The sequence below is a fragment of the Chlorocebus sabaeus genome, chromosome X (genome assembly GCF_047675955.1).
Source record: "Chlorocebus sabaeus isolate Y175 chromosome X, mChlSab1.0.hap1, whole genome shotgun sequence".
Classification (NCBI taxonomy): Eukaryota; Metazoa; Chordata; class Mammalia; order Primates; family Cercopithecidae; genus Chlorocebus; species Chlorocebus sabaeus.
In genome coordinates this window covers 150,881,178-151,025,356 of record NC_132933.1, presented here as the reverse complement: position 1 = coordinate 151,025,356, position 144,179 = coordinate 150,881,178, and positions in this window count along the sequence as shown.

The window sequence follows — 144,179 nt, the reverse complement described above, 5'->3', positions numbered from 1 at the left end:
TATACAGGAGACAGACGTTGCAACGAACCCATACATCCATACATGGAAGGCGTACGGTGGTTTGGTCCAGAAAGGTAGGACATCTCCACGTGGGGGCCTCCAGTCACATGTGGATTCGAGGATTTTCTGATATGCTGTTCAATGTAGCAGAAAGAAATGCTTGAGTTTACATGAGGTTGTGGAAGACAAGGTTCTTGCAATGTAGATGAAGCCTCCAGGTAGCAGGCTTAGAGAGAATGGATGGTAAATGTCATTCCCTGTCTTGCTCTGTCCCCCAGGCCGGAGTGCAGTGGCACAATCTCAGCTCACTACAACCTCCGTCTCCCAGGTTCAACCAATTCTCCTGCCTCAGCCTCCCAGGCAGCTGGGATTACAGGCACCTGCCACCCAGCCGGGTTAATTTTTGTATTTTTAGTAGAGACAGGGTTTCACCGTGTTGGCCAGGCTGGGGTAAACGTCTCTTTCTCAGACCTTCAAAGGTGTCTGACTCTCCAGAGAAGCCCTCATCCAGGAAGACGATTGATCCGGTTTGGCTGTGTCCCCACACAAATCTCACCCTGAATCGTAGCTCCCATTTATCCCACGTGTCTTGGTAGGGGTGTGGGGGGGACGTCATCGAATCAGGGGTGCAGGTTTTTCTCATGCTGTTCTAATGACAGTGAATAAGTCTCACGAGAGCTGACGGTTTCAGAAAGGGGAGTTTCCCTCCAAAAGGTCTGTCGTGGCTGCTCCCAGGGAAGGCGTCCCTTTGCTGTTCCTTCATCTTCCACCATGATTGCGAAGCTTCCTCAAGCATGTGAAACCGTGAGTCTGTTGTTACAGCTCTTCCCTTTATAAATTACCGAGTCTCAGGCTTGTATTTATCAGCAGCATAAGAACAGACTAATACAGGGATTCTTTGTTTTCTTTCTTTCTTTGTTTTTTGTTTTTTGTTTTTGAGACAGAGTCTCAGTCTGTCGCCCAGGCTGGAGTGCACTGGCTCGATCTCGGCTCCCTGCAACCTCCGCCTCCCGGGTTCAAGCCATTCTCCTGCCTCAGCCTCCCCAGTAGCTGGGATGACAGGCACCTGCCCCTGCGTTACTTTTTGGATAGGGATTCTTTACAGAATGCAAATTCCCCCCACAAGAGACGGCTTTGCAGAGAGGTTCCAAGATACGTGAGAGACAATGTATTTTGCAGAAAAATATACTGATTCCTTTAGGGCCTGCTATATCTGTCCTGTAAGAATTTGGTATCTTATTGCTACAAAGAATCTGTTTGATCCGTCTCATCTCAAAAAATAAAGAATATAGAAAACTGCTCTCTTTAGACCAGGCTTGGTGGCTCACGCCTGTCATCCCAGCACTTTGGGAGGCCGAGGCGGGCCGATCACGAGGTCAAGAGATTGAAACCAGCCTGGCCAGCATAGTGAAACCCCGTCTCTACTAAAAATGCAAACATTAGCCGGGCGTGCTGGCGTGCACCTGTCATCCCAGCTACTCGGGAGGCTGAGGCAGGAGAATTATTTGAACCCAGGAGGCGGAGGTTGCAGTGAGCTGAGATCCGGCCACTGCACTGCAGCCTGGGGGACAGAGCGAGACTCCATCTCAAACAAACAAACAAACAAAAAGCAACAGCAAAAAACCTGCTGTCTTTAGTACTTTGGCTCCCGGCTGGCGTCTGGGAACTTGTCTGTGGAAGCTTATCCTGAATGATACGCGTGCCTCACCATGTGGAAACTCTTTTCACAAACAATGTGATTGATGTCAAACACCTGCTTTCCTTCTGGGTGGGACTATGCAATTTGGGGAGGTGCTTGGCAGTGGTGGTTGCCTATGGCACCTGCCCCTAATAGCCCCTAATTAAGGTGGGTCTCCGATGAGCTTCCGTGGTAGACAGCGTTTGACCTGTGTGATCAGGACTTGTTGCTGGGAGAACTGGGTATTTCGTGTGTGATCCGACTTAGAGACCGTGAAGCTTGTCCCTCGATTTTCCCCAAACCTTTCTCAGTATGCGTTTTCCCTTTGTTCATTTTGCTTCGTGTGCTTCGGCTACAATAAATCATAGCTGCGAGTGTGACTGCACGCTGACTTCTGTGAATTCTTCTGGAAAAATCCACAAACCTAGGGGCTTCCAAATAACACGCTTCAGCGTTTCAACATGGAAATAACCTTCCTGACTCAGGAGAGGGAAAATAGCAGCACAGACGGAATAATTCAAACAGACACAACAAAAGAGGCGAACGTGAAAGGTTCAGGTTTCAAAGTTTGGGAGCTGGAAGAAAAAAAAAATAATTGGTCTATCCTTTTTTTTTTTTTTTTTTTTCCATTGGAGCTAGCTAGCTTCTTTCTTTCTCTCTCTCTTTCATTATACTTTAATTTCTGGGGCACATGTGCAGAACGTGAAGGTTTTTTACATAGGTATACATGTGCCATGGTGGTTTGCTGCACCCATCAACCTGTCATCTACATTAAGTATTTCTCCTAATGCTCTCCCTCCCCTAGCCCCCTAACTCCTTGACAGGCCCCAGTGTGTGACGTTCCCCTCCCTGTGTCCATGTGTTCTCATTGTTCAACTCCCACTTAGGAGTGAGAACATGCGGTGTTTGATTTTCTGTTCCTGTGTGAGTTTGCTGAGAATGATGGCTTCCAGCTTCATCCATGTCCCTGCAAAGGACATGAACTCATCCTTTTTCATGGCTGCATAGTATTCCATGGTGTCTATGTGCCACATTTTCTTTATCCAGTCTGTCATTGATGGACATTTCGGTTGGTTCCAAGTCTTTGCTATTGTGAACAGTGCCACAGGAAACATATATGTGCATGTGTCTTTATAGTAGAATGATTTATAATCCTTTGGGTATGTACCCAGTAATGGGATTGCTGGGTCAAATGGTATTTCTGGTTCTAGATCCTTGAGGAATCGCCACACTGTCTTCCCCAATGGTTGAACTAATTTACACTCCCACCAACAGTGTAAAAGCATTCCTATTTCTCCACATCCTCTCCAGAATCTGTTGTTTCCTGACTTTCTAATAATCACCATTCTAACTGGCGTGAGATGGTATCTCGTTGTGGTTTCGAGCTGCATTTCTCTAGTGACGAGTGAGGTGGAGCTTTTTTTCATATATTTGTTGGCTGCATAATTGTCTTCTTTTGAGAAGTGTCTGTTCATATCCTTTGCCCACTTTTTGATGGGGTTGTGTGTTTTTTTCTTGTTAATCTGTTTAAGTTCTTTGTAGATTCTGGAATAATAGCCCTTCGTCAGATGGAGAGATTACAAAATTTTTCTCCCATTCTGTAGGTTGCCTCTTCACTCTCATGGTAGTTTCTTTTGTTGTGCAGAAGCTCTTTAGTTTAATCAGATCCCATTTGTCAATTTTGGTTTTGTTGCCATTGCTTTTGGTGTTTTAGTCCTGAAGTCTTTGCCTGTGCCTATGTCCTGAATGGTATTGTCTAGGTTTTCTTCTAGAGATTTTATGGTTTTAGGTCTTATGTTTAAGTCTTTAATCCATCTTGAGTTAATTTTTGTATAAGGTGTAAGGAAGAGATCCAGTTTCAGTTTTCTACATATGACAATGAGTCTCAGCCAATTCCCAGTTCACATATCATCCAGGGAAGGGTTAGATAGTCAAAGAGGCTGCCCTCCCATCTCGTGTCAGGGAGCCAGTGCGGGTGGAGGCTGGTCATCTTCCCACCCAATCCTCTCGTGAGCTTCACATGCAGCTGCATAGTTTCTGTTATTCTGACCTTCACTTCAAGAGATGGTGGACACTCCTTGTCAGACGTGTCTTCCTTCTCGGTTTCTTTTGTGGTTGGAATATATCAATTCATATTTTTTTTCCATTTTCTAAACTTTGAAACCTGCATTTTTCATTTTCTTCTCTTTTGCTGTTTGAGTTTGAATCATTTCATCCCTGCTGCTGTTTTCAGGCTCCTGAATAACGAAGATTATTTATATACGGAGATGCTGAAGTGTATTATTTGGAAAAGGATATTTATGACCTCTGATATGGGTTTGGAGATTTATTAAAAATAAATATCTTGACATACCAGCTTGAACAGAGGTTTTACCTAATCAGGAGCTTATGAATCCTATGAATATTTGAATCAAGTTGCAGGTGCATTTCTCAGATTAATTTCTGCTCTGGGGCATTTGCAGGGATTGTGGTCCATCTTATATACAGACAGTTTTTTGCTGCTGTAGACACTCTAAGACACTGCTAATTTATCACCCAATCCTGTGGGGAAAATATGATTAGAAGGTGTAATGAGATCAATTATTTTCTCCTAAAATACACGTCCAGATCCTACTCTCTCTAGAACCTGTGAAAGGGACTTGATTTTAAAAAAAGCATTTGCAGATATACTTAGTAAATGATTTTCTAGATGAGGTCATCTTAGGGTGGACCCTAAATACAATGACAGGCGTCCAAGAGACAGAAGAGGAGACAAACACAGAGAAGACCACGTGGAGACAGAGGCAGAGACTGGAGTGATGCGGCCACAAGCCCAGGGATGCCTGGAGTCCCCAGGAGCTGGGAGAGGCAGGAAGGATCCTCCCCTAGAGTCTCCGAAGGCAACAATGGTGCTGGTCACTTCTTGATCTCAGATTTCTCTCTCCAGAACTGGGAGAAGATAAATTCTTATTGTTTTAAGCCTCCAGTTTTTTTGTTTGTTTGTTTGTTTGTTTGTTTGTTTTTGACAGAATCTCGCTCTGTCACCAGGCCGGAGTGCAGTGCCCCGATCTCGGCTCACTACAACCTCTGACTCCCTAGTTCAAGAGATTCTCCTACCTCAGCCTCCCCAGTAGCTGGGATCACAGGTGTGCGGTGCCACGCCTGGCTGATTTTTGTATTTTTAGTAGTGACGGGGTTTCACCATGTTGGCCAGGATGGTCTCGATCTCTTGACCTCATGATCCGCCCGCCTCGGCCTCCCGAAGTGCTGGGATGACAGGTGTGAGCCACCGCGCCCGGCCTTAAGCCTGTAGTTTTGTTCAATTGTTACGGTAGCCCCAGGAAGGTACTAGAGGGAAGAGGTTTCTGTAGTAATTTTTTCCTCACGGGATGTTAGCTATCTGCTGTTTCTAGTCTGTCTCAGGTCTTAGCCCAGCAGAGAGCTATGTGGGGTATTCAGTGGCTGTTTCGTTTTGGGCCAGTACTGCAGATGTATCTAGAATATGTCCGTGTCATTGGTGTGAACTTGAATCATGCTCTACGGTATCATGTATCATGCCTAATTTGCGGTAAGTCCTTGTGGTAAGTTGACAGTTTTGATACTTTCCAAGGAATCCTGGAAGCCACATTCATCATTTCTGAATGAGGACAAAGCTCTCTTGATCCCTTGTCTAGCAAAATCCCCAGAGAGTTCACTCAGATAAAACGTGCCTGTCTTAGGAAGGATGGCCCAACAGAGTTGCTGATGGATGAGAGATTTCAAAGAAAGGAGAGAAGGCAGACGGCTGGGTTTCATTTTCAGACCGCGTCTGTGGACGTCTTGAATGCCCGGTGTGAGCCGGGGGTGATGGTTTATTCTGGGACGGTATTACGTTCTTTGTCTGGACTCTATTTCCGCATAATTATCTTCTTTCATTGTCCATTTTGTTTTTGAGCATCTGGGAATTATTATTAATTATTAATTATTTTTAGAATTATTCTTGGCAGTGTGTTATTTCTCCAGGGATTTGGGGGTTTGCAAAACACTCGAGGGAGCGTATTTTCCCTGCCTCTCTTATTTGACGGTGGAAGGAATCATAGCAGCATAGAACAGGAAGCTTTCTTGGCAGTCCTCAAGAGTGCATTTAACTCTTCTCCTAGGACAGCAGGGACCACCAGTCCACACAGGAGCACTTATTTTCTCCACTTCAGTCTTGCCTGAAAATCTGCTCTAGTTTTGAGCAACATCGGAGGTAAACACATCGGAAAGAATGTCATTGTTTTGGTCAGTGCTCTCTGGAAGAAGCTGTTGCCCCCTCCTTCGAATGCCTGCTGGGCAAAATATTCCTAAAGCATCTGACAAATTCATCAGGGGTTTCTGCTCTCGGATAGCTACTTTTCTTGATGATAAAGACTTAGGCAACGTGTGGAATTCTAGATGTATTAACATATACTCAGACAAGCGCTGAAACAGACTTTGCTCTCCTAGTGAAAATCTAAGTGATTTGGGTGCAATCCGGCGCAATGAGTCATCAGTAAACAAGAAGTTCTGGAGATGGGAGCTGGGGCTCCTTCAGTGAGGAGGAAAATTCAAAGCCATGTCACTCAGAAAACACCGAGATCCTGGGATCAGAAGGCAGGCTTTGGAGAGCTATACAGCGTTCTGCAAAGATCACCTGAGGACTTTCTGAAGCTCATTATCAGTTCAACTTCCTGGCAAAAGTCACTGTTCATTCTTTTTCTTGAGATGCAGTGTGGCTCTGTTGCCCAGGCTGGAGTGCAGTGGCACAATCTTGGCTCACTGCAACCTCCTCCTCCCGGGTTCAAGCAATTCTCCTGCCTCAGCCTCCCGAGTAGCTGGGATTACAGGGCAGGCGCCACCACGCCTGGCTAATTTTTGTTAGAGACAGGGTTTCACCCGGTTGACCAGGCTGGAATCGAACTCCTGACCTCGTGATCCACCCGCCTTGACCTCCCAAAGTGCTGGGATGACAGGTGTGAGCCACGGCGCCCGGCCATCACTGTCCAATTTTGAAACGTAGGAGCAGGATAAGGGAGGTACGTTTTGGCGAATTCCTTTGGTATAACAAATTTTGGGGTTTAACTCTTCAACCCATCACATTGACCAGAGTTTTGTGGGTCTGCGTCTCTTCTCCTGTCTCTTAGAAAGATGCCAACCAGGGTCGGGCATGGTGGCTCACGCCTGTAATCCCAACACTTTGGGAAACTGAGGTGGGTGGATCACCTGAGGTCAGGAGTTTGAGACTGGACTGGCCAATGTGGTGAAACCCCGTCTCTACTAAAAATACAAAAATTAGCTGGACGGGGGTAGTGGGTGCCTGTGGTTCCAGCTACTTGGGAGGCTGAGGCAAGAGAATAGCTTGAACCTGGGAGGCCAGGTTGCAGTGAGCTGAGATCATGCCACTGCACTCCAGCTGGGTGACAAGAGCAAAACTCCATCTCTCAAAAAAACAACAACAACAACAAAAAACAAAGCCTGGGCACGGTGGCTCACGCCTGTCATCCCAGCACTTTGGGAGGCCGAGGCGGGCAGATCATGAGGTCAGGAGTTCAAGACCAACCTGGCCAAATGGTGAATCTCTGTGTCTACTAATAATACAAAAATTAGCCAGGCGCGGTGGTGGGTACCTGTAATCTTAGCTACTCAGGAGGCTGAGGCAGGAGAATCGCTTGAACCTGGGAGGCGGGGGTTGCCTTGAGCTGAGACCGTGCCACTGCACTCCAGCCTGGCGACAGAGTAAGACTCCGTCTCAAAAAAAAAAAAAAAAAAAAAAAAAGGCCGGGCATGATGGCACTTTAGGAGGCTGAGACAGGCGGATCACATGAGGTCAGGAGTTCGAGACCAGCCTGGCCAACATGATGAAACCCTGTTTCTACTAAAAGTACAAAAATTAGCCGGGCGTGGTGGCGTGTGTCTGTAATCCCAGCACTTTGGGAGGCTGAGACAGGCGGATCACCTGAGGTCAGGAGTTCGAGACCAGCCCGGCCAACATGATGAAACCCTGTTTCTACTAAAAGTACAAAAATTAGCTGGGTATGGTGGTGTGTGTCTGTCATCCCAGCTACTCGGGAGGCTGAGGCAGGAGAATCACTTGAACCCGGGCGGCCAGGTTGCAGTGAGCCGAGATCACGCCACTGCACTCCAGCCTGGGCTACAAGAGCAAAACTCCATCTTGGAAAAAAAAAAAAAAAGACAGAAATAGGGGACTTGGGACTCGTCACCCTAATCCAGGATGTTCTCATCCCTAATTCCTTAACTAGACCACATCTGCAAAGAGTGTTCTACCAAACAAGGTCCCGTTCTCTGGTTCTAGGGGATTACGACCTGGTTCTATCTTTTTGAGGAGACACCATCGAGTGGAGTGAACTGTATCCACTCCACAAATTCGTATGTGGAAGCCGTGATGTCCACCATGATGATTATCTGAAGATGAGGACTTCGGTAGGTACGTGAAGGTACATGAAGTCGTACGTGAATCAATTCCATTTTGTCACTACACTCATCGCTGGATGGACACGTTGTCGATTTTTGAGTAGACCATTGACATGCCTTTCACTACGGTTTTTAAAAGATTCCTTTACAGCGGTGTCCAGAATAAATTAGAAGTCGGGCACGGCGGCTCATGCCTGTAATCCCAGCACTCTGGGAGGCAGAGGCGGGCGGATCATGAGGTCAGGAGATCGAGACCATCCTGGCTAACGCGGTGAAACCCCGTCTCTATGAAAAATACAAAAAATTAGCCGGGTGAGGTGGTGCACACCTGTCATCCCAGCATTCTGGGAGGCTGAGGCGCGCAGATCACCTGAGGTCGGGTGTTCGAGACCAGCCTGAGCAACATGGTGAAACCCCATCTCTACTAAAAACATAAAAATTAGCCAGGTGTGGTGGTGCGTGCCTGTCATCCCAGCACTCTGGGAGGCCGAGATGGGCGGATCACTTGAGGTCGGGAGTGTAGGGAAAAGAAAGAGAGATTGTTACTGTGTCTATGTAGAAAGGGAAAACATAAGAAATTCCATTTTGACCTGTACCTTGAACAATTGCTTGGCTGAGATGCTGTTAATTTGCCAGTTTGCCCCAACTTGGAGCTCACAGAAACCTATGTGTTGTATGGAATCAAGGTTTAAGGGATCTAGGGCTGTGCAGGATGTGCCGTGCTAACAAAATTTTACAGGCAGTATGCTTGGTAAAAGTCATGGCCATTCTCTAGTCTCGATAACAGGGGCATGATGCGCTGCGGAAAGCCGCAGGGACCTCGGCCCTGGAAAGCCGGGTATCGTCCAAGGTTTCTCCCCATGTGAGAGTCTGAAATATGGCCTCGTGGGATGGGGAAGACCTGACCGTCCCCCAGTCTGACACCTGTGAAGGGTCTGTGCTGAGGAGGATTAGTAAAATTAGTAAAAGAGGAAAGCCTCTTGCAGTTGAGATAGAGGAAGGCCACTGTCTGCTGCCTGCCCCTGAGAAGGGAACATCTCGGTATAAAACCCGATGGTACATTTGTTCAATTCTGAGATGGGAGAAAAACGGCCCTATGGCGGGAGGCCAGACATGTTGGCAGCAATGCTGCTCTGTTATCCTTTGCTCCACTGAGATGCTTGGGCGGAGAGAAACACAAATGTGGCCGACGTGCACATCCAGGCATAGCACCTGCCCTTGAACTTAATTATGGCACAGATTTTTTTGCTCCCATGTTTTCTTGCTGACCGTCTCCCTGTTATCACCCTGCTCTCCTACCGCATTCCTCTTGCTGAGATAATGAAAATAATAATAATAATAATAATAATAAAACCTGAGGGAACTCAGAGACCGGTGCCGGCTCAGGTCCTTGGTATGCAGAGTGCCGGTCTCCCGGGCCCACTGCTGTTTCTCTGTAAACTTTGTCTCTGAGTCTTATGTCTTTTCTCAGTCTCTCCTCCCACCTGACGAGATATACCCACAGGTGTGGAGGGTTAGGCCGCCTCTTCAGGGAGATCGACACCAGCCTGACCAACACGGTGAAACCCCATCTCTACTAAAAATACAAAAATTAGGGTGTGGTGGTGCGTGCCTGTCATCCCAGCACTCTGAGAGGCCGAGGCGGGCGGACCACTTGAGGTCGGCAGTTCGAGACCAGCCTGGCCAACGTCGTAAAACCCCGTCCCTACGAAAAATACGAAAGTTAGCCAGGTGAGGTGGCGCGCACGTGTAATTTCAGCAACTCAGGAGGCTCAGGCAGGAGAATCACTTGAACCCAAGAGGCGGAGGTTGCAGTGAGCCAAGATGGTGCCGCTATACTCCAGCGTGACTGACAGAGAGACTGTGTCTCGGGGGGGAAAAAAAAGAGTAAATTGTAGGGAACAACTGTGTAAGCCGGTAGGATAGGAGATCGTTGCGAGAATGCTGGTCAGAAGATCGTGACGTGGAGTCAACAAATGAGGTGGTACACACTGCTTAGTTCTGAATTTTTTGAAATTCTTGAATGAGTTTCTTACTGGAGTAAAATATATATATATATAACCTAAAATTTACCTTTTTAACCATTTTAATTTATGTATTTGAAAAGGAGTCTCGCTCTGTCACCCAGGCTGGAGTGCAGTGGCGTGATCTCGGCTCACTACAACCTCCGCCTCCCGGGTTCAAGTGATTCTCCTGCCTCAGCCTCCCGAGTAGGTGGGACTACAGGCACCTGCCACCACGCCTGGCTAATTTTTGTATTTTTAGTAGAGATGGGTTTTCACCATGTTGGCCAGGCTGGTCTCAAACTCCTATTTTCAAACATTTTTAAACGTATAGTTCAGTAGCATTAAGGACATTCTCATTATTGTGGAATTTTCAGCACCCTCCATCTCCAGAGCTTGTTTCTTTCCCCACTGGAACTACGTCCTCGTTAAACACTCTCAGGGCCAGGCACCGTGGTTCACACCTGTAATCCCAGCGCTTTGGGAGGCCGAGGTAGGTGGATCCCCTGAGGTCAGGAGTTCGAGACCAGCCTGGCCAAGATGGTGAAACCCCGTCTCTACTAAAAATACAAAAATTAGCCGGGTGTGGTGGCAGGTGCCTGGAATCCCAGCTACTCAGGAGGCTGAGGCAGGAGAACCGTCTGAACGTGGGAAGCGGAGGTTGCAGTGATCCGAGACCGTGCTGCTGCACTCCAGCCTGGGTGAGAGAGCGAGACTCCATCTCAACAAACAAACAAAAACAAGCAAACAAAAAACCAGCCTCTCCCCATTCCCCTCCCACAGCCCCTGGCTGTAAGAGTTAAAGAGGAAAGAATGATCGCCATTCTAACTGGTGTGAGATGGTATCTCATTGTGGTTTGATTTGCATTTCTCTGATGGCCAGTGATGATGAGCATTTTTTCATGTGTCTGTTGGCTGTGTGAATGTCTTCTTTTAAGAAGTGTCTCTTCATATCCTTTGCCCACTTTTTGATGGGGTTGTTTGGTTTTTTTTCTTGTAAATTTGATTGAGTTCTTTATAGGTTCTGGATATTAGCCCTTTGTCTGATGAGTAGATTGCAAAAATTTTCTCCCGTTCTGTAGGTTGCCTGTTCACTCTGATGGTAGTTTCTTTTGTTGTGCAGAAGCTCTTTCGTTTAATGAGATCCCATTTGTCAATTTTGGCTTTTGTTGCCGTTGCTTTTGGTGTTTTAGACATGAAGTCCTTGCCCATGCCTATGTCCTGAATGGTATTACTGGGTATATCCCCAAAGGATTCTAAATCACGCTGCTATAAAGACACATGCACACGTGTGTTTATTGAGGCACTATCCACAATAGCAAAGACTTGGAATCAACCCAAATGTCCATCAGTGACAGATTGGATTAAGAAAATGTGGCACATATACACCATGGAATACTATGCAGCCATAAAAAAGGATGGGTTCGTGTCCTTTGTAGGGACATGGATGCAGCTGGAAACCATCATTCTTAGCAAACTATCACAAGAACAGAAAACCAAACACCGCATGTTCTCACTCGTAGGTGGGAATTGAACAAGGAGAACGCTTGGACACAGAAAGGGGATCATCACACCCCGGGTCCTATTGTGGGGAGGGAGGGAGGGATAGCGTTAGGAGATATACCTAATGTAAATGAGGAGTTAATGGGTGCAGCACACCAACATGGCACATGTATACCTATGTAACAAACCTGCACGTTGTGCACATGTACCCTAGAACTTAGAGTATAATAATGAAAAAAAAAAAAGGAAAGAAACAGGAAAAGCGGCTTAACAGTTAAAGTCATGTTTATTTTGGTGAATAAACCTGAGAGGTGATTTTGGTTAGGAGTACTTTACAGACTAAGAGTTTTTAATGGTTTAGGGGGAGAGCTTATTACAGGTTTGGGAAGGTTTTTTTTTGGTTTTTTTGTTTGTTTGTTTTTATTTTTGCTTATTTGGGAGGGAGAGTTTTGTGTTTGTTGGTTTTTTGTTTGTTTTTGCTTTTTTTTTTTTTTTAGATGGAGTTTAACTCTTGTCGCCCAGGCTGGAGTGCAGTGGTACGATCTCAGCTCACTGCACGCTCCGCTTCCCGGGTTCAAGCGATTCTCCTGCCTCAGCCTCCTGAGTAGCTGGAATTACAGGCACGCACCACCACGCCCGGCTAATTTTGTGTTTTTAGTAGAGACAGGGTTTCTCCATGTTGGTCAGGCTGGTCTCGAACTCCCAACCTCAGGTGATCCGCTCGCCTTGGCCTCCCAAAGTGCTGGGTGCGAGACACCGCACCTGGCCTGTTTGTTTTTTTCCTTTTTTTGTTTTTTTTTTCAGCTGCAGGTATACCCACCCCCAAGTATCCTTTCCACTTTTTAATTTTAGTGCACCTAAAAGGAAAGGAAGGTTTTATGAGTTTGAAGTTTGGTGGTTACCCAAGAAATTTCTCTCCCTCCCTTTGGGCCCGAGCTGTTTTATTTGTGTTTTATGGTTTGCTTTTTCTGGCTGCTTGTTGTTAGAAGAGAAGTGATTCATGAGGTTAGCAAAGGAGCACAAACTTAAAATAGCAGTGTTTGTCACCATTACTGGGTATATACCCAAAGGATTACAAACCATGCTGCTATAAAGACACAGGCACACGTATGTTTCTTTGGCACTATTCACAATAGCAAAGACTTAGAACCAACCCAAATGCCCATCAATGGTAGACTGGATAAAGAAAACGTGGCACACAGACACCATGGAATACTATGCAGCCATGAAAAAGGATGAGTTCACATCCTTTGCAGGGACATGAATGAAGCTGGAAACCATCATTCTCAGCAAACTATCACACTGCCTCGGCCTTCCAAAGTGTTGGGATGACAGGTGTCAGCCACTGCACCCGGACTGTTTATGATTTAACTTTTTAATTGACCAACAATTGTACAGATGTACCACATACAACATGATGATTTGAAATATGTATACATCGTGAAATGGCTAAATTGAGTAAAATAACATTTGAATAACCTCACATACTTATCATTTTTGTGAGAGAACCCTTGACATGTACTCTATTAGTGGTTTTCAAGAATATAATGCATGGTGGCTGGGCGCGGTGGCTCACACCTGTCATCCCAGCACTTTGGGAGGCTGAGGGTGGGTGGGTCAGTTCAGTCCAGGAGTTCAAAACCAGCCTGGGCACTATGTTGAAACCCCACCTCTACAAAGAATACAAAAATTAGCTGGACGTGGTGGCACATGCCTGTAATCCCAGCTACTCGGGAGGCTGAGGCAGGAGAATAGCTTGAACCTGGGAGGTGGAGGTTGCAGTGAGCCGAGATCACACCACTGCACTCCAGCCTGGGTGACAGAGCGAGACTCTGTCTCAAAAAAAAAAAAAAAGCATAATGCTTTGTTATGAACTATAGTCACCATGATGTACAATAGAGCTCTTCAATGTATGCATTCTAACTAAACTTTGTATTTTGTTTTTTGGTTTGTTTTTTTGAGACAGAGTCTCGCTCTGTCGCCCGGGCTGGAGTGCAGTAGCGCGATCTCAGCTCACTGCAACCTCCGCCTCCCGGGTTCAAGTGATTCTCCTGCCTCAGCCTCCCAAGTAGCTGGGACTTCAGGTGCCCGCCACCACGCCCAGCTAGTTTTTTGTATTTTTAATAGAGATGGGGTTTCACCGTGTTAGCCAGGATGGTCTCCATCTCTTGACCTTGTGATCTGCCTGCCTCGGTCTCCCAAAGTGCTGGGATTACAGGTGTGAGCCGCCGTGCCTGGTCACGTTGTATCTTTTGACCAGCATCTTCCAACCTTCCCCAGCCCCTGGTAACCACCATTCTATGATTCTATGATTTATGGTTCTATGGTCTGATTCTATGATTTCAATTTTTTTTTTTTTTTGATTCTACGTAGAAGTGACATCATGTGGTATTTGTCTTTCTGTGACTGGCTTATTTCAGTGAACATAATGTCCTCCAGGTTCAACCATGTGATCAAAAATGACAGGATTGTCTTCTTTTTATAGGCTGAATAGTATTCTACCATAAAGATATAGATATATATGTTCTACCATATCTGCACATTTTCTTCATGCATTCATCTGTTGATGACCACTTGGGTTATCCCATACCTTAGCTATTGTGAATAACACAAAGACTTCCTATTCCTTTTCATGGCTGAGTAATATTCCTCTGTATAGGTGGACCACGTTCTATTCTTCTATTCATCTCTTAATGGGCACTAGAGTTATCCCATACCTTAAGTATTGTGAATAAGACAAAGACTTCATATTCCTTTTCATGGCTGAGTAATATTCCCCTGTGTGGGTAGACCATGTTCTATTCCTCCAATCATCTATTGATGGACACTTAAGTTATCCTATATCTTAGCTATTGTGAATAACACAAAGACTTCCTATTCCTTTTCATGGCTGAGTAATATTTCCCTGTGTGGGTGGACCATGATCTATTCTTCCATTCATCTATTGTTAGACACTTACGTTATCCTATATCTTAGCTATTGTGAATAACACAAAGACTTCCTATTCCTTTTCATGGCTGAATAATATTCCCCTATATGGGTGGACTGTGTTCTGTCCCTCAAATCATCTATTGATAGACACTTAGGTTATCCTATATCTTAGCTATTGTGAATAACACAAAGACTTCTTATTCCTTTTTGTGGCTGAGTAATATTCCCCTGTATGGGTGGACCATGTTCTGTTCCTCCAATCATCTATTGATGGACACTTAGGTTATCCTATATCTTAGCTATTGTGAATAACACAAAGACTTTGTATTCCTTTTCATGGCTGAGTAATATTCGTCTGTATGGGTGGACCATGTTCTGTTCTTCTATTCATCTGTTATTGGGCACTAGAGTTATCCCATACCTTAACTGTTGTGAATAAAAGACTTCATATTCCTTTTCATGGCTGATTAATATTCCACCGTATAGGTGGACCATGTTCTATTCCTCCAATCATCTATTGATAGACACTTAGGTTATCCTATATCTTAGCTATTGTGAATAACACAAAGACTTCCTATTCTTTTTCATGGCTGAGTAATATTCCCCTGTATGGGTGGACCATGTTCTATTCTTCCATTCATCTGTCGATGGGCACTAGTGTTATCCTATACCTTAACTGTTGTGAATAAAACAAAGACTTCATATTCCTTTTCATGGCTGAGTAATATTCCCCTGTGTGGGTGGACCATGTTCTATTCCTCCAATCATCTATTTTTAGACACTTAAGTTATCCTATATCTTAGCTGTTGTGAATAACACAAAGACTTCCTATTCTTTTTCATGGCTGAGTAATATTTCCCTATGTGGGTGGACCATGATCTATTCTTCCATTCATCTATTGTTAGACACTTAAGTTATCCTATATCTTAGCTATTGTGAATAACACAAAGACTTCCTATTCCTTTTCATGGCTGAATAATATTCCCCTATATGGGTGGACCATGTTCTGTCCCTCAAATCATCTATTGATAGACACTTAGGTTATCCTATATCTTAGCTATTGTGAATAACACAAAGACTTCCTATTCCTTTTCATGGCTGAGTAATATTCCCCTGTATGGGTGGACCATGTTCTATTCTTCCATTCATCTGTCGATGGACATTAGGGTTATCCCATACCTTAGCTGTTGTGAATAACACAAAGACTTCATATTCCTTTTCATGGCTGAGTAATATTCCCCTGTGTGGGTGGACCATGCTCTCTTCCTCCAATCATCTATTTTTAGACACTTAAGTTATCCTATATCTTAGCTATTGTGAATAACACAAAGACTTGCTCTTCCTTTTCATGGCTGGGTAAGAGTCTCTAAGGGTGGACCATGTTCTGTTCCTCCATATCCATAGATACTTGGGTTATCCCATATCCTAGCTATTGTAACTAATACAGTGAGGATTTCATTCCCTTTTTATGGCTGAATAATATTCGAGATACAAGATGTCAAGGTACGATGATGAAGTTTATGACTTCCCAGTTTTTCTTTTTCTTAGAAAGCAGCCAAGAACTAACATGTTTCCCACACTTTCTATTTTCCTTTCCAATGAAGAGTCTCTCTGAGATTTCATTAGGAAAAATACCCCAATTTCCTTACATGCCAATGTATAGAGAACGAGTAGAGATCCAGATGAAAGGTTAGCGATCAACTGACCTTTTAGTTTGTCAGTGTCTTATGTATATGAACAAAAGCATGTTTTAAAGTAGCCATGTGATTTGAAAAATCTGTGGATGGAAAGCATTTTTAAACATTGGAGGCTGGGTTTAGCGGCTCACACCTGTCATCCCAGCACTTTGGGAGGCCAAGGCAAGCGGATCACGTGAGGTCAGGAGTTTGAGACCAGCCTGGCCAACATGGGGAAACCCCATCTCTATGAAAGATACAAAAAATTAGCCCAGCGTGGTGGTGGGCTCTTGTCATCCCAGCTACTCGGGAGGCTGAGGCAGGAGAATCGCTTGAACCCGGGAGGCAGGGGTTGCAGTGAGCCGAGATCGTGCCACTGCACTCCTGCCTGGGCGACAGAGCGAAATTCCATCTCAAAAAGAAAAAAAAGGAGAAACCTTTCTGGGATTATGCCAGAGGCTCAAAGGCAAAGACGAGTTATTCCATGGACATGTCCTATTTCAAAACTATCGACTTAGGTGAACCTTGTATAAGTACCTCATTCCTAACCAGCATGCTGTATGAAACATGCTTATGCCAGTATTTGAATCTCTTTTTGTCTTTCCTCTTTGATTTCTAGGTTGGTAATAAAAATGAGAATACGATGCCACTGCCTAAAAATTAAAATTCAGATGGGGGATGGATACTGTCCAGATATTTTAAAAGACTGTGTTGTATTAAAAATCCCCAGTGAGAGAAAGATAAACCATTTTTTTTTTTTTTTTTTTGAGACGGAGTCTTGCTCTGTAGCCCGGGCTGGACTGCAGTGGCCGGATCTCAGCTCACTGCAAGCTCCGCCTCCCGGGTTTACGCCATTCTCCTGCCTCAGCCTCCCGAGTAGCTGGGACTACAGGCGCCCGCCACCTCGCCCGGCTAGTTTTTTGTATTTTTAGTAGAGACGGGGTTTCACCGGGTTAGCCAGGATGGTCTCGATCTCCTGACCTCGTGATCCGCCCGTCTCGGCCTCCCAAAGTGCTGGGATTACAGGCTTGAGCCACCGCGCCCGGCCAAGATAAACCATTTTTTAAAAAAAGCTGTATGAAAGAGACTTTGAAAAAACATCTTTGGAGCTAAGTGTCTATATCATGGTGAACTTTTAATTTACTTTGATTGAGACAGGGTCTAGGTCTGTCGCCCAGGCTGGAGCGCAGTGGTGTGATCATAGCTCACTGCAGCCTCAACTTCCCGGGTTCAAGTGATCCTCCCACCTCAGCCTCCCTAGTATCTGGGAATAAAGGTGTGCACCACCACGCCTGGCTAATGTTTGTACTTTTTATAGGGATGACGTCTTGCCATGTTTCCCAGGCTGGTCTCGAACTCCTGGACTCAAGCAGTCCTCCTGCCTCAGCCTCCCAAAGTGCTGGGATTAAACGTGAGTCACCACGCCCAGCTGTGGTGAACTTTGAAACCCCTGTTGGCTTGTTTTTTTTTTTTTTTTTTCCTGTTTGCTCACTGTTTTCTTTTTATTCTTTTTATTCTTTTTATTCTTTTATTCTAATAGTCCATATTCTTAAGGTCCACAGTGATGTTTTAATACGTACAATGTACAATGATTAGAGCAAGGTAATTATCCTATCCATCATCTCAAATGATTCTCATTTCTTTGTGTGGGTACATTCAATATTCCCCTGCTGAAAGCTATTTGAAACTACATATTATTTTTAACTGTAGCCATCCTACAGGGCTACAGACCACTAGAAACTATTTCTTATGTTTCCAAAATGAACATTATCATAATTACATGGCTTATATCAAGATTTCTTGCTTTTGGGCCTGGCGCGGTGGCTCCTGCCTGCAATCCCAGCACTTTGGGAGGCCGAGACGGGCGGATCACCTGAGGTCGGGAGTTTGAAACCAGCCTGACCCACATGAAGAAACTTATACTAAAAATACAAAATTAGCCAGGCGTGGTGGTGCATCGCTGTAACCCCAGCTACTTGGGAGGCTGAGGCAGGAGAATCGCTTGAACCCAGGAAGCCGCGGTTGCTGTGAGCCGAGATTGCGCCGTTGCACTCCAGCATGGACGACAAGAGCAGAACTTTGTCTCAAATCTAAAGATCTCTTGCTTTCTTCTAGGTCCCTGTATTTGCATAATCCATTACTAGAGAAATTCAGGTTTCTCATCATGAATCTTCCGAATATCTAACTGTATTATCTATGAGTTGGCCATTCTTAATAGCTTTTAGGAAGTAAAATCAAGGTTGACTTTTTTTCTCTTTTGCTGTCAAAATTCTCATTGCTAACCGGAATATTTGTAGGACAATGGCAGATAACGTCAAGCCAGTCATCCACTTTGGCTTTGCATTTTAAAAATTGATAAATTAACCTTCTAAACGTTTTTAAAAATTTTATTTTATTTTACTTTAAGTTCTGGGATACATGTGCTGAGAACGACGGCTTCCAGCTTCATCCATGTCCCTGCAAAGGACATGATCTCATTCGTTTTCACAGCTGCACCTTCTACACTTTTCAGTTTTGGAAGCACTGCGGGCTCACAGGAGCATTACCAAAACAGTACAGACAGTCCTTCGCACCCCTCTCAGTCAGCTTCCTCTCCCATCTTACATAACCTGGGTGCGTTGATCAAAATGAGACGTCAACGTCGATGCAACACAATTAGCAATTCTGCAGAGTGCGTTTGCATTTCACCAGATCTTCCGGGCAGGTCTTTTATTCAGATTCAAGATCCCATTCAGCGTGCCATATTGCACTTACTCACCGCCTCATCTTGGCTTTCTGCAGACTTGCCCCTTCTATTTTTTATTTTTATTTTTATTTTACTTTTTTTTGAGATGGAGTCTCGCTCTGTCGCCAGGCTGGAGTGCAATGGTGCATCTCAGCTCACTGCAACCTCCACCTCCCGGTTTCAAGCGATTCTCCTGCCTCAGCCTCCTGAGTAGCTGGGACTACGGGCGCCCGTCACCACACCTGGCCAATTTTCTTGTATTTGTAGTAAAGATGGGGTTTCACTGTGTTAGCCAGGATGGTCTCGATCTCCTGACCTCGTGATCCGCCCGCCGTGGCCTCTCAAAGTGCTGGGATGACAGGACTGAGCCACCGCGCCCGGCCCCTTCCCTTGTTTTTAAGAGGTTGACGATTTTGAAGAGTCGTGGTACGGGTGTGTTGAGAAGTGTCCATCACGTTTTTCCAGGTTCAGGCTGGGGGCTGAGGAGGGTGGGAAGCGGACCACAGAGGGAACTGGAGTCATCAATGCTGGCATCGCGGATGACGTCCCGTTGACATCTCGTACCTGCCCACGCGACGTGGAGGTGGCCTCTGCCAGGTGTCTCCAGGGTTGATGACTCAGCACAGGTGGCCTCTGCCAGGTGTCTCCAGGGTTGATGACTGAGGGGAGGTGGCCTCTGCCAGGTGTCTCCAGGGTTGATGACTCAGCGGACATGACCTCTGCCAGGTGTCTCCAGGGTTGATGACTGAGTGGAGGTGGCCTCTGCCAGGTGTCTCCAGCATTGATGACTCAGCACAGGTGGCCTCTGCCAGGTGTCTCCAGGGTTGATGACTCAGGGGAGGTGGCCTCTGCCAGGTGTCTCCAGGGTTGATGACTCAGCACAGGTGGCCTCTGCCAGGTGTCTCCGGCACTGATGACTCAGGGGAAGTGGCCTCTGCCAGATATCTCCAGGGTTGATGACTCAGCACAGGTGGCCTCTGCCAGGTGTCTCCAGGGTTGATGACTCAGGGGAGGTGGCCTCTGCCAGGTGTCTCCAGGGTTGATGACTCAGGGGAGGTGGCCTCTGCCAGGTGTCTCCAGGGTTGATGACTCAGCACAGGTGGCCTCTGCCAGGTGTCTCCAGGGTTGATGACTCAGCACAGGTGGCCTCTGCCAGGTGTCTCCAGCACTGATGACTCAGGGGAAGTGGCCTCTGCCAGGTGTCTCCAGGGTTGATGACTGAGGGGAGGTGGCCTCTGCCAGGTGTCTCCAGGGTTGATGACTCAGCACAGGTGGCCTCTGCCAGGTGTCTCCAGCGTTGATGACTGAGGGGAGGTGGCCTCTGCCAGGTGTCTCCAGGGTTGATGACTCAGCACAGGTGGCCTCTGCTAGCTGTCTCCAGCACTGATGACTCAGCACAGGTGGCCTCTGCCAGGTGTCTCCGGCACTGATGACTCAGCACAGGTGGCCTCTGCCAGGTGTCTCCAGGGTTGATGACTCAGGGGAGGTGGCATCTGCCAGGTGTCTCCAGGGTTGATGACTCAGCACAGGTGGCCTCTGCCAGGTGTCTCCAGGGTTGATGACTGAGGGGAGGTGGCCTCTGCCAGGTGTCTCCAGGGTTGATGACTCAGCACAGGTGGCCTCTGCCAGGTGTCTCCGGCACTGATGACTCAGGGGAAGTGGCCTCTGCCAGGTGTCTCCGGGGTTGATGACTCAGCACAGGTGGCCTCTGCCAGGTGTCTCCGGCACTGATGACTCAGGGGAGGTGGCCTCTGCCAGGTGTCTCCGGCACTGATGACTCAGCACAGGTGGCCTCTGCCAGGTGTCTCCAGGGTTGATGACTCAGCACAGGTGGCCTCTGCCAGGTGTCTCCGGCACTGATGACTCAGGGGAAGTGGCCTCTGCCAGGTATCTCCAGGGTTGATGACTCAGCACAGATGGCCTCTGCCAGGTGTCTCCAGGGCTGATGACTCAGCACAGGTGGCCTCTGCCAGGTGTCTCCAGGGTTGATGACTGAGGGGAGGTGGCCTCTGCCAGGTGTCTCCAGGGTTGATGACTCAGGGGAGGTGGCCTCTGCCAGGTGTCTCCAGGGTTGATGACTCAGGGGAGGTGGCATCTGCCAGGTGTCTCCAGGGTTGATGACTCAGCACAGGTGGCCTCTGCCAGGTGTCTCCAGGGTTGATGACTGAGGGGAGGTGGCCTCTGCCAGGTGTCTCCAGGGTTGATGACTCAGCACAGGTGGCCTCTGCCAGGTGTCTCCGGCACTGATGACTCAGGGGAAGTGGCCTCTGCCAGGTGTCTCCGGGGTTGATGACTCAGCACAGGTGGCCTCTGCCAGGTGTCTCCAGGGTTGATGACTCAGCACAGGTGGCCTCTGCCAGGTGTCTCCGGCACTGATGACTCAGGGGAAGTGGCCTCTGCCAGGTATCTCCAGGGTTGATGACTCAGCACAGATGGCCTCTGCCAGGTGTCTCCAGGGCTGATGACTCAGCACAGGTGGCCTCTGCCAGGTGTCTCCAGGGTTGATGACTGAGGGGAGGTGGCCTCTGCCAGGTGTCTCCAGGGTTGATGACTCAGGGGAGGTGGCCTCTGCCAGGTGTCTCCAGGGTTGATGACTCAGGGGAGGTGGCATCTGCCAGGTGTCTCCAGGGTTGATGACTCAGCACAGGTGGCCTCTGCCAGGTGTCTCCAGGGTTGATGACTGAGGGGAGGTGGCCTCTGCCAGGTGTCTCCAGGGTTGATGACTCAGCACAGGTGGCCTCTGCCAGGTGTCTCCGGCACTGATGACTCAGGGGAAGTGGCCTCTGCCAGGTGTCTCCGGGGTTGATGACTCAGCACAGGTGGCCTCTGCCAGGTGTCTCCGGCACTGATGACTCAGGGGAGGTGGCCTCTGCCAGGTGTCTCCGGCACTGATGACTCAGCACAGGTGGCCTCTGCCAGGTGTCTCCAGGGTTGATGACTCAGCACAGGTGGCCTCTGCCAGGTGTCTCCGGCACTGATGACTCAGGGGAGGTGGCCTCTGCCAGGTGTCTCCGGCACTGATGACTCAGGGGAGGTGGCCTCTGCCAGGTGTCTCCGGCACTGATGACTCAGCACAGGTGGCCTCTGCCAGGTGTCTCCAGGGTTGATGACTCAGCACAGGTGGCCTCTGCCAGGTGTCTCCGGCACTGATGACTCAGGGGAAGTGGCCTCTGCCAGGTATCTCCAGGGTTGATGACTCAGCACAGATGGCCTCTGCCAGGTGTCTCCAGGGCTGATGACTCAGCACAGGTGGCCTCTGCCAGGTGTCTCCAGGGTTGATGACTGAGGGGAGGTGGCCTCTGCCAGGTGTCTCCAGGGTTGATGACTCAGGGGAGGTGGCCTCTGCCAGGTGTCTCCAGGGTTGATGACTCAGGGGAGGTGGCATCTGCCAGGTGTCTCCAGGGTTGATGACTCAGCACAGGTGGCCTCTGCCAGGTGTCTCCAGGGTTGATGACTGAGGGGAGGTGGCCTCTGCCAGGTGTCTCCAGGGTTGATGACTCAGCACAGGTGGCCTCTGCCAGGTGTCTCCGGCACTGATGACTCAGGGGAAGTGGCCTCTGCCAGGTGTCTCCGGGGTTGATGACTCAGCACAGGTGGCCTCTGCCAGGTGTCTCCAGGGTTGATGACTCAGCACAGGTGGCCTCTGCCAGGTGTCTCCGGCACTGATGACTCAGGGGAAGTGGCCTCTGCCAGGTATCTCCAGGGTTGATGACTCAGCACAGATGGCCTCTGCCAGGTGTCTCCAGGGCTGATGACTCAGCACAGGTGGCCTCTGCCAGGTGTCTCCAGGGTTGATGACTGAGGGGAGGTGGCCTCTGCCAGGTGTCTCCAGGGTTGATGACTCAGGGGAGGTGGCCTCTGCCAGGTGTCTCCAGGGTTGATGACTCAGGGGAGGTGGCATCTGCCAGGTGTCTCCAGGGTTGATGACTCAGCACAGGTGGCCTCTGCCAGGTGTCTCCAGGGTTGATGACTCAGGGGAGGTGGCCTCTGCCAGGTGTCTCCAGGGTTGATGACTCAGGGGAGGTGGCATCTGCCAGGTGTCTCCAGGGTTGATGACTCAGCACAGGTGGCCTCTGCCAGGTGTCTCCAGGGTTGATGACTGAGGGGAGGTGGCCTCTGCCAGGTGTCTCCAGGGTTGATGACTCAGCACAGGTGGCCTCTGCCAGGTGTCTCCGGCACTGATGACTCAGGGGAAGTGGCCTCTGCCAGGTGTCTCCGGGGTTGATGACTCAGCACAGGTGGCCTCTGCCAGGTGTCTCCGGCACTGATGACTCAGGGGAGGTGGCCTCTGCCAGGTGTCTCCGGCACTGATGACTCAGCACAGGTGGCCTCTGCCAGGTGTCTCCAGGGTTGATGACTCAGCACAGGTGGCCTCTGCCAGGTGTCTCCGGCACTGATGACTCAGGGGAAGTGGCCTCTGCCAGGTATCTCCAGGGTTGATGACTCAGCACAGATGGCCTCTGCCAGGTGTCTCCAGGGCTGATGACTCAGCACAGGTGGCCTCTGCCAGGTGTCTCCAGTGTTGATGACTCATTGGAGGTGACTTCTCCTGCTCGGGGTGGGTGTAGAAGTGTCTGGCGGAATAATAGGAATTCTTTTGTAATGAAGGTTGGGCTCTTCTCCCATGTTTATGATTGATTCAATCCTTTAATAGACATAACATATGTCTATAAAGGTATATATTATGTATGTACCTATGTAATACACATAAACTATGCCATATACATCATATACATAGGAAAACAAACATATCTATATATAATATTAGTATGATCTCTGTATAAACTCACATATACTAGTGTAAACTCATTAGTATAAAATATATAAGTATAATATGTATACTGTAAACTCATTAGTGTATTATATATTAGCATAATATGTATTTGAACTCATTAGTATAACTCATATATAGTAGAATAAACTCATTAGTACTGGTATAATATATTAGTATAAACTCATTACTAAGTCATATATATACTAGTATAAACTCATTAGTATTTAAATAGTATAAATATATGTATCATAAATTCATTAGTATAAACACATATGTACTGTAAACTCATTAGAAGTGTAATATATAAGTATAATAAATACATATTACCATAAACTCTAGTATAAATTCATGTATATACTAGTATAAGTTCATTAGTATTTATATAATACATATTAGTATAATAGATATACATTAGTGTAAACTCATTAGTATAAACTCATATATAGTAGAATAAACCCATTACTATTTGTATAATACATATTAGTATAATAAATATATAGGTATAGACTCATTAGTATAAACTCATTAGTATAAACATACATGCTAATATAAACTCATTAGTATAGGTGTAATATATATTAGTATTATAAATATATATCAACATAAACTCTAATAGAACTAATATAGATACTAGTATAAACTCATTAGTATTTGTATAATAATTATTAGTATAATAAATTATATATTAATGTAAACTCATTAGTATAAAATCATGTATCTAGTATAATAAACCCAGTAGTATTTGTATAATATATAAGTATAATAAATATACATTGATGTAAACTCATTAGTATAAACATATATACTAGTATAAACTCATTAGTATTTATATCATATATATTAATATAATAAATACACATTGATATAAATTCATTAGTATAAACTCATATATATTAGTATAAACTCATATATACCAGTATAAACTTAGTATCTGTATATTAGTATAATAATATATATAATTATAAACTCAGTATAAACATATATACTTGTATAAACTCAGTATTTGTATAATATATATAATATAATAAATATTGGTATCAATTCATTAGTGTAAACTCATATATACTGGTATAAACTCAGTATTTGTATATTAGTATAATAAATATATATTATAAACTCATTAGCATAAACATATATACTAGTGTCATTAGTATTTGTATAATATATATTAATATAAATATACATTGGTATAAATTCATCAGTATAAACTCATACTAGTATAAACTCAGTATCTGCATATTAGTATAATAAATATGTATTATAAACTCATTAGTATAAATATATATACTAGTATAAACTCATTAGTATTTGTATAATATATATTAATATAAATACACATTGGTATAAATTCATTAGTATAAACTCATATACTAGTATAAACTCAGTATCTGCATATTAGTATAATAAATATGTATTATAAACTCATTAGTATAAACATATATACTAGTATAAACTCATTAGAAGTTGTATTCTGTATTAATATATTAGTATAAACCCCTATATATACTGGTATAAACTCATTAGTATTTTTATAATATATATTAATATGTTAGTATAAACTCATCAGTATAGAGTCATATACAAACATTTACACTAGTATATGTGTACTATCCTAACCGTGTAAATTAGTATAGTAAATATACACTAGTGTAAACTCATGGCTATGTGTTAACCAGGAAGGTACAGAGTCGATGTCTGGAGCCAGCTGGAGATGGCCTTCCATGGTGGGGTATAACCCAGTACTATCCTTAGTTATTGTATTTTTATTTTTATTTTACTCTGTGGTCCAGATGGTTTAAGTCTTGTGATTGGCTGGTCTTGGGCAGATATTCCAGGCTGGCTACGGCATTATGACCTGTCGAGCGTCCCTCATTTTGAGTTGTTCTGATGTTTTCTCACAGTTAGAGGGAGGCGTTGCCTTTTTGGAAATCCTCTGCTTGCCAGGATGCCAGTGTAAGGCCAGGTCACCATGACGTCTACACATCTTGATGTCTTGTTACTGGTGATGTTCATCTTGATGGTGAAGGTGGTATGTGATGGAAATAGTCAATAGGTTCGGGGATATAGACTTTGAAGACTGCACAAGTGTCCTGTTTCTTTTTCTTTTCTTTTTCTTTCTTGCTTTGTTTTTTTTTTTGAAAAGGAGTCTTGCTCTGTCTCCCAGGCTGGAGTGCAATGAGACAATCTCGGCTCCCTGCAACCTCCATCTCCCTGGTTCAAGCAATTCTCCTACCTCAGCCTCCCAAGTAGCTGCGATGACAGGCACCTGCCACCACACCCAGCTAATTTTTGTATTTTTAGTAGAGATGGGGTTTCAGCATGTTGACCAGGCTGGTCTCAAACTCCCGACCTCAGGTGATTCACCTGCCTCGGCCTCCCAAAGTGCTGGGATTACAGGCGCGAGCTACCGTGCCTGGCCTTCTCCTTTTCTTTTCTCTTTCTCTTCTCTTTCTTTCTCTGTTTCTCTCTCTCTCTTTCTCCCCCCTCCTCTACCCTCTCCCTCTCCCCCACCCTCTCCCCCCACTCCTCCCCTCTCCCCCTTTCCTCCCTCTGTCTCCGCCTCCCCCCTCATCATTTGCATGATGTCTCTGGCTGCTGGTTTTTGTTTTGTTGTTGTTGTTGTTACTGTTTGTTTGTTTTTTGAGACAGGGTCTCCCTCTGTCACCCAGGCTGGAGTGCAGTGGCACAGTCATAGCTCACTGCAGCCTCTACCTCCCAGGCTCAACCGATCCTCCTGCTTCAGCCTCCTGAGTCGCTGGGACTGCAGGTGCATGTCCACAAGGCCTGCTCATTTTTTTTTATTTTTTTAGTTTTTAGTAGAGATGGGGTCTCGCTTTGTTGCCCAGGCTGGTAGAGTTCTCGTTTTGCATATGGTTGGAGTGTCGGAATGCTGGCATGAATACATCAAGATTCACGGCTCGCATCTCTCAGACCAGGAGCAGCAAATGCTGATGGAACGTGAAGACAGTTCCAAGGCACAAGGCGGCGTTTTCTCGACTGGGAGTTTTGCCGCGTTTTGCAAAGGAGCATGTCCCAAGTATTGGAACGACTCCATGTGCAGAGAAGGAGGTGGGACCTGGTTCTTCATCCTCCATGGTGCCTTTGGCAGCAGAGACCTGGAGATTGTTCGCTTGTGAAGGATGTAGGGGACAGATTCAGGGCCGGGTGAGCACCTGCGCTTAGGGTTTAGCAGGTGGACGGCAGCTCTGTGATTTTTCAGCCTTCCCATCATCGTTGCAGAAAGAGCCGTCTCCTTGCAGGGAGATTCTCTTGTTTCGGTCAGAGAGACATATTTCCCCAACCTCCCCACACCCTGCATACTTCATCCTGCGTCGTGTCTTTGGAGCTGTGTCTCCCTCATCAGCCCTCGCCGATGGGGTGGCTGGTAGGATCCAGCCTTTCCCACCTCTATTTGGGCATGGAGGGGAAAGACAATGGAGATGGGAACTGGGTGTGGCTTTTTCTTAACCACCAAAAAGGTCCATAGAAAGTTTATATACTTGGCCGGGCGCGGTGGCTCACGCCTGCAATCCCAGCACTTTGGGAGGCCGAGGCAGATGACAAGGTCAGGTGATCAAGACTATCCTGGCCAACATGGTGAAACCCCATCTCTACTGAAAATACAAAAATTAGCAGGGTGTGGTGGCGGCGCCTGTCATCCCAGCTACTCAGGAGGCTGAGGCAGGAGAATCGGTTGAACCCAGGAGGCAGAGGTTGCGGTGAGCCGAGATTGCGCCACTGCACTCCAGCCTGGGCGTCAGAGCGAGACTCCATCTCAAAAAAAAGAAAAAGCAACAACAAAAGTTTATATACTTAATCCCAGCACTTTGGGAGTCCAAGGCAAGTGGATCACCTGAGTTTGGGAGTTCGAGACCAGCCTGACCAACATGGAGAAACCCTGTCTCTGTTGAAAATACAAAATTAGCCGGGCACGGTGGCCCATGCCTGTAACCCCAACTACTCGAGAGGCTGAGGCAGGAGAATCGTTTGAACCTGGGAGGCAGAGGGAGGGAGACTCCATCTCAAAAAAAAAAAAAAAAAAAAAGTTTGTATACTTTATCCAGTCTATGATTGATGGGCATTTGGTTGGCTCCCAGTGCTTGCTATTGTAAATAGTGCTGCAATAAACATACGTGTGCATGTGTCTATAAAGAAAATGTGGCACATAGACACCGTGGAATACTATGCAGCCATGAAAAAGAATGGGATCGGCCAGGCACGGTGGCTCACACTTGTCATCTCAGCACTTTGGGAGGCCGAAGCAGGCGGATCACCTTAGGTCAGGAGTTTAAGACCAGCCTTGCCAACATGGTGAAATCCTATCTCTACTAAAAATACAAAAAAAAAAAAAAAAGAAAAAAAAATTAGCTGGGTGTCATGGTGGACACCAGTAATCCAAGCTACTCAGGAGGCTGAGGCAGGAGAATCGCTTGAACCTGGGAGGCAGAGATTGCAGTGAGCAGAGACCTCACCACTGCACTCCAGCCTGGGCAACAAGAGCGAAACTCTGTCTCAAAAAAAAAAAAAAAAAAAAAAGAAGAATGAGTTCCTGACCTTTGCAGGGACATGGACAAAGCTGGAAACCATCATTCTCAGTAAACTCACACAGGAACAGAAAACCAAACACCGCATGTTCTCACTCGTAAGTGGGAGCTGAACAATGAGAACACGTGGACACAGGGAGGGGAACATCACACACCGGGGCCTGTCAGGGGGGTGGGGACTAGGGGAGGGGTAGCATCAGGAGAAATACCTAATGTAGATGACAGGTTGATGGGTGCAGCAAACCACTATGGCACGTGTATACCTGTGTAACAAACCTACACGTTCTTCACACGTATCCCAGAACTTATCCCAGCTCTTGGGAAGGGTGAGGCGGGCAGGCCACGAGGTCAGGAGATCGAGACCATCCTGACCAACATGGTGAAACCCTGTCTCTACTAAAACAAAAAGAAATACAAAAATGAGCCAGACGTGGTGGCGCACGCCTGTAGTCCCAGCTACTCGGGAGGCTGAGGCAGGAGAATCACTTGAACCGGGAGGTGAAGGTTGCAGTGAGCTGAGATGCACCATTGCACTCCAGCCTGGTGACAGAGCAAGACTCTGTCTCAAAAAAAAAAAAATTTTATGTACTTAACCATGTGGCGTTTGCCTTATACTTTGAACCCTTCCAGGAGCCAGGTGCCCCAAAGATATATTTTTTTTATTATTATACTTTAAGTTCCAGGGTACATGTGTATAACGTGCAGGTTTGTTACATATGTATACTTGTGCCATGTTGCTGTGCTGCACCCATCAACTCGTCAGCACTCATCAACTCGTCATTTACATCAGGTATAACTCCCAGTGCAATCCCTCCCCCCTCCCGCCTCCCCATGATAGGCCCCGGTGTGTGATGTTCCCCTTCCCGAGTCCAAGTGATCTCATTGTTCAGTTCCCACCTACGAGTGAGAACATGCGGTGTTTGGTTTTCTGTTCTTGTGATAGTTTGCTGAGAATGATGATTTCCAGCTGCATCCGTGTCCCTACAAAGGACACGAACTCATCCTTTTTTATGGCTGCATAGTATTCCATGGTGTATATGTGCCACATTTTCTTAATCCAGTCTGTCACTGATGGACATTTGGGTTGATTCCAGGTCTTTGCTGTTGTGAATAGTGCTGCAATAAACATACGTGTGCATGTGTCCTTATAGCAGCATAATTTATAATCCTTTGGGTATATACCCAAAGATCTTTAACTGAATCCCAGACTCATCTATTAGAAGTTCCTCTGCGTCTTACTTGAATTTAAAGCTCACTTCATTTATTTTCTATCATTCCCTTCTTTGGGGATTTGTGTGTAGTGTCTAAGTCAGCTGTTTTATTCTTAGCAAAAGTTGTGTGATTGCTTTGTAAGATAGTTGTAATTCAGGAGTATCTATTATCTATTTATCCATATAGATCTTCATAATTATCTATCTTCATTTATATCTACCTATCTATTATCTATCTATCTATGTAGTCTATCATCTATCCATCTATCATCTGTGTATCTCTGTCTGTCTATCCATCTATCTGATCTATCATCTATCCATCTATCATCTGTGTATCTCTATCCATCTATCTATCTGATCTATCATCTATCCATCTATCTGTGTATCTCTGTCTACCTATCCATCTATCTATCTGATCTATCATCTATCCATCTATCATCTGTGTATCTCTGTCTATCTATCCATCTATCTATCTGATCTATCATCTATCCATCTATCATCTGTGTATCTCTGTCTATCCATCTATGTATCTGATCTATCATCTATCATCTGTGTATCTCTATCTATCCATCTATCTATCTGATCTATCATCCATCCATCTATCATCTGTGTATCTCTATCTATCCATCTATCTATCTTATCTATCATCTATCCATCTATCATCTGTGTATCTCTGTCTACCTATCCATCTATCTATCTGATCTATTATCTATCCATCTATCATCTGTGTATCTCTGTCTATCTATCCATCTATCTATCTCATCTATCATCTATCCATCTATCATCTGTGTATCTCTGTCTATCTATCCATCTATCTATCTGATCTATCATCTATCCATCATCATCTGTGTATCTCTGTCTATCTATCCATCTATCTATCTGATCTATCATCTATCCATCTATCATCTGTGTATCTCTACCTATTTATCTACCTATCACATATCGTTATCTATTCATATATTATCTATCATTTACCTCATCTATCTACCTACCTACCTAACTACCTACCTATCTAATCGATCATCTATCCATCTATCATCTGTATATCTCTATGTATTTATGTATCTACCTATCACCTATCATTATCTATTAATATATTATCTATCATTTACTCATCTGTCTATCCATCCATCCATCTATTTATTTATAGATCTATCTACCCATCAGTTATCACCTATCCATATTCATCTATTATCTGTTCATGTATTATTTCTACTTATCTTGCCATTTACCTATCATCTATCTTATGTACCTATCATTCTATCATCTATCTATTGATCAATTATATAGCAATCTATCATCTCTATCATCTACCTATCATCTATCTCTCTCCATCATCTATCTGTATCTACTCTAACTATCTACCTACCTACGTACATACATACCTACCTACCTACCTACCTACCTATCATCTACCTATCTCTATCTATTCTCTATCAATTTATCTCCCTTTTCCTCCTCCCTTCCTTTTTCCTCCAGCGTCTGCATCGGGCTTCCAAGGAATCCAGCTGGAATCTGAATTTCAGGGATAGCTTGAAATGATGTCTGGGATCTCAGCATCGATATCCTACATCTGACCTCAAAGCTTCTAGAAAGACAGTGTTACCCAACCATGTACTCCTTAACAGCTGGGTGTTAATAAAAGAGGAAAAGCCAAGTTTTGTAAGATTTCAAGCTGTCAGGCTGTTCTCAACCACCGCTCCGTTCAGCTCCTAGAACAGAATCAGGCTCAAAGAAGGTGCGTGACGAGTATATGCAGCACCAATAAATGGTCAACATCTCCTTCACTTTTCTTCAAGATGCCCCAGATGTGGGAGTGTTTCCTTCCTGGGGAAGTGGCCTGTGTCATCAAATCTAAAATTTCCTCTTGCGTCTCCCATTCTCTGGGTTATAATGACATCGTTTGCCGGAGATTTTCTTCAAGCGTGACGGCCAGTGTTGCTGCCTCGCGACTTACTTTCTCTTCTCGGTCCTGGTTCAGCGCTAGAGGTAAGGTAGCTGCCCTGTGAGCGTTCTGAACATACTTGGTTCAGAATAAAATCAGTACTCAGCACAGTGATTATGAGTCTGATCGATGTTTGTGTCTGTCCTTTGGCCTCTCGGCTCCTTACGTGAAAGCTGTAACTTCTGTGGTAAACAGCACGGAAATGTCAGATCCTTGACCCAGGGAGAAAGACAGAGAATAAAATCAAGCCACTAATGTGTTTCATCTTCAGAGAAGCATTCAAAGGTTGATGAGAAATAAATGTTTATTTAAAAGATGATTTTTCTTTTTCTTTTTCTTTTTTTTTTTGAGATGGAGTCTCACTATGTCGCCCAGGCTGGAGTGCAGTGGCGCAGTGTCAGTTCACTGCAAGCTCCGCCTCCCGGGTTCAAGCCATTCTCCTGCCTCAGCCTCCCAAGTAGCTGGGACTACAGGTGCCCACCACCATGCCCAGCTAATTTTTTGTGTTTTGAGTAGAGACGGGGTTTCACCACGTTACCCAGGATGGTCTCGATCTCCTGACCTCATGATCCACCCGCCTCGGCCTCCCAAAGTGCTGGGATGACAGGCGTGAGCCACCACGTGCGGCCAAAAGATGATTTTTCTTTAACTGTTCTCTGGTGAGTTGTGAAATCAATTGTGTATATTGTTTCTGTATTTCTCCTTAAATAACTTTCAAAATAAGCAGAACTTGGAAAGATCACAGTGAACATCAATGGTGTGTATTTCAAGCCTCTAGCATTCATCAATTCTGAGACGTTTTCTACATTGATTGATTGATTTATTGATACCCAGGAGGTCAAACAGTACAAATAAATGGTCATTATTAGTCCTTAAAATATACCTTGGCCAGGCGCGGTGGCTGACGCCTGTAATCCCAGCACTTTGGGAGGCCGAGGCGGGCGGATCACGAGGTCGGGAGACTGAGACCATCCTGGCTAACACGGTGAAACCTTGTCTCTACCAAAAATCCAAAAAATTAGCCGAGCGTGGTGGTGGCTAATTTTTTGAGATGGAGTCTTGCTGTGTGACCCAGGCCAGAGTGCAGTGGTGCGATCTTGGCTCACTGCAACCTCTGCCTCCGGGGTGCAAGAGATTCTCCGCCTCAGTCTCCCAAGTAGCTGGGATTACAGGTGCCCACCACCATGGCCGGCTAATTTTTTTGTTTGTTTTTGTTTTTTTGTATTTTTAGTAGAGATGTTGTTTCATCATGTTGGTTAGGCTGGTCTCAAACTCCTGACCTCAGGTGATCCACCCGCCTCGGCCTCCCAAAGTGTTGGGATGACCGGTGTGAGCCCCTGCACCCAGCTGGTGGCTGTCTTTCCTTGGCCAGTGTGTCTATGTAACTGAGCTTGGGTTGGGGGCAACTATGCGTTTAATCCAGGTCGGTCAGTTATATGGTTTATGCTTTAGGGTCTTCCTTTGCGGAGAGCGTTATAGTAATGGATGCCGTGTGGGTGGCTGGGATGTGGTAGACATTCTCTGCGATAATGCTGGCAAAATGCCCTTTCCTCCTAAGAGAAAAAGACTCCCCTCAGTCCAGGAAGATGCCTGTGGAAACAGTCATCAGTCGGGAAAGAAAAACATAGCCGTCTCCATTGCACGCCGCAACTGAGCTGCTGATAGATTTATCTCTTCAGTTGTGTGTGTCTGTGCCTGTGTGTATGTATTACAAGATCCAGACTGAAGGCCTGAGACCCAGGAGAGCCGAGGGTGTGAGTTCCAGTCTGAGTCTGAAGGCCCGAGACCCGGGAGAGCCGAGGGTGTGAGTTCCAGGCTGAGTCTGAAGGCCCGAGACCCGGGAGAGCCGAGGGTGTGAGTTCCAGTCTGAGTCTGAAGGCCCGAGACCCGGGAGAGCCGAGGGTGTGAGTTCCAGTCTGAGTCTGAAGGCCCGAGACCCGGGAGAGCCGAGGGTGTGAGTTCCAGTCTGAGTCTGAAGGCCCGAGACCCGGGAGAGCCGAGGGTGTGAGTTCCAGTCTGAGTCTGAAGGCCTGAGACCCGGGAGAGCCGAGGGTGTGGGTTCTAGTCTGAGTCTGAAGGCCCGAGACCCGGGAGAGCCGAGGGTGTGAGTTCCAGTGTGAGTCTGAAGGCCTGAGACCCGGGAGAGCCGAGGGTGCGAGTTCCAGGCTGAGTCTGAAGGCCCGAGACCCGGGAGAGCCGAGGGTGTGAGTTCCAGTGTGAGTCTGAAGGCCTGAGACCCGGGAGAGCCGAGGGTGTGAGTTCCAGTGTGAGTCTGAAGGCCCGAGACCCAGGAGAGCCGAGGGTGTGAGTTCCAGTCTGAGTCTGAAGGCCCGAGACCCGGGAGAGCCGAGGGCGTGAGTTCCAGTGTGAGTCTGAAGGCCTGAGACCCGGGAGAGCCGAGGGTGTGAGTTCTAGTCTGAGTCTGAAGGCCTGAGACCCGAGAGAGCCGAGGGCGTGAGTTCCAGTGTGAGTCTGAAGGCCCGAGACCCGAGAGAGCCGAGGGTGTGGGTTCTAGTCTGAGTCTAAAGGCCCGAGACCCGAGAGAGCCGAGGGTGTGAGTTCCAGTGTGAGTCTGAAGGCCCGAGACCCGAGAGAGCCGAGGGTGTGAGTTCCAGTCTGAGTCTGAAGGCCTGAGACCCGGGAGAGCCGAGGGTGTGAGTTCTAGTCTGACTCTAAAGGCCCGAGACCCGGGAGAGCCGAGGGCGTGAGTTCCAGTGTGAGTCTGAAGGCCCGAGACCCAGGAGAGCCGAGGGTGTGAGTTCCAGTCTGAGTCTGAAGGCCCGAGACCCGGGAGAGCCGAGGGCGTGAGTTCCAGTGTGAGTCTGAAGGCCTGAGACCCGGGAGAGCCGAGGGTGTGAGTTCTAGTCTGAGTCTGAAGGCCTGAGACCCGGGAGAGCCGAGGGTGTGAGTTCTAGTCTGAGTCTGAAGGCCTGAGACCTGGGAGAGCTGAGGGTGTGGGTTCTAGTCTGACTCTAAAGGCCCGAGACCCGGGAGAGCCGAGGGCGTGAGTTCCAGTGTGAGTCTGAAGGCCCGAGACCCGGGAGAGCCGAGGGTGTGGGTTCTAGTCTGAGTCTGAAGGCCCGAGACCCGGGAGAGCCGAGGGTGTGAGTTCCAGTGTGAGTCTGAAGGCCTGAGACCCGGGAGAGCCGAGGGTGCGAGTTCCAGGCTGAGTCTGAAGGCCCGAGACCCGGGAGAGCCGAGGGTGTGAGTTCCAGTGTGAGTCTGAAGGCCCGAGACCCGGGAGAGCCGAGGGTGTGAGTTCCAGTCTGAGTCTGAAGGCCCGAGACCCGGGAGAGCCGAGGGTGTGAGTTCCAGTCTGAGTCTGAAGGCCCGAGACCCGGGAGAGCCGAGGGTGCGAGTTCCAGTCTGAGTCTGAAGGCCCGAGACCCAGGAGAGCCGAGGGTGTGAGTTCCAGTGTGAGTCTGAAGGCCCGAGACCCGGGAGAGCCGAGGGTGCGAGTTCCAGGCTGAGTCTGAAGGCCCGAGACCCGGGAGAGCCGAGGGTGTGAGTTCCAGGCTGAGTCTGAAGGCCCGAGACCCGGGAGAGCTGAGGGTGCGAGTTCCAGTCTGAGTCTGAAGGCCCGAGACCCGGGAGAGCCGAGGGTGTGAGTTCTAGTCTGAGTCTGAAGGCCTGAGACCTGGGAGAGCTGAGGGTGTGGGTTCTAGTCTGACTCTAAAGGCCTGGATCTGGAACTCACACTGTCTGCTTTGTGTGAGAATTTGCAAGGATTGTCAAAGCTGCTGAGGCCATTAAACATTTCATTCTCTCTCTCTCTCTCTTTTCTTTTTTTAAAATCATACTGCAGCCATTCTTTTTTCCCTACGGGATTTATGTTTCCAAACCACTGAGAGGCAATAAAGTGTCATCAACCATAAATTGTGCCTATTGCAAAGTGAAGTTTTATGTTGCTTTAGCCTGCAAAAAGCATGAGGATTCTGAAGTAAAATATCAACAATGTATTCATTATAATGATTTTGTGGTGAAACTGAAGCTTATATGTCAGAGAACACATGCTTATTTTTATTTACTTTGTTTTTTGAAAGTCAAAATTTACCTTTATTTAAAAGTTTTTCTCTTTTTAAATTTTTATTTGAGGTACAAGGGACCATGTGAAAGTCTGTCATGGGGTTTTGTTGTACAGATTATTTCTTCACCCAAGTATTAAGCCCGGTACCCAATAGTTATCTTTTCTGCTCATCTCCCTTCTCACACCCTCCACCTTCAAGTAGACCCTACTTTCATTCTTTGTGTGAATAAGTTCTCATCATTTGCCTCCCACTTCTAAGTGAGCACATATGGTATTTGGTTTTCTGCTCTTACATTAGTTTGCTTGGGATAATGGCCTCCAGCTCCAACCATGTTCCTGCAAAGGACATGATCTCATCCTTTTTCATGGCTGCATAGTATTCCATGGTGTCTCTGTGCCACATTTTCTTTATCCACTCTCTCATTGATGGGCATTTAGGTGTATTCCATGTCTTTGCTATGGTGAATAGTGCTGCAGTGAACTTATGCATGCACCTGCCCTTTTTTTTTTTTTTTTTTTAGACGGAGTCTCGCTCTATTGCCAGGTTGGAGTACAGTGGCGCAATCTCGGCTCACTGCAACCTCCACCTCCTGGGTTCAAGCGATTCTTCTGCCTCTGCCTCCTGAGTAGCTGGGATTTCAGGCGCCCACCACCACGCCTGGCTAATTTTTGTATTTTTAGTAGAGATGGGGTTTTACCATGTTGTCCAGGTGGTCTTGAACTCCTGACCTTGTGATCCAGCCGGCTCGGCCTCCCAAAGTGCTGATATTACAGGCATGAGCCACTGCGCCTGGCCTCGCACGTGTCTTTATATTAGAATGATTTGTATTCCTCTGGGTATAGACCCAGTCATAGGATGGCTGAGTCAAAGGGTCGTTCTGCTTTTCAAAATGCTTAGGCTTTAAAAATTTGACTCTCACCATTCATCGTGATGAAATCTGCAAATGTATCCTTAAAATAAGTAATAAATAGGCAGGGCGCGGTGGCTCACACCTGTAATCCCAGCACTTTGGGAGGCCAAGGCGGGCAGATCAGGAGGTCAGGAGATTGAGACCAGCCTGGCTAACACGGTGAAACCCCGTCTCTCTAAAAATACAAAAATTAGCCAGGCATGGTGGCGGCGCCTGTAATCCCAGCTACTTGGGAGGCTGAGGCAGGAGAATCGCTTGAACCCGGGAGGTGGAGGTTGCAGTGAGCCGAGATCGTGCCACTGCACTCCAGCCTGGGGAGAGAGCAAGACTGTGTCTCACTAATAATAATAATAATAATAATAATAATAATAATAATATAAATAAATAAGTAAATAAGTAAAACCTACCTCCAGACAATGGAATAATTTTCAGAGCTAAAGTGAAATGAGCGATCAAGCCATGCATAAGCATGCAGAAACCTTGAGTGCCTATTACTCAGGGAAAGAAGTCAATCTGAAAAGGCCACCTCCTGTAGCATTCCAACTCTATGACATTCTGGGAAATGAGGAGTGATGGGGACAGACAGCCAAAAGATCCCTGGTTTCCAGTGACCTCGAGTCTTTTATTGACTTCTCTGCAATGGGGCAGTAGAGTTCTAACATTTGTAGAGATAGTTTCTTCAGTAAATTGGTTATACGGCAGCCAGATGTTAGCTACTGGTTGACTTGGGCAACCATTCATTAATAATAACCTTCATCTATTTTATTTATGTATACATGTGCACATATACAAACCCATATAGTGGATGGAGTATGTGGTAGATGTGTTAGATGGTGTCTCTCTGTCCATCTCTCTCTCTCCATGTACGTCTATGTGTGTGTGTATGGATAGATGGTAGGTAGGTAGGTAGGTAGGTAGGTAGATAGATAGATAGATAGATAGATAGATAGATAGATGGATAGATAGATATGGATGGGTAGGTGATAGGTAGATAATAGATGGATGAATAGATAGATACATACATACATAGATGGACTTATAGATGGATGATAGATACATACATAGATGAATAGATAGATGATAGATGGATAGATGATAACAGATAGTTAGATATGGATGGGTAGATGATAGACAATAAATGGTGAATAGATACATACATACATAGATGGACTTACAGATGGAGGATAGATACATAGATGAATAGATAGATGGATACATGATAGGTAGATAGATGGATACATGATAGGTAGATAGATGGATAGATAGATATGGGTGAGTAGATGATAGGTAGATACTAGATGGATGAATAGACAGATACATACATACATAGATGGACTTATAGATGGATGATAGATACATACATAGAGGAATAGATGATAGATGGATACATAGATGATAGGTAGATACATAGATACATACATGCATACATACATACATAGACAGCTTTAGATAGATGATAGATAGATGACATGTCTATGTTTCTATGTATCTACTTATCCATCCAACCATCCATCCATCCATCTGCACACATAGGTAGTCATGCACCACATAATAACATTTCAGTCCGTGATGGACCACATATACAATGGTAGTCCCATAACATCATAATACTGTAGTTTTACTGTACCCTGTTCTATGTTCAGGCATGTTTAGATACATAAATACTTACTGATGTGTTACAATTGCCTACAGTATTCAATACAGTCACATGCTGCCCAGGTTTGTAGCCTAGGAACAATAGGCCACGTTGCGTAGCCTAGGTGTAGAGTAGGCTGTACTATCTAGGTTTGTGTAAGTGCACTCTGTGATGCACACACAAGAATGAAATCACGTCATCATGCATTTCATAGAATCTATCCATGTTGTTAAGTGACCCATGACGTGTCTGTAATGACTGTATATGGTAGATGAGGTATTTATATCTATCTATCTATCTATCTATCTATCTATCTATCTATCTTTCATCATCGATCTATCCCATCCATCTATTCATCCATCCTTCCATCGATCCATCCATTCAACCATCCATGCGCTCATGTATCCATCCACTCATCTACCCACATTGTCTCTCTGTCTATCCGTATCTATCTTTGCAATCTCATCCATCTATCTATCTACCTACCTTGACTATCTGTCTATGTATCTATCCATCCATCAGTTCATCAGTTCATCCATCCATCCATCAGTCCATTTATCCATCTACTCACTCTGCTATCGATTCATGCATTTATCTGTCCATCCATCCATCCATCCATCCATCCATCCATTTATTCATCCACCCACCTTGTCTAGCTATGCAATCTCATCCATCTATCTACCCATCTATCTACCTACCTTGACTATCTATTTATCTATGCATCCATCCAACCATCCATTTATCCATCTACTCACCCTGCTATCTATCTATTGATGCATGTATGTATGTATGTATGTATATATTTTATCTATCTCATCTATCCATCTGCCCACCCATCCAACCAACCAACCATCCATCCATCCATCCATCCACCCACTCTATCTCTCCATCTCTCTCTATCCAATCTCATCTATCAGTTCATCCACCTACCCTAACTGCCTATCTATCTGTGTGTCTATCTATGTATCTATGTATCTCTGTATGTATGTAAGTATATATGTGCCTAACTGTCCATCCATCCATCCATCCACCCACTCTATCTCTCCATCTCTCTCTATCCAATCTCATCTATCAGTTCATCCACCTACCCTAACTGCCTATCTATCTGTGTGTCTATCTATATATCTATGTATCTCTGTATATATGTAAGTATGTATGTGCCTAACTGTCCATCCATCCATCCATCCATCCACGCACCCACTCTATCTCTCCATCTCTCTCTATCCAATCTCATCTGTTAGTTCATCTACCTACCCTAACTGCCTATCTATGTGTCTATCTATATATCTATGTATCTCTGTATATATGTAAGTATGTATGTGCCTGTCTATCCATCCATCCATCTATCCATCCATCCATCCATCTATCCATCCATCTATCCATCTACTCTCTCTCCATCTCTCTATCCAATCTCATCTATCCATTCATCTACCTACCCTAACTGCCTATCTATGTATCTGTCTATATATTATGGATCTCTGTATATATGTAAGTATGTATGTGCCTATCTGTCTGTCCAACCATCCATCCATCCATCCATCCATCCATCCATCCATCTATCCATCCACTTATCCATCCACTTGCCCTGCCTGCCTGCCTCTCTCTCTTTCTCTGTCTCTCTGACAGATAAAAGTTAGAATGAATTAATGATTTTCCAAGTAACCAGCAGCTGAAATCTGGCTGCTATGTGACTGACTCACTGAAGAAAGTATCTCTAAGTCAGAATATTAGAACTCTGTTGTTTCAGAGCATTTAATGAAAGAAGAGATATTTCTGAAGTTAATTTATTTTTGACCAGAGGTGATTTTTTGAGGACTTTTAAAATGGAAGAGGGTTTGAATATATTGCAGAGATCAATACACTCTTGTACGCCTTTCCATAAATTAGAAGAGAATTAAGTCACGGATTATGGGGTGCAGAATCGTGCTCCCCCTACCCCTCGAAAGATAGTCTGCATCTTCATCCCTGGAACCTGCAAGTACGTGATGTGGCAAAGACAAATGAAGGTGGCAGATGGCATTAAAGTTTCTAATTAGGCAATCTTAAAACACGTTATCCTGATTCTCTGGGGTGAGGCTAATGTCATCACAGGCGTCATGGTCAGTGGAAGAGGGAGGCAGGGGAGACAGACCGAGAGGGACTGCAGAGTGAGAAGAGAGCAGAAGGGTGGTGGCTGGCTTTGCTGATGGAGGAAGGCACCATAAGCTCTTCTAGAAATGGAGTTGGCGAGGTTCTCCCCGGGGGTCTTGAAGGCAGCGCAGCACTGCTGACACCTCCATTTCAGTCCACTGAACTTTTCATCTCTCAAACTATAAGATACTACGTGTGTGTGTGTGTGTGTGTGTGTGTGTGTATTTATTTATTTATTTATTTATCTATTTATTTAAGACTGAGTTTCACTGTGATACTGTGATTCCCGGGCTGCCATGCAGTGGTGCGATCTTGGCTCATTGCAACCTCTGCTTCCCGGGTTCAAGTGATTCTCCTGCCCCAGCCTCTCGAGTTGCTAGGACTACAGGCACCCACCACCACCACGCCTGGCTGATTTTTGTATACATATATATTTTTTAATAGTGACGGGGTTTCCGCATGTTGACCAGGCTGGGGTCGAACTCCTGACCTCAAGTGATCCACCTGCCTCGGCCTCCCAAAGTGCTGGGGTTACAGGTATGAACCGCTGTGCCTGGCTGTGAAAGGTTTCTTATCAGACCTAAAAGGGTGCCGGGCTCTTACTTGATTATCTGCTGGATCTGGAAAGGAAGGAAGGAGGGAAAAAAAAAAATGGCAGGGGAAACGGGATTCTCTGTAGAATGTGGTATCTTCCCGCAAGGGACGGCTTTGCAGGGCCATTTCAAGCTACAGCAGAGAAACGTGGTTTGGGGGTAAAGTATTTTGATTTTCTTCCTTGTCATGTCAGAGTCAGATGGGAAATTACGTCACAATCTCCAGGGTTAAATCAAACCCATCTGATGAGAATGTATTATAGTTTGTAGGGCATGACCCCCCGCGCAGACCCTTTAGATAGGAATTTGGGCAAGATTAAAAAAAAAATCAGAGCTTTGTCCTCACACACGAGGCTTCAGTAGGGATGTCGTGTTGGTGCCCCGGCCGCATGATGGACGCATAGCAAGCCCAGCTGCTGTGAGTCCCGGCTGCTAATGGCTCCTGGCTGTCCCCTCTTCATTCGGAATTTCCCTGGACTGGTGGATGTCGCCTCAGCAGAGATGCCTGGATGGTTAACTGATTTCTCATTAGAGGAGACAACCCGTGACTAATAGGACAGGACCGTAACTCAACCTTCTTCTCCAAACTGGGGCAGCCTGCGGGGTGGGGAGGGGCCGTTCCTTCTCCAGGTTTCCCCCGGGAGATCAGGCAGGTGCACCTTGGGTATCACGTCTAGGGAAGTTGAGCTAAGGTCACTTAGGGATCCTGGAGGATCTGAAAGAGAGGGTGCCTTCCTTCCAGCCAGGTCAGTCTGAGGGATGAGACACTTCCATTGTCTTCCAAGTATATGAATATCACAGGTGCGTGGGAAGTGCACACATACTCCTTTTTTTTTTTTTTTTTTTTTTTTGAGACAAAGTTTCGCTCTGTCGCCCAGGCTGCAGTGCAGTGGCGGGACCTCGGCTCACCTCAACCTCTGTCTCCCGGGTTCAAATCATCTCCCGCCTCAGCCTCCCAAGTAGCTGGGACGACAGGGGCCCGCCACCGCGCCTGGCTAATTTTTTGTACTTTTAATAGAGATGGCGTTTCACCATGTTGGCCAGGCTGCTTTCGAACTGCTGACTCAGGTGATCCACCCACCTCGGCCTCCCAAACTGCTGGGATTACAGGCGTGAGCCACCGCGCCCGGCCCATGCAACCATACTCTTTGCAGAGTCTTCTTGAGGATGTGGGAAATGATATTAGGCATGTTATCTTCCACAACAGGAAATCTTAAAAGCAGGCATGGGGGAAATCCAACATTGCATACAGAGGAATAAGAATACGAATTCCAGGCCAGGTGCAGTGGCTCACACCTGTAATACAAAGAAGGAAATCCATGTTACATACAGAGGAGAAAGAATATGAATTCCAGGACAGGTGCGGTGGCTCACACCTGCGATACAAAGAAGGAAATCCACGTTACATACAGAGGAACAAGAATACGAATTCCAGGACAGGTGCGGTGGCTCATACCTGCGATACAAAGAAGGAAATCCACGTTACATACAGAGGAACAAGAATACGAATTCCAGTACAGGTGCGGTGGCTCATACCTGCGATACAAAGAAGGAAATCCACGTTACATACAGAGGAACAAGAATACGAATTCCAGGCCAGGTGCGGTGGCTCACACCTGTAATACAAAGAAGGAAATCCACGTTACATACAGAGGAGAAAGAATATGAATTCCAGGACAGGTGCGGTGGCTCACGCCTGTAATACAAAGAAGGAAATCCACGTTACATACAGAGGAACAAGAATACGAATTCCAGGACAGGTGCAGTGGCTCACACCTGAGATACAAAGAAGGAAATCCACGTTACATACAGAGGAACAAGAATACGAATTCCAGGACAGGTGCAGTGGCTCACACCTGAGATACAAAGAAGGAAATCCATGTTACATACAGAGGAGAAAGAATATGAATTCCAGGACAGGTGCGGTGGCTCACGCCTGAAATACAAGCAAGGAAATCCACGTTACATACAGAGGAACAAGAATATGAATTCCAGGCCAGGCCCAGTGGCTCATGCTTGTAATCCCAGCACTTTGGGAGGCAGAGGCAGGCAGATCACCTGAGGTCAGGAGTTTGAGACCAGCCTAGCCAATATGGTGAAACCCCGTCTCTACTAAAAATACAAAAATTAGCCGGGCGTGGTGGTGGGTGCCTGTAATCCCAGCTACTCAGGAGGCTAAGGTGGGGGAATCCTTTGAACCTGGGAGGCGGAGGTTGCAGCGAGCCGAGATCACACCACTGCACTCCAGCCTGGGCGACAGACTGAGGCTCTGTCTCAAAAAAACAAAACAAACACACAAAAAAATACAAATGCCGACAGTCTTCTTGTTTAGAAGTCATGCAAACCAGAATTCAGGGAGTAACCTCTTTTTAAGTCCTGAAAGTTAAACAAACAAATCAACAAACAAAATCGTTCTGCCTGGAAATAATATACCAGTGAAAATGCCTTTTAAACGGAAGCAGAACAGAAGTGGAGAGAACTTAGACAGTCAAATGTGAACCCAGAAAGTCTGAGACAGGGCTCACTTAATTTTTATTTTTTATGTTATGTTATGTTATGTTATGTTATGTTATGTTATGTTATGTTATGTTAAAGGCTAAGTCTTGCTCTGTCACCTAGGCTGGAGTGCAGTGGCGTGATCTTGGCTGACTGTAACCTCTACCTCCTGGATTCAAGCGATTTTCGTCCTTCAGCTTCCCGTGTAGCTGGGATTACAGGCACGCACCACCACGCCCAGGTAGTTGTTTTGTATTTTTCGTACAGACAAGGTTTTACCATGTTGGCCAGGCTGGTCTGGAACTCCTGACCTCAAGGAATCCACCTGCCTCGGCCTCTCAAAGTGCTAGAATGACAAGCGTGAGCCACCGCCCCTGGTCTACAATACGATGGTTAATAATGTGAATCATAATATATTTAAATGTACAAATAGAGCATTATTTCCTAGACACAGACATAGGAACAGGAGCTGCCATGGTAACCTCCTGGGCACCCTGCTGCGTGGTCACCATGGGTCACCCAGGATTATTGTAAATGCCCCGTATCAGCCAGCAGCCTCCAGAGGCGGAGGAGGCCCACTGGCAGCAGGGAGAACATGGTGGCTCCAAGCCCAGGAGAGAGGCCTCAGGAGGAACCAGCCCTGCCCACACCTGGATCTCAGACGTCCAGCCTCCAGGACTGTGGGAGAATCAATGTCTGTTGTTTCTAAGCCACCGAGTCTATGGTATTCTGTGATAGCAGCCTGAAATAGACTAAGACATCTCGTAAGAGGAGGAGATGAGGACACAGACACACACAGAGGGACAAGCCTGTGAGGACACAGGGAGAAGACGGCGTCTCCAAGCCCAGGAGAGAGGCCTCAGGAGGAACCAGCCCTGCCCACACCTGGATCTCAGACATCCAGCCTCCAGGACTGTGGGAGAATCAATGTTTGTTGTTTATAACCCCCCAGTCTATGGTATTCTGTGATAGCAGCCTGAGATGGACTAAGACACCTCAGAAGAAGAGGAGATGAGGACACAGACACACACAGAGGGGTGACTTCTCCATCTGAATACACAAGGAGAAGACAGTGTCTACAATCCTTGGGGACTGGAGAGAAGGGATCCTGTGGTTCCCGAGGCCTGCACTGCCTCAGATTCTCACACAGACTGAGTTTGCCAACTTCGAACCCCATGTCCACCTTCCCCAAGAATCCGCAGGGATAACTGAGGCTGCCCTCCCTCCTCCCTTCCTCCCATTCAGGCGTCCGCATCCGTTCCTGGTGCTTCGAAGGAATGTGTACCTGGTGTCCATCACCAGTGGCCCTGATGTCAGCAAAGTGCTTGTTGATGTGTGGGTGTGTGGAGACGAGATAAGATGCGTGGGTCCTGGCTGGGCCACGATGCTCTGTCCTGCCAGGGTTTACAGCCAAGGTGACTGATCAAAGTGTGTTCCCCTCACACCCATCTGACTTCCACAACCGTGGGGGCTTCCCCTCACGTGTGGCTCAGGCCTCTTCCTACGTACCGTGGACAACGTAGCAAGGTTGTGCGGACGGCCGGGGGAGGAGGTTCACTTGGGACCTGTGTGTTGCGTTTCGGTGGGGCGGCTTATGAGACACAGACTTGACTTTTTTCTTCTTTTTTTGAGATGGAGTGTTGCTCTGTCACCCAGCCTGGAGTGCAGTGAGGGGTGCACCACACAGAAGAGGTGCCCCAGAGTTCTGTGAGCCACCGCGCCCGGCCAGATGCATTCTGTTTTCAAGTCCACCTTGCGGAGGTCTGTATCCCAGTCATCTACTAAGCTGCTGCTGTCTACGTTGAAATAAAAAAGGAGAGGGGGCCAGGTGCAGCGGCTCATGCCTGTCATCCCAGCACTTTGGGAGGCTGAGGCGGGTGGATCACCTGAGGTCAGGAGTTTGAGATCAGCCTGGCCAACATGGTGAAACCCCGTCTCTACTAATAATACAAAACTATGCCGGGCGTGGTGGCGGGTGCCTGTAGTCCCAGCTACTCGGGAAGCTGAGGCAGGAGAATCGCTTGAACCTGGGAGGTGGAGGTTGCAGTGAGCTGAGATTGTGCCAGTGTACTGCAGCCTGGGTGAGAGAGTGAGAGTCTATCTTAAAAAAAAGGAAAGAAGACAAAGAGAAAGAAAGAGAGAAAGAGAAAGAAAGAGAGAAAGAGAAAGAAAGAGAAAGAGAGAAAGAGAAAGAAAGAGAAAGAGAAAGAAAGAAGGAGAAGATTCTCTCTCATGCCCTTCAAGAGTGGAGAGGGCACTGAGTCTCCTGGGCTGAAGTGGTAGGCGTCTGCCCACTCATGTGTAAGTTAAATGACAGGGATTACATGGTTCTGAAGGATGGGTGAAGTAGATGGGTCTGGACTGTGAAGAGAAACTGTCAGTGTTGACGGCAGAGAAACTGGAGAGGCTGAAATACCAGCTCCTCTTCTGTTCGATCGACTTGCTGAAATGCCTTTGAGATCCTCTTGGCCTACAAGGAACCCACTGAGTCCGCTGGGAACGTTAGAATTGTATTTATTTATTTGTTTATGAGCTGGAGTCTCCCTTTGTTGCCCAGGCTGGAGTGCAATGGCACGATCTCGGCTCACCGCAACCTCCATGTCCCGGGTGCAAGTGATTCCCCTGCCTCAGCCTCCTGAGTAGCTGGGATTACAGGCACGTGCCACCTCGCCCGGCTAATTCTTGTATTTTTAGTAGAGATGGGGTTTCACCATATTGGCCGGGCTGGTCTCGAACTCTTGACCTTGTGATCTGCCCACCCAAAGTGATCAGCCTCCTACAGTGCTGGGATGACAGGTGTGAACCACTGTGCCCGGCCAGGATTGTATTTTTAAATTTGGGTCTTTGTGTGTGTGTGTGTGTGTGTGTGTGTGTGTGTGTGTGTGTGTGTGTGAGAGAGAGAGAGAGAGAGACAGAGAGAGAGTTGGAGTCTCGCTCTGTCACCGAGGCTGGAGTAGTTCAGTGGCATGATCTTGGCTCACAGCAACCTCTGTCTCCTGGGTTCAAGCAATTCTCCTGCCTCAGCCTCCTGATTAGCTGGGACTACAGGCGTGCGCCACCATACCTGGCTAATTTTTATATTTTTAGTAATATAAATATTTTAGCAAAATAAATGGGGTTTCACCATGTTGGCCAGGCTGGTCTCGAACTCCTGACCTCAGGTGATCTGCCCACCTCAGCCTCCCAAAGTGCTGGGATGACAGGTGTGAGCCACAGTGTCCAGCCATCTTTCTTTCTTGAGTAATGAGTCTTCTTTCCTCTGAGGACGGGTTTTATTTGATCAGCACGCCTGAACGTGGGTGATGTGTGACCTCGGAAGGCCGAGGCAGGACAATTGCTCGAACCCAGGAGGTGGAGGTTGCAGTGAGCCGAGATCACGCCATTGCACTCCAGCCTGGGCGACAGAGGGAGACTCAGTCTCAAAAAAAGAAAAAGAAAAAAGAAAGAAAACTTGTTGTGATCCATCAGACATTTCTGTTGTTAAAGAAAAAGCAACATCAACCGTTCACCTCTTGTTCACTCATCGGCTCACTCAACCCAAATCGCCTTCATTTCTCAGGACACTTCAGCCCATCATTTCTCCCATCATTTCTCCAGTTAGTGTTGATTTGTGCCGTTAACACGCAAACCCACGTCACGTTCCTGCTTTACGGTTGTGACTTCCAATCTTGGTGTACTTGGAAGGGACTTCCAGCGTGGAAAGAAAAGGAGGGGTAAGAGAGCATCTCTGGATCTTCCTGGCATATTCCTCCTCCTCCTCCCAGGTCAGCTGAATAGCACAGAGCTTATCTCCACACCAGCCAACTCCCACTCTTCCTGTCATGGAACATAAGGAAGAAACACAGGATTCTCCTCTTTTCTCAGTTGCATAAGCAGATCCTTAGGCGAACATCCGAAGAGACGTCAGAGAGTGTCTGTCCGTGCCAGATACCCTCCGGGGCACAGTCTGCGTCTGCTTTGCTTGGCCTGGCACAGAGCTTGATGTGTCTACAGAGAAGAGTATTGAGAGCTTGCTAGAAGGATGTTTGGTCCTGAATCTGCAGAGGGCTGCCCTAGCATTGGGTTATCAGGGGAGGCCTATGTCCTGGTCCTGTAGGTCACCATCCTATTGTTACTAAAATGGGTCCTTCTCGGGCCGGGCGTGGTGGCTCACACCTGTCATCCCAGCACTTTGGGAGTCCGAGACGGGCGGATCACGAGGTCAGGAGATCGAGACCATCCTGGCTAACACGGCGAAACCCCGTCTCTACTAAAAACACAAAAAATTAGCCGGGCGTGGTGGCAGGAGCCTGTAGTCCCAGCTACTCGGGAGGCTGAGGCAGGAGAATGGCATGAACAGAGGAGACGGAGCTTGCAGTGAGCCAAGATCACGCCACTGCACTCCACCCTGGGCAACAGAGCGAGACTTTGTATCAAAAAAAAAAAAGTCCCTCTCCAGACTCCAACAGAGGGTTCTTGGACCTCAGGCAAGAAAGAATTCGGGGCAAGTCGATAAAGTGAAAGTAAGTTTATTAAGAAAGTAAAGGAATAGGCCGGGCACAGTGGCTCACGCCCTGTAATCCCAACACTTTGGGAGGCCGAGGCGGGTGGATCACTTGAGGCCAAGAGTTTGAGACCAGCCTGACCAACATGGTGAAACCTCGTCTCTGTTAAAAATACAAAATCAGCCAGGCATGGTGGCACAGGCCTGTAATTCCACCTACTTGGGAGGCTGAGGCAGGAGAATTGCTTGAATCCGGGAGATGGAGGTTGCAGTCAGTGAGTTGAGATTGCACCACTGCACTCCAGCCTGGGCCACAAGACTGAGACTCCATCTCAAAAAAAAAAAAAAAAAAAAAAAGTAAAGAAATAAAGAATACCTGCTCCATTGCCGAGCAGCCCTGAGGGCTGCTGTTTGGCTATTTTTATGGTTATTTCTTGATGATGTGCTAAACAAGGTGGATTATTGATGAGTTTTTCTGCAGAGTGGAGGGAATTTCCTAGAGTTAAGGGTTCCTCCCGCTTTTAGACCATATAGGGTAACTTTGGGTCATTGCCATATGGCATTTGTAAACTGTCATGGCGCTGGTGGCAGTGTCTTTTAGCAGGCTAACACGTTATAATGAGCGTAGAAAGAGCAGTGAGGATGTCCAGGGGTTGCTCTCTTTGCCATCTTGGATTTGGTGGGATTTGGCCAACTTCTTGACTGCAACATGTTTTACCAGCAGCGTCTTCATGACCTGTGTCTTGTGCCGACCTCCTCCTATCTCATCCTGTGAGTGAGCACGCCTCACCTCCTGCAAATGCAGCCCAGTCAGTCTTAGCGTCATTTTACCCAACGCCCTATTCAAGATACATTCAGTCTGGTTCCGATGCCTCTGACTGTAGGTTCCAGGGATTAGGGCACGAACATATCGTCTTCAGGAGACTAACCCACCATGGTAAGGAAACGCCCAACAATTACCATACTTATTACCTTTCCAGGCACGTGCCTCTCTATCCCAGCTTCTTCCTTGTGTTCTTTTCTTCACAAGTATTTTCAGAGCTGCCCTTCGCCATCTGCACGATGCATGGTGAAAGAAACGGATGCTTGCTCTCAACACACATCCTTCCCTGACAGTTTCTTGCCTAGCAGCAATTTTGGCTTCCCAAGGGAGATTTTCTCCTTTGCCCTTGTGGGGCTTGCTGAAAATCAACTCATCATGAGGCAGATTAATAAGAGAAAAGACATACATTTTTTTTTTTTAATTTTAACTGGGAGCATGAGGAGAATGTCACAGTGAATACTCAATATCCCAGTGTAACGTCCTTTCAGATGGCAAGAGGGCACATGGGGAATCTAGGTAATTCTGTTGAGCGGTAATAAGCGATGACTAGGAAGATTGAATGGATACTTGGGAGAAGGAATAGGGGGAGGAAACAGAGATTGACTTATTAATGGTTCTCTTTGGAAATTAAATACTCCTTGGAGACCAGTTATTACTTTGTAAAGAGGTCTGTTCGAGTGGGCTTACATCTCAGCATTCTTTCTTGTAATCAAAAAGAAGTTCTCAGGGAAGGAGGGAAAGGGATTTGGGTTGGCTATGTGTCCCCACTCACATCTCACCTTGAATTGTAATAATCCCCACATGTTAAGGGAGGGACCCTGTGGGAGGTGATTGAATGATGGGGGCAGGTGCTTCCTGTGTTGTTGTTATGATAGTGATTAAGTCTCACAGGATCTGATGGTTTTAGAAAGGCAGGTTCCTCTGCACATGCCCTCTTGCCTGCCACCATGGAAGATGTGCTTTTTCTCCTCCTTTGTCTTCCACCATGATTGTGAGGCTTCCCCAGCCATGTGGAACTGTGAGTCAATTAAACCTGTTTCCTGTATAAATTACCTAGTCTCAGATATGGGTATGTCTTCATTAGCAGTGTGAGAACAGACTAATACAGAAAGAAAAAAAAAAAAGTGTTTTACTTCGTGGATGTCTCAGGTTTTTATGTCAATATGGGAAAAGTCCCTTCCAAGGCCTTTGATCTCTAAGGGTTTTTAATTTAAAATCATCGTTTTACAAAGGAGCTGTATTTTGGGGTGAAATTCTCTGTACAGAGCCAGGAATTCATCACAGAGGAGGTAATTCTGTTTTATCAGAGACTGACCAAGAGCTGTGTTGATCTTGTGTATTTGGGGGGATTACTCTTTGTTCCGTTCATGCTCAAGGAAGGCAACGGCTTTGGGAAAAAGTTCAACATGGGTCCATGAAACTGCGAACCTTTGGGAATTTCTGTAGTTTGGATATGGGTTATTTGCTCCCACCAAATGTCATGTTGAAATTTGATCTCCAGTGTTGGAGGTAGGATAGTGGGAGAAGTTTGGGTCCTGGGGGTGGATCCCTCCTGAATAGATTAATGCCCTCCCTCAGGGCTGAGTAAGTTCTCACTCCATTGATTCCCTCAAGAGATGCTTGTCAGAAGAGTCTGGCACGTCCAGCCTGTCTTTCTTCCTGTGTCTCTGTGTGATCTCTGCACACTGGCTCCCCTCTGCCTTCCATCATGAGTGGAAGCTCCTCGAGGTCCTCAAGGTCCTTGAAAAGAAGATGCTGGTGCTGTGCTTCTTGTACAGCCTGCAGAACTGTGAGCCAAATGAACCGCTTTTCTTCATCAAATACCCAGCCTCGGGTATTCCTCGATAGCAACATAAAACAGATGAAGACAGGGCCCCATACTCATAGCTATCTTTTCACGTATGACTGAAATGAGGAGATGACGACACAGACACACACAGAGGGACGACCCTGTGAGATCTCAGGGAGAAGATGGCATCTACAAGCCAAGGAGAGAGGCTGCAGGAGGAAGCAGCCCCGCAATGCCTTGATTTCAGACTTCCAGCCTCCAGGACTCTGGAAAATAAATATCTATTGAAGTCACCTGGTCTGTGGTCCTTTGTAATGGCGGCCTTAGCCAACTAATATACTCCTCAAAAGCCTGACACATATGCTCATTTGGAGATTTGGGAGGTGTGGTTGGAAATGACATGATTGAAAGTCTACCGGGCATTCCACATCAATCTTTCTGTCATCCTCTCCAAACCTCCGGGATGGCTTATCTTCCTCCCTTATAAAAATCACATCTCCCTTCTGACAACATAAATATTCCAGACAACAGGCTCTCCAGAAACAAGTGCTCACACTCGGGTTCTCTGTTAACTCTTCCTAAAGACGCCAGAGACTGGGGGAGAGATTGGGGCTGGAGGGGCGACCAACGGACAAAATCAGGACTGTAGGGTAGGGAGAGGGGGGCAGAGACAAGTTGGATGAGTTTTACAGGTTTCCTGAAGCAACACCTCTCATTTTGGGCTCCTGGGGTCATTCACTGCCTGTTATGGGCCAAACTGTGTCCCTCTCCAATTTTGTACATGGAAGTCTTGATTCCCAGGACTTCAGAATGTGACTGTGTTTGGAGATGGGGTCTCTTGAAAGAGGTGATTGAGGCACAATGAGGTTATTAGGGTGAGCCCTGATCTTATAGGAATAGTGTCTTTATAAGAAGAGGAGATGAGGACACCGACACACACAGAGGGATGAGCCTGTGAGGACACAGGGAGAAGACGGCGTCTCCAAGCCCAGGAGAGAGGCCTCAGGAGGAACCAGCGCTGCCCACACCTGGATCTCAGACTTCCAGCCTCCAGGACTGTGGGAGAATCGATGTCTATTTTTCATATGTCACCCAGTCTATGATATTCTTTGATAGCAGCCTGAGATGGACTGAGACACCGCATAAAAAGAGATGAGGACAGAGATATACACAGAGGGATGACCCTGTGAGGACAAAGGGAGAAGACGGCATCTCCAAGCCCAGGAGAGAGGCCTCAGGAGAAACCAGCCCTGCCCACACCTGGATCTCAGACGTCCAGCCTCCAGGACTTCGGAAAATTAATGTATACTGTTTAAGCCACCCAGTCTGTGGTCGTTTGTTATGGCAGCCTTAGTCAACTAATATGCTCCTCAAAAGCCTGGCACGTAGGCTCAGTTGGAGATTTGGGAGGTGCGGTTGGAAACGAAAACCCCGAAGAGTTTAGATTTCTATGCGAAGGAAGATGCAGACTGCAAATCTCTAGGATACCTGCTGACCTGTCTCCTAAAGGAAACACATTATTCCCGGCACTTGTCTTCCGTTTGGCAACCAACCACATACAATGTGTGAGGCCTTTTTGACGAGGCTGGTTTAATTAAAAATTCGCATCCTCCTGACACTTTAAATATAGGAGCGTTAAGATACGCGGCCCTAAAAATTGGTAGTGGCTGGGATTTTGAGGAGGGATGTTTCGTTGTCAGCTTGGGAAAATAGATTCTGTTGACATCTTTCAGCTTAGCTATTCTTCTTCTTTGTCGTTACGGAAATACAATGGGGAATTTTTTAGAAACGCATCTATTACCTTTGATTTTGTGTCATATACAGAGGGGAATGTTTTTATTCCTCCAAACCCCATAAAAGCCAGGGATGCATTTTCATAGCTCTCTCCTGGCATAAAACTGCCCTTGAAATTTCTGGATCAAGAACATATTAATTTCTGATGGCTTTTTTTTTTTTTTTCTTTCTGGTGATTTATCCCAAAAGCTTCAACTTTTCCCCTCCTGTTAGCAGAATACAAGTGAGTAGTAAAGGACTAACCATTTTTTATTTTCTTCTACAGTAGAATTTTTTCTTTGCTTACAAATACAGGTGCCCCTGGATTCAGAGAATCGCACTTTTCCATGCCACTAAATTCGGACACCACCATGGACTCTGAATTTGAGCAGAAGTGAGATGTATCACTTCCTATCAGAAGCTTGGCTCATGGTTGTATTTGCAGAACACAATTACATAATTTTTTTAAAATTTTATTTTAAGTTCTGGGATACATGTGCAGAACGTGCAGATTTGTTACATAGGCATACATGTGCCTTGATGGTTTGCTACACCTGTCAATCTGCCATCTAGGTTTTTAAGTCGCACATGCATTAGGTATTTGTCCTAATGCTCTCCCTCCCATCACCCTCAACCCCTGTGACAGGCCCCAGTGTGTGAAGTTCCCCTCCCTGTGTCCACGTGTTCTCATTGTTCAACTCCCACTTATGAGTGAGAACATGCAGTGTTTGGTTTTCTGTTCCTGTGTTCATTTGCTGAGAATGATGGTTTCCAGTTTCATCCATGTCCCTGCAAAGGACATGAACTCATTCTTTTTCATGGCTGCATAGTATTCCATGGTGTATATGTGCCACATTTTCTTTATCCAGTCTATCACTGATGGGCATTTGGGTTGGTTCCCAGTCTTTGCTATTGTAAACAGTGCTGCAATAAACATACGCATGCATGTGTCTTTATAGTAGAATGATTTACAATACTTTGGGTACAAGCCCAGTAATGGGATTGCTGGGTCAAATGGCATTCTGGTTCTAGATCCTTGAAGAATTGCCCCACTGTCTTCCACAATGGTTGAACTAATTTACACTCAACAGTGTAAAAGCATTCCTATTTGCAGAACATCTTTTGTTCTCTCTCTCCCTCCCTGAGACTGGAAGTATTCCAGAACAGGGCTGCTTTATAGCCCTGGGTCCTAGTCTTAAGATGACAAAGAGTGAAGATCCCATTGGTGAGCAGGTAGTATGGGTGAGAAACAGACTTTGGTGATGTTAGCTGCTGAGATTCTGGGGTTGTTTGTTGTAGCAGCGTCACCTGGTCTGTCCTGACTAATACACGTATCGATGATTTACTTTCCATCGAATTACTTTGTTCAGCAGTGTGTTCATAGAATGAAAAAGCTTCTTTGTGCAAAACACACTAGCTAATGATATAGACCCTTAGTTCCACGAGCATTTTCTACCTTGTATTCCTTGGTGCAAGGATTTACCAAATTATTTGGCACTTGTATCAAGGGTGTTCATATAAAGAGGAAGCAGCTTAATTTTGCTTGTTTCCCAAGCAATCTGTTCACGGTAGTCTAGACACAGAGTGGACAGACTAAGGAAAATGACCCAATGAAGATATTTTCCAGGACATGTTCCCTGGGTGTGCTGTGGGGACGACCACATTTAAGTCTAGTAAGATTAAAGATCAGAGCTGGATACTGCTGAAACTTGAGTGTCCTAAGAATTCCTTATTTTTTTTTTTTTTTTGAGACGGAGTCTCGCTCTGTCGCCCAGGCTGGAGTGCAGTGGCCGGATCTCAGCTCACTGCAAGCTCCGCCTCCCGGGTTTTTGCCATTCTCCTGCCTCAGCCTCCCGAGTAGCTGGGATTACAGGCGCCGGCCATTGCGTCCAGCTAGTTTTTTTTTCGTATTTTTTAGTAGAGACGGGATTTCACCATGTTAGCCAGGATGGTCTCGATCTCCTTACCTTGTGATCAGCCCATCTCAGCCTCCCAAAGTGCTGGGATTACAGGCTTGAGCCACTGCGCCCGGCCTAAGAATTCCTTATTAAAGGTTTCCCATGGAGAGATCTGAGGTCTCGCCACATGAGCTGAAAATGGTCTTATTTGGAGGGATCAAATTAATCAGCTCACAACAAGATACTTGTATACTTGTGGTATTGAGAACTCAGTGACAGATACTTTTTTGTTTCTTCTTTGAGACAGAGTCTTACTCGGCTGCCCAGGCTGGAGTGCAGTGGCGTGATCATAGCTCATAGTCCCCTTGAACTCCTGGGCTCAAGATATCCCCTCAACTCAGCCTTCTGGGTGACTAGAACCACAGGTGTGTCCCACCACAGCTGGCTAATATGGTAATGCTGAGACCTTCATCTGTACAAAAAATAAACAAAAAATAGCCAGGTGCGATGGTGCACACTTGTAATCCCAGCTATTTTGAAGACTGAGGTGGTAGGATTGCTTGAGCCTAGGAGTGTGAGGCTACAGGGAGCCACGACTGCACCACTGCACTCCAGCCTGAGCAACACATTGATGTTGCCCAGGCTAGCCTTGAATTCCTGACCTCAAGCAATCCTCCCACCTCGGCCTCCCAAATTGCTGGGATTACAGGTGTGGGCCACCGCACTCAGCCGGTGTTGAATACTTTCTGATGGCAGGTTGAGAAGACATGGCGGGTAGAAGAAATCAGTTCCTAGGGCCAACCACATGGGGGCAGACTTTGTTGGGGCACCATGGCAACAGTTCCCAGTGGCAGGACCTGACGTTTCAGGAGCTAGGGAGAAGGGAGGCCATGGAATACAGGTTGAGAGGTGGTAAGGACAGTCCCAAATGTTGCCTATCCCAGTTTTGTTCAGCAGAAGTCCCAGTTGTTGATTCCTTTTGTGGGCTGAAGGTATCATTTGGCTTTCTCTGCCCAATGTGATGTTTGTGAGATTCATTCGTATCATCCAGAGGTAGGAGGCTCCTGGATTTTACAGCTCAGGGTAACTTGGGGAACTGGAGGCAGAGCTTACTCCTGTTAATAACTAAAATAATAACTGCGATAGTTGGCATTTACCCAGTTCTTGCAGTGTCTAAGGGGCTATCCCAAGAGTTTCCTTTATGTTTGTTGCCTCGTTTAATTTTACAGCCTTCTCGTCATGCTTACACCATTATTACCCAAAACTGCAAGTGCACAAACTGAGACCTAGAGGGTTTCATGACGAGCTGTGCACGCTTGGAAAAGTTTATGACAGTACTGGGTTTCCAGCTTCACTCAGTGTGGCTGAGAGCTTGTAACCACCAGGGTTCTGCCCACAGGAAGCAAGCAGGGTGAGGATGGACTGGGTTCCTGGTAATCTTGATTCTGACTCTTTGATAGTAATTAGACACACATCTAGCTGAGGTGCCATCAGCCCTGTTGTTTCCTGAGGGAGCTTTGATGCTGATGGTAGGGTCGGCTTTTCAACTGTGCCTTTGCAGCCCTTGGAATAAATCGCATTGTAGGAAGCACTGAGTCACCATCTTCAAAGCAGACAGCAAAGACCTTCAGAGCTGCTCCAGGGAATGCAGACAGCTCAGCCGAGTTTGTTTACCTTCTGGAAATGTCAGATTTGGAGGTTCATCGCATTTGTCAGGGGAGCAACGCGCCTCTGTTTGACATCGCCTCACCCTGCCGTGCGGTTGTGCATCTCTTCTCTGCTCCTGAAGGTCTCAGAGACCCAGGCTGCAGTCCAAGTGTCACCCCTTAATTTCCGCAGGCAGGCTGTTCTCTCGTGTCAGGGAACAACCTGAGTTTCAGAAAAGTGTCAATTTTGTGCTGCCAAGGAAGAATTTGGGCTTAGGCAAATTGTAAGGTCATAGCGGATGCAAGCCCCAACTTTAGTTCCGAATCTTGTTTTAATTATGATTTCAGGCTAATGCAACACATTGAAATATGTGACAAGTATAAATTTAGTCACACCACCTACACTGGGGAAATGACTTCTCCTGCAGCATTTTGGAGTGGGGAAGAGGGAAATTCCCAACATTGTGTTAATATAGCCTATGTAAGAATATAGAATTAATCAACTGAAATGCTAGATTTGCTTTGTTTTTACTCCAACGACTAGTTAGACATACTCATGACACAAGAGTCACATAGTCTACTTTTGAGACTGTAAGAGAAAAACTAGAAGCTCAGAAAGCAGACTTTGATTGGCGTCAAGCACTGGGTAGGTGGGAAGAACAGGGAGAAGAATGAGTTTCTATCCTTCCTCTGTCTTTGTTCTGCTGCCTGTAAGCCCGGTTCATCTGTTGTTGTTGTTGTTTTTTCCCAAGGGGGTCTGGTACAGAATACAGCATCTACCAATCACAGGCACTGGATGTAACTATGCTCTGGTGGGCTTCCTTCTTGGGAAAACATGAAGAAATCAGAGGCATTATTACTGTGTCTGCAAGGGTAGCTGGCAGGGCTGGCAGTGAGATCCTTCACTCTCTCGGGAGATTACACTGGTCTGTTTTAATTTGCTTAATTGTGCACTAAGCCTTATCTTTTCCTTGCTGGTGCTTGTTCTTAGTTTACCATGCAAGGGAATTAAGATTCACTGGTCGGCCGGGCGCGGTGGCTCACTCCTGTAATCCCAACACTTTGGGGGGCCAAACGGGCGGATCACGAGGTCAGGGGATCGAGACCATCCTGGCTAACACGATGAAACTCCGTCTCTACTAAAAATACAAAAATTAGCTTGGCGTGGTGGTGGGCGCCTGTAGTCCCAGCTACTCAGGAGCCTGAGGCAGGAGAATGGCATGAACTCGGGAGGCAGAGCTTGCAGTGAGCTGAGATTGTGCCACTATACTCCAGCCTGGGCAACAAAGCAAGACTCCATCTCAAAAAAAAAAAAAAAAAAAAAAAAATTCGTAGGTAAGGAATGCGTGGAGGGTTCTTTTGTAACGTATCAATGCACAGCATGGATGGAAAGCGTTCTTAGATCGAAAGAGCGTGCCCCGGTTATTTCCACAAATGAAACTACCCATAAACCGACTGAGGTCCAGATGGTGACTCACCATCAGCCGCTCCCTGGAGAGCTCCACACACATACCTGCTGACGGTCACCGTCCCCCTGCTGCCATCACGGTCTTCTCATGCTCATGGTAGGTTTTGACCATCTTCATACTTCCTGCAAATACATCCTAGAGTATGTGATTTTGGGGGTTGAGAGTCTAATTCAGCCTTTTCTGCCTAAGATTCATCCATGTCATGGTGTCTCAGTATAGCTGTTTCATTGTCCGTGATGTTTAGCATTTTCTTGGGTGAACACGTCGCGGCTTATTTATCCACTCTGCTGTCAATGGACATTTCAGAAGTTTCCCATTTGCAGATCCTGTCAACCAGGTATCGGGGAGCATTCTTGTCCATAGTATTGGTGACATATGTGTGACTATTGCTAGGGGTTTTCTACCTAGGGGTGGACTCTGTGTATTATGGGCTGGAGGACTATTTTGAAAAGAATGCTGCAAATTCGGTGAAAAGAGGGAATGACGGATGACACAAATCTACCTACAACGAAGAAGGTGTTAGTGGGCAGATTCTTCTACAGAAATCATCCCACTCTTCATCCACGTCCCCACTAAACTGAGGAGAAGCTTGAAGAGGGAAGAACTCTTTGCCTAAGATCACTCTGTAAAAGCCTAAGATCCTTCCTCCTTCCCTGGATGACTTGTATTCTGACGGAAGCTCAGAGAAACTCTGAAGGAAAGGGTTGGTATTTGATTGAAACCAATTTTGACACGCTTTGTGAGTTTTTAAACCTTCCCAGGGGCATTCATTGCCTTAAAATTCTAAAAAAACAATTTAGGGCCATCTTAAAAGAGCTGGTGGTTATAGACAAATCAGGCCATCTAGCAGAAGCACGAAAGAATGGATGTAAAATGAAACTCACCTGTAGACAATTCAGGCCATCTAGCAGAAGCACGAAAGAATGGATGTAAAATGAAACTCACCTAGAGACAAATCAGGCCATCTAGCAGAAGCACGAAAGAATGGATGTAAAATGAAACTCACCTGTAGACAATTCAGGCCATCTAGCAGAAGCACGAAAGAAAGGATGTAAAATGAAACTCACCGTGGCATATTGGAACACTCACTATCTTAATTTGTTTGTTGTTGCTATGACTGGATACCTAAGACTTGGTAATTAATAATGAAAAGAAATATATTTATGAGAGTTCTGGAGGCTGGGAAGTCCAAGGATGAGGAGCTGCATCTGGCGAGGACCTTCTTGCTAGTGGGGACTCTCTCTGGGGAGTTTTGAGATGGGGCAGGCCTCCTGTGACACAGAGGCTCATGGGAGAAAAACAACCTTTTTTTGATCACAGACCTGCTTTGGATCACAGACCTGCTCTGGTGGTAACTCACCCACACCTTTGAGAACCCATTAATTGATTAATTCATGGAGGGATTAATCCATCCATGAGGGCAGAGCCTCATCTAAACACTGTTACCTTGGGAACCCAGCCTCAACATGACTTTTGGTACGGGCAAACCATATTCTAACCATAGCACTTACAAACCGTGTGCTTATGTTGGATTAAATTTAGGTGGTTGAATATACGATCAGAGCTGTGAATCTTTGGTGTGATTTATCTAACAGAGGCGTTTGCCACATAGTTGGACACTGAAGTTGGCAGCTGAACTTGGCAAGCAACAGGAGAGAGACTGATGGGTTAGAGTCATTATACATTAGTACTATTTTATATTTGTTAGAAAAACATTGCAAAACTGAACGATTATTGTTAATCTTATTATTATTTTGAGAAGGGGTCCTGCTCTATCGCTCAGGCTGGAGTACAGTGGTGCAATCGTAGCTCACTGCAGCCTCAAACTCTATACTGTAGCTGTGACCATGCTGCAGCTCTGATCATAACACAGCTCTGAGTATACCAGAGCTCTGACTTTACTGCATAGCTCACCGTACTGCAGATCTGAACATACCGCAGCTCTGACCATAGCATAGCTCTGACTATCCGCCAGCTCTGACTGTGCTGTAGATCTGACTATGCTGTAGGTCTGATTACACAGCAGTTCTGATCATACCACAGCTCTGACTATACCCCAGCTCTGACTATGCTGTAGGTCTGATTACACTGCAGCTCTGACCATACCACAGCTCTGACCATAGCACAGCTCTGACTATACCCCAGCTCTGACTTTACTGCAGATCTGAACATACCGCGGCTCTGGCCATACTGCAGCTCTGATCATACTACAGCTCTGACCATAGTATAGCTGTGACTATCCACCAGTTCTGACTATGCTGAAGATCTTAGTAGTCTGTAGGTCTGATTACACTGCAGCTCTGACCATAGCAAAGCTCTGACCATACCCCAGCTCTGACTATACCCCAGCTCTGACTATGCTGTAGATCTGATTATACTGCAGCTCTGGCCATATTGCAGCTCTGATCATACCACAGCTCTGACCATAGCATAGCTCTGACTATAGCCCAGCTCTGACTATGCTGTAGGTCTGATTATACTGCAGCTCTGACCATACCACAGCTCTGGCCATAGCACAGCTCTGACTCTACCGCAGCTCTGACTATACTGTCAATCTCACTAGACTGCAACTGTAATCATACTGCAGCTCTGACCCTACCACAGCTCTGACCATAGCACGGCTTTCACCATATCTCAGCTCTGACTGTACTGCAGCTGTGATTATACCGCAACTGTGACCATATCTCAGTTCCGACCATACCACGGATCTGACCGTACCGCAGCTTTTACCATGCTGCAGGTCTGACCATGCCACAGCTCCGACCCTACTGTAGATCTGACTACATTCCAGCTGTAACCATAGTGCAGCTCTGACCATACCCTAGATGTGATCAGACTTCAGCTCTGACCATCCTGCAGCTCTGACCAGACCTCAGTGCTGACCATACCATAGATCTGACTGTGCGGCAGCTCTAAGCATATTGCACCTGTCACCGCACTGCAAGTGTGACCATACTGCGGCTCGGACCTCACTGCAGATCTGACTGTGCGGCAGCTCTGACCCTAGCACAGCTCTGTTCGTGCTGCGGAAATTGAAGGAGACGAGAGAGAGAACTAAGGCTGCAATGCTGTTTGCATAGCTTGTTGGCACGGCTGCCAGGGATCATGGATCCAAAGTTAGGAGTGGTGCTGCACCTCCCAGGGATGAGTCTGCCTCAGTATCCTTGCAGAGTCGGTCCTGGGGGTTGAGGGCAGTCGTGCACCTGTGGTCTCTCTGGCCAGTTTTCCAGTGGGTGTCACAGCAGCGGCTGAAACTGTCAATGAAACCCTCAGAGTCTGAGATCTCAGAAGTCTTCTCAGGTGTCCCACATGGCACCTTTTTTTTTCTCTTTAAGATATAAACTTTTTAAAATCTTTTGCTAAGAAATAACATTTCCCTATACACCTGACCTCAGCAACATACACTGTACCGAATAATTACACATGGTCAGTGCATTTGTGAAAAGAAAATCAACATGCCAGATAATGAAAGAAATACAACATCATTGCAAAAAAGACGTCATAATTGCCCATACGTTTGGCAAACATACAAAGAAAATGGATAATACTGACAGGTTTCAGGGTATCAGGCAAAAGGATTATCTGTTAAGGATGGAAACTGGTAACATCAACTCTAGATGGCCCATGGACCCGTTACTGGGAGAGATTAAAAATGTACCCATCCATTAAACCAGCAAGTCAATGTGTAGGAGTGTAGCCTACAGGTAGCAGGTGCACAAAGGCTGTGTAAAGGGAATTGGCTGCCAAAATGTATCTATTTGCAAACCACTGGGAATGAATTGGAATCAATTTATAGGTTGATGGTTAAGGGTTATGTACAGTTGTTGGTTGCAAGCGACAGAAATAGACTCCAGTTGATTGAAGAAATGTGATAGATACCGCCATGCCTCAGTTATACACCGTCCGAACCAATCCCAGGGGTGCCCCACTTCTCGTGAGCCTCCCACAGCTTTAGAATGTGGACAGCCTCTAATGAGGGTGTGCCCGCCGTCTTCCCTGGTTCTCCTATCAGAGGGTTCTCCTGGGGTTCCTGCTTTTACGTTGTTGCTCAATGCAAGGGAAGGTGGCTGCTGGATAAATCGTCTCTGCTTGCTCGCCGTTGGGTGAGCTTCCGTTATTTCCATAGTGACCAGCCATCATCACCTTGTCCTCAGCAGCTTGTCCGTGTAGCATGGAAAGTGGGGCTGGTGGATGGAGATGTCTTTTGCCGAGTCAGGGATTCCATGGGCAGCATTTACACTGGGACTTTCACTGTTGGGGGTGCTTCCTCTCTCCCCTGCAGACCACCCCTGCCAAGGGTCAACCCAAGGATCCCCAAGCTCACTTTCTGTCCTGCAGGTCTTCAGTCTGTGATACCAAGTGGTTTCCTCTCTCTGGGTTCCTCTTTCTTTCTTTGCTAAAAAGGGCCCCTGCCCTCCCTTTCCTAGGACTTTTTGCTTTGTTATGTGATAAGGCGATTTAAGGTGTAGACACTGCTTCATAAGCTGACCCACGGGGACTGCTGGAAATGAGAGAGGTTGGCTGGGGTCAGTGCTTCATGCCTGTAGTCCCAGCACCTTGGAAGGCCGTGGTGGGAGCATTGCTTGAAGCTGGGAGGATTGTTTGAAGCCTGGGCAACATGGCAAGACACTCATCTCTACAAAAATAAAAATAAATCATCCAGGTGTGGTGGTGCGTGCTTGCAGTCCCAGCTACTCTGACGGCTGAGGAAGGAGAATCCCTTGAGCCCAGGCGTTTGAGGCTGCAGTGAGCTGAGATTGCCCCCACCTCACTCTAGCCTGGGCAGCACAGTGAGACCCCACCTTTAAAAAAAAAGAAAGAAAGAGCTCACCCTTCATTTCAGCACCATTAATGCTGGCATTTGTGATGCTCAAAGTGAAATTGGTCCTGTTCTCTCTTTCCTTTTTGTAAATAATTTCATTTAGACTTCAGGGGTCTCCTTCTAGCTCCTAGGCTTTTGTGTGTCTGTCTGTCTGTCTCTCTCTCTCTCTCTCCCTCTCCCTCTCCCCCTCCCTCTCCCTCTCTCTCTCTCTATCTCTATCTCTCTCTCTCTGTGTGTGTGTGTGTGTGTGTGACAGAGACAGAGAGAGAGAGAGAGGGAGACAGAGACACAGAGAGGTAAAGATATTTTTCTCTTTTAGTGTTGAGTGGATGGGCGGCCAGGAAGGAGTGTTTGCTGATTTTCTGGGGAGTCAAATAAAAACAAATGTGGATTTAGATAAGAAAGAGATTTGAAAAGACAATCACAGGCTGGGTGTGCTGGCTCATGCCTGGAATCCCAGCACTTTGGGAGGCTGAGGTGGGTGGATCTCTTGAGGTCAGGAGTTCAAGACCAGCCTGGCCAACATGGTGAAACCTTGTCTCTGCTTAAAAAAGAAAGAAAGAAGTAGCTGGGCATGGTAGCACACATCTAAAATCCCAGCTACTCCAGAGGCTGAGGCTGGAGAATCATTTCAACCTCCAGTGGGGTGCCACTGTACCCCAGCCTGGGCGACAGAGTGAGACTCCGTCTCAAAAAGAAAAAAAAAAAAAGAAAAAAAAAGTTTCTTTGAGCATTGTAATTTCTTATTTATTTATTTTGAGATGGAGTCTTGCTCTTTTTCCTAGGCAGGAGTGCAGTGGTGCAATCTCGGCTCACTGCAACCTCCGCCTCCCGGGTGCAAGCGATTCTCCTGCTTCAGCCTCCCGAGTAGCTGGGATTACAGGTATCTGCCACCACGCCCAGCTAATTTTTTTTTTTTCTGTATTTTTACTAGAGATGGGGTTTTTCCGTGTTGGTCAGTCTGGTCTTGAACTCCTGACCTCAGGTGATCCACCTGTCTCAGCCTCCCAAAGTGCTGGGGTTACAGGTGTGGGCCACTGTACATGGTGGTACACGCCTGTAGCCTCCGCTACTTGGGAGGCTGAGGTGGGAGGATCGCTTGAGGCTAGGAGGTGGAGGCTGCAGTAAGCTACGATTGTGCCACTGCACTCTAGCCTGGGTATTTTGTTATTTTTAGTACACATGGGATTTCACCATGTTGGCCAGGATGGTCTTGATCTCCTGACCTTGTGATCGCCCACCTCAGCCTCCCAAAGTGCTGGGATTGAGGAATCTTTCAACCCCTTGCTGCCTTTCAAATTGCATAGGAACGTTGGAAAGAAGGTAAAATGTGGAGGCTGAAAGAAAACCAGCAGTGCTCAGCCTTCCCAAAGTGGCCTGGTTTGAGAAAACTGTTTATTTGGCATCTCTGGACCAGTGGTGTTTTGGACTCCTAAACTTAAAGATAAATACCCATCGTTTCCTATCCATCATTCCCATTCCTTCTCCTCGCCCGAGATAGCTAATCTCTTCTGTGATATCGTAATGGCCTCGAGACAATCTAACATCTGTGTTCTTCCTTTCCTCATTTATGAAATTACTTTCAAATAACAAAATTACCTGGTTTTTTTTGTTTTGTTTGTTTTGTTTTGTTTTTTGAGACGGAGTCTGTCGCCCAGGCTGGAGTGCAGTGGGGTGATCTCGGGTCACTGCAACCTCTGCCTCCCAGGTTCAAGCGATTCTCCTGCCTCAGCCTCCCGAGTAGCTGGGACTACAGGCACCTGCCAACACATCCAGCTGATTTTTTTTTTTTTTTTTTTTTTTTTTAGTAGAGACGGGGTTTTTCCGTGTTGGTTCAGCCTGGTCTTGAACTCCTGACCTCAGGTGATCCACCCGTCTCGGTCTCCCAAAGTCCTGGGATTACAGGCGTGAGCTGCTGCACCCAGCCAATTTCTTACTGCAAAATGTTGAGCAGCTAATATTGCCGTCAATTATGGGGAGAAGGTCATTAATTTTCTCTTATACGAAAATGGGAAGATTTCTCGACATTTCAGTTTCTTCTCACATAATCATTTATCTCAATCTGATTTGAATTTTCAGGATTCATTAACTAGATGGTTCTCAGTGTTCTCAGAGTAGCAGCATTTCAGACATTGTATGCTACCGATGTTGATGTTGTACCTTGTCTTAAATCGGTAAAAAATAGAAGGGTTTTTGCAATGGGATAATAGGAGCGACTTTTTTTTTTTTTTTTTTTTTTTTTGAGATGGAGTCTCTCTCTGCCATTCAGGCTGGAGCACAGTGGTGCGATCTCGGCTCACTGCAACCTCCGCCTCCCGGGTACCAGCGATTCTCCTGCCTCAGCCTCCCGAGCAGCTGGGACTACAGGCACCCGCCAGCACGTCCAGGCAATTTTTGTATTTTTAGTAGAGACAGGGTTTCACCGTGTTGGCCAGGATGGTCTCAATCTCTTGACTTCGTGATCCTCCTGCCTTGGCCTCCCAAAGTGCTGGGATGACAGACGTGAGCCACCGTGCCCTGCCTCTTTTTCTTCTTTTTGTTCTGTCGAGGCTGTGAGACAGAGGCGGAGACTGGAGTGACACGGCCACAAGCCCAGGGATGCCTGGAGCCCCCAGGAGCTGGGAGAGGCAGGAAGGATCCTCCCCTAGAGCCTCCAGAAGGAACTGGATACAATTGTAATGGGTTATATGGTGATCCCCAAAATATATGTTTATTTCCTTTTCCCCAGAACCTGTAAATGCAATCTTATTTGGAAATAGGATCTCTGCAAATGTAGTTAGTTAAGGATCTTGAAATAAAATTGTCCTAGATTAGGGAGTTCTAAATGCAATGACAGGTGTCCTTCTATGACACAGAAGAGGAGACCCAGACACAGAGGAGAAGGCCACATGGAGACAGAGACTGGAGTGATGTGGCCACAAGCCCAGGGATGCTGGGAGCCCCTGGGAGCTGGGAGAGGCAGGAAGGATCCTCCCCTAGAGCCTCCAGAAGGAACTAGATACAATTGTAATGGGTTATATGGTGATCCCCAAAAATACGTTTGTTTATGTTCTGTTCCCCAGAACCTGTAAATGGAATGTTATTTGGAGATAGGATCTCTGCAAGTGTAATTAGTTAACAATGTGAAAATAAAATTGTCCAAAGATGAGGGAGCCCTAAATCCAATGACAGGTGTCCTTCTAAGACACACAAGAGGAGACCCAGACACAGAGGAGAAGGCCACGTGGAGGCAGAGACAGAGATTAGTGTGATGTGGTCACAAGCCCAGGGACACCTGGAGCCCCTGGGAGCTTGGAGAGGTGGGAAGGAGCCTCCCCTAGAGACTCCAGAGGATGCTCAGTCCTAAGATACCTTCATCTCAGACTCCTGGTCTTCAGGATTATGTGAGCATACATTTCCATTTCAAGCCTTGAAGGTTGTGAAATTGGTCACGGCTGCCATGAAGGTTGTGAACTTGGTCACGGCTGCCATGAAGGTTGTGAACTTGGTCACGGCTACCTTGAAGGTTGTTGTCATGGCTACCTTGAAGGCTGTGAACTTGGTCACGGCTGCCATGAAGGTTGTGAACTTGGTCACGGCTACCTTGAAGGCTGTGAAATTGGTCACGGCTGCCATGAAGGTTGTGAACTTGGTCACGGCTACCTTGAAGGTTGTTTTCATGGCTACCTTGAAGGCTGTGAAATTGGTCACGGCTGCCGTGAAGGCTGTGAACTTGGTCACGGCTGCCTTGAAGGCTGTGAAATTGGTCACGGCTGCCATGAAGGTTGTGAACTTGGTCACGGCTGCCTTGAAGGCTGTGAAATTGGTCACGGCTGCCTTGAAGGTTGTGAACTTGGTCACGGCTGCCTTGAACGCTGTGAACTTGGTCACGGCTGCCTTGAAGGTTGTGAACTTGGTCACGGCTGCCTTGAAGGTTGTGAAGTTGGGCACGGCTGCCTTGAAGGTTGTGAACTTGGTCACGGCTACCTTGAAAGTTGTTGTCACGGCTACCTTGAAGGCTGTGAAATTGGTCACGGCTGCCATGAAGGTTGTGAACTTGGTCACGGCTACCTTGAAGGTTGTGAACTTGGTCACGGCTGCCTTGAAGGTTGTGAAATTGGTCACGGCTGCCTTGAAGGTTGTGAAATTGGGCACGGCTGCCTTGAAGGTTGTGAAGTTGGGCATGGCTGCCTTGAAGGTTGTGAAGTTGGTCACGGCTGCCTTGAAGGTTGTGAACTTGGTCACGGCTACCTTGAAAGTTGTTGTCACGGCTACCTTGAAGGCTGTGAAATTGGTCACGGCTGCCATGAAGGTTGTGAACTTGGTCACGGCTACCTTGAAGGTTGTGAACTTGGTCACGGCTACCTTGAAGGTTGTGAACTTGGTCACGGCTGCCTTGAAGGTTGTGAACTTGGTCACAGCTGCCTTGAAGGTTGTGAAATTGGTCACGGCTGCCTTGAAGGTTGTGAAATTGGGCACGGCTGCCTTGAAGGTTGTGAAGTTGGGCATGGCTGCCTTGAAGGTTGTGAAGTTGGTCACGGCTACCTTGAAGGTTGTTGTCATGGCTACCTTGAAGGCTGTGAAATTGGTCACGGCTGCCATGAAGGTTGTGAACTTGGTCACGGCTACCTTGAAGGCTGTGAAATTGGTCACGGCTGCCATGAAGGTTGTGAACTTGGTCATGGCTACCTTGAAGGTTGTTTTCATGGCTACCTTGAAGGCTGTGAAATTGGTCACGGCTGCCGTGAAGGCTGTGAACTTGGTCACGGCTGCCTTGAAGGCTGTGAAATTGGTCACGGCTGCCATGAAGGTTGTGAACTTGGTCACGGCTGCCTTGAAGGTTGTGAACTTGGTCACGGCTGCCTTGAAGGCTGTGAACTTGGTCACGGCTGCCTTGAAGGCTGTGAAATTGGTCACGGCTGCCATGAAGGTTGTGAAATTGGTCACGGCTGCCTTGAAGGTTGTGAAGTTGGGCACGGCTGCCTTGAAGGTTGTGAACTTGGTCACGGCTACCTTGAAAGTTGTTGTCACGGCTACCTTGAAGGCTGTGAAATTGGTCACGGCTGCCATGAAGGTTGTGAACTTGGTCACGGCTACCTTGAAGGTTGTGAACTTGGTCACGGCTGCCTTGAAGGTTGTGAAATTGGTCACGGCTGCCTTGAAGGTTGTGAAATTGGGCACGGCTCCCTTGAAGGTTGTGAAGTTGGGCACGACTACCTTGAAGGCTGTGAAATTGGTCACTGCTGTCATGAAGGTTGTGGACTTGGTCACAGCTACCTTGAAGGCTGTGAAATTGGTCACAGCTGCCATGAAGGTTGTGAAATTGGTCACAGCTGCCATGAAGGTTGTGAACTTGATCATGGCTACCTTGAAGGTTGTGAACTTGGTCACAGCTGCCATGAAGGTTGTGAAATTGGTCACGGCTGCCATGAAGGTTGTGAACTTGGTCACGGCTACCTTGAAGGCTGTTAAATTGGTCACGGCTGCTTTGAAGGTTGTGAACTTGGTCACGGCTGTCTTGAAGGTTGTGAAATTGGTCACGGCTGCCTTGAAGGTTGTGAACTTGGTCACGGCTGCCTTGAAGGTTGTGAACTTGGTCACGGCTGTCTTGAAGGTTGTGAAATTGGTCACGGCTGCCTTGAAGGTTGTGAACTTGGTCACGGCTGCCTTGAAGGCTGTGAACTTGGTCACGGCTGCCATGAAGGCTGTGAACTTGGTCACGGCTGCCTTGAAGGTTGTGAAATTGGTCACGGCTGCCACTGCAGATTTTCCTATGGATAGAGGATCCCCTTTCTGACTCATCTCCACATTCTGGTCTGGAATTTGGGATGGCAGTGAACCAGCTGCCCAGTGTGTAGTGGTCTCTCTTCTCGTCTGTCTGTCTAGGAACAGACCAGCCATACAGTCGAGAGACCCACCACAAGCAGTGTTCTTGAACGTCCCGAACTGCAGGGGACTTTTCTGCTCCGTCCCGTGGGCATGTCCTGGGAAGCTTCTGGTATGGGAAATTCAGCTTACAGCTTCCATCTGAGTAGAGCTGACCTTCCAAAGAGTGGAAGCTGTCTCAGTTCCTCGCCTGGTGGAGGGCAGATATCTGAAGGCATGAATGTTAGACAGATTTCCCTTTGGCTAAGGTCCAAGGTTGTTTTCTGGGCACTTCCTTGCTCGTGATATTATTTTGTGAGCTCTCTAAATGCTTTGGAGTATTGAGCTTTACCCTGTTGTGTGTTGTGTATTAAGAGAAGCCATCAGATCCTGTCTCTATAAAAGAAGAAAAAGTAGTGAGGTGTGGTATGTGCACCTGTAGTCTCAGCTACTCTGGAGGCTGAGGTGGGAGGATCGCTTGAACCTAGGAGGTCGAGGCTGCAGTGAGTTACAATTACACCACTGCACTCCAGCCTGGGTGACAGAGCAAGACCCATCTCTTAAAAAAAAAAAAAAAAAATCGTGGCTGGACGCAACGGCTCCCGCCTGTAATCCCAGCACTTTGGGAGGCCGAGGCGGGCGGATCTCCTGAGTTCAGGAGTTCGAGACAACCCTAGGCAACACGGTGAAACCCCGTCTCTACTAAAATACAAAATATTAGCAGGGCGTGGTGGTGCATGCCTGTCGTCCCAGCTACCACGCCCAGCTGAGGCATGAGAATCGCTTGAACTCTGGAGGCGGAGGTTGCAGTGAGCCGAGATTGCGCCACTGCACTCTAGCTTGGTCTACAGAGTGAGTTTCCAACTTAAAAAAAAAAAAATTGCAGGTCTGCAATCCCAGCACTTTGGGAGGCTGAGGTGGGCAGATTACTTCAGCCCAGGAGTTTGAGACTAGCGTGGGCACCATAGCAATACTCCATCCATACAAAAAAATAAATAAATAGCTGTGCATGGTGGTGCACGCCTGTAGCCTCAGCTACTTGGGAGGCTGAGCCTCAGCTACTTGGGAGGCTGAGGTAGGAGGATCGCTTGAGGCTAGGAAGTCGAGGCTGCAGTGAGCTACGATTGCACCACTGCACTCTAGCCTGGGTGACAGAGCAAGATCTTGTCTCAAAACAAAAGCAAAACAAAACAAAAATTAAAAACAAAACGAAAACAAAAACAAAAACAAAACACATTCATGCTTCCTCCCCCAGGATTGTAAATGTGTTTTCTGGGAGCCTTTTCCTTTTTCCTCCGTTTTCCTTCACACCTCATTGAAACTGGCAACTGTGCTTCCTACTCCCCAGGAATTTTTTCCGTTTCTACTACTCTCCGTCTCCTACTACTCTCTGTCTGTCCACTCCCCCTTGTTGCAAGCTCCTGGGCTGGGACCCTCTCAGGGTGGGATACATCAGGCCGTCTCCTCCCTGCTCTGTTGCCTTGGGAATGTACCACCTCACGCGAACCACCCTGCCTCTCCACACGACACTCCCCTTGCTCAGAAACTTGAGATGATGATGGTTGTGTGTTCACCTGAGGTGTCCTGAGCTCCCCCGATAAACCACGTCATGCAAAAATGCTTTGAGACAATGACAGGCAAGCCTAGGTGCTACGACAGGACACACGATACCATCCCAGAATGCTGTCATGATTCTCCTGCATGACACCAGGGGCCGGCTGTTTCTCACGCACCCTGGCCACCTCCCAGTCCCAAACCTTTCTTCCTTGGCCAGCTTCATGTCTTCCGTCTCGAATGTCTTCCAGGACTCAAGTCTCGGGTTCCCTGGGGTCCCCAGTTGGCCTCACGCTGTGGATGCCCCGGGCATTGGCTCTGGACGGTGACTTTTGAGCAGCTGTTCTGACAGCATCCACCACCTGTGGCGGCCTCCCTGGTAGAGGCGGTAACCATGGAAACAGAGAGCCCAGCCAAGGAGCAACTGTGATGGGAGAGTGAGAGGGAAAAGGAGGCAGACAAAGGGGGCAGGCATGAGTTCATGAGTCGAAGGATGTCAGCACCCGAGTGTGGTAGGCCTTTTACAATTCACGCCTCCCCAGTGAGTCTACAGGCATCGCGTCCCAGCCCCCCAGGAGGTAAGGAGGAGGGTGAGAGCTCCTCACATCCGTGGGTCTGTGGAGGAGGAATGTATCCCGTGCCTCCACACCACACCCTTGACGTTGGTGGTTGTGATGCTCTGGGTATCATCAGTCCCAGATCCAGTTCTTTCCACGGCACTCCAGCCTGGATAACACAGGAAGACCTCATCTGTGAAAATAAGAATGAGGCCAAGCGCAGTGGCTCACGCCTGTCATCCCAGCACTTTGGGAGGCCGAGGCGGGTGGATCACCAGGTCAGGAGATGAGACCATCCTGGCTAACAGAGTGAAACCCCGTCTCTACGAAAATACAAAAAAAATTAGCCGGGCGTGGTGGCATGTGCCTATAGTCCCAGCTACTCGGGAGGCTGAGGCAGGAGAATCGCTTGAACCTGGAAGGCTGAGGCTGCAGTGAGCTGAGATTGCGCCACTGCACTCCAGCCTGGGCGACAGAGTGAGACTCCATCTAAGAAAAAAAAAAAAAAAAATGAATACACAATCAATCAAGGTCTCCCAGGATGCTACATATAGTTATACTCACACTATGATTTCTTATTTTTTATTCATTTATTCATTTTATTTTATTTATTGTTTGTTTGTTTGTTTTAAGACAGTCTTATCTGTCACCCAGCCTGGAGTGCAATGGCACAATCTCGGCTCACTGCAACCTCTGCCTCCCGGGTTCAAGTGATCCTCCTGCCTCAGCCTCCAGAGTAGCTGGGATGACAGGCGTGCAGTCACTACATCTGGCTAATGTCTGCATTTTTTTTAGTAGAGGCGGGGTTTCTCCATGTTGGCCAGGCTGATCTCAAACTCCTGACCTCAGGTGATCTGCCCGCCTCAGCCTCCCAGAGTGCTGGGATGACAGGCGTGAGCCACCGCGCCCAGGCTATTCATTTATTTGTTATTTGTTTATTTTTATGTTTAGAGATGGGGTCTCAGTCTGTGGCCCAGGCTGCAGTGAAGTGGAAGGAGGAGAAGAATGGGACCAATGTCACCTGGAGTGTCTCATCTACCAATATCAATGCTGCTGAAACGAAGGAGGATCTCTCTCTCTCTCTCTCTCTCTCTCTCTCTCTCTCTCTCTCTCTCTCTGTCTCTCTCTCTCCCTCCCTCCCTCCCTCCCTCCCTCTCTTTAGAGGTAGGGTCTCTGTTGCCCAGGATGCAGTGCAGTGGGGCAATCACGGCTCACTGCAGGCTTGGCCCCCAACCTGAAGCAATCCTCCCATCTCAGCCTCCTAAATAGCTCTGACTACAGATGCTCACCACCACACCTGGCTAATTTTTCTTATTTTATTTTTTTATTTTTCATTTTATTTTATTTTTTAAACTTTTTTATTTTTTTATTTTATTTTTATTTTATTTTTTATATTTTATTTTATTATATTTTATATTTTATTTTATTTTGTTATTTTATTTATTTTTTGAGATGGCATCTTATTCTGCCACCCAGGCTGCAGTGCAGTGGCATGACCATGGCTCACTGCAGCCTCCACCTCCTGGGTTCAAGTGATGCTCCTGCCTCAGCCTCCCAAGTAGCTGGGACTACAGGTGTGCCCCACCATGCCCGGCTAATTTTTGTATTTTTAGTAGAGATGGAGTTACACAATGTCGGCCAGGATAGTCTGGATCTCTTGATCCGCCCGCCTTGGCCTCCCAAAGTGCTGGGACTACAGGCGTGAACCACTGCACCCAGCCCCCACTTTTTTTTTTTTTTTTTTTTTTAAGTCTTCTGCAGTGGGATGAAGCGTGTGTCTGCAAAGTTTATGTCCACCAGAACCTCAGAAGGGAAACTTATTTGGAAATAAAGTCTTTATGAATGTAGTTAAGATGAGGTTGCACTAGAATAGAGTGGTCCCCAAATCCAATGACTGCAGCCCTTATAAGAAAAAAAGACAACACACAAAGGAGAAGGCTATGAGAAGACGAAGACAGAGGTTGGACTGACACATCTACGAGCCAGATGTGTTCATCTGTTTTCATGCAGCTGTAAGAAATACCTGAGTACCTGAGACTGAGTAATTTACTAAGGAAAGAGGTTTCATCAACTCACACTTCCACATGGCTGGGAAGGTCTCAGGAAACTTATAGTCCTGGCAGAAGTTGAAGGGGAAGCAAGCCCTTCTTCACAAGCTGGTAGGAGAGAGAGTGAAGGGGGAATAATCAAACACTTACAAAATCATAAGATCGGCTGGGCACAGTGGCTCATGCCTGTAATCCCAGCCCTTTGGTAAGCCAAGGTGGGTGGATCACCTGAGGTCAGGAGTTCGAGACCAGCCTGACCTACATGGAGAAACACTGTCTCTACTAAAAATACAGAATTAGCCGGGCATGGTGGCTCATGCCTGTAATTCCAGCTACTTGGGAGGCTGAGGTAGGAGAATCACTTGAACCCGGGAGGCAGAGGTTGCAGTGAGCCAAGATCATGCCATTGCTCTCCAGCCTGGGCAATGATAGTAACATTCCATCTCAAAAAAAAACCAAAAACTAAACGACAAAAAAAATCATATCCCATGAGCATTAACTCACTATCATGAGAACAGCATGGGGGACACCGACTCCATGATCCAATCACCTCCCACCAGTTCCCTCCTTGTACGCCTGGGGTTTTGGCGTGAGATTTGGGTGGGGACACAGATGCAAACTATGTCGCCAGAGCTGCGGAGTTAACTGCTTCCCATACCCACATGAAAAACCTCAAAGCTGCCCGTAAAGCGTCACCCATGATCCTCTTCCATCAATCCCACCTCCAGTTATGGCCAGAGAAGACACGAGACCACAGTTCAAAAAACTGTCTTTTTTTTTTTTTTTTTGTGGAGCTGTTCTTTTCACTAAGACTTCAGTTGTGTATATCAATTGTGACTTCAATTACGTATAATGGATCGCTCCCAATTTGGGTGAGATTAGAGTTCCTGATGAGATTTGGGTGGGGACACAGAGCCAAACCATATAATTGGTATGGGCGGGGGCTGGTGAAACGTGATTGGATGATGGGGGGCAGAGTTCTCGTGAATGATTTTCATGAATGGTTTAGCATCATCCCCCCTTGGTACTATAGTAACTGAGTTCTCATGAGATCTGGTTGTTTAAAACCATGTGATACTTTTTCTCTCTTCTCTCTTCTTCCTGCTCTGGCTACGTAAGACGCCTGTTCTCACTTTGCCTTCTGCCATGATTATAAGTTTCCTGAGGTCTCCTCTGAGCCTCCAGAAGGAACCAAGCCTGCTGATACCTTGATCTCGGTTGTTGGCCTCCAGAAGTTCGAGAGAACAGACGGCTGCTGTTTCAAGCCACGCCGTTGTTGCTATTTTTCTGCAACAGCATCTGAACCCTAATGTATGCTCTCTAACCGTGGGATCGATTTTGGAGTGCTGAGATGTCCCCTGTTTCTCTACGACCTTCTTTGTGTTTTTAGTGCTCTTGGAAGAATGAGAGAATTAACCATAGAATACCCACAGAGAGGAATCTCTCTTTTCTTTCTTTTTTTTCTTTGAGACGGAGTCTCGTTCTGTCGCCAGGTTGGAGTTCAGTGGCGCGATCTTGGCTCACTGCAACATCTGCCTCCCAAATTCAACTGATTCTCCTGCCTCAGCCTCCCAAGGAGCGGGGACTACAGGCGCATGCCACCATGGCAGCCTTTTTTTTTTTTTTTTTTTTTTTTTTTTTTTTTGTATTTTTGTATTTTTAGTACACACGGGATTTCACCATGTTGGCCAGGATGGTCTTGATCTCCTGACCTTGTGATCTGCCCACCTCAGCCTCCCAAAGTGCTGGGATTGAGGAATCTTTCAACCCCTCGCTACCTTTCAAATTGCATAGGAACATGGAAAAGAAGGTACAATGTGGAGGCTGAAAGAAAACCAGCAGTGCTCAGCCTTCCCAAAGTGGCCTGGTTTGAGAAAACTAATTGTTTATCTGGCATCTCTGAGCCAGTGGTGTTTTGGACTCCTAAACTTAAATGCTTATTGTTTCCTATCCATCATTCCCATTCCTTCTCCTCGCCCAACCTAGAACTCCAAATGGCTAATCTCTTCTGCAACATCATAATGGCCTCAAAGCAATCTAACATCTGTGTTCTTCCTTTCCTCATTTATGAAGTTACTTTCAAATAACAAAATTAAACAAGATCTTCCATTTGGGCTGGAATAGTCAGAGCAGCAGAGGACAGCAGATTCCCGTTTATAATAGCCGGCAAGGAAATTCAAGCAGACTTTACTGATTTAAGAGACGCTCTTGGAAGAGCCCATTACTTAAATGATCTAGAAAATGTCCTTCCAAGTCAAGGTCTGTCTTAAGGAAGAAAAACGTATAAACAAAACCCGGAAAACTGTTTCGAGTCTTTTTCTGAGGAGACTGTATTTGCATTTGCCAAAGAGCTGTGATATTCTGGAGTGCAGGACAAGCCGGAAGTTAGATGAATTAGCCAGGATGAAGACACCTTGTTTTTTTTGTTTTTTTTTTTTTTCCAAGGGCAGGAACACAGATAAGAGCCCCTAAGTGTAACAATTTGTTCTGGGACAGAGCCCAACTCCAGTCCTTCTGTAGAATGTCTTTATTCAGTCAAAGGAAATCAATGATGGATAGTGCCTTGGGAATTATCTAGCACAACCTTATCCATTTTACAGCTGGGGAAACCAGAGCTGGGAGGGCAACTTCCAAATTGGGAGGGATCCATTGTACACAACTGAAGTCACCACTGGTATACACAACTCAGCTCCTAGTAGAAAGGACAGCCTTACAAGACAGTGATTTCAACTGCTGTCTTGTGTCTTCTCTGGCCATGACTGGAAGTGGGATTGGTGGAAGGGGGTGATGGGTGACGCTTTACTGGCAGCTTTGAAGTTTTGCATGTGTTTATGGAAAGGGGTTGACTCCCAGGCCTGGCGATAGGGTTTGCATCTGTGTCCCCACCCAAATCTCATGTCAAATTGTAATCCCCAGTGTTGGAGGTAGAGGGGCTGGTGGGAGGTGACTGGATAAAGGGGGCAGAGTTCTCATGAATGGTTGAACGCCATCCTCCTTGCTACTGTATAGCGAGTGAATTCTCACGAGATTGGGTTGTTTAAAACTGTGGCACCTTCTCTCTTCCTCCTGCTCTGGCCATGTAAGACACCTGCTCCTGGCCGGGCGCAGTGGCTCAAACCTGTAATCCCAGCACTTTGGGAAGCCAAGGTGGGCGGGTCACGAGGTCAGGAGCTCAAGACCACCCTGGCCAACATGATGAAAACCCTGTCTCTACTAAAAATACAAAAATTAGCCAGGCACAGTGGCGGGCACCTGGAATCCCAGCTACTCGGGAGGCTGAGGCGGGAGAATCGCTTGAACCTGGGAGGCGGAGGTTGCAGTGAGCCGAGATTGCGCCACTGCACTCCAGCCTGGGCAATAAGAGCGAAACTCTGTCTAAAAAACAAAAAAGAAGACACCTGCTTCTGTTTTCCTTCCACCATGACTGTAAGTTTCCCGAGGCCTCCCCAGAAACCAGACGGAAGTTGCCATGCTCCCTGTACAGCCTGCAGAAACTTTTAAACAATTAAACCTATTTCATTTATCAGTTGCCCAGTCTCAGATATTTCTCTAGAGCAGTGTGAGAATGGAGGGATACACATTATTGTCCAAATCCTGCACATTCTCAAGAAGAATGTTTTTTTTTCATGCGTGGCCCTCGACTAACTTTGGAAAGCAAAGCTCTTGGAATGTTCTGATTTGCGGCACCTTGAGCCACTCAGTACCGGTTTGGCCAGATCGTTTACACTGCCAGTGAGATTTAGGGTAAGCAACTGCTTCCCTCCGGGACTCTGGCATGTCTGTAACTGAGCTCAGAGATGTAGGTGCTGTAGGTGTGAATAAGAGACCCTCAAAAAAAAAAAAATCCCTGGGCCGGGCGTGGTGGCTCATTCCTGTAACCCCAGCACTTTGGGAGGCCGAGGCAGGCGGATCATGGGGCCAAGAGATCGAGACCATCCTGGCCAATATGGTGAAACCCCATCTCTACTAAAAATACATAAAAAAAAAAATTAGCTGGGCATGGTGATGCCCACCTGTAATCATAGGTACTTGGGAGGCTGAGGCAGGAGAATCACATGAACCTGGGAGGCGGAGGTTGCAGTGAGCTGAGATCATGCCACTGCACCCCAGCCCGGTGACAGAGCAAGACTCTGTCTCAAAAAAAAACAAAAACAAAAACAAAAAACAAAAAACAAAACAAAAAAATCCCTGGACTCCAAGGATCATGGGAGCTTCCTTGGTTGGCCATGCTTCGTGTCTGCTGTCACACGTTATGGCTGGTGGAATTAAGACCATCTCGTTTGACTCTACTGGAGGAAGGCTTTTGAAAGCTTGTGAGTGCTTTCCTCTGTCTGTCACGCCAGGAGCCTTTTCTCTTTGATGGTTTTTCCTGTATCCTTTCAATGTAATAAGCCATAACCACAAGTCTGACAGCTGCTAGGTCTTAGCAGACCTTCAAGTGAATCATGAAACCAGTGGGATTTTGAGTCGTCTGCAGCGGGATTGGGAAATTGGTCAAGAGTGTGGAGGAGGGGCAAGGAAAGTATATTTTCTGCTCCTGGAAGATGCACGGCTGGGCTTCTTGAAGGTCTAAGAAGAGAGAGCTGGCTGGAAATCACTGTTCCTCCAAGAAACAGCTAGACATAAGTCATAGCTTTGAAGATATTGGGAGTTCAGCCTCTTTTAACATATGCCATACCATTGAATTGTTACAACATCCAGTATGTTTTGTTGGATGAGAAAATAAAATTGAGGTAGTTTTCAGTGGCTTTTCCACAGACAGACAAGATGCAATGGCAGCTTTCTTTATCTGTCTTTTTCTTTTTTCCTTCTTTCCTTTCTTTTCTCCTTCTTCTTTTTCCTCTCCTTCCTTCCTCTCCTTGCCTCCTCCTCCCCTTTCTTCTTTCTCTTTCTCTCTCCCTTTCTTTCTTTCTTTCTTTCTTTCTTTCTTTCTTTCTTTCTTTCTTTCTTTCTTTCTTTCTTTCTTTCTTTCTTTCCTTCCTTCCTTCCTTCCTTCCTTCCTTCCTTCCTTCCTTCCTTCCTTTCTTTCTCCTTCCTTCCTTCCTTCCTTCCTTCCTTCCTTCCTTCCTTCCTTCCTTCCTTCCTTCCTTTCTTTCTTTCTTTCTTTCTTTCTTTCTTTCTTTCTTTCTTTCTTTCTTTCTTTCTTTCTTTCTTTCTCTTTCTCTCTCCCTCCCTCCTTCCTTCCTCTTTTTTCTTCCTTCCCCTTCCTTCCTTCCTTATTTCTTTCTTCATTCCTTCCCACTTTTTCCTTCCCTCCATCCTCTCTCTCTCTCTCTTTTTCTTGTCTCTTTTTTATTTCAACAGTCAACTAACATTTGTTGGATCCTTACCACAAGCTGAGTATTACCTTATGTGCTTGGAACACAGGAAACAAAGAGGTCTATATTCTCCTGGAGGTTACACTATGGTGGTGAGAGAGAAATAATAAACCTACATGGTAACGATATAATATATAGTGTGCTAAAAATGTAGTAAGGGGAAAATGTAGGGAAGAATAAAGAGGATTGGGAATAAGGAAATGATAATATAATAATGATCATGATACTAATAATAAAATATTGGGTGGCCGTGGTGGTGGTATATCAACTTGCTAAAGCTATTATAATAAATCATTACAAACTGGGGGGCTTAAGACAATGGAAACATACTCTCTCTCAGTTCTGGAGACCAGAAATCTGAGGTCAAGCTGTCACAGGGCCACAGTCCCTCTGGAGGCTCTAGGGGAGGGTCTTTCCTGCCTCTCCCAGCTCCTGGGGGCTCCAGGCATCCCTGGCCTTGTGGCCGCATCACTCCAGTCTCTGCCTCCGTCTCCACGTGGCCTTCTCCTCTGTGTCTGTGTCTCCTGTTCTGTCTCTTAGAACAATGTAATTGGACTCAGAGTCCACCATTCTCCACAAGGATATTATCTTGAGATTCTCAACTTCATTGCATCTACAAAGACCCCTTTTTAAAACAAGGTCCCATCCATAGAGTCTGGGGATCCAGATGTGGACATATTTTTCTGGGGACCACTGTTCAATTCACTACAGTTGTATTCATTTCATTCTGGAGGCTCTAGGGGAGGGTCCTTCCCGCCTCTCTCAGCTCCTTGTGGCTTCACGGATCCTTGGGCTTGCAGCCACATCACTCCAGTCTCTGCCTCCATGTCCATGTGGCCTTCTCGTGTGTGTGTGTGTGTGTGTGTGTGTCTGTCTGTCTGTCCTCTTCTGTCTCTTAGAAAGCCACTCTCATTGGATTTAGATCATTCTAACCCAGGGTGGTCTCATCTTAACTAATTACATCTGTAAAGACCCTATTTCCAAAAAGGGTCACATCCTGAGGTTTCAGAGGGACATGCGTTTTGGGAGGACACTCTTCCCAAAACATAATACCCGGTATAGGATGTGTGCTTTTCTCTATCTTGTTGCTTCTCAAACCAATCTCTTTAAACTTCCCGAGACTAGAAGGTGGAGGTAAACATTCTTTGCAGCCATCTGGTCCAAGACTAGAAGGTGCAGGTAAACATTCTTTGCAGCCATCTGATCAAATACTAGAAGGTGGAGGTAAGCATTGGATATGACCATCTGGTCAAAGACTAGAAGGTGGAGGTAAGCATTGGATGCAGCCATCTGGTCTAAGACTAGAAGGTGGAGGTAAGCATTGGATACAGTTATCTGGTCAAAGACTAGAAGGTGGAGGTAAACACTGGATGCAGCCATCTGGTCTAAGACTAGAAGGTGGAGGTAAGCATTGGATACAGTTATCTGGTGAAAGACTAGAAGGTGGAGGTAAGCATTGGATGCAGCCATCTGGTCAAAGACTAGAAGGTGGAGGTAAGCATTGGATATGGCCATCTGGTCAAAGACTAGAAGGTGGAGGTAAGCATTGGATATGGCCATCTGGTCAAAGACTAGAAGGTGGAGCTAAAGCATTCTATGCAGCCATCTGGTCAAAGACTAGAAGACGGAGGTAAGCATTTGATACAGCCATCTGGTCAAAAACTAGAAGGTGGACGTAAAGCATTTGATGTAGCCATCCAGGAGAGCTGATGTCCAGGTGTAAACCATAGCTGGGTCAGAGGCTTGGAGTGTGTTTGGTGTGGGTGGCGATCAGCAAGGAGGCCCCTAGGACTGTACTGCAGTGAGTGAGGTGGTAGAAGTGAGTGATAAAAAGAGAGAAGCTGACATGGTGCCATCTCGGGTCACTGCAACCTCTGCCTCCCGGGTTCAAGCGATTCTCCTGCCTCAGCCTCCTGAGTAGCTGGGACTACAGGAATGTGCCACCACGTCCAGCTAATTTTTTTATTTTTAGTAGAGATGGGGTTTCGCCATGTTAGCCAGGATGGTCTCAATCTCTTGAACTCATGATCTGCCCGTCTCGGCCTCCCAAAGTGCTGGGATTACAAGCATGAACCACAGTGCTTGGCCCAATTGTGTTCTTTTTTGTGGTTGCATAGTATTCCATGGTGTCTGTGTGTCACATCTTCTTTATCCAATCTACTATCGATGGGCATCTAGATTGATTTTATGTCTTTGCTATGGTGAATGGTGCTGCTGTGAACACATGTCTACATGTGTCTTTGTAGTAGAACGAGTTATTTTCCTTTGGGTCGATACCCAGTAGTGGGATTGCTGGGTCAAATGGTAACTCTCTTAAGTTCTGTGGGGTTTCTTGCATTTATTAATGCATTTATTAGTCCAGCGGCAGGTTATGAATTAATTATGAATTAATGTGCATGGCCGGGCACAGTGGCTCATGCCTGTAATCCCAGCACTTTGGGAGGCCCAGGTCGGTGGATCACTTGAGGTTGGGAGTTCGAGACCAGCCTAACCAACATGGTAAAACCCCGTCTCTACTTAAAAAAAAAAAAAAAAATAGAAAATTAGCTGAGTGTGGTGGCACATGCCTATAATCCCAGCTACTTGGGAGGCTGAGGCAGGAGAATCACTTGAACCCTGAAGGGGGAGGTTGCAGTGAGCCAAGGTGGTGCCATTGCACTCCAGCCTGGGCAACAAGAGCGAAACTCTATCTCAAAAAAATAAATATAGAAAGAAAGAACTGGTGTGCATTTTTAATAAGCTCATTCTGGCTGGTGTGATGACTCCAGGCGATTATACAGAAGCAGGTGGAACAGAGAGGAATCTGCAGTGATTTTTAGGGAAGATGGCATGAGGGCTCAGGCCAGGTTGATGACGGTAGAGGGGCTGACAGGCAATTACAGGCTGGACGGACTTAGAAGGTTGAGATGATGTAAACCCTGGATGGCTCGCATTTCACAAGCAAGAAGGAGAAGGAGCAGGAAAGTTGGCGTGGTTTGGCCTCTGGGAAATAGGAAGGAGGAAGTCACAGTCAGCTGGGACGTGGATGTCTCCAGGAACAGCAGGTGTGTGGAGGACGTCATCCTGTTGGCTGTAATTTGTGTTTTTCACACCCAGGGGAGGGTGTTAAGTGGGTAGACCGCAAGGCAATAAAAAAGACTGTTCCGTATACGCTGATGTCTTCTCAGTGAGTGCTACCATCCTATCAACCTTAGGCAGTAGACACTGTTTTTTTTTTTTTTTTTTTTTTTTGAGACAGAGTTTCACTCCTGTTGCCCAGGCTGCAGGGCAGTGGTGCGATCTCGGCTCACCGCAACCTCCGCCTCCCGGGTTCAAGCGATTCTCCTGCCTCAGCCTCTCCCGAGTAGCTGGGATTACAGGCGCCTGCCACCATGGCTGGCTAATTTTGTATTTTTAATCGAGATGGCGTTTCTTCGTATTGGTCAGGCTGGTCTCGAAAGAGAGTGAGTAGGACCTCAAAACATTCTTTAAAGGAGAGAAAGGACGTGATCCACCTTAGACGAAGAGAATGTTCTGACCACAGAGGAAATTTGGCCAGAAACTAGATAACAAGGAAGTCAAACTAGATAACAAGGAAGTCTACCTTCATTCAACGGCACACGAGCTTGAAATCATCAATGAGTCTTTGTGAATACTATGCTCAAGCAATTGCTTTTAATGAATATACACAGACTTGCCAAGGCTGAACCCTCAAATACTATCTTGAGGTCTTTACCAGCGCTCTGACGCTGTCAATGATTTTGTATATAAAAAGACCTTGGCGCGGGAGGTTGTCATTTACTGAGCAGGGTTGGCAGCATACCCTTCTGTCTGCCTGGCATAGTGACTCATTGTCCACTCAACAAGGATTCTTAATAATCACGTCATTGGTGACAGATAGTGAGGGAGGCAGTGGAGTTTTTTCATGACAAGCGGAAAAACGTTAAAAGCCACCTTTGATTGAAATGTGAGCTAAGGTGGAAAGCTCAGTGAAATCCGTCCATTTGGCTGTGTATTAACAACTATAACCTGCCACTGTGTGTAACGCTCGTTCTATAAACTCATGTAAAGATTTCAGTCACGCCACCGGACGTGGCGACTCATGCCTGTAATCCTAGCACTTTGGGAGGCTGAAGCGGGTCGATCACCTGAGGTCAGGAGTTTGAGAACAGCATGACTAACATGGTGAAACCCTGTCCCTACCAAATACAAAATATTAGCCGGGTGTGGTGACTCATGCCTGTAATGCCAGCTACTTGGGAGGCTGAGGCAGGAGAATCGCTTGAATCTGGGAGGCGGAGGTTGCAGTGAGCTGAGATTGTACCACTGCACTCTAGCCTGGGCAACAAGAGTGAAACTCCATCTCCCCCCAGAAAAAAAGGATTTCAGCCACGCAACACATTTGGGTAACTACCAAGTATGTATCTGCTGGAAATCCTTGAGAATCAATAGAAGTTATTCCGAAATGTAAGCTGGTGTAGCGATAAGCCGGGTGAAAAACATCATGTTTTATAGTGTGATGTCTAAGCCCACAATGGTGCCTGTGTTATTGATGGAAACAATTTCCAAGTATGGCAGAGTGGGCTGCAGCTGTTCCACAGAAGATGATAAAGTATATGGAATGGGAAATGCATGACACGTTTTGTGAAATAATTAAATGAAGCCCGATGCCTCCATCACTCACCTCATATTTACATAGATGATTGGGCTGTCTGATTCACTGAGGGTTCTGTGTGTGTGTGTGTGTGTCTCTGTGGTGAAACAATTTATTCTGCTTTTACAGATTAGAGTAGATATTTTCTAAGTGATGAAATACAATTCTTCAGTAGTACAATGTAAAATCGTATTAAAGAGCATTAAAGCATATAAGCTAACAGCATGCATAGTTGTCTACCAACTGGTTTCTAAAAATGGAGAAGCATTTTTTTTGCTTTCAGATGGAGATTGTGTACTGAGATCTCAAATTCTGTTTCCTTAAAAAATAGTTTAAGGAACCCTAAGGCATCGATCACTCAGGTTTTAACGATTACAGACAGTTGCCAATGTGTTTTATTTTTCCATCATATTTTTTTTGGCCAGGGTATTTGAAAGAAAATCTTAGACATCATTATCATTCTACCTTTCAATTCTACAAATTTTTTTTGTATGTGTGTGTGTCTGATAAGGTCTTTTTGTTCTTCAACAGAGTCTCACTCTGTCGCCCAGGCTGGAGTGCAGTGGCGCTATCTTGGCTCACTGCAACCTCTGCCTCCCGGGTTCAAGCGATTATCCTGCCTTAGCCTCCCAAGTATCTGGGATTACAGGTGCCTACCACTATGCCCGGCTGATTTTTTGTATTTTTAGTAGACACTGAGTTTCACCATGTTGGTCTCGAACTCTTGACCTTGTGATTCTCCCACCTTGGCCTCCCAAAGTGCTGGGATTACAGATGTGAGCCACTGTACCCAGCCCAATAATACTTCTGATATTATGTACCATCAGTATGTGTTCACATTTTCCTCAGTCTTAGAAATGATTTTCTGTGGTTGGTTTCTTTAAATAAAAATTGAAAGAAACTCCACACACTTTAGAAGGCTGATTTTTCTCATCAAAGTTTTTTGATTTGTAATGATTCCCCATCTTCCTTTTATTTTGTCCTGATTCTATAGTTCATCTCCCTCGTGACTTCCGCCATAGAAGGTCTTTATCCCTGTCTTCAAACGCCATGAACAGAGTCCCCATCGCTAACTAATAACATGGATGCTTTTGTGACCTGGGGAAGCTTCTAAGTGTAGCTTTCATCTCCTTTGTTGAGACAGAAATGAGCAGAACAGGGACCACCCCTGAGCCAAATTCTCCAGCAAGTCATTCCTGGGCCCCTTCTCTTTCTTTTCTTTCTTTTGCTTTGATGGAGTCTCACTCTGTCCCGCAGGCTGGAGTGCAGTGGTGCGATCTCAGCTCACTGTAACCTTTGCCTCCCGGGTTCAAGCGATTCTTCTGCCTCAGCCTCCCGAGTAGCTGGGATTACAGGTGTGCACCACAATGCCTGGCTAATTTTTGTATTTTTAGTAGAGTTAGGGTTTCCCCATGTTGGCCAGACTGGTCTCGAACTCCTGACCTCGTGATCTGCCCGCCTCAGCCTCCTAAAGTGCTTGAGTCATCGCACCCGGCCCCCTTCTCTTTCCTTTGACATCTTCCTGGCTAATTTTCCTGCTGCTTCCTCTGCCTTGGGATCCCTGGTCTCTCCAGCCAGGAGAAAATATCGTGGCACAAGTTACTCAGTCCAGTGGGACTTGAGGTGTCCCCCGTCTCCAGAGTAGAAGGTGTACATCTGAAAGGCAGACTTCCAAAAATGAAGGAAACGGCACAGAAAAAAAAAAAAAATGAAGGAAGTCTGAGTCTGCAGAACCTCCGTTCGTATTGAAAGCTGTGGTATAGGTTTCAGGGACCTTTAAGATCCTCTCCACCTTCACAATTCACTAGAAGGACCAGTAGAACCCAGAAAAAGTGTTATATTCACAGTTATGGGATATTACAGTGAAAGGATACAGATAAAAATTTGCAAAAGTAGAAGGTCCGTAACGTACGTCCTGAGGGGAACAGGTGTGAGCTTCCAGGTGCCTGAGGCAAGTCCTGGGAGACCAGGTGTGTGGCTTTAGTGCATGGGGTGAGTGCCAGGGAGACCAGGTATGTGCTTGCAGGTGCACGGCGCAAGTTCTGAAGAGGTCAGGTGTGAGCTTCTGGGTTTGTGGGGGAAGTCCCAGGGACTGGGTGTGATGACCTTCCAGGTACATAGGGCAAGTCTTGGGGGGCCAGGTGTGAACTTACAGATGCATGGGGCTAGTCCTGGGGGGACCAACTGTGAGATTCCAGGTACATGGTGCAAGTTCTGAAGAGACCAGGTGTGAGCGTCCAGGTGCGTAGGGTAAGTCTTGTGGAAGCCGAGTGTGAGCGTCCAGGTGCGTAGGGTAAGTCTTGTGAAAGCCACGTGTGAGCATCCAGGTGCGTAGGGTAAGTCTTGTGGAAGCCGGGTGTGAGCATCCAAGTGCGTAGGGTAAGTCTTGTGGAAGCCGGGTGTGAGAGTCCAAGTGCGTAGGGTAAGTCTTGTGGAAGCCACGTGTGAGCGTCCAGGTGCGTAGGGTAAGTCTTGTGGAAGCCACGTGTGAGCGTCCAGGTGCGTAGGGTAAGTCTTGTGGAAGCCACATGTGAGCATCCAGGTGCATGGGTTAAGTCCTGGGGGAATCAGGTGTGAGCTTCCAAGTGTTCTTTTTCTGTAGAATCACACAGTCCTCAATGTTTCCAGCAATGATATGTGGCAACACACATGGAGCATTGTCAAGTAGGAGAGGTGATCTGAGCTGTGTCCAGGGTCTTCATTGGGGGTCGGTCATATAGACACAGCTGACCACCCACAAGGCTGATCCATTCCCTGCAGAGGTCAAGGTGGCCCAAGCCCCCGACCTAAGTCACATGATTAGCAGAGACTCTCTGGAGACCCAGGACAACAAAGACAAACACTGGTGAATTATTTCACTCTTATCAGGCAGGATATTCCAAGAACTCAGGTCAACTCCCAGAAACCAGAACAAAGTCAAGACCTTCTTTTGGCCAAGATGAATCCCTTACTGCTCAGCCACCTTTCAGCAACTCTCCTGGGTCCAACATGGCAGGTGACCCTTCCTCCTGGAGAGGAGGCTCAGGATGTCATCATCCAAGCCAGGCCTTCCTAATTAAAAAGATGAGGTGGTCATAGCTGACCCCATTAAAGCAAGGTGCCTCGTTTTGGGGTGTGTCATGGGTTGAATTACATCTCGCCAAAATATATGTTAAAGTCCTAAACCCCCAATATCTCCAAAAGTGGCCTTGTTTGGAAATGGGGTTTTTGGAGATGTAGTTAGTTAAGATGAGGTCATACTAGAGTGGGACGGGACCTAAGTCCAAAGACTGATATCCCTATAAGAAGAGAGATGTTTATTAAGAAAAATGTGTATGCTGCTAAAAATAAAATAGAAGAAAGGAAGAAGAAGAGGAAAGAAAGAAAGAAAGAAAAGAAAGAAAGAAAGAAGGGGAGGAGGAAGAAGAAGGAGAAGAAGGAGGAGGAGAAGGAAAGAGGAGGAGGAGGAAGGAGGAGGAAGAACGGGAAGAGGAGGGGGAGGAGGAGGAGGAAGAAGAAGATTAAGGAAGAGAGGAAGGGGGGAGGAAGAGGAAGGGGAGGAGGAAGATGGAGGAAGACAAGGGGGAGGAGGAGGAGGGAGAGAAATACGAGGGGGAGGAGGGGAGGAAGAAGAAGGAGGAGGGAGAGGAGGAAGAAGGAGGAGGAGGGATAGGAAGGGGAGAGGAAGAGAAGAGGAAGGAGAGGAAGAAGAGGAGGAGGAGGGGGAGGAGGAGGGAGAGGAAGAAGGGTGGGGAGGAGGCGGAGAAGAAGGAGAAGAAGAAGAAAGAAGGAAAGAAATTTAGTCACAGAGACACAAGGGAAAACAACCGTGTGAGGACAGGAAAGGCTGAGATAAGAGTGATAGATCCACTAGCCAAGGAGTGCCAGCTACACTGGAGACCACCAGAAAACAGCAAGTGGCAAAGGAGAATTCTTCCCTATGGGTTTCCAAAGGAGTCAGACCCTGATGAAACTTTCATCTTGGACTTCTGGTCCCCAGAACTTGGAAACAATGAATTTTCTGTAGTTGTAAGTCACAAGTTTGTAGAAATGTATTACACCAGCTCTAGAAAACTAATACAAGGCGGTTTGTTGATCAGAAACATGTAAATCCATCATTAAAAGTGGAGTGACTACCAGCCTGGGAAACACAGGGAGACCTTGCCTCTACCAACAATTTAAAACGTTAGCCAGGTGTGGTGGCATGTGTGTGGTTCCCAGCTACTTGGGACGCTGAGGCAGTAGGATCGCTGAAACCCAGGAATCTGAGGCTACAGTGAGCCATCATTGGACCACTGCACCACAGCCTGGGTGACAGAGTGAAATCCTGTCTCACAAAAATAAAAGGAGAGAAGAGAAAGGAAGAAGGAAGGAAGGAAGGAAGGAAGGAAGGAAGGAAGGAAGGAAGGAAGGAAGGAAGGAAGGAAGGAAGGAAGGAAGGAAGGAAGGAAGGAAGGGAGGGAGGGAGGGAGGGAGGGAGGGAGGGAGGGAGGAAGAGAAAGAGAGAAAGAGAGAAAGAAAGAAAGAAAAAGAAAGAGAAAGAAGAAAGAGAAAGGGAGGAAGGGAGGAAGGGAGAAAGGAAGGAAGGAAGGGGAGGAAAAAGAGAAAGAAAAGAAAGGAAAGAAAGGAAGAGGAAAAAAAAGAAAGAGAAAGGGAGGAAGGAAGGCAGGAAAAAGCAAAGCAAAGTTGAGTGACTAGAGTTTCCGTCCATTGGATCAATTCGGCACATTTTTGTACCTAGGACAATCCATGTCCATTTACTGGTGTTCTGTGAGACAGAGGAAACCTGGACTGCTGATATCCTGCCCTTGCTGGGCACGAGCAGGGCTGTACCTGCTCTCATCATGGAATAAGCACTAAAGAAGGGAAGTTACAACAGAAGAGGTCCTCTACGGCAGGGCACCTTACGTTGTAATCCTCCAGTATGGCAGCGAGTCAAAATCTCAAAGATCTGAGTGCCTTCCACATCGCGTCCCCATAGGCTTCTAGTATTCTTTTCACAATGGTACTGATGCTCTCCGTGGATGTTGAGTGAGTGGCTATTCATGCCAGTGATGGAACTGGTTCTGCTAGAAGCTTCTCTTTGACCATCTAGAGGCACCGTTGCTTCTCCATCAGGAAACGGAGGGAGGCACTGAGAATTTGAACTCAAGCTCTCGAGTTCTTCCATGCAGCTGTGTTTGTGTATTATCAAGCGCCGATTCATTGCCCAGTGGGACAGAGAAGATTCAGGCCTGGCCTGGCATCGTTCCAGGGTGGGTGTGAAATGCCACTTCTCTCCAGACCCACTGGACATGGGAAAGATTGTCAACAGTGGAGAAAGGTCACTGCATACACGCCTGTGAAGTCTAACTAACTGCCAGAGGCAGAATAGGCTTTACAGCGGAGAGCTTTCCAAGAAAGAAACATGGTCTTGGCGAATGTTCTCTGGGAGGCCGTTGATGGTGTGTTCTGAAGTGAATGGAATTGCTTTGCAGAAGGCTCGTGGCCAGGCTGAGTTCAGGAGATGTCTTTTTTTTTTTTTTTTTTGAGACGGAGTCTCACTTTGTCACCCAGGCTAGAGTGCGGTGGCACAATCTCAGCTCACCGCAACCTCCGCTTTCCAGGTTCAAGGGATTCTCCTGTCTCTGCCTCCTGAGTAGCTGGAATTACAGGCACCGCCACCAAGCCTGGTTGGTTTTTTGTATTTTTAGTAGAGATGGGGTTTCATGATGTTGGCCAGGCTGATCTCGAACTCCTGACCTTGGCCACCCAATGTGCTGGGATTACAGACGTGAGCCACCACACCCAGCCCGGCAGATGTCTTAATCCGTTTGCTGTGGCTACAACAGAATAACACCGTCTGGGTAATTCACAAAAGAAGTGTATTTTGTAGTGTCCTGGACGCTGGCAAGTCCAAAAGCCGTGGTGTCTGCATCTGATGAGGACCCTCTTGCTACATTACAACATAGTGGAGGCCTTATAATGCCACCAGCTCTCTCCATGTTGATCTTACCTAATTCTAGTTCTTTCCTAATGATGCCACTCCAAATACTACAACGTATTAATTTGAGAGAGAAGTTTCCAACGCATGAAACTTGGGAGACACAATCAAACCATACGAGGTGGAGTGGAGATGGCTTCTTTAATGCTGGCAACTTGGGCCAAGAAGCATAATGGTCATTGCCCCTCTGGGTTCACTGAACACATAAACATGCCCACATGAATAATTCGTGTCAACCGCAGCACTCTCTGCTTTTCCTGAATAACCTATTGTCTTGAGCAGGTTATGCGACCTTGGGTAGAGGTTTGGCTCTCTTTAACCCTCCACTTCTCCTCTGTAAAATGAGAATGAATGATGGTTTCTCCGTATTTATTGAAGGGTTCCGACGAGGTAAAGCATGCAGCATACTTTGTCAATTCCAAAGCACTCTTCTGATATAAATTACAGCATCCCCGGATTCATTGTTTGAGTTGGTTTCTTTTTTTAAATGAATTTCTTTTGTATGTATTGAAGATGTGCAACGTGATTTTTTGATATAGTGACATAGTGAAATGATTATAATTGTTAAGAAAATGAACACATCTATCATCTCACATGTTTGTCTTTTTTTGCAATAACAGCACCTTAAATCTACTCTCCTAAAAAAAATCCTAAATATAAAATATATTATAGTTCTTATATTTTGCATTTGATTTCTAGACTTATTCTACATCATCTTTAACAACCACTACTTTTTCTATTTCTACGTATTTTCTTTCTTTTTTTCTCTCTTTCTTTTTCTTTCCTTCTTTCCTTCATTCTTTCTTCATTTTTCATTTTTTCTTTCCTTCTTTCTTTCCCTCCTTTCCTCCCTCCCTTGCTCCCTCCCTTCTTCCTTCCTACCTTCTTTCCTCCCTACCTCCCTACCTCCCTTCCTTCCTTCTTTCCTGCCTGCCTCCCTCCCTGCCTGCCTTCCTTTCTTTTTTATTTCCTTGTTTCTGCCTTCCTTTCATTCTCCTTTCATTTTTGTAGATTCTTTATATAAGTGAGATCCAATACTTTTAACGGAATGTGAGCATTTCTTTTACAAAATAAAATGTATGTTCAGACTTTTACTTAATCCATGCTAGTAAGAGCCTGGTTCAAAAATGAGCTGCAGGTTTTTTTCAAAGTGAATCACAATAATTTCTGTGGAATAGGTGAAGTGAAAGACATTTTTAGAAAGTTTGCATCTTTTTGCACAGACTTTTAATGAAGGGGTTTATGTTTTCTGCTCTGTTTGTTTACTGAAAGCAAAAGAAGAAAAGTGAGGAAGGGATTATAAAAAGAAAGTGACTGAAAAATTCTGAAAATATCTGTTTTCATAAGATAAGAGCTTTATTCTAGTTCTGAAAGCATAATCATAGTCATCATTATCCTCATTTAAATAAAAACAGCTAGCTAGGCAACTTAGTCTCATTGAAATTCCTGAGATCTTCATTCTTTCTTGGTATTTGGCTGAAAAAAGAATAAGTTTATCTCATTCTTTTCCCAAAGTATAGCACAAGGTTAAGAGCCTGGATTCGTGGCATGCATACCTGATGAGAGCGTGTTATTACTTGGGGTGAAACTTCTTCGATTTGAGTGGATGTAGTTATTTTATTTTCCTTGCAATGGAAGCAAACTTTGGATTCTACCTGATAAAGGAACTTGGGTCTTCTTTAGGCATCAGGTGTGTTTTAAATGGATAGATTTAATAATAATTGATCCACCAATAATTGATCCACTGGGCAATTATTTTTTAAATGTTTGTTTTCAAGTTTAAAACAATGCCTCAAGTTTAGAAATGCCTCTCCTCGGCCGGGGGCAGTAGCTCACGCCTGTCATCCCAGCACTTTGGGAAGCCGAGGCAGGTGGATCACCTGAGGTCAGGAGTTCGAGACCAACCTGGCCAACATGGTGAATCCCCATCTTTACTAAATATAAAAAATTAACCGGGCGTGGTGGCTCGTGCCTGTCATCCCAGCTACTTGGGAGGCTGAGGCAGGAGAATCGCTTGAACCTGGGAGGTGGAGGTTGCAGTGAGCTGAGATTGTGCCATTGTACTCTAGCCTGGGCAACAAAAAGGAAAAAGCTCTGTCTCAAAAAAAAAAAAAAAAAAAAAAAAAAAAGTCTCCTCTTCTAATCACCTCCCATCCCACTCCCACTTCAAAGATGTTCATTCTGATTTTTCAGGGCTGGGTTCTGGGTTGGTAGGGCAGTCTTGAATGAGGATCTGAATGTAGGTATATTCCTGCAATTAGTCTCCATTGCCACTAGGAGGTGATGTGTACCGGGGTGTCCCTTTGAGTTGACTTGCCAAGAAGACCAGGTGTAGGGTTAAGCATGATTTTCCAAATGGAAGCTTCAGGAAAGCTGCAAAAGATACCTTATGCACTGTAATGGACAGCGTTTGATACTAAAACAGCATCTTAAACAATACATAGCAAGCGAAATTTCTCTCAGGCTTCCCTCACAAAGAGCAAGCCTTGCTTATGGTGACCCTGTTTGGTCCTATACCTTATCTCAGGCACTGTGAGCTGGGAATTAAAATTGTCTTTCCTTTTCTTCTTTTTTGAGATGGAGTCTTGCTCTGTTGTCCAGGCTGGAGTACAATGATGCAATCTGGGATCACTGCAACCTCTGCCTCCTGGGTTCATGTGATTCTCCTGCCTCAGCCTCCCAAGTAGCTGGGATTACAGGCACCCACAACCACACCAGGCTCATTTTGTATTTCAGCAGAGGTGGGATTTCACCATGTTGGCCTGGCTGTTCTCAAACTCCTGACCTCAGCCGATCCACTGACCTCCACCTCCCAAAGTGCTGGGATTACAGGTGTGAGCACCCAGGCTTCTTTACATTTTAATTACGGCAAAATACATATAACATATCATTTACCGCTAGTGACATTCAGAACATTGCCCATGCTATAGCTTAACTTCATGTCCTTCCAGAACATTCTCATCACCGTAAATGGAGACCTTGGACCTATTAAGCACTCACTCCTCATTCCTCCTTTTCCCAGCCCATAGAAACCCCTAATTTACTTCCTGTCTCTAGGGATTCGTTCCTTCTGGACATTTCACATGAATGGAATAACACAAGGTGTGGCTTATTTATATCTGGCTTCATTTACTGAACATAATGTTCTCAAGATATACTCACGTGGTAGCGTGTGTCCAGATTTCATTGCATTTGATGGCTGTATCATATTCCACCGTACGGATAAACGGCATTTTGTTTCTCCGTTCACCTCTGGATGAACATTTGGGTTGTATTTACCTGTTGGTGATTGGGAAGAATGCTGCTATGAATAATCGGGTACGTATTTTTGTTTGAACCTTGGTGCTATGATCTGAATGTGTCTGTGTCCCCAAAGTTCATATGAGGAACCCTAATACTCAAGGTGATAGTATTAAGAGGTGGAAGCTTTGGAAAGTGATGAGGTCAAGAGAACGGAGGCTCCATGGATGGGATGAGTGCTCTTATCAAAGGGACCCCAGAGAGCTCCTTTTGTTCCTTCTACTGTGCAAGGACACAGCAAGAAGGCACCATCTATGAACCAGGAACTGGGTTCTTACCAGACACTGAATCTTCTGTGTCTTGATGTTAGACATCCAGCTTCCAGAAATGTGAGCAATAAACATCTGGTGTTCAAAAGTCACCCCGTCTATAGTATTTCGTTACAGCAACACACAAAAAGACAGTGGCCCCTGAAATCTCCCCTCATCACAGGGAGCCCTCTTCACCCACAAAGGAGGCAAGATCTGAGGTCATCAGGCTCTCAACCAAGGGACTGAGCGTTCTTATCTACGTTTTAATCTTTTGATCGAGCACATAATTTCCGGCTGGGACTCTCGGTATAGCACAGGGAGAAATAAAGCGTGAACCATCATTGCAAGCTCAGGGAAGGAGGGAGAAAGCACAAACCAGAGCTGTAAAATCATCGAGCCAGCCCAACTGTTGGGAGATTGGGAATGTTTTGTGCATGGAGCGGAAATAATTTCCTGCACAGGGTGGCTGCTTGGGCCAGGACTTCTCAGCATTGAGGATTCACAGAGCTGTTTTGTAGCTCAACTGACTTTCATTCCAAGCACGTCTACAGAGAATGAAATCAAACAGCGGTGATGATGGGATCCCCAGGCCTGGGCAGCGATCTGATTAATTACTGACCAGGGAAGCTTCAGTAGCTTAATTGAATTGATTGGCAGAGTGCGTAGTCCTCCACCCCCTGGTCCCAGAGATCTTTATTGATGGCGTGCTGATCTTCCGTGCCCTGAGGCTCGGGGTCCTGTGTCCAGCATTCCCCACCATGCTGCTGGATTTATGTCAACAGTGAGTTCTGCAGGCATACCTCTAAAACACAGTCTCAAAGTGTCTTCTGTTTTCAGGAACAAATACAAATTTTCTTCTCATATAAGTTGTATAATGAACATGAGCATTGAATAAGGGATGGGGTGTGTGTGTGTGTGTGTGCGCGCGTGCACATACATGTTTTACGTTGTGTGTTTTGTGTGTCTATGAGACACCATGGACACACTAGCCCCGTGAAAGGCCAGGACAGTGAGGCCTGGGCCATGGTCTGCTAAGGACCTGGTGTGGCCCACTAATGGTTATCACAAGTGGCCTGGGAGGCGTTCTGTTGTCCCCAGGGATTCACTGACCGTCATCACAGGTGGCCTGCTGAGTTGGGGGACCCACTGATCACCATTGCTGGTGACCTTGGAGGTGACCTGTTGACCCCAGGGGCTCACTAATGACCACTGCAGGTGGTGTGTTGACCCTGGGGGCTCAATGATGGCCATTGCAGGAGGCCTGGGAGGTGGTCTGTTGACCCTAGGGACTTGCTGATGGCCACTGCTGGTGGCCTGGGAGATGGTCTGTTGACCCTGGGGACTCATTGATGACCATTACAGGCCTGGGAGGTGGTCTGTTGACCCTAGGGACTTGCTGATGGTCATTGCAGGTGGCCTGGGAGGTGGAGTGTTGAACCTGGGCGCTCACTGATGGCCATTGCAGGTGGCCTGGGAGATGGTCTGTTGACCCTGGGGACTCACTGATGACCATTGCAGGTGGCCTGGGAAGTGGTCTTTTGACCCTGGGGACTCACTCACTGACGATCATTGCAAATAACCTGGGAGGTGGTCTGTTGACCTGGGGACTCACCACCATTGCCAGTGGCCTTGGAGATGGTTTGTTGACCCCGGGTCTCACAGCCATTGCAGGTGGCCTGGGAGGTGATCTGTTGACCCTAGGGACTCGCTGATGGTCATTGCAGGTGGCCTGGAAGGTGGAGTGTTGAACCTGGGCGCTCCCTGATGGGCATTGCTGGTGGTCTTGGAGATGGTCTGTTGACCCCGGGGACTCACTGGTGACCATTGCAGGTGGCCTGGGAAGTGGTCTGTTGACCCTGGGGACTCACTGATGACCATTGCAAATGACCTGGGAGGTGATCTGTTGACCTGGGGACTCACTGACCACCATTGCTGGTGGCCTTGGAGACGGTTTGTTGACCCCCGGTCTCACTGACAGCCATTGCAGGTGGCCTGGGGGTAATCTGTTCAAGCTGAGGGTTCACTGATGACCATTGCAGGTGGCCTGGGGGTGATCTGTTCAACCTGAGGACTCACTGACCACCACTGCCGGTGGCCTTGGAGATGGTTTGTTGACCCCGGGGGCTCACTGATGACCACTGCAGGTGGCCTGGGGGTGATCTGTTCAAGCTGAGGGTTCACTGATGACCATTGCAGGTGGCCTGGGTGGTGGTCTATTGACTGGGCAGGTCCTACTGATTTACTGCGGAAGACAGCCCATTTGTTGAGCACCTAGAAGGGCCTGACTGTCAGTGCCAGGGCTAGTGGGTCCAACCTCAAACTCCTGCACCTAGAGGACCTACCATAGACAATCTTCTGCTGGCTGCTAAACACTGGGACCTAACCCTGACTGTCTTCTGCACATTGCCCAGGATGAGTTGGCACCATTTCTTCTCTTCTCAGAGCCCACGATAGGCCCTGTGGTCACTCCCTCTGCAGAGGTGGGCCTCCCCCAGGTCACATTCCTGGTTACGCAGGAAGCTGGGAATGAGACAGAAATTCCAAACCCAGGTCAGTAGCCTGAATATGACCCTTCGGGCTTGACCGCAGGCAGTTACAAGGCAGGACCCCCGGGGGAAGCTGCCCTCCCACAGCACACTTGGTGCACACACCTGGAGCGTTGCACAGCTTGGGGGGATGAAGGGCAAGACGTCAGGCCCCTGGGCAGCCATGCTCTTGTGAGAATCTGTATCTTGGAGCAGGTCCTGCCACCTCAGGCCTCCTTACCAGTAGTGGAAGAGGCAGGTGCCTGAGCCTGTCTTCCCCAGTCTGACCTCTACTTTTTTTGTGAGACACAGTCTCGCTCTGTCACCCAGGCTGGGGTGCAGTGGTGCGATCTCGGCTCACTGCAAGCTCCGCCCCCCGGGTTCACGCCCTTCTCCTGCCTCAGCCTCCCGAGTAGCTGGGACTACAGGTACCTACCACCACACCCGGCTAATTTTTGTATTTTTAGTAGAGACGGGGTTTCACCGTGTTAAGCAGGATGGTCTCGATCTCCTGACCTCCTGATCCGCCCGTCTCGGCCTCCCAGCGAGCTGGGATTACAGGCGTGAGCCACCGCTCCCAGCCTCTGACTTGTACTTTTTGACTCCTAGCCCTTTCCCCTCTCCCTCCCCAGGCCTCCTAGTTCAGGACAGGGCTGAACACCTCCAGTAATCTTCCCATGTGTAGTTTCCAATATACCAAGAGGAGCTTTCGGAGTGGTTGAGCTCTAAGCAGCAGAAAGCTTTCTCAGCAATTTGCCTTGTTTATATTGGTGTTGGGGTGCTCCAGAGAGATAGAACTGCTTGCATCACTTCACGATAAGAAGAGGTTCTAAGTCGGGCTCAGTGGCTCACACCTGTCATCCCAGCACTTTGGGAGGCTGAGGGGCACGGCGGGGGTCAGGAGTTCGAGACCAGCCTGACCAACATGGTGAAACCCCGTCTCTACTAAAAATATCAACATTAGCCAGGCGTGGTGGTGGGTGCCTGTCATCCCAGCTACTTGGGAGGCTGAGGCAGGAGAATCGCTTGAACCCGGGAGGTGGAGGTTGCAGTGAGCTGAGATTGTGCCACTGCACTCCAGCCTGGTGACAGAGTGAGACTGTCTCTCTCTCTCTATATGTGTGTGTGTGTGTGTGTGTACATGTATGTGTGTGTCTACAAACACAAATACATACATGTGTTTGTATGTATATATGTATGTCTACATGCATACATGTGTGTGACATATATAAAACACAAATACACATGTGTTCGTATGTGTATATGTATGTGTGTCTACATGCACACACACATATATATGTCACACACGTGTGTGCATGTAGACACACACAACACACACACACACACACACACACACAATATACATCCAAAGACGGCATCCAAAAGACTTGAGGCTAAAGCTACCTGGTGGAACAAAGTATTTTCTTCACTGTCATTTCCACGTGACAGGTACATTTAACACGGGTGTATTTCCCTCACGGTGAAATGGTTTTCACCATCTCAGGGAGAAAAGTCTCATTTCCTTTTTCGCTTTCTCCCCACATTTTCCCTTTCTTTCCTCTTCCACGTAGAATGTAAGACATGTTCCAGGGGCCATGCTCTGTCACTCGCTCACTTCCCTTTAGTTTACAGAAAGACATTGTTCTACGAAAAAGGAAAAAAAAAATCTCTCTTTTCGGTTTCTGACATTTGCTTATCAGTTATTCCTGCAGATGTAGATTGCCAGATTTGTATATCTCAATGTATTATGGAAAATTTAAGAGATATACAAAGTATAAAGAATAGTGAGTTTCAGCCAGGGGTGGTGGCTCACGCCTGTCATCCCAGCACTTTGGGAGGCCAAGGCGGTTGGATCACAAGGTCAAGAGATCAAGGCCATCCTGGCCAACATGATGAAAACCCCTCTCAACTAAAAATGCAAAAAATTAGTCGAGTGTAGTGGCAGGTGCCTGTAATCCCAGCTACTCGGGAGGCTGAGGCAGGAGAACGGCGTGAACCCAGGAGGCGGAGGTTGCAGTGAGCTGAGATCACATCAGTGCACTTCAGCCTGGGCGACAGAGTGACACCCTGTCTCAAAAAAATAATAAATAAAAAGAATAGTGAGTTTCAGCCAGGCGCGGTGGCTCATGCCTGTGATTCCAGCACTTTGGGAGGCTGAAGAATTACTCAAGCCCAGGAGGTCGAGGCTGCAGTGAGCCAAGATCACGTCCATGCACTCCGGCCCGGGTGACACAGCAACCTTCTGTCTCGAATTTTTTAAAACAAGAAGGGTGAGTTTAAAAGCTTCTGTACCTGCACACAACTTCAAGACAATATTGCAGTGTTATCTTCTTCACTTTCAGCCGGAAACTTAGCCAGGTGTGGTGGCAGGTGCCACCTGGGGACCTGGATGGGGTCCTCTGAGAACATCAGGCTCTTTTTTCTGAGTTTCTGGTCTCCAGCCTGGCCCGTAGGCATTGGTTCCTCCGATGGGCAGTTTGTGCCTCTAGAAATCAGCCTTCTGCCTCCCATCTCCCCCGTCCCCATATCTCTGTGTGCTTGGCACACAGGAGGTGCGACGTTTGGTATAGAAAATACGTGCTGAAGCAAATGGAGTCAAATTGGGGAATTGGAGAAGCTTCCCATTCACACTGGGGATACTGCGACCAGATCCAAACCCAGCAGCATTGAAACAGCTGTGGAAGGAGCGTTCAAACAGTATTGAAACGGATTTGTGGACACCGAAGTCATGCACGCACTCCTCGTGAGGAAATGCTGTCGCTATTTAAGTGTCTGCCTGACTTGGGTGTCTGCAAATATCCGTGAGTCTTATTCTCTACGTGGACACACAGACGTCCACCCGGATATCCCAGCCGTAGAAGAACCATCAAGCATCTATGACCCACATTGTTTATCTATTTATCTTGCCAGTCTTTTTGGGCAGAGGAAGGGGGCTTGCTTTGTTTAAAAAATTATTTGAGGCCAGGCACAGGGGCTCACGCCTGTCACTCCAGCACTTTGGGAGGCCCAGGCGAGCGCATTATCTGAGGTCAGGAGTTCGAGACCAGATAGATAAATGATAGATAGAAGATAGGTACATAGATTGATGTCATGTTGATTGACAGACGATAGAGCCATACACACTAAGGTGTGTACACACACGTATAAACACACATTGGATATCCAGATGTATATATACAGAGAGAACCATATGCACAGACTCATGTACTCACATGCCCCCCATTGCTGCGTCACTGTGTACATTTTCAGAAATCCACCTGTTTCTGAGTCGAGGAAGAACCTGCTGTCCCAGGAGTAAAGGGGTGTGCTGCTCCAGGATGACATGCCACCCTGGTGTTGGCTCTTTCGGCCCCACACACAAACGAGAGGGCTTCCTATCCCACCCCGTGGGTCGGGGTCCACACCCTCTTCAGTGAGTGTCCTGGATTTCCTAGAGAGGCTCAGCCAGGCAGGAGGGGACCAGGAGAGGCGCCGGCTGTTCCTCCAGGGTGGTCACCAAGAGGTGGGTGGTTCCAGCCTGAAAGATGCACCTGCAGGATCTGAGGGTTGAGTAGATGGTATCACCTGAGGGGCAGAGGATGACCAGCGTCCCTGGGTGGAGAGGGCTGCGTGGACACTGGGATCATGCCCTCAGCTGCCTGGTCACAGACACTCTGGGTTCACCACGTTGAACCCCCACTGCCACGATGCCCTTCACCCTTGACACGAAAGTCCCTTCCTCACCTGAGCCCGCCAACTTCTCTGCATCCTCACTTCCTCATCTCTGCCCCCAGTCTATCTACTTATCTATTTATCTACTATCCATCTGTCTGTCTATCTATCCATCCATCCATCCATCCATCTATCATCTATCATCTATCTATCTATCTATCTATCTATCTATCTATCCATCCATCCATCCATCCATCATCTATCATCTATCTATCTATCCATCTATCATCTATCATCTATCTATCTATCCATCTATCATCTATCATCTATCTATCTATCTATCTATCTATCTATCTATCTATCTATCTATCTATCTATCTATCCATCCATCCATCCATCCATCATCTATCATCTATCTATCTATCCATCCATCATCTATCATCTATCTATCTATCCATCTATCATCTATCATCTATCTATCTATCCATCTATCATCTATCATCTATCATCTATCTATCTATCTATCTATCTATCTATCCATCCATCCATTCATCCATCCATCATCTGTCATCTATCTATCATCTATCATCTATCTATCTATCCATCTATCATCTATCATCTATCTATCTATCTATCCATCTATCATCTATCTATCTATCTATCTATCTATCTATCTATCTATCTATCTAATCTATCTCTATGTATCTGTCTATCTCTAGCTAGCTAGCTAGCTGGTTATGGATGTATCTATGTATCTATCATCTATATATCTATGTATATCTATGTATCTATCTATATCTATCTATCATATCTATCTACTATCTATCATCTATCTATCTATCTATCTATCTATCCATCCATTCATCCATCATCTATCATCTATCTGTCTATCCATCTATCATCTATCTATCATCTATCTATCATCTATCTATCTATCTATCCATCTATCATCTATCTATCTATCTATCTATCTATCTATCTATCTATCTCTATGTATCTGTCTAGCTAGCTAGCTAGCTGGTTATGGATGTATCTATGTATCTATCATCTATATATCTATGTATATCTATGTATCTATCTATATCTATCTATCTATCATCTATCATATCTATCTACTATCTATCTATCACCTATCTATCTATCTAGCTAGCTATATATGTGTGTATCTATCTATCTATCTATCTGTCTATCTATCTATGTATCTATCTTCTGTCTATCCATCCATATATCTATCATCAGTCAATCAATCCTTTCATCTCTGTATCGCTCTATCCAGGTATCTTAGCTATTTATTTTTCTCTCTCATCTTTCTCAATCTCTAACTCATTTATATACAGTCATCCCTTGTTATCTGTGGGGGATTGGTTCCAGGACACTCGGCAGATAATAGTAAAATTCATGGATGTGCCTGATATGAAATGGTGCAGTATTTTCATATTACCCATGCACATCCTTCCAAATACCTTCAATTGCTTGTATATTATGTATAATACTTAATACAATGTAAGTGCTACGTAAATAGTTACTATACCATATTGTTCAGGGAATAATGATTTTAAAATTCTGTACGTGTTCAGTACAGACGCATGTTTTTCCAAATCTTTTTCATCTGTGGTTGGTTGAATCCATGGATTTGGAAGCCACAGATACAAACAGCCAACTCTGTGTGTGAGTGTGTGTGTATATACATATGCATGTGTGTATATTTATATATGTATGCATGTATATATGTATGTGTGTATATGTATACATATTTATGTGTGTGAATATATGTGTGTATATATGTATATATGTGCATATAGATGTACGTGTGTATATATGTACATATATCTATGTATGTGTGTATATGTGTATATTTATATGTATATGTGCATATATGCATGTGTATATATGTATATGTGTGTATTTATGTGTATATGTGTATGTGTGTATATGTATATATGTGTATATATGTGTATATGTATGTGTATATATGTATATCCATATATGCATATATATGTATGTGTTTATATGCGTACATGTATATATGTATGTGTGTATATATTTATGTGTATATTTATATGTATACATGTATATGTGCATATATGCACGTGTATATATGTATATTGTATATATGTGTATATGTGTGTATGTATATGTGTATATTTATGTGTGTATATATGTGTGTATATGTATGTGAGTATATATGTACATGTACATGTGTATATGTGTGTATATGCATGTATGTCTCTGTGTGTATATATGTGTGTATATACGTGTGTATATATGTATATGTATATATGTGTGTATATGTATGTGTGTATATATGTACATGTATATATGTGTGTATATGTATATATGTATATGTGTATCTGTGTATGTATATACTACATTTATTCTATTTATCTCATAATTATGTATAAAACATGTCAGATTAAAGTTAATTGTTGCCTGTCACCTACCTACATTTTCTCTCTATCTAAGAAACCTACGGTTTCAGGTTTTAAAATGAAACAGATCTGAAGCCATGTGGAAATTTTTGACTGAAGTTCTCCAGTGGCCAATTTCTGTTTAAAAAATGTAAAAAGAGCAAGGATTTCACACACTCCATCAGGCATCTAATAAAGAGACTCACGCATCTGTCACTAAGAGTAGCCCAGCGACCTGGCATTGCACAGTTAGAGTATCTCCTCGGAAGTGAAAAATAAATAACCATTTTATGTGAGCCTTTAAAGGATCTCAAACACCTGACCGATTCACAGTGGTGCATAATTCCAGTTATTTTCCATGGATGAAGGTTCTTCCTTGGAGCACCTGGTGTCTCTTCCCTATTATCCTTCAAAAGCGGCTTTCCAAAGCTTTTCATGGACGGATTAAACAGATTCTTATTGCCCCTCTGCCTTAAGACTTTCCAAAGTGTTTGAAAGAGCAGCGGAGACATTTTAAGTTTCTTAATCACAGTTTGCGGCGAATGATCACGCCACCGGGTTCATTGATTTGCAAGTGTATTGAGACTTCCTCTTCTGTGACATTATGAGATGATCGCTTTCTATCCAAATCCCACTCTGTGAACGCGTATGTCCAGTGGAGGCTGCCCGGACCCAAGCTAAGTTATTCTTTCAGCCCCGAAAGCTCTAAAATCCAAAGAATGCTTGCTTGTCTAAAACGTCCAGCTCAATATCTGGACCTTTGCTTTATCTTTTTATTTTTATTTTTAACCAGTAGCCTAGTTTGAAGGTCCATGTCTCTTTATTTTTATTTCACTTTAAGTTCTGGGATACATGTGCAGAACGTGCAGGTTCGCTACATAGCTATACATGTGCCATGGTGGTTTGCTGCACCTGTCAACCCGTCATCTAGGTTTTAAGCCCTGCATGCATTAGGTATGTGTTCTAATGCTCTCCCTCCCCTTACCCCCACCCCTGACAGGCCCCGGTGTGTGATGTTCCCCTCCTTGTGTCCATGTGTTCTCATTGTTCAAATCCCACTGATGAATGAGGACATGTGGTGTTTGGTTTTCTGTTCCTGTGTGAGTTTGCTGAGGAGGATGGCTTCCAGCTTCATCCATGTCCCTGCAAAGGACATGAACTCGTTCTTTTTTATGGCTGCATAGTATTCCATGGTGTCTATGTGCCACATTTTCTTCATCCAGTCTGTCACTGATGGGTTGGTTCCAAGTCTTTGCTATTGTAGATAGCTCTGCAATAAACACACGTGTGCATGTGTGTTTATACTAGAATGATTTATAATCCTTTGGGTATATACCCAGTAATGGGATTGCTGGGTCAAATGGTATTTCTGGTTCTGAATCCTTGAGGAATCGCCACACTGTCTTCCACCATGGTTGAACTATTTTTCCTAGAGTTTCTATTGCATAAGCACTTTCTTAAATCAAAAAGAGTTTTAGTTCCTCCTTACCAGTATGTAGGCATTTTCTTTGCTTTTCTCTTTGCATTGCACGAGGAGGTCGTACAGGTTGATTTTGTGGGGGAGAGGACGTTTTGCCATGCTCCTGATCTCATCAGGAAGGCATTTAGCCTTTTCCTGCTAAGTACAATCAAGAGCTGTCGGTTTGTCATGCGCTTTATACGGTGGAAGAAATTGTCTCTATTCCTACTTTAAGAAATATATACTGTAATCACATGCTTTTAATTCGTTATTCTGTTGTCATGGTGAGTTACCTTGATCTGTTTCAAAGGCTGAACCAACCCACATTTCTGGAATAGATTCTTTCCTGCCCCAACCCTTGTTCATGAAACATTCCTCCACTGCCCCCTCCCCTCTCCTCCCCTGTCCTCCCCTCCCCTCCCGTCTCCTCCCCACCCCTCCCTTTCCCTCACTTCCCTTCCCTCCCCTCCCCTCCCCTTCCCTTCTTTTATATTTTTGAGACAGAGTCTCCCTCTGTCGCCCAGGCTGGAGTGCAGTGGTGTGATCTCAGCTCACTGCAACCTCCACCTCCCGGGTTCAAGCCATTTTCCTGCCTCAGCCTCCCGAGTAGCTGGGATGACAGGCACCACCACACCTGGCTAATGTTGGTATTTTTAGTAGAGACGGGGTTTCACCATGTTGGCCAGGATGGTGTCCATCTCTTGACCTCGTGATCCACCCGTCTCGGCCTCCCACAGTGCGGCCCATACTATTCTTTTCATGCTGGTGGTTTTGATCTGCTAACGTCTTGTGAAGCCAGCATTACCCAGATACTAACAGCAGACAAAGACGCTGTTAGACTCTCAAACGAATGGCAAAGATCCCTCATGAGCAAAAATATGCAGAAAGTCTTTAGTATAATGTGCTGAGGAGTATATGCCTGTATTTTCTGGAAGCGTTTGTAGAGAACTGAGGGTTTTCTTCTTGGATAATTGGTAGGATTTACCTGTACAGCTGTTTGGGGTTCGAGTTTTCTTTGGGAGTATTTAATGACAAATTCAATTCCCTTATTCGGTGTGTAACAGAGCAGTGAGTTGAGCTGGGCCTATTTCAAACCCAGAACCCCCACGGGATCCCAAGACCTTCCAATGAGCCAGATGCTGGAATGCAGCTCAGGACCCCACGGAACTCAGACAACAGGCTTAAAAAGGGAGAAGAACACGCTTTCGAGTCAGATAAAAACGGGGGGATTTCCACGTTGCTCTCTGACGCCATTTGGTGTGTTTATAAATACAATCTCGAGGGACAACTTGCAGCTCCAGGCCGAGCAGAGGACCATGACATCTCAGCCGGGAGAGAAAGGCTGTGAATGTCTGCCATCCCCCTAGGAAAAAAATAAACGCGTTTTCCACGGTTCCATTCCCACCTATCTTCCCCTTGGCATACTGCATCAAATGCTTTTTAATTTTATTTTTGATGTGGGCTCATAACTCACACCCACGCCCCGATGTCTGAAATCTACTTAATGTTCTCTGAGTACCCCTGGTGATTTAGCCTCACGCCGGAACCCTTGAGCAGGGCTCCGATGTTCCAGGAAAAAGAAAGTAATCATCACTTTGTGAGTTTGAGACCCTTTTGAAATGTTCCTTTGTGTTAAGAGACAGTGCTAGTTCTCATCTCTTACCAGTCCCAGAGTCTCACACATTCTGCTTCCCTGAGCTAATAAAATCAATTGCTGCTGCTCACACTTCGTCTTTCTCAGAAAGACGGGTCTCAGGCTATTTGTCTTGGCGAGGTGCCACTGAAGAGGTACAAGGAGAAACTGGTCTTGGATGTTCTGTCTTTAAGATCAGTCATCACGACCGGGCGCGGTGGCTCACGCCTGTCATCCCAGCACTTTGGGAGGCCGAGGCGGGCAGATCACCTGAGGTCAGGAGTTCGAGACCAGCCTAGTCAACATGGTGAAACCCTGTCTCTACTGAAAATACAAAAAAAAAAATTGGCCGGACATGGTGGTGGGTGCCTGTGATCCCAGCTACTCAGGAGGCTGAGATGGGGGAATCGCTTGAACCCAGGAGGCGGAGGTTGCAGCGAGCCGAGAATATGTCACTGAACTCGAGCCTGGGTGACAAGAGTGAAACTCCCTCTCAAAATCATCATCTCCTGGGTTTTTTGTTTTGTTTTTTTGCTTGTTTGTGTTTTTTTGAGATGGAGTCTCGCTCTGTCGCCCAGTCTGGAGTGCAGTGGCGCGATCTCGGCTCACTGCATTCTCCACCTCCCGGGTTCCCGCCATTCTCCTGACTCAGTCGCCCAAGTAGCTGGGACTACAGGTGCCCACCACCACACCTGGCTAATTTTTGTATTTTTAGTAGAGATGGGGTTTCGCCGTGTAGGCCAGGCTGGTCTCGAACTCCTGACCTCAGGTGATCCACTTGCCTCGGCCTCCCGAAGTGCTGGGATGACAGGTGCAAGCCACCGTGCCCGGCCAGAATGATCTGGTTTTAAACATCAATACTGCTGAGGCTGAGAAAACCTTCTTTAGCATGAGAGACTCAGTCTGTCTACATATTCTCTCTCTCTTTCATCTGTCATTATTTTTATTATTCTATCTGTTCATCTATCTATTCATATCTATGTATCTTCTATGTATCATCTATTATCTAACATCTACCTGTATCTACGTACCATTTATTATCATGTATCTATCCATCATCTGTATCTATCATATATCATTCTGTGTATCAATCATCTTTTTTTCTATCATCTATGTATCTCATCTATCATCTGTCTATCGTGTCTATTTATTTTTCTATCATCTGTGCATTGATCTATCTAGCATCTATTATCCCTCTCATCTATTGATCTATCTACACATCTATCTATCTACCTACTTAGCATCTATTTATCATCTATTGATCTCTCTAAATATCTACCTACCTACCTACTCAGCATCTATGTATCTATGTATCTATCATCTATTGATCTATCTACACATCTATCTACCTACCTAGTTAGCAACTATCTATCATCTGTTATCTATCTACATATCTACCTATCTTCTTAGCATCTATCTATCGATCATCTATTGATCTACATATCTATCTACCTATTTAGCATCTATCTGTCGTCTATTGACCTATCTATCTACCTACCTACTCAGCATCTATCTATCTATCTATCTATCTATCTATCTATCTATCTATCATCTCTATCTATCATCTATTGATCTATCTACACAGCTATCTACCTACCTAGTAAGCAACTATCATCTGTTATCTATCTACATATCTACCTACCTACCTACTTAGCATCTATCTATCTATCTATGCATCTATCTATCATCTATTGATCTACATATCTATCTACTTAGCATCTATCATTGGGTGATCTGTCTACATATTTATATACCTACCTCCTTAGCATCTATCTATCTATCTATCATCTATTGATCTATCTTCATATCTATCTACCTATCTACTTAGCATCTATCATCTATTGATCTATCTACATGTCTATATACCTACCTCCTTAGAATCTATCTATCATCTATCTATCTATCTATCTATCTATCAATCATCTATTGATCTATCTACATATCTGTATACCTACCTCCTTAGCATCTATCTATCATCTATCTATCTATCTATCTATCTATCTATCTATCTATCTATCTTCTATTTACCTAAGTATTCTCTCTCTCTCTCTCTCTCTCTCTCCACTCTCACTCTTGCTCTCTCTCTCTCTCTCCAGCTCTCACTCTTGCTCTCTCTCTCTCTTTCCCACTTGCTCTCTCCCTACTACCTATCTATTATAGATCTATCTATGGCAGTTGCTAGCAACCAGGTATGATATTTTGCCCTAGGGCACATTTGGCAATGTCTGAATATATTCTTGGTGTCTCAAGGCTGTTTGGGTAGCCTTTTGTCAGGAAATCCTCATGGTTCTGCCCTCAGCGTGTATCCCAGAGGTGAGTATATTATGACCTCCAGGGTGCCCAGTGAGGTCTCAGCCCTCCACCGCACACCCTCTGCTTGACTTCTGAAGCCATTTCTTCCTAGTCTTTCTGCCTCTTACCTGCCGCTTGGTCTATCAACTCTAGATAATCCTGGGGAATAATCATGCTGTTACCTGAGTGGGCCGCTTTGAAGAATGTGTCCCAAATCCATCCGACGGGAACCTCAGAATGTGAACTTACTCGGAAATCAGATTTTTGCAGAAGTGATGAGTTAACATGAGATCGTATTGGAGTCGCATGGGCCTTAAGTTCAGTGAGAGGTGTCCTCACATGAGACAGAAGAGGAGACAGAGATGGCACAGACGAGGAGGCCACATGGACACGGAGGCAGAGACTGGAGTGATGTGACCACAAGCCCATGGATGCCTGCCACCCCCAGGAGCTGGGAGAGGCGGGAAGGATCCTCCCCTAGAACCTCCAGAGGGAACTCAGCCCTGAGACGCATTCAGTTCAGACTTGTGGTCTTCAGGACTGGGAGAGGATAAATTTCTGTTCTACCTATCTGACTATCATCTATCTATCAGCTCTATTTATCTATCATCTCTATGTATCTATGTATCTATGTATCTATCTATCTATCTATCTCTCATCTCCATCTACTATCTATTGATCTATCATCGATCTATCATCTATTATCTGTCTATCCTTTCCATCTATCATCTCTATTTAGCTATTCTATCTGTCTATTATGTATCTATGTATCTCTCATCTCCATCTATTATCTATCGATCTATCATCTATTATCTATGTATCTATCATCTGTCTATGTATCTCTTATCTGCATCTATCATCTATTGATCTGTCATCCATCTATCATCTATTATCTATCCTTTCCATCTATCATCTCTATCTATTCTATCATCTTTCTATCTATCTATTAGCTATCTATGTATCTCTCATCTCCATCTATTATCTATTGACCTATCATCTATTATCTATCTATCTATCTGTGATCCATCTATGTATCTCTCATCTCCATCTATTATCTATCTATCTATCAATCTATCATCTATTATCGATGTATCTCTTGTCTCCATCTGTCTATTATCTATCTATTATCTATTGATCTATCATGTATCATCTATCTATCTATCATCTATTATCTGTGTATCTCTCATCTCCATCTACCTATTATCTGTAGATCTATCATGTATCTATCATCTATTATCTGTCTGTCTATCTATCTATCTATCTATCTATCTATCTATCTATCTATCCATCCATCCATCCATCCATCCATCCATCCTTTCCATCTGTCTATCATCTATCATTTACTGTAGTGTCCCCAGGATCACACCCCTGGGCTCTCATCAGCAATGAGAATGAATGAATCCCAATGGACGTCCTTTCACTCAGGGTCTCTGGACACCCCCCTCTTTCCTAACTCAAACCGCCACAGCCCAAGATAAACATTTCCGCTGGAATGTCCACTTTGTGAACCTGCAGGAAGAAATTTCTGTCCTTCAGGTTCCAGTCTTGATTTCGTCATTGCTGCTGCCTGATTGCTCTGTGATTTGTTAATGACCCACTTATTCTTCAGTGACCACAATTTAATCTCAACTTAACAGGGTCACGCTCCATACGCAGACCTTGGCAAATGTTTTCTTACTGGCCCAAGACTGGATTTCTCAGACGTGTGTTCTCAGAGACTGCTCAGAATCTACAGGCAGGAATGTCAGAGCTAATTTCAGGTCTTAGGAGCTCAGCAGAAAATTAGGTAGTGAGGTTTTTTTCCATGCACACCTTGCTGTTCAATTATTTATTTATTTGATTTTTTTTTTTTTTTTTTTTTTTTTTTTTTTTTGAGATGGAGTCTCACTCTGTCGCCCAGGCTGGAGTGCAGTGGCACAATCTTGGCTCACTGCCACTTCCACCTCCCGGGTTCAAGTGATTCTCCTGTCTCAGCCTCCCGAGTAGCTGGGATTACAGGTGCCCGCCACCTCACCCAACTAATTTTTTGTATTCTTAGTAGAGATGGGGTTTCATCATGTTGGCCAGGCTGGTCTCAAACTCCTGACCTCAGGTGACCCACCCTCTCAGCCTCCCATAGTGCTGGGATGACAGGTGTGAGCCCCTGCGCCCGGCCCCAGAGTCGATTCTGATGACTTAGTGTGTAGAACAGCTCAGGAACCATGGATCTGGCTTGGCGTTTGCAGGCACCACCAATCAGATACACAGGTTGAAACCCTGACTCCCCCATTATGACTGTATTTGGAGACAGGGTCTGCGAGGAGGTAACTGAGGTCAAATGTGATCGTAAGGGTGGGGTTGTAACCTGATAGAATTGTGTCTTTACAAGAAGAGTATTGGCCGGGCGCGTTGGCTTATGCCTGTAATCTTAGCACTTTGGGAGGCCGAGGTGTGTGGATTGCTTGAGGTCAGGAGTTCAAGACCAGCCTGGCCAACATGGTGAAACCCCGTGTCTACTACAAATACAAGACTTAGCCAGGCATGATGGCTCATGCCTGTAGTCCCAGCTACTCGGGAGGCTGATGCAGGAGAATCACTTGAACCCAGGAGGCAGAGGTTGCCGTGAGCTGAAATCCTGCCATTGCATTCCAGCCTGGGTGACATAGTGAGACTTGGTCTCAATAATAATAATGATAAATAAATTGTTCTAGCATAAAGACACACACACACACACACGAATATTCATGGCAGCCCTAACTTTTGGTTTCTGTTCTGGTAGGATGCAAACGTTTTCACGGGTTGGTGCCATTTTATTGTGTTTTATTCGGAGTTGTTCGCTGTCCATGGCTGCTGTTAGCAAGCATCTGTGACCTGTGGTGGGTTACTCCTAAGCAGTGGCTCCGAACGCTGGCTGCAGAAAGGCATTTTATGGGAGCTTTTAGAAAATACTGAGGCTAGAACCCATCCCCAGAGACCCATGTTTATTTGATGGGAGGTGTTGGCTGGGAAACAGGAGTCCTAAGGTATCGGCAAGGGGTGGTGAAATGCAGAGAGTCTGAGAACCGCTGAGCTAGGCCGGTGTCGTGCACCTTGACTCGCCCTCCCCAGTGGGTTGGGGGTGCCCTCAGGAGTCAGTGAGTAGCCTCCAGTTTGGACGTGGCTTCAGCAGCTTGGCTGCAAGCAAGACCGCCCAGGTCCACTTTGTAAATAGATCGATACAGGCCAGCCAAGAATCGATTTTCAGTTGCCTGTGGCCTGCTACCCTGCATAGCCAATTTGTAATCTGATCCTGTGCCTGTCCAGCGCAGCCTTCAAATCTCGCTGGGACGCCCTGCAGCCTGTGGAGACAGAAGGGCTGTTTCTAGAGGGTTGCCCGGTGGTTGCGCCAAGCTGCTCAGCTCTGCGTCTCAGGGGCTGCCACCCCCTGAGACTCAGTGAGAAAGAAAACAAGGGCTAGAAGGAGGGTTAGCCGGATGGGGGAGAGACTGTTTCAGACATGGCACGCTGCAGTGTACTGTTATACAAAATGCAGCGTATTGTCATGCTTTGTGTTCTATGGACTTTACAGCACCTGTAAGACACACAATATGTAATCGTGCCGTTGTTAAAAAAGAGATATATAAGACATATATAAGGTATACAAATATATCTTATATATAAGACATGTGTAAGATATACGAATATATCTTATATGTAAGACATGTGTAAGGTATATAAATATATCTTATATGTAAGACATGTATAAGGTATATAAATATATCTTATATGTAAGACATGTGTAAGATATACGAATATATCTTATATGTAAGACATGTGTAAGATATACGAATATATCTTATATGTAAGACATGTGTAAGATATACGAATATATCTTATATGTAAGACATGTATAAGATATATAAATATATAATCTTATATTTAGATATTTATATATCTTATATATGATATATAAAAATATATAAATATATCTTGTATATGATATATAAATATATAAATATATCTTGTATATGATATATAAAAGATATATTAAAAGATATATATTTATAGATAAAAGATATATATCTTATATATCAGACATGTATAAGATATACAAATATATCTTACATATAAGACATGTATGATATATAAATACATAAATAATCTTATATTTAGATATTTCTATATCTTATATATGATATATATAAAAATATATCTTGTATATGATATATATAAAAGATATATTAAAAGATATATATTTATAGATAAAAGATATATATAAAAGATATATAAAAATATGTATATAAGATACATATAATAGATATATATTTACATATAAAGATTATATATATATATAAAAGATACATATATATATTTTTTTGTTTTGTTTTGTTTTGTCTTGTTTTGCAGGAGTCCCACTCTGTCGCCCAGGCTGCAGAGCAGAGGCGTGATCTTTGCTCACTGCAACCTCCACTTCCGAGTTTAAGCGATTCTCCTGCCTCAGCCTCCCGAGTAGCTGGGACTACAGGCACCTGCCACCACGCCCGGCTAATTTTTTGTATTTTTTTTAGTAGAGACGGGGTTTCACCGTGTTAGCCAGGATGGTCTCGATCTCCTGACCTCGTGATCCACCCTCCTCGGCCTCCTAAAGTGCTGGGATGACAGGCGTGAGCCACTGCGCCCGGCCTATATGTGTTTTATTATATATATTATACATGGTATAGTACAGCTTTGTAGAAAAAAATTAGATTTTCCCACCTTGCATATAGGTATACATATATTCTATCCTCCAGGATAGTAACCATATTACACATTATAATATATTATGTGTTATGTATAAAGTATGATATGGTATATGTTTAAATATCCAATAGTGCAATTTGTAGAAAATATAAGGTTTTCCCAGTTTGCAATATAGATGTATGTGTATCTTTTTATATATCATATTGTCTACAATAGTTACATGTGCATAATAGTATATATAATATATATTATACACATAATGCATTATATATATAAACTTGACGATATGATAGAATATACAATAGCGGGCCAGGCGTGGTGGCTCACGTCTGTCATCCCAGCACTTTGGGAGGCCGAGGCGGAGGCAGGTGGATCATAAGGTCAGGAATTCCAGACCAGCCTGGCCAACATGGTGAAACCCTGTCTCTACTAAAAATACAAAAATGAGCCAGGCTTGATGGCAGCCACCTGTAATCCCAGCTACTCCGGAGGCTAAGACAGGAGAATCACTTGAACCCAGGAGGCGGAGGTTGTAGTGAACCAAGATTGCGCCATTGCACTCCAGCCTGGGCGACAGAGCAAGGGTCTGTCTGGAAAAAAAAAATTATATAATAGTGCAATTTCATAGGAAAGATAGAATTTTCCCACTTTACATACAGATATACATATAGTCTATTTTAAATTCCATTATCTACATTAGAAATAATATTATGTATGTATAACACTGTATAACATACATAGTTACATGTATAATGGATAATGGATAATATATAGTTACATAATATAGTTACATATATAATGGATAATGTATAATATATAGTTACATAACATAGTTACATATATAATGGATAATGTATAATATATAGTTACATAACATAGTTACATATATAATGGATAATGTATAATATATAGTTACATAACATAGTTACATATATAATGGATAATGTATAATATATAGCTATATAATATATAGTTATGTCCATATAACAGACGTGTGAACATATAACACCCATGCATGTAAGTATATAACACATATATGATACACACGTAGATAAGACATAGATACATATGGGTTCATATAGACGATTTTGGCTTGGGGCTTGACTCTTCATCAGGCAGCTTCCAGCAGTCTGTGGGACATGCAGTCTGCACCTCAGGCTCATACGTATTAGGGACATTACTCAGTGCCCAGGACAGCACATCCCTGGGCTGGGGTGAGTCAATGGTGGGAGCTGCAGGTGGGGTGCACAGGGAGAGAGACTCTGATCCGGACCACTCAGCAAGGGCAAGGTACAATGGTTTTCACGTCTGTGTTCACCCAAGTTCATGTCGAATCCTCACTCTTGAGAGATGGCGTTAGGAGGTGGTGCTTCTGGGAGATGATGAGGTATTCATGTGGATTCCTCACTCTCGAGTGACGGTCTTTGGAGGTGGTGCTTTTGGGAGATGATGAGGTATTCATGCCATGTTGAGTACTGTGTTGAGTGATGGCCTTTGGAGGTGGTGGTTTTGAGAGATGATGAGGTATTCATGTTGAATCTTCATCTTGAGTGATGGCCTTCAGAGGTGGTGCTTTTGGGAGATGATGGCATATTCATGTTGAATCTTCACTCATCAGAGCTGGCGTTAGGAGGTGGTGCTTTTGGGAGATGATGAGGTATTCATGTTGAGTACTGTCTTGAGTGATGGCCTTTGGAGGTGGTGCTTTTGGGAGATGATGACGTATTCATGTTGAATCCTGTCTTGAGTGATGGCCTTTGGAGGTGGTGCTTTTGGGAGAGGATGAGGTACTCATGTTGAATCCTGTCTTGAGAGATGGCGTTAGGAGGTGGTGGTTTTGGGAGATGATGAGGTATTCATGTTGAATCTTCACTCTTGAGAGATGGCGTTAGGAGGTGGTGGTTTTGGGAGATGATGAGGTATTCATGTTGAATCCTGTCTTGAGTGATGGCCTTTGGAGGTGGTGCTTTTGGGAGTGGATGAGGTATTCATGTTGAATCCTGTATTGAGAGATGGTGTTAGGAGGTGGTGGTTTTGGGAGATGATGAGGTATTCATGTTGAATCCTGTCTTGAGTGATGGCCTTTGGAGGTGGTGGTTTTGGGAGATGATGAGGTATTCATGTTGAATCCTGTCTTGAGTGATGGCCTTTGGAGGTGGTAGTTTTGGGAGATGATGAGGTATTCATGTTGAATCCTGTATTGAGAGATGGTGTTAGGAGGTGGTGGTTTTGGGAGATGATGAGGTATTCATGTTGAATCCTGTCTTGAGTGATGGCCTTTGGAGGTGGTGGTTTTGGGAGATGATGAGGTATTCATGTTGAATCCTGTATTGAGAGATGGTGTTAGGAGGTGGTGGTTTTGGGAGATGATGAGGTATTCATGTTGAATCCTGTCTTGAGTGATGGCCTTTGGAGGTGGTGGTTTTGGGAGATGATGAGGTATTCATGTTGAATCCTGTCTTGAGTGATGGCCTTTGGAGGTGGTGGTTTTGGGAGATGATGAGGTATTCATGTTGAATCCTGTATTGAGAGATGGTGTTAGGAGGTGGTGGTTTTGGGAGATGATGAGGTATTCATGTTGAATCCTGTCTTGAGTGATGGCCTTTGGAGGTGGTGGTTTTGGGAGATGATGAGGTATTCATGTTGAATCCTGTCTTGAGTGATGGCCTTTGGAGGTGGTGGTTTTGGGAGATGATGAGGTATTCATGTTGAATCCTGTATTGAGTGATGGCCTTTGGAGGTGGTGGTTTTGGGAGATGATGAGGTATTCATGTTGAATCCTGTCTTGAGTGATGGCCTTTGGAGGTGGTGGTTTTGGGAGATGATGAGGTATTCATGTTGAATCCTGTATTGAGAGATGGTGTTAGGAGGTGGTGGTTTTGGGAGATGATGAGGTATTCATGTTGAATCCTGTCTTGAGTGATGGCCTTTGGAGGTGGTGCTTTTGGGAGTGGATGAGGTATTCATGTTGAATCCTGTATTGAGAGATGGTGTTAGGAGGTGGTGGTTTTGGGAGATGATGAGGTATTCATGTTGAATCTTCACTCTTGAGAGATGGCATTAGGAGGTGGTGGTTTTGGGAGATGATGACATATTCATGTTGAATCCTGTATTGAGAGATGGCGTTAGGAGGTGGTGCTTTTGGGAGATGATGAGGTATTCATGTTCAATCCTCACTCGAGTGATGGCATTAGGAGCTGGTGCTTTTGGGAGATGATAAGGTCATGAGGTCGGAGCCTCCTTAAGGGGATTCCTGTCCTATAAAAGGGACCCCAGAGAGCTCCAGTGTCCCTTCCACCATGTAAGGATACAGACAGAAGGTGCTGTCTACGAACCAGGAAACAGTGTTTCCACCAGACACTGAATCTCACGTCTTGATCCTGAACACTCAACCTCCAGAACTGTGAGACATAAAGGTCGGCTGCTTATAAGCTGCCCAAGACCCCATCCTGCAACATGAAGTTTCCAGCCCCAGCAAAAGCGGGGAAAATGTTTATGGACAGAATAGTCATGTCCTTCCATGATTCCTGTGTTGAAATCCTCCACCCCAAGAGCATGGTGTTGGGAGATGGGGCCACTGGAAGGTGAGGAGGTGGTGAGGGTGGGACCCCATGAATGCGATTAGTGCCCTTAGAAAAGGGACCCCAGAGAGCTCCTTCACCCCTTCCACCAGGGGAGGACACAGCCAGAAGGCGCCGTCTATGAGCCAGAAAGTGGGTCCAAGCCACTCCTTGATCTTGGACTTCCAGCCTCCTGAACTGTGAGCAAAAAATGTCAGTTGTTTATAAGCCACCCAGTCTATGGTACTGTTGTTTTTCTTTTGTTTTGTTTTGTTTTATTTTGTTTTTAGCTGGAGTCTTGATCTGTCGCCAGGCTGGAGTGCAGTGGCATGATCACAGATCACTGCAACCTCTGCCTCCCAGGTTCAAGTGATTCTCCTGCCTCAGCCTCCCGAGTAGCTGGGATTACACGCACCTGCCACCATGCCTGGCTAATTTTTGTGTTTTTAGTAGAGACAGCGTTTCATCGTGTTGGCCAGGCTGGTCTTGATCTCCTGACCTTGTGATCTGCCCGCCTCGGCCTCCCAAAGTGCTAGGATTAGGTATTTTTTTTATAGCAGCCTGAAATGGACAAACACACAAAGATGAAAAAAATAATTCTAGTCATGTTCTCCAGGCTTTAGAACAGCAGCAGATTAGGCAAGCTCATGCCATGCAAATGGTGAGACGCTTTCAAGTCGTCGGACAGTAATTCTTTTCCCATGTGTTTTTTTTTTTCCTAGGGATAAAAGTGGAGAATGGGCCGGGCACGGTGCCTCACACCTGTAATCTCAGCACTTTGGGAGGCCTAGGTGGGAGGATCACGAGGTCAGGAGTTGAACACCAGCCTGGCCAACATGGTGAAACCCCGTCTCCACTAAAAACACAAGAATTAACCGGGCGTCTTGGTGTGCACCTGTAGTCCCAGCTACTCAGGAGGCTGAGGCAGGAGAATCGCTTGAACCCGGGAGGCAGAGGTTGCGGTGAGCCGAGATCGCGCCACTGCACTCCAGCCTGGGTGGCAGAGTGAGGCTCCGTCTCAAAAAAAAAAAAAAAAAAAAAAAAGTCAAATGAAGCATTAAGGATCAGACTGTATTGCTGTGCCATTTATAAATGGAGAAAACTTGAGAGGGGTCTCCTGTCCAAGGACCAGGACCCGGCCAGGTAACAGCAAAGCGTCCATCCAAGTGACAGTGAAAAAATAGTGTGCATGGTCCCCACCGAGAGGGAAACCCAGCACATTTTCCAGTGGAGAAAACGGGACTGATGAGGGAACATCACAGCAAGGATGGTGCTGTCTGGGAAAGGGCTTGCACCCGTGTGAAAAGCCCTAGAAAGCGGCAAATCAAGCTATGCATAGAGGTTATCTGGGTGCAGCAGAAAAGGAAGGTGGGATGCGTGTCCGGTTCACATTTCCTAAATATTTGCAATGTTTTTTAATTAATTAATTAATTTCTTTATTATTTTTGAGATGGACTTTTGTTCTTGTCGCCCAGGCTGGAGTGCAGTGGCGGGGTCTTGGCTCACTGCAGCCTCCGCCTCTGGGGTTCAAGCGATTCTCCTGCCTCAGCCTCCCGAGTAGCTGGGATTACAGGCACGCACCACCACACCCAGCTAATTTTTGTGTTATTAGTAGAGATGGGGTTTCACCATGTTGGCCAGGCTGGTCTTGAACTCCCGACCTCAGGTGATCCGCCCGCCTCGGCCTCCCAGAGTGCTGGGATTTCAGGCGTGAGCCACCGTGGCCAGCTAATATTTGTATTTTCAGTAGAGACGGGGTTTCTCCGTATTGGCCAGGCTGGCCTCGAACTCTTGACCTCAGGTGATCTGACCGCCTCGGCCTCCCAGAGTGCTGGGATTACAGGTGTGAACCACCGCGCCCGGCCACATTTTTCCCCTCTTATAATGACAGTATCATGTTGGATCACGGGCCAACTCTGCTTCATTCTAACGAAATCTTTACGAATCACACCTGCAAAGGCTCTGTTTCCAAATGAGGTCCCAGTCGAGCTTCTGAGCAGACGTGAATGTGGAGGGGTACACGTTTCAACCCAACTGACATGAAACAAAGTCTTTTTCTTAATAATCAGCGAACATCATGCGGTCGTTTTTTTTCTGAGAGGAGATGGCAGTTCATCTCGTCTCAGAGGATGGCTCAGAGTCCAGGTGAGCAGGGCTGGGGTGCTAGGCGGTGCCATCCTTGCCCTAAGCCTGAGGGATACCTGATTTCCATTCTTTTGTTCTTGCTGCTTCATAATTTGTCTGCATGGGTGGGTGGGGGGAGTTAATGTGGTGTCACAGGAAGCTGTCATCCCAGCATTTCCGGAGGCCGAGGCAGGTGGAGCACCTGAGGTCTGGGGTTCGAGACCAGCCTGGCCAATATAGTGAAACCCCATCTCTTCAAAAAATGATAAAATAATAAATAAATGAAATAGGCTGGGTGTCATGGCTCATGCCTGTCATCCCAGTATTTTGGGAGGCCAAGGCGGGTAGATCACCTGAGGTCGGGGGTTCGAGACCAGCCTGGCCAATATGGTGAAACCCCATCTCTTCAAAAAATAATAAAATAAATAAATAAATAAATAAATAAATAAATAAATAAAATAGGCTGGCGTCATGGCTCATGCCTGTCATCCCAGCACTTTGGGAGGCCGAGGCGGGTGGATCACCCGAGGTCGGGGGTTTGAGACCAGCCTCGCCAATATGGTGAAACCTCATCTCTTCAAAAAATAATAAAATAATAAATAAATGAAATAGGCTGGGTGTCATGGCTCATGCCTGTCATCCCAGTATTTTGGGAGGCCAAGGCGGGTAGATCACCTGAGGTCGGGGGTTCGAGACCAGCCTGGCCAATATGGTGAAACCCCATCTCTTCAAAAAATAATAAAATAATAAATAAATAGATAAAATAGGCTGGGCGCGGTGGCTCATGCCTGTCATCCCAGCACTTTGGGAGGCCGAGGTGGGTGGATCACCTGAGGTTGGGGGTTCGAGACCAGGCTGGCCAATATGGTGAAACCCCATCTCTACTAAAAATACAAAAATTAGCTGGGTGTGCTATTGGGCGCCTGTAATCCCAGCTACTCAGGAGGCTGAGGCAGGAGGATCTCTTAGAACCCAGGAGGTGGAGGTTGCAATAAGCCGAGATCGGGCCACTACACTCCAGCCTGGGCGACAAGAGGGAGACTCCATCTCAAAAAAAATAATATAATAAATAAATAAATAAATAATAAAATAGGCCGGGCGCGGCGGCTCATGCCTGTAATCCCAGCACTTTGGGAGGCCGAGGCGGGTGGATCACCTGAGGTCAGGAGTTCGAGACCAGCCTGGCCAATATGGTGAAACCCCCTCTCTACTAAAAATACAAAAATTAGCCAGGTGTGGTGTCGGGCACCTGTAATCCCAGCTACTCAGGAGGCTGAGGCTGGAGAACTGCTTGAACCCGGGATGCAGAGGTTGCAATAAGCCGAGATTGGGCCACTGCACTCCAGCCTGGGCGACAGAGCGAGACTCCATCCCGTCCCCCTGGTTCAAATTATTCTCATGCCTCAGCCTCCCAAGTAGCTGGGATTACAGGTGCGTGCCACCACTCCTGGCTAAATTTTTATATTTTTAGTAGAGATGGGGTTTCACCACATTGGCCAGGCTGGTCTCGAGTTCCAGACATCAGGTGATCCTCCTGCCTCAGCCTCCGAGAGTGCTGGGATGACAGGCGTGAGCCACCCTGCCTGGTGCAAATATTTTAAGCCAGCTGTCAGCAGACATCCGTCTGAGGTCCACCTGTCCGTCCAGCTGCAAGCTGACTGTTAGCCACTGCACAGGCTGAGAAAACAATGGACTTTAATATCTTTGAAAACCTTGTTGGCTCAAAGAAGCCTGTAGAAAATTCTTTTTTTTTTTTTTTTTTTAACTCGAAGAGTGGAGTTTGGATCGACCTTGTGATGGCAAACGGCTCTTCTGTTTTGGCGAAAATCCTCTGCGAAAGCCATTGTAGAGCAAAGGTGGGGGCATGGGGTTGTGTGAGGTTGGTTGAAAAGGAGCAAATGGAAGAAAGGTTAATGGAGCTGGATGTCCACAAAGGACGTCCTTCGAAGCGATCCACAGCGGTGATGATCACGGAGCGGCGTGCGTGTCCTGTTCTGGGGACCCTTTGGGACACTTGATTGTAAGGAAGAAACTGTGAGTGGGCACAGAGCTGGTGGTCGCAAGAAAAACAACAGTAATAATATCATACATCCACTGTATGACAGCAGTAGTGGGAGTAATCATACAAGTAACAGCAGCAGCTGGGTGCGGTGGCTCACGCCTGTCATCCCAGCACATAGGGAGGCTGAGCCGGGCAGATCACGAGGTCAGGGGTTCGAGACCAGTGTGGCCAACATGGCGAAACCCCATCTCTACTAAAAATACAAACAATTAGCCGGGCGTGGTGGCGGATACCTGTCATCCCAGCTACTCGGGGAGGCTGAGGCAGGAGAATCACGTGAACCCGAGAGGCAGAGGTTGCAGTGAGCTGAGATCGTGGCGCTGCCCTCCAGCCTGGGAGACAGAGCGAGACTCCCTCTCAAAAATAACTATCATAATAAAAACAAGAGTAATAGTATTGTACTACCACCGCATGAAAGCAGTAGTGAGAGTAATAACAAAAGTAACAGGAGCAGCTGGGCGCGGTGGCTCATGCCTGTCATCCCAGCACTTTGGGAGTCCGAGGCGGATGGATCGTGAGGTCAGGAGATCGAGACCATCCTGGCTAACACGGTGAAACCCCGTCTCTACTAAAAAGACAAACAATTAGCCGGGCGTGGTGGCGGATACCTGTCATCCCAGCTACTCAGGGAGGCTGAGGCAGGAGAATCACGTGAACCCAGGAGGCAGAGGTTGTAGTGAGTTGAGATCATATGTCTGCCCTCCAGCCTGGGCGACAGAGTAAAATTCTATCTCAAAAAAAAAAAAAAAAGGAAAGAAATCTAATCCCCAATGTAGCAGTATGGTTTTGTTAAGAGGTGACAGGTCATGAGACCTTTGCCCTCATGAATGGATTAATCCATACATAGATTAATTAATGGGTTAATAGATTAACTGGTTATCTGCAAATGTGTTGAGTTAAGTCAAGATGTGGATATTATGGGGTTTCACTCAGGCTGCCATAGCAAAGTCTCAAAGACTAGGTGGCTTAACCAACAGACATGATTCTCCCACAGTCGTGGGGGCTGGAAGTCTGAGATCCAGGTGTGGGCAGGGCTGGTTCCTCCTGAGGCCTCTCTCCTGGGCTTGGAGACGCTGTCTTCTCCCTGTGTCCTCACAGGCTCGTCCCTCTGTGTGTGTCTGTGTCCTCATCTCCTCTTCTTACAAGGACACCAGTCCTATTGGATGAGAGTCCACCCTAGTGACCTCCTATTACGTTAATCCCCTCTTTAGAGGCCCCGTCTCCAAACAGACTCACATTTTGAGGTCCTGGGAGAAGTAGCCATGTGGGGTGACTCTGAAAACAACCAAACCTAAAAAGACAGAGGAGGACCATGGAGAAAGGGGGTCATGTATGTGTCACTCTTGAAGATCTTATTCCCGGATCAAGAAAACGTGCCAGTATTTGGGTTAGCTTTCCGCCTCTTCTCCGGCAACACACGACGATTTAGATTGCGTTGAATTTAAGGATGATTGCTTTCTTCTTGACGTGCCACCAAAACAAACAGGCTCTCTGATTCTGAAATGACTCCAGATTTGGGAGGCAAAGTCACGTCAGTCAATCTCTACAGAGGCCATCTGTAGACCCCGCCCGCGCCTGCATTTGACTTAGAGATCCAGACTGTGTTTCTGGAGCTGCCCGGCATGTTCTCCCCTACTGAGATTATAAAATTATCAAAAGCTTGAAGGTAAACCCTCTCCGTTGACTCAACACAGTAACGAGTTTTTGTAGGACGACGGGACTCTTCACTTCTTCATTTTGACATTCTGAGTTTGACACAAAGGGAATGGTCACCCTGCAGAGTGTTCTTGGTAAAGAAAGAGTGTTACGACATCATGGCAATATTCTGTCAGCCTCCAGGAAGAGAAGCTTTTAAAATGACAATTTCCGATTTGACATTTTCACTGATAACACTCTAGAGGTACAGGCAGGTCTTCCATCAGTGAAAGGTTATTGCTGTGGAGAATTGGGAGCTCTGGTAAATGAAGTGTGACCGCCTCGCCCACAGCAAGGCAGGGAAGACAAGAGAATGTAAAAAAATGTGAATACCTTGAGGAAGACAGTGTGGCAGTTCCTCAAGGATCTAGAACCAGAAATGCCAATTGCCCCAGCCATCCCATTACTGGATATATACCCAAAGGATTATACATCATTCTACTTTAAAGACTCATGCATGCTTATGTTTATTGTGGCACTGTTCACAATAGCCAAGACTTGGAACCAACCCAAATGCTCATCAGTGACAGACTGGATAAAGAAAATGTGGCACAGACACCATGGAATACTATGCAGCCATGAAAAGGAATAAGATCATGGCCTTTGTAGGGACATGGATAAAGTTTGAAACCATCATTCTCAGCAAACTAACATGGGAACAGAAAACCAAACAGCACATGTTCTCACTCAGAAGTGGGAGTTGAACAATGAGAACACATGGACACAGGGAAGGGAACGTCACACACCAGGGCCTGTCGGGGATCTGAGGCTAGGGGAGAAATAGCATTAGGGGAAATACCTTATGTAGATAATGGGTTGATGGGTGCAGCAAACCACCATGGCACGTGTATATCTATGTAACAAAACTGCACGTTCTGCACATGTACCCCAGAACTTAAAGTATAATTAAAAAAAAGAAAAAGAAAAAGTATGTGCAATACTCAAAAGATGATGTTCCAAGTTGTTTAGGTGCAATAACTCTCAGCTGTGCATGGGTTTCCCTGCCTTTTTCCTTATTATTTTGTTTTCCCATGAAACCTTTCCTAGAGGGGCTAAAAAGATATGAGAAATTCCAATATACCATTTCTGGGGTAACCCAAGCAAAGAACAGACAGGGGCTATGACCACAGCACGCTTTCTCGATATTCATACCGTTACGAGTGGAATTGTGTCCTACGCCAAATCCATAGATGGAAGTCCTGAACCTCAGTTCCTCAGACTGTGGTCTCGTTTGGAAGCAGCACCATGGCGGATGTAATTAATTAGTTCTGTTAGGATGAGGTCAGGCTGGAGCCAAATGAGCCCCTAATCTAATATAACTGTTGTCTTCGGCCATTTGAGCTTCTATCACAAGACGTCATAAACTGGGTTGGTTTGAAATAACAGGTGTTTATTGCTCACAGCTCTGGAGGCCGGAATTCCAAGATGAAGGGGTGGGAGATTCAGGGTGCGGGGAGGGCTTCCTCGTTCACAGATGGCGCTGTCTCACTGTGCCCTTACATGGTGGAAGGGGCGAGGCAGGTCTTTGGAGTCTCTGTTACAAGGATGCTGATATAGTTTGCATATTTGTCTTCTCCATCTCTCATGCTGAAATATGATCCCTAATGTTGGAGGTGGAACCGGATGGAGGTGTTTGGGTCTCATGCTGAAATCTGGTCCCCAGTGTTGGCGGTGGGACTGGATGGAGATGTTTGGGTCTCATGATGAAATCTGGTCCCCAGTGTTGAAGGTGGGACTGGGTGGAGATGTCTGGGTCTCATGCTGAAATCTGGTCCCCAGTGTTGAAGGTGGGGCTGGGTGGAGATGTTTGGGTCTCATGCTGAAATCTGGTCCCCAGTGTTGAAGGTGGGGCTGGGTGGAGATGTTTGGGTCTCATGCTGAAATCTGGTCCCCAGTGTTGGAGGTGGGACTGGGTGGAGATGTTTGGGTCTCATGCTGAAATCTGGTCCCCAGTGTTGGAGGTGAGACTGGGTGGAGGTGTTTGGGTCTGATGATGAAATCTGGTCCCCAGTGTTGGAGGTGAGACTGGGTGGAGGTGTTTGGGTCTCATGCTGAAATCTGGTCCCCAGTGTTGGAGGTAAGACCGGGTAGAAGTGTTTGGGTCTCATGCTGAAATCTGGTCCCCAGTGTTGGAGGTGGGACTGGGTGGAGATGTTTGGGTCTCATGCTGAAATCTGGTCCCCAGTGTTGGAGGTGAGACTGGGTGGAGATGTTTGGGTCTCATGCTGAAATCTGGCCCCAGTGTTGGAGGTGAGACTGGGTGGAGATGTTTGGGTCTGATGATGAAATCTGGTCCCCAGTGTTGGAGGTGGGGCTGGGTGGAGATGTTTGGGTCTCATGCTGAAATATGATCCCCAATGTTGGAGGTGGAACCGGATGGAGGTGTTTGGGTCTCATGCTGAAATCTGGTCCCCAGTGTTGGCGGTGGGACTGGATGGAGATGTTTGGGTCTCATGCTGAAATCTGGTCCCCAGTGTTGGAGGTGGGACTGGGTGGAGGTGTCTGGGTCTCATGCTGAAATCTGGTCCCCAGTGTTGGAGGTGGGATTGGCTGGAGGTGTCTGGGTCTCATGCTGAAATCTGGTCCCCAGTGTTGGAGGTGGGACTGGGTGGAGGTGTTTGGGTCTCATGCTGAAATCTGGTCCCCAGTGTTGGCGGTGGGACTGGGTGGAGATGTTTGGGTCTCATGCTGAAATCTGGTCCCCAGTGTTGGAGGTGGGGCTGAGTGGAGATGTTTGGGTCTCATGCTGAAATCTGGTCCCCAGTGTTGGAGGTGAGACTGGGTGGAGATGTTTGGGTCTCATGCTGAAATCTGGTCCCCAGTGTTGGCGGTGGGACTGGGTGGAGATGTTTGGGTCTGATGATGAAATCTGGTCCCCAGTGTTGGAGGTGGGGCTGGGTGGAGATGTCTGGGTCTCATGCTGAAATCTGGTCCCCAGTGTTGGAGGTGAGACTGGGTGGAGGTGTTTGGGTCTGATGATGAAATCTGGTCCCCAGTGTTGGAGGTGAGACTGGGTGGAGGTGTTTGGGTCTCATGCTGAAATCTGGTCCCCAGTGTTGGAGGTAAGACCGGGTAGAAGTGTTTGGGTCTCATGCTGAAATCTGGTCCCCAGTGTTGGAGGTAAGACCGGGTAGAAGTGTTTGGGTCTCATGCTGAAATCTGGTCCCCAGTGTTGGAGGTGGGACTGGGTGGAGATGTTTGGGTCTCATGCTGAAATCTGGTCCCCAGTGTTGGAGGTGGGACTGGGTGGAGATGTTTGGGTCTCATGCTGAAATCTGGTCCCCAGTGTTGGAGGTGGGGCTGGGTGGAGGTGTTTGGGTCTCATGCTGAAATCTGGTCCCCAGTGTTGGAGGTGGGACTGGGTGGAGATGTTTGGGTCTCATGCTGAAATCTGGTCCCCAGTGTTGGAGGTGGGGCTGGGTGGAGATGTTTGGGTCTCATGCTGAAATATGATCCCCAATGTTGGAGGTGGAACCGGATGGAGGTGTTTGGGTCTCATGCTGAAATCTGGTCCCCAGTGTTGGCGGTGGGACTGGATGGAGATGTTTGGGTCTCATGCTGAAATCTGGTCCCCAGTGTTGGAGGTGGGACTGGGTGGAGGTGTCTGGGTCTCATGCTGAAATCTGGTCCCCAGTGTTGGAGGTGGGATTGGGTGGAGGTGTCTGGGTCTCATGCTGAAATCTGGTCCCCAGTGTTGGAGGTGGGGCTGGGTGGAGGTGTCTGGGTCTCATGCTGAAATCTGGTCCCCAGTGTTGGCGGTGGGACTGGATGGAGATGTTTGGGTCTCATGCTGAAATCTGGCCCCCAGTGTTGAAGGTGGGACTGGGTGGAGATGTTTGGGTCTCATGCTGAAATCTGGTCCCCAGTGTTGGAGGTAAGACCGGGTAGAAGTGTTTGGGTCTCATGCTGAAATCTGGTCCCCAGTGTTGGAGGTGGGACTGGGTGGAGATGTTTGGGTCTCATGCTGAAATCTGGTCCCCAGTGTTGGAGGTGGGACTGGGTGGAGATGTTTGGGTCTCATGCTGAAATCTGGTCCCCAGTGTTGGAGGTGGGGCTGGATGGAGATGTTTGGGTCTCATGATGAAATCTGGTCCCCAGTGTTGGAGATGGGGCTGAATGGAGATGTTTGGGTCTCATGCTGAAATCTGGTCCCCAGTGTTGGAGGTGGGGCTGGGGATCGCTCTGCCTTCAGTCCACCTGGGTGACTCATCACTATTTTATAACATTCCACCTGTGTTCATTCCAGCAGCACGATTTTACAACTCCCCTGTCCAAAACTATGTGTAATTAGCTTGATTTAGCTGTTCCACAATGTGTATATATATATTGCAAAAGAACACAGTGGGCCATGATAAATAAATGTCATTTAAAATCTGTCAATTTCAAAATGATAAAACTTTAAATATAATAGGGCAAGTTTGCCGACTGCAGTAAACAAACCAACCCTGAGGATTGGTTCCCTGCACGCTGCAGTAGGGTCCTTGAGAGGGTAAGAAGAAGCTGGGAGCTTCAGAGCAAGCACAGTTCTTCAGACACTTTAAACTTCGACGTCCGGACTCCGGAACTGCGAGAGTGTATACTTGGGTTATTTCAGCCATTCACTTTGCTGGGTTTTGTTGTTGTTGTTGTTGTTGTTTTTGTTAGATCTGTCTCAGCAAACGAACACGCATGAATGAAAAGTATTTGTGCATTTTATTCCTGCATCTGAAAACTGAAACTCAGTCTTGAATGAGTCGGTTCCTGGTGGACAGTGTTTTTGTTTTGTTTTTTTTTCTTTTTTCTTTCTTTCTGAGGCAGAGTCTCACTCTGTCACCCAGGCTGGAGTGCAGTGGCGCGATCTCAGATCACTGCAACCTCCGCCTCCCGGGTTCAAGCGATTCTCCTGCCTCAGCCTCCTGAGTAGCTGAGACTACAGGCACCTGCCACCACGCCCAGCTAATTTTTTTTTTTTTTTTTTTTTTTTGTATTTTTTTTTAGCAGAGACGGGGTTGTGTTGTGTTGGCCAGGCTGGTCTCGATCTCTCGACCTCATGATCCGCCTGCCTTGGCCTCCCAAAGTGCTGGGATTACAGGCATGAGCCACCGCGCCCGGCCTGCAATGGACGGTGCTTTTCTAACACCATCCTCATAGACTCAAAGGCATCTCTCTGCCTTCAGTCCACCTGGGTGGCTCAGCACAGTTTTACAACCCTGCTGGCCAAAAGCATATGTACATGAGCTTCAGGGAGCTTTTCCACAATGCGTGTACATGTTACAAAAGCACACAGTGTGCGTGAGAAATCAATGCAATTTACGTGTGTTAATGTTCCAGGTAAAAACGTTGAAAATAATAGGGCAAATGTATCGTGCCGATTTTAGTCTATGTGCTGCCGAAGGGAGCATGGGAAACGTTATCAACTGCAACAAACAAACCAACAGCAAATTGCAACAGTGGCCTTGAGAGGGGGAGTAAAAGGACCCTTGGCCCTTCCTTAGGAACGCAGTTGTGTGGACACCTTAATGTCAGATGTCTGGACTCTAGAACGGTGAGAGTCTACACTTCTGTTCTTTAAGCCACTCATTTTGTGGTATTTTGAGTTGCCTTAGCAAACTAATATGCATGGATCAAAAACAAAGCTCATCCCAGCACTTTGGGAGGCCGAGTCGGGTGGATCACTTGAGGTCAGGAGTTTGAGGCCAGCCTGGGCAACACGGTGAAACCCCATTTCTACTAAAAAAACAAAAACAAAAATAAGAAAAACAAAACAAAAAAGTTAGCTGGGCCTGGTGGCACGTGCCTGTAATTCCAGCTACTCGGGAGGCTGAGGCAGGAGACCCGCTTGCACCTGGCAGGTAGAGTTTGCCATGAGCCAAGATCGTGCCATTGCACTCCAGCTTGGGGGACAGAGTGAGACCCTGTCTCTAAATAAATACATAAATAAATAAATGAATAAATAAATAAATAAATACATAAATAACAAAGCTCCTGAGACACTGAAATAGTCTGAATTCATCAAACTTCCTAGGAATAACATCTGGTACTAGTCCATTTTCATACGGCTATAAAGAAATACCTGAGACTGGGTCATTTATGAAGGAGAGAGGTTGAACGGACCCACAGTTCCAGTGGCTGGGGAGACCTCACAATCATGGCTGAAAGTGAAGGAGAAGCAGAGCCACACTTTACATGGTGGCCTTACATGGCCGCAGGCGAGAGACAGTATACAGGGAAACTCCCCTTTATAAATCCATCGGATTGGCTGGGCACGGTGGCTCAAGCCTGTCATCTCAGCACGTTGGGAGGCCGAGGCCGGCAGATCGCCTGAGGTCAGGAGTTTGACACCAGTTTGACCAACATGGTGAAGCCCCATCTCTACTAAAAATACAAAAATTAGCTGGGTGTGGTGGCGTGCACCTGTAATCCCAGTTACTTGGGAGGCTGAGGCAGGAGAACGGCTTGAACCCAGAAGGTGAAGGTTGCAGTGAGCTGAGATTGCACCATTGCACTCCAGCCTGGCGACAAAGCGAGACTCCGTCTCAAAAACAAAAACCTGGGAGGTGGAGGTTGCAGTGAGCGGAGATCGCACCACTAACATTCCAGCCTGGGTGACAGAGTGAGACTCCGTCTCCAAACAAACATGCAATCAAAGAAAAGACAGCTGCTAAGGTTAAAAATTTAAAAAGTGGCTTACGTCCCTGACAATTTATCCAGTAGGAAATTCCTCATGGACAAAGGACAGACAGAACTCAAAGTCATGTCTCTGCTCACTGCGATAAATGTGTATGTGTGTGTCATTGTGTGCCTTGGAAACGCTAATCAGAAACTCAATAATAATAATAATAATAATAATAATAATAGTACAAGCATTTGTTTCTTATCTACCTATGACCTGGAAGAGTCCCCTCCTTGGTTCAAGTTGCCCCACCTCTAGGAACCAAACCAATGTACCTTCTCCATGTATTGATGGATGTCTCGTGTCTCTCTAAAATGTATAAAACCACGCTGTGCCCCAACCACCTCGGGCACGTGTTCTCAGGACCTCCTGAGTCTGTGTCATGGGTGCATCCTTAACCTTTGCAAAATAACCTTTCTAAATCGACTGAGACTGGTCTCAGATACTTGGAGTTCACCACTGCATGCAATAAAAATGTGAAAAAAGAAAAAAAAAAAAAAAAAAAACAAGGCCGGGTGCGGTGGCTCACGCCTGTCATCCCAGCACTTCGGGAGGCCGAGGCGGGCGGATCACCTGAGGTCAGGAGTTGGAGACCAGCCTGGCCAACACAGTGAAACCCCGTCTCCACTAAAATACAAAAATTACCTGGGTACGGTGGTGGGCACCTGTACTCCCAGCTACTCAGGAGGCAGAGGCAGGAGAATCGCTTGAACCCAGGAGGAGGAGGTTGCAGTGAGCCGAGATCGCGCCACTCACTCCCGCCTGGGTGACAGAGTTAGAGTCTATTTCCAAAAAAAAAAAAAAAGAAGTTAAAAAACAAGGGACTATCAATAACATTCATATCTTAAATTCCCACCCCCATCTTGAAACTGGACGCTTTCAGCTTTACGGAAAATCCAGGGAGGATGATTTCAATGTGTAGCAAATACTGGATCAATGTTGAAAATAGGCTCTACTATTTTTCCACTCACTCAAGAGAGCGGGTGAGACCCGGTCTTTCTCCGTAAGTTGGATGCATCTGCTCTTGTTTAAACTCATATCCAAACGGCCGGGCACCATGGCTCACGCCTGTCATCCCAGCACTTTGGGAGGCCAAGGCGGGCGGACCACGAGGTCAGGAGATCGAGACCATCCTGGCTAACAAGGTGAAACCCCGTCTCTACTAAAAATACAAAAAATTAGCCGGGCGTGGTGGCGAGCACCTGTCATCCCAGCTACTTGGGAGGCTGAGGCAGGAGAATGGCGTGAACCTGGGAGGCGGAGCTTGCAGTGAGCTGAGATCGCGCCCTGCACTCCAGCCTGGGCGACAGAGCGAGACTCCGTCTCAAAAACAAGCAAACAAACAAACAAAAACAAAAAAAAACAGGAAACAAACTCATATCCAAACATGGAAATAAGAACTTACATGGAAATATGAAACTTGGAAAAATGATTTTTTGGAATAAAGATTATTATTATTATTATTATTATTATTATTATTATTATTATTTTGGAGACAGAGTTTCTGTCTTGTCGCCCAGGCTAGAGTGCAGTAGCATGATCTCAGCTCACTGCAACCTCCGCCTCCTGGGTTCAAGCGATTCTCCTGCCTCAGTCTCCCGCGTAGCTGGCACTACAGGCACCTGCCACCATGCCCAGCTAATTTTGTGCTTTTAGTAGAGACAGGGTTTTGCCATGTTGGCCAGGCTGGTCTTGAACTCCTGACCTCAGATGATCTGCCCATCTCGGCCTCCTCAAGCGCTGGGATTACAGGCATGAGCCACCATGCCCAGCTTGGAATAAAGATTATTTACACGTGTAAACATACAGAATCTTTACGCAATCTTTACTAATTAGTGAACGTACTTGCGTTCGACCACGCAGCCAAGACAGTAGCAGGGAAGGCTCACTTCATTGGCTAACCCGTGGACTTGGGTCCCCTTCAAATTTCCAGATGGGAGTGGGTGTGTCGTGCCCACCAGGTGTACGGCGGGAGGAATAACACGGGACCGCTTTGAAAGGTCTTCAGAGTAGAGCCTATTGTTAGTTCATTCATACTTCCCAGCTTGTAATGATCAACTAATTTGCTTCAACGAGGCTGAAACAACGGTATCCATCTTATCGGATGGGTCACCACGTTGAAATGCATGGGCCGGGGGCGGTGGCTCACACCTGTCGTCCCAGCACTTTGGGAAGCCGAGGTGGGTGGATCACCTGAGGTCAGGAGTTCGAGACCAGCCTGGCCTACGTGGAGAAGCCCCATCTCTACTAAAAATACAAAAAGGCCAGGCGCGGTGGCTCACAATCCCAGCACTTTGGAAGGCTGAAGTGGGCAGATCACCTGAGGTCAGGGGTTCGAGACCAGCCTGGCCAACATGGTGAAACCCCGTCTCTGCTAAAAATACAAAAATTAGCCAGCCATCATGGTGGGTACCTGTAGTCCCAGCTACTCAGGAGGCTGAGGCAGGAGAATCGCTGGAACCCGGGAGGCACAGGTGGCAGTGAGCCGAGATCACACCACTGCACTGCAGCCTGGGCGACAGAGACAGACTCCATCTCAAAAAAAACAAAAAAAAAACAAAAAAAAAACGGCAACAAAATAGAAAGTCATGCATGGTACTTAGATGGACATGGAGTAAGGAGACGTAACAGACGTAACCACCTTGTTGTAACCCCTTGCAGTTCAAATTGGTAAGAGACAGCTCTGGGACTCAAATTGTTGACTGGGAGACAGGGAGTGACGGATTAGGTGAGCTGATATCTGGTCATACCCAAGGACTATGAGGAACACAGTGGCATGGTGGCAGCTCGCTCATCTCCAATATAATCTTCTTTCTTTTTTTTCTTTTCGAGACAGAGTCTTGCTCTGTCGCCCAGGCTGGAGTGCAGTGGCGCAATCTTGACTCACTGCAACCTCTGCCTCCCGGGTTCAAGCGATTCTCCTGCCTCAGCCTCCTGAGTAGCTGGGATTACAAGTGTCCGCCACCATGCCCAGCTCATTTTTGTATTTTAGTAGAGACGGGGTTTCACCATGATGGCCAGGCTGGTCTTGAACACCTGAGCTCTAGCGATCCGCCCGCCTCGGCCTCCCAAAGTGCTGGGATGCCAGGCGTGAGCCACTGCGCCCGGCCTCCAGTATAATTTTCTTACACTGGACCTTGGCCATGGTCTCCGTGAATAGAATCCAGGCTGTGACATGGACAGCAAGCTCCAAATGCATTCCCAGAGCCAGGGAAGTCAGAGAAACCCAAGACAGCACGGACCATCTTGGCCATGTCATCTGTTGAAGAAGGTTTGGGGCTGTAACGTGTTGGAATGAATCTTAGAAGTCACCTTCAAGAATGTGGCAGAGCCGTGTCGAACGCCGATGGAAAGTTATGCATTGTCACGCACGGGTTCTCCAAAAGCGACAGCTCTCTGAGGAGCTGGCCTCTGTGTCCTCCCATTTAATTTTAAATTGTCCTCAGGGAGGTGGTGGGAATCTCTTTCCCCAGAGGCTGTGAGCCATGGGAGAGAAGCCATCTGTCTACCTCACTTGGGTGCTACTAACACAATGCAACTCACCTTCCAGCTTCCAAACCAGGATGATATACGTGTCATTCCTCATGATGTACACATCGAAGGCAAGAAAAAGAAATCCATCGAAAGACCCGCTTTTACATCTTCTTCTTATGCTTTCAAATTCAGGCATGAAATGTCCTCAGCTACAGAACTATTGTTGCTCTTTTTTAATTACAACCATTTCCATGGGAGGCTGCACGGCACAGATAAAGCCACCAGAGAGAAACACATTCACGAAAAGGACACGTCGTGTGTGGAAATCATAATGGAAGAAATTGATATGTGCATTGCCTGCTCAGGGGAGACGTACCTTGTTAATTCGACACGAAGGCCGTGAGGCAGAAATGCATTCGTAATTTAACTGTACTGTGTTTACAGATTTATGAAGATTACAGTAGTAAATGCAAACAGGCCTTGGCATGAATATGGAAAGGAGGATGTAAAATGTGATAAAAAATTACAAACGGGGAAGAAAAAGAAACAATCATGAAAGAAAGGAAGGAAGGAAAGAGAGAGAGAGAAGAAGGGAAGAGAAGGGAAGAGAAGGGAAAGGAAGGGAGAGAGGGAAGGAAGGAAGGAAGGAGGGAGGGAGGGAGGGAGGGAAGAAAAGAAAAGGAAAAGAAAAGAGAAGAAAAAGAAAAGAAAGAAAGAAAGAGAGAGGAGAAATACAAGGATATAGAATTAGGGAGATCCAACATAAGGTAACACTGCCTCGGTCCAATAGGAGAGTCTGGTTTTTAGCAGAAAACGGATAGCATGCTCATTTAGAATTTTTAAAAGCCTGCACAGATAAACAGAAAGGGTTAAGAAAATTCCCAGTGGCTGTTGATCCTCCCAGAGCCTCCTAACATAGCAGAGAAGTTGTTATCACCCCTGAGCTTCCAGGTCAAAAGACAATGACGTCAAGATACTCTTAAGGCTCAGTTAAGAGCAAGGGCTGCTTGGGGCAGAGAGACGCTGCCCCACAAAAGACGTAGTTGATGAAGGACACGGATAAATCCATATGTGATCAAACAGGGATGACCCAAAGAATAAACATCCAACACTCTTTTTCCTCCCTTGCCTTCCATTACTTGTCAGTGTCTTTTTATTTTTTTGAGATGGAGTCTCCCTCTGTCACCCAGGCTGGAGTGCAGTGGTACCAACTCACCTCACTGTAACCTCCACTTCCCACATTCAAGTGATTCTCTTGCCTCAGCCTCCCAAGTAGCCGGCCACCACCCCCAGTTAATTTTTTTGTATTTTTTAGTAGAGACAGAGTTTCACCGTGTTGGCCAGGCTGGTCTCGAACTCCTGACCTCAAACGATCCGCCCGCCTCGGCTTCCCAAAGTGCTGGGATGACAGGTGTGAGCCACCGCGCCCGGCCTTGTCAGTGTCTCTCCTTCCCTGAATTCACATAGAAAAGCTCCGGAAAGCTTGGGTGATGAAATTCAAGTTCATCAGCCTCTTGGAGATGTAAATTTGATGAAACAGAGGGAAATGTGGTGTATCTGGTGGACCTATCAAGTGCTGAAGGTCGGTCATCTGAAGTCCACTCTTACCAGGCTAAAACTCAGGTGTGGGAGAGTCTATTAGTTCTTCACAATGCTTTTTGCTGTCTACCTGGTCTCTGGCTCATGCCCCACGGGAGAAGCACGCCTCCTGTCCCCACTAACTTTGGGCTGCCATCTGATTTGTTTTTGCTTACAGAACCTCAGCCAGTGGTGTTGCGGTAAACTGAGGAACGGAGAGAGCAATTTGGAGTACAGGAGGATTTGTTCGTTTTTGGGGACACACCGGCTCAGCAGATTCGCTTTTTAAAAAGCTAAGCGTTGAACAAAGACAGAGCAGGTGTTTCCATCAGTGGCCTTATAGACGCAAAAAAGCAGTTAATTATACAGTGACAGGTTACATATCTATAGCGCCATAACTCGTGGCCTGGCATAACTGATGGCCTTGTAGCTGCATTGAAAGAAAAACAAGAACTGGCTAAATACAGATATTTGTGAAACATAATCACGCTTAAGAAGCCTGGGAAAAGAGAAACAGTAAAAGAATCTGCTTTTCTCTTTTTCCCTTCAACCTTGCTCTGTTAGGAGCTGGGCGGGGGTGGGTGGTGTCTGGAGCCCATTCCTTTCGCTTTGGTATTCGGACAATGTTATCTTATAAGTGTCCTTGAAGTGAGCTGCTAGGCAGAGGAAAACTCCTTTTCTTTCTTTTTTTTTTTTTAAAGCTTCGCCTTGCCACATTCTGGGCCTTAGCTTTGACTTTTGTTGGAGTGAATAAATGCAGTACTTATTATTATTCTTTAAAGTTCTGCCTCAGTGGAGGCACAGCAGGGGTTGACATCGTGTGTTATGTCCATTCTCATGCTACTAATAAAGATGTATCTGAGACTGGGTAATTTATTTAAAAAAAAAAAAAAGAGGTTTAATGGACTCACAGTTCCACGTGGTTGGGGAGACCTTACAATCATGGCTGAAGGTAAAGGAGGAGCAGAGGCATGTCTTACATGGCAGCGAGCAAGAGAGCTTACGCAGGGGAACTCTCCATGATGTCTCCCAGTTAAGGAGGCATTGATTGCATCAGTCCGGTTTTTAGCAGAAAACCACCAGATCTCATGAAACGTATTCACTATCATGAGAATAGCTTGGAGAAAACCAGCCCCTATGATTCAATTACGTCCCACCAGGTTCCTCCCATGGCATGTGGGGGTTATGGGAGCTACAGTTCAAGATGAGATTTGGGTGGGGACACAGCCAAACCCTACCACATGGTTGGATTTTTCCTCTGCACGTCTGTGTTCCAACATTAGAAAAATGTGCCCAGGATAAGCACTGGTCCCAAAATGATGACAGCATGTGGTATAGACATAAATCCAACCTGAAGCATGTATTTCAGGTTAGCCTGGAGTAGCCCAGCCTGTATCTGCACCAACCTACCTGACGGATAGACTCACACATTCAAAAAATAAATAAATACTTGTTATGGTAGAGAACTGAGATTTAGGATTATTTGTTACCCAGCATGATTTCAGGTGTAGCTGACTGATACAGACAGCAGGCATCTTCCAGGGTGGGAAAAGGCCCTCGGCACAAAACTTCTCTAAGAAAATATTTCCCAACAAATTGTTTGGATGTTTTCATAGTTTTTAAGTGTGCAGCAAGGGTAAAGAGTTAGGGAATTGTTTCGTATTTTTTTCTTCTTGTTTGTAAATGTATGTATCATGATGTGTATCTCACCTTGAAATTCCAAATGTATTTTATCTTGGTGTCTATAGGAGACTACATTTTAACATTCTGTTTCAAAAGGTATTTGCGTGGGGGAGAAAAGGGTGTGTGTACATGTGCAAGATATTTCAAGACCCCAAATCATCCCGTATGCCTCCTCTCTTCAGAGGTAATTACTACCCTGAAGGGGAAGTGTATTTTTCACATTCATCCTTGGGTTTGTTTTTTTTTTTCTTATCTTTATATTTGTACTTATCTGTAACACTATAATCTAAAATATATTTCACAAGGAATCTACAGAGATGGCAAACCATTCTTTTATATATTGACTTGATGTCACAAGTAGTAATTCAAAATCCTTTTGCCTCTCCTGAAACGGTCGCTGTGATTCCAACACTTTCCAAATGCCTCTTTGATAAATTGTGTTTTTATCTGCTGAAAGAAAAAAAATAGACTAAATTTACCATAACATCCATTTTCATGCGGCAAATTTGAGGCATTTATTTCTCCTTAACTGATGACGATTTTCTGACTCCAGATGAAGTTCTTTCCGCACATGATGTTTTATTTTTCCCCTACAAAAGCCAAGCTTTCACTAATTTAAAACCAAACAAGGGGCTTGATTTAGATGCTGACATAATCAAAGCTATGCACACAGCTCTCTGTTTGTTTTTCACTTTCTGGATATTTGGATGAAGAAATGAAATGTTTCCGAAATAAATCCTGCGGGGTAAATTTGTAATTAAGCTCTGAAGAAACGCTTTTGTAAATCGGATTTAAATCTCCATGCCTGTAAAAAATCCGATTCGATACACCTCTGTTTCTGAGATCCCTCTAGGGAGAGCAGAAACTTCACAACTGCAGCAATATTGCTGCCAGGCAGGTGAGCATTAAAGATAACAAAGTGGGCAGAGTGGGCATTGCCTGTGAAATGTATCCTCCTCTTCTGAACAGATCTCTCTGATTTGTTCATCTTTTCTCTGTCCCTCCTTTTGTTGTTGTTGCTGTCGTCGTTTGAGACGGAGTTTCGATCTTGTTGCCCAAGCTGGAGTGCAGTGGCGCGATCTCAGCTTACTGTAGCCTCCGCCTCCCGGGTTCAAGCGATTCTCCTGCCTCAGCCTCCCGAGTAGCTGGGATGACAGGCATGCACCACCTCGCCTGGCTACTTTTGTATTTTTAGTAGACACGGGTTTCACCATGTTGGCCAGGCTGGTCTCGATCTGCTGACCTCAGGAGCTCCACCTGTCTCGGCCTCCCAAAGTGCTGGGATTACAGGCATGAGCCACCGCGCCCGGCCTCCTCCTTTCTGAGCCTGTGCCGCAAGGAGACTGCTTCTACCTGCCCTCCAGGGTTGACCGTTCTGCAACGATTGGTTTAGAAAGGCACACGCAACCCAACCCTGTCCAATAATATGGGAGAGAACTTCTCCTGTGGGTACGGCTTTGGGGGAAAGTTTTGTCCCTCCTAAGAAGACTAAAAGATGGATTCTGTTTTTTCCTCTCCACGTCGTGGCGTGTGGATAAGTTGACTATGAGGTTCTGGCTTACCCAGTCTGACTTCCTAACACAGGGATTCCTGGAGATGATCAACTTTGGACATTCTCTGGTTTGGAGATAGTTTGTCTGGCCCCACCAAGTCTCATGTGGGCATCTGATCTCCAGTGTTGAAGGCAGGACCCGGCGGGAGGTGTCTGGGTCATGGGGGTACGTCCCTCAGGAATGGGGTGGTGCCATTTTCAAGGTAGTGAGTGGTTTCTTATTTTATTTTTATTTTTTATTATGCTATAACTTCTGGGGTACCTGTGAAGAACGTGCAGGTTTGTTCCATAGCTATACACGTGCCGTGGTGGTTGGCTGCACCCATCCACCCGTCATCTACATTAGGTATTTCTCCTAATGCTCTCCCTCCCCTAGCGCCCCAGCCCCTGGCAGGCCCCAGTGTGTGATGTTCCCCTCCCTGTGTCCGAGTGTTCTCATTGTTCAGCTCCCACTTATGAGTGAGAACCTGTGGTGTTTGGTTTTCTGTTCCTGTGTGAGTTTGCTGAGAATGATGGTTTCCAGCTTCATCCACGTCTCTGCATAGGACATGACCTCATCCTTTTTCATGGCTGCATAGTATTCCACGGTGTCTACGTGCCACATTTTCTTGATCCAGTCTCTCATTGATGGGCATTTCTTACTTTTAGTTCCCAGAAGAGCTGGCTTTTGAAAACAGCCTGGCACCTCAGCTGTGTCTCTTGTGCTGTGTGCTCTCTGTCCCCTTGTACTAGGAGTGGAAGTTTCCTGAGGTTTTCATCAGAAGCAGATGTGGGCGTCATGCTTCCTGTGCACCCTGTAGAACTGGGAGCCAAATAAACCTTTATTTTATTCATTCATTCATTCATTCATTCATTCATTCATTTATTGAGATGAAGTTTCGCTCTCGTCGCCCAGGCTGGAGTGCAATGGCATGATGTCGGCTCACTGCAACCTCCGCCTCCTGGGTTCAAGCAATCCTCCTGCCTCAGCCTCCCGAGTAACTGGGATCACAGGCACACACCGCCATGCCTGGTTAATTTTTGTATTTTTAGTGGAGATGGGGTTTTGCCATGTTGGCCAGGCTGGTCTCGAACTGCTGACCTCAGGTGATCCACTCGCCTCAGCCTCCCACAGTGCTGGGATGACAGGTGTGAGCCACTGCACCAGGTCTTACTATGTGGTTTCAAATGTCAGTCATAAGAAAGGAAAGCACTTTGGGAGGCCGAGGCGGGCAGACCACGAGGTCAGCAGATCGAGACCATCCTGGCTAACACGGTGAAACCCCGTCTGTAGTAAAAACACACAAAAAAGTTAGCTGAGCATGGTGGCGGGCGCCTGTAGTCCCAGCTACTCGGGAGGCTGAAGCAGGAGAATCGCTTGAACCTGGGAGGTGGAGGTTACATTGAGCAGAGATCACGCCACTGCACTCCAGCCTGGGTGACAGAGCGAGAGTCCCTCTCAAAAAAAAAAGATAAAAAATAAAATAAATAAAATAAAAATAAAATTAAAAAGTAAATTAAAATAAAATAAAGAAAGGAAACTTCTGAGATGGTTCCAAAAATTGAAGTGGACATCAAACCCCTGCAGGCAGGGAGCTGGTCTTGGATCTGCTGTTGGTTTGCTAACTAGGAAGAATAAACTGTTTTGGAAAGTCTGCAGTGATGTTGAGGTGTGATATCAACACCATTTGACAGCACTCATCTTAATAGACACATTTAAGCAGGTTTAGAGACGGGAGCTCTTTGCCTTTCGAAGGGGTGGTGGCTTTTCTGGATGAGACAGACTCCAAAAGAACAATCATGTTGGAAAACCAACAGAGTGATTCTCCTTCCCAAAGAGAACAAATTGCTGGTACCGTTCCCAGATCAGCAGTCAGCCTGACTATCCTGCGAGCCTGCCAAAAAACAAGCAGCTTTTGACAAAGTTGGCGCGAATGGATTCCGGAAGCAAGATGAGCTACCGGTCCCAGGCATGAGAGAGGGGAAAAGTCGGTAAGGGCAATACTAAGGATTTATTTTACAAAAAAACTCTGGCCGGGCACGCTGGCTCACGCCTGTAATCCCAGCACTTCGGGAGACCGAGGTGGGCGGATCACCTGAGGTCAGGAGTTCAAGACCAGCCTGGCCAACACGGTGAAACCCCGTCTCTACTAAAAATACAAAAATTAGCCAGGCGTGTTGGCGGGCGCCTGTAGTCCCAGCCGCTCGGGAGGCTGAGGCAGGAGAATTGCTTGAACCCGGGAGGCAGAGGTTGCGGTGAGCTGAGATCGCACCATTGCACTCCAGCCTGAGAGACAGAGTGAGACTCTGTCTCAAAAAAAAAAAAAAAAAAAAAAACTCCACACATTGTCTCGGGACCATGTTATTAAACATCCTGGAAGCGACTGGTTCTAGGCTGTTTTGTTCTGTGCTGACAATTGGAATTGCTAGAATTTGAAGACGCGCTGGGACAGTCCTTTCGGACCCCTTCAGAGCAAATGAGGAAGAGAAACGCAGATAGATGCAGAGAAATTAGCCAGGCGGTAATGGCCTGCCCGGGCCACAGGGAAGAATGTGGCTTAGAGAGGCAGGTATTCTACAAGGGGCTGAACCCCAGAATTAGACAGACTGCACCCCAGTCGTGGAGGGCTGATGGCACAGAGCGGGGTAGCGATTAGACGAGGTGCCACGGCAAAGGTCCTCTTCCTGAAGTTCTCCAAGAGACAGGGTCTCCACGACCAGGGAATAGGTTTTGGAAGTGGGGGAGAAGAGCCGTGATACATTAATTCATGGGGTTGTCCTCATCTCCTCCTTCCTACACTGCCTAGCCGACCGTCACTGACTGTCACAAGGACATACGGAAAAATAAAACTAAAAATAAAAACAGATATTTGTATTTCAAGACGCTGTCTCACGAACATCGGAGCAGCGGGGACCACCATGGAACAAATCTTTGATATCAAGTGTACACACTCAACCTAAGAGAGAAGTCAGATTCCTTTCTTTGTGGTGGTGTTATTGTTTTTGTTTGCTTGGTTGTTTGTTTTTTGAGACGGAGTCTCTCTCTGTCGCCCAGGCTGGAGTGCAGTGGTGCGATCTCGGCTCACTGCAACCTCCACCTCCCGGGCTCAAGGGATTCTCCTGCCTCAGCCTCCTGAGCAGCTGGAATTACAGGTGCCCGCCACCATGTCCAGCCAGTTTTTGTGTTTTTTATTTTTTTTTCAGTAGGGACGGGCTTTCACCATGTTGGCCAGGCTGCTCTTAAACTCCCAACCTCAGGTGATCCACCCGACTCGGCCTCCCAAAGTGCTGGGATGACAGGCGTGAGCCACCGCGCCCAGAGACCTACATTTTTGTCTTTTTGTTTTTCTTTGTTTTCTTTACTAGAAAATTCTTTCCCTACTCACTGTACGGGATCCCTTTCAACATCATTTCTGGCTGTTTTTTCATTTGTAGTTAAGGTGCAGAGCACAACATACCTTTTTTGTCTTTGAAACGGAGTCTTATTCTGTCGGCCAGGCTGCAGTGCAGTGGTGCGATCTCGGCTCACTGCAACCTGTGCCTCCCGGGTTCAAGCGATTCTCCTACCGCAATCTCCCAAGTAGCTGGGATTACAGACACACTCCTGGCTAATCTTTTGTATTTTCAGTAGAGACGAGATTTCGTCATACTGGTCAGGCTGGTCTGGGACTCCTGACCTCAAGTAATCCACGCATCTCGGCCTCCCAAAGTGCTGGGATTACAGGCCTGAGGCAACACTCCCAGCCCCTGCAACATTATTTTTAAGGGCAATTTCCTCAACGTCAGAAGATGGTACCAGCGACAGTTTCTTTTCTGTTTTTGTTTTTTGAGATGGACTCTCGCTCTCTCGCCCAGGCTGGAGTGCAGTGGCGCAATCTCGGCTCACCGCAACCTCCGCCTCCCATGTTCAAGCGATTCTCCTGCCTCAGACTCCAAGCCCGGCTAATTTGTGTCTTTTTTAGTAGTGATGGAGTTTCACCATGTTGGCCAGGCTGGTCTCAAACTCCTGACCTCAAGGGATCTGCTCGTCTCGGCCTCCCAAAGTGCTGGGATGACAGGCGTGAGCCACCGCGCCCGGCCAGCACTTAATTTAATCGAGTGAGGGAATTCTGTTAGGAGAGTAAGGAACGGGTTACACAACTAACCACCATCTAGGATTCCTTGATAGGATGAAACAGCTGTCTCCCCCTGCGGGCAGGGTGGCCAGCATGGAGGTTCTCAGACGTTCCCTGTGCATGTAGCCTGTGAAACTGGAATTGTGACTCAGTGGGTCTAGGGAAGCCTGAGATGCTGAATGTCTGCTAAGGTACCCAGTGATGCAAACTCCAGTGCTCCACAGACCTCACTTTGAGTAGGGAGCGTCTGGGGGCACTGAGGGTCACTGTGGGGTGGCCAGAGAGGTATGGAGAGTCCGCTCAGCTGGAGCAAACCGTGACAGAGGCTCCAGAGAGTCAGGAGAACATCAGTGTGTCTCAGGATGGCGCTGGGAGCTTTCTCTATATACAGGGCAAGCTTCGTTACAGACCTAGAGGCCTCTACCTGGGGGGCAAACGACTGGTCCAAGCTGGGAGGGGATCTCCGTGGGAAAGGAGAAAGAACCATATTATTGTCTGAGCAATGTGGCAGAAGGTGTCCAAAGCAGAGATGAGTAAACAGCAGTGAGAAACATGGTTAGGTCAAAAGGAGGCAGAAAAAAAGAAAAAAATTAGATGCTTCAGAAAGAACATCTGCCCATCATACTCTCATGGGTGGCCCGGTCCATGCTCCCTATGACCTCGGCCATTTTGGTTGGCCCAGGACTTGGTGAGTCATGGGACTCAGCAGGAGGAAAAAATGCAAGGTCACTGGAATGTTCCACGATTCCACCAGAAAGACTGTAAAATGACATGGTGGAGGGACTCCTAAAGCCACGCTCAAGCCAACAGGCGGAATGAAGCTTGGACGGATGATTGACTATCCGCCAGTCTTTCACAGCCTGAGAAGCAAAAAACAAATACATACATACATATATACATTAAATAAATAAGTAAATAAATGAAAAAGGCGACCTCGTCTATTTTAGGGGAGCCTGAATGAGAACCACTTCTCAGATGCCAGGGAAATTCAGCAGGCCACCCCCTGAGATCTTTCAGAGCTTCCGAAGTGGCAAAGCAGGAGCCTCACCCTCTTGGACGAGCACCGCCGTTTTAAGTTCTCCTTGATTAAAAAGCCGCCTAAATCCAACCCCCAAACATCAGCCTAATGGCTAATGTCAGCATACACAGAAACATTCCAGTCCTAAGATAAACCCCGCTCCAAGCAGAAACATGCCAGCTCTGAGATAGCCTCCCCTCTGACCAGGGACATTTCCATCCCAAAATAAACTTTCCCTCACATACAAACATTCCGAACCCGTGATAACCACCCCTCTTCCAAAACCCTTAAATACCCTTGGTCTATTAAGAAAGAATGCTCCTGACCGAAATCAACCAGAAGCCCGTCTCAGATTTATCCTCCAAAATAAACCTGTCTTTGACTGTTGAGTTGCTTTCCGTGTTTCTTTTCTCTTTCTTTAACTCTTTTTTTTTTTTTTTTTTTTTTTAAGATGGAGTCTCACTCTGTCACCCAGGCTGGAGTGCAGTGGTGTGATCTCAGCTCATTGCAAGCTCTGCCTCCCAGGTTCACACCATTCTCCTGCCTCAGCCTCCTGAGTAGCTGGGATTACAGGCGCCTGCTGCCACTCCTGGCTAATTTTTTTTGTATTTTCTTTAGTAGAGACAGGGTTTCACCGTGTTAGTCAGGATGGTCTCAATCTCCTGACCTTGTGATCTGCCCACCTCGGCCTCCCAAAGTTCTGAGATGACAGGTGTGAGCCACCATGCCTGCTTTAACTCTTACAGTAAGGATGTTCTGTCATTATCACACTACATATGAACCACACTCTTTTTCATAAAGTCCCTGGAAGTAGAATTGAAATGCGGCAAAGATTGTTTTGAAGTTCATGGAGACTAGTTAAGATGAGGCACTGTGCTGAAAACAGGGTGGAATCTGAACTGGAACTGGAACTAGAATAGGTAAGTTGCCCTAAAGTCCTTGATGTATTCCATTGTCCAATTGTTTAAGCCAGTTACAAGGCATGCCAGTCACTCCATGACATCCCTACAGCTCTGGATTCCTTTCAGCCTGACACAGAGTTGATCTGTTGGTTGGAAGTATCAACCAACATAGGTTGGTACTTCATCAAGCAGGTCAACATGAATGTTGTCTGGATGGTGGGATTTTCCAATGAGTCTTGAAAGGTGAGTGCTCCTTAGAAATGTCTTAGGGAGACCAGGCGCAGTGGCTCATGCCTGTCATCCCAGCACTTTGGGAGGCCGAGGCGGGTGGATTACCTGAGGTCAGGAGTTTGAGACCAGCCTGGCCAACATGGTGAAACCCTGTCTCTACTAAAAATACAAAAATTAGCCAAGTGTGGTGGCACATGCCTGTAATCCCAGCTACTCGGGAGGCTGAGGCAGGTGAATCACTTGAACCCAGGAGGCAGAGATTGCAGTGAGCCAGGCTGCACCACTGTATTCCAGCCTGGGTGACAGAGCAAGACTTTGAGAAAGAAAAGGAAAGAAAGAAAGGAGAGAGAGAGAGAGTGAGGGAGGAAGGGAGGAAGGAAGGAAAGAAGGAAGGAAAGAAGGAAGGAAGGAAGGAAGGAAGGAGGGAGGGAAAGAAGGAGAAGCAAAGGGAAGGAAGGATGGAAGAGAAGGAAGGGAAAGAAAGAAAGAAAGAAGGAAAGAGAAAGAAAGAAAGAAAGAAAGAAAGAAAGAAAGAAAGAAAGAAAGAAAGAAAGAAAGAAAGAAAGAAAGAAAGAAAGAAAGAAAGAAAGAAAAGAAAAGAAAGAAAGGAAAGAGAGAGAGAGAGAGAGAAAGGAAGGAAAGAAAAGAAAGAAAAGAAAGGAAAAAAGAAAAAGGAAAGAAAGAAAGAAAGAAAAGGAAGGAAGGAAAGAAAGAGAAAAGGAGAAAGAAGGGAAGGAAGGAAAGAAAGAGAGAAAGAAAGGAAGAAAGGAAGGAAGGAAGCAAGGGAGGGAGGAAGGAAGAAAGGAAAGAAAGAGGTCTTAGGGTACAAGTGCCCAGGTCATTTTTGGTTCACTCAACTTCATTTTTCAAGAATACCTGAGAATTCATCCGCTTGTCTGAATACATAACGGTGTGACTGTGAAGATCAGCTGGAAAATGCAAGATTAAAACCAGGAACCTCCCATTGGCAACAAGCTGAGTAATGAACTTGTCAGGCACAGTCCTTGCCCCAAGCAAATGCTTTGAAAATGATGAGTTTTGATCTTGTATTTGGTTGGGTCCTGTGTTTTCTGCCAGATACAGGAAGTTATGTGCTCCTTGTATTAACAGCAGACCAAGCCTCTTCTTATAGTATCATTGAAACTATTGATCAAGGGCATGAATCTCTCTCTTTGATTATTAGCCCAGGAATGGAGTTAATTTATTTTGTGAACATCACATAAAGTAAGCAATGCTGTCGGCAGCTTCATTAGGACTTTTGAAAAGGCTTAGAAGGCAAATGGAATGATTCAAGAGGCAACATAAGAGAAAGAATAATGGTTTGATGATATCTATACCATAATACTTCTCTGAAGATGGTCAACTTTACTGACTGTACATCTCCTGGACCTTTGGACCTTAATGTGAGAGGATCAGCTTTTTTTTTTTTTTTTTTTTTTTTGAGATGGAGTCTCACTCTGTTACCCAGGCTGGAGTGCAGTGGTATGATCTCAGCTCACCGCAACTTCCGTCTCCTGGGTTCAAGCGATTCTCCTGCGTCAGCCTCCCAAGTAGCTGGGACTACAGGCACCTGCCACCACGCCCTGCTAATTTTTGTATTTTTAGTAGAGACAGGGTTTCACCGTGTTAGCCAGGATGGTCTCCATCTCCTGACCTCGTGACCCGTCCCCCTTGGCCTCCCAAACGGCTGGGATTACAGGTGTGAGCCACGGCGCTCCGTCGTGGATCAGCATTTTTACGTGAAGAGAAGAGACACACATACCTGTGCACTCTGGAAAGAGGAGTTGAAGATGGAGAAAAGACCACCTCCAAGTGAAGGAATGACGGGGGCTCCCAGAAGCTAACAGAGAGGCACGGCACCAATTCTACTGCAGACCGCAGAAGAAACCAAACCGCCTGCTAACACCCTAATGTAAAACTTCTGAGGCCGGGCGCGGGGGCTCACGCCTGCAATCCCAGCACTTTGGGAGGCTGAGGCGGGCAGATCACGAGGTCAGGAGATCGAGGCCATCCTGGCCGACATGGTAAAACCCTGTCTCTACTAAAAATACAAAAAAATTAGCCGGGCATGGTGGCGGGCAGGTGGATCACGAGGTCAGGAGATCGAGACTATCCTGGCTAACACGGTGAAACCCCATCGCTATTAAAAATACAAAAAATTAGCCGGGTGTGGTGGTGGGCACCTCTAGTCCCAGCTACTCAAGAGGCTGAGGCAGGAGAATGGCATGAACCCGGGAGGCGGAGGTTGCAGTGAGCCGAGATCACACCACTGCACTCCAGCCTGGGCGACAGAGCGAGACTCTGTCTCAAAATAAATAAATAAATAAAAATTAGCTGGGCATGGTGGCGTGCACCTGTAATCCCAGCTACTCGGGAGGCTGAGGCAGAGGAGTCATTTGAACCTTGGAGGTGGAGGCTGCAGTGAGCTGAGATCACGCCACTGCACGCGAGGCTGGGCAACGGAGTGAGACTCCGTCTCAAAATAAATAGATAAATAGATAAATAAATAAATAAATAAATAAATAAATAAAACCTGTGGAGTGGAAGATTGAACAGACAGGTTCAAACTGCAGGGCTGAACACAAACTGCAGGGCTGAACACAAGTTTATTCTCTTTCACTTCTGGAGACCAGACGTCTGAGATCAAGGTGTCTCAGGGCTGTGCTCCCTCCAGGTGGCTCTGAGCTCTGGAGGCTCCTTCCTGCCTCTTCCAGCTCCTGGGGGCTCCAGGTGTCCCTGGTCTTGTGGCCGCATCACTCCAGCCTCTGCCTCCGTCTCCACGTGGCCTTCTCTGTGTGTCTGACTCTTAAGAGTCTCTGTCTCTCCTTCTTAGGACATGGACAGATCTTTCTGGGGGGCCAGTATTGGGTCCACTATAATTGTGTTCAGTTCCCTCTGCAGTCTCTAGGGGAGGATCCTTCCTGCCTCTCCCAGCTCCTGGGGGCTCCAGGTGTCCCTGGGCTTGTGGCCACATCACTCCAGTCTCCGCCTCCGTCTCCATGTGGCCTTCTCCTGTGACTGTCTCTTCTTCTGTCTCTTACGGAGACACCTGCCATTGCATTTAGGGCCCAGCCTAATTCAGGAGGATCTCATCTCAAGACCCCTAACTCATTACACATACAAAGTTCTTTACTACCAAATAATGAGGAGAGAAGCCATTTCTCTTACCGTCTCCTGTCTCTGAAGAAGAGGAGGAAATAAAAGTTCAAAAACAACGGGAATGAAGTCAGCGGCAAGACCAGCCGGGCGCCACGGATGACCAGGCCTGAGGTTAAAAGATTAACCCCCCTCCCCAACTCTAACCCCATGTGCTCTCCATCTAGCACGACCCTTTCACATGTAACCCCTTCGAGTTGTAAGCCCTTCAAAGGGCCAGGAACTCCGTCTTCGTGGAGCTCAGCTCTTAAGACGTGAGTCTGCCGACGCTCCCGGTGGAATAAAATCCTCTTCCTTCTTTCATCTGGTGTCTGAGGAGTTTTGTCTGTGGCTCGCCGTGCTACAATAAGGTCCTATCCGTGCGTTCT